General features: G+C 39.2%; 9 protein-coding genes across 30 annotated transcripts; 3 read left to right on the top strand and 6 right to left on the bottom strand.

Moving 5' to 3' along the window:
- Positions 1-2,852: 2,852 nt before the first annotated feature.
- LOC134672456 (dynein regulatory complex protein 1) lies at positions 2,853-8,886 on the bottom strand. The gene is made up of 14 exons (XM_063530376.1): positions 8,702-8,886; positions 8,113-8,300; positions 7,076-7,311; positions 6,784-6,990; positions 6,395-6,562; positions 5,764-6,142; positions 5,573-5,670; positions 5,230-5,355; positions 4,883-5,008; positions 4,516-4,558; positions 4,320-4,401; positions 4,012-4,091; positions 3,391-3,531; positions 2,853-2,959 (listed from the first exon to the last, which is right to left on the bottom strand). The coding sequence occupies exons 1-14, from the start codon at positions 8,833-8,835 to the stop codon at positions 2,853-2,855; spliced, it is 2,115 nt and encodes a 704-aa protein (XP_063386446.1). The 5' UTR covers positions 8,836-8,886.
- A 2,392-nt stretch (positions 8,887-11,278) lies between these two features.
- Positions 11,279-15,769, bottom strand: LOC134672455 (large ribosomal subunit protein uL5). Its single transcript, XM_063530375.1, has 5 exons — positions 15,629-15,769; positions 15,223-15,384; positions 14,550-14,699; positions 12,380-12,527; positions 11,279-11,432 (listed from the first exon to the last, which is right to left on the bottom strand). The coding sequence occupies exons 1-5, from the start codon at positions 15,632-15,634 to the stop codon at positions 11,305-11,307; spliced, it is 594 nt and encodes a 197-aa protein (XP_063386445.1). The 5' UTR covers positions 15,635-15,769; the 3' UTR covers positions 11,279-11,304.
- A 9,200-nt stretch (positions 15,770-24,969) lies between these two features.
- LOC134672452 (zinc finger protein ZFP2-like) lies at positions 24,970-47,054 on the top strand. 22 transcript variants are annotated; one of them, XM_063530352.1, is made up of 23 exons: positions 24,970-25,135; positions 27,798-27,969; positions 28,493-28,694; positions 29,127-29,192; positions 29,869-29,961; positions 30,286-30,369; positions 30,688-30,832; positions 32,773-32,883; positions 32,975-33,085; positions 33,276-33,386; positions 33,508-33,618; positions 34,111-34,194; positions 34,824-34,907; positions 35,180-35,350; positions 35,549-35,719; positions 36,739-36,909; positions 38,413-38,482; positions 39,987-40,148; positions 41,413-41,550; positions 42,048-42,154; positions 42,605-42,687; positions 42,841-43,829; positions 43,863-47,054. In XM_063530352.1, the coding sequence occupies exons 2-21, from the start codon at positions 27,935-27,937 to the stop codon at positions 42,673-42,675; spliced, it is 2,298 nt and encodes a 765-aa protein (XP_063386422.1). In that variant the 5' UTR covers positions 24,970-25,135; positions 27,798-27,934; the 3' UTR covers positions 42,676-42,687; positions 42,841-43,829; positions 43,863-47,054. The 22 variants fall into 22 exon arrangements, with proteins under 22 accessions (XP_063386422.1, XP_063386421.1, XP_063386420.1 ...); XM_063530351.1 differs by having other exon boundaries at positions 28,481-28,685; XM_063530350.1 differs by having other exon boundaries at positions 28,481-28,694.
- Positions 47,055-47,572: 518 nt separating this feature from the next.
- Positions 47,573-55,487, bottom strand: LOC134672451 (actin-related protein 5). Its single transcript, XM_063530349.1, has 12 exons — positions 55,307-55,487; positions 55,058-55,223; positions 54,784-54,950; positions 53,932-54,123; positions 53,601-53,831; positions 53,070-53,191; positions 52,858-52,938; positions 52,201-52,362; positions 51,372-51,535; positions 50,230-50,367; positions 49,166-49,320; positions 47,573-47,941 (listed from the first exon to the last, which is right to left on the bottom strand). The coding sequence occupies exons 1-12, from the start codon at positions 55,413-55,415 to the stop codon at positions 47,637-47,639; spliced, it is 1,992 nt and encodes a 663-aa protein (XP_063386419.1). The 5' UTR covers positions 55,416-55,487; the 3' UTR covers positions 47,573-47,636.
- Positions 55,488-56,031: 544 nt separating this feature from the next.
- LOC134672450 (V-type proton ATPase subunit H) lies at positions 56,032-68,583 on the bottom strand. The gene is made up of 11 exons (XM_063530348.1): positions 68,436-68,583; positions 67,928-68,171; positions 67,762-67,843; positions 66,659-66,836; positions 66,091-66,303; positions 63,667-63,801; positions 61,305-61,490; positions 59,422-59,609; positions 58,331-58,519; positions 57,594-57,707; positions 56,032-56,559 (listed from the first exon to the last, which is right to left on the bottom strand). Exons 2-11 carry the CDS (start codon positions 67,980-67,982, stop codon positions 56,484-56,486), a joined length of 1,416 nt encoding a protein of 471 aa, XP_063386418.1. The 5' UTR covers positions 67,983-68,171; positions 68,436-68,583; the 3' UTR covers positions 56,032-56,483.
- Positions 68,584-68,634: 51 nt separating this feature from the next.
- Positions 68,635-70,301, top strand: LOC134672448 (uncharacterized). Its single transcript, XM_063530346.1, has 3 exons — positions 68,635-69,472; positions 69,561-69,685; positions 70,104-70,301. The coding sequence occupies exons 1-3, from the start codon at positions 68,656-68,658 to the stop codon at positions 70,236-70,238; spliced, it is 1,077 nt and encodes a 358-aa protein (XP_063386416.1). The 5' UTR covers positions 68,635-68,655; the 3' UTR covers positions 70,239-70,301.
- Positions 70,235-70,857, bottom strand: LOC134672449 (COX assembly mitochondrial protein homolog). The gene is made up of 2 exons (XM_063530347.1): positions 70,680-70,857; positions 70,235-70,590 (listed from the first exon to the last, which is right to left on the bottom strand). The coding sequence occupies exons 1-2, from the start codon at positions 70,735-70,737 to the stop codon at positions 70,292-70,294; spliced, it is 357 nt and encodes a 118-aa protein (XP_063386417.1). The 5' UTR covers positions 70,738-70,857; the 3' UTR covers positions 70,235-70,291.
- Positions 70,858-71,087: 230 nt separating this feature from the next.
- On the top strand, positions 71,088-75,340 carry LOC134672447 (26S proteasome non-ATPase regulatory subunit 14). Its single transcript, XM_063530345.1, has 4 exons — positions 71,088-71,230; positions 71,377-71,577; positions 73,267-73,423; positions 74,570-75,340. Exons 2-4 carry the CDS (start codon positions 71,400-71,402, stop codon positions 75,168-75,170), a joined length of 936 nt encoding a protein of 311 aa, XP_063386415.1. The 5' UTR covers positions 71,088-71,230; positions 71,377-71,399; the 3' UTR covers positions 75,171-75,340.
- Positions 75,341-75,347: 7 nt separating this feature from the next.
- On the bottom strand, positions 75,348-106,887 carry LOC134672446 (uncharacterized). Its single transcript, XM_063530343.1, has 20 exons — positions 106,712-106,887; positions 104,774-104,877; positions 103,557-103,796; positions 103,135-103,297; positions 102,597-102,735; positions 102,307-102,519; positions 101,521-101,722; positions 100,729-100,900; positions 97,362-97,447; positions 96,556-96,655; positions 95,685-95,844; positions 94,792-94,912; positions 93,755-93,892; positions 82,503-82,630; positions 81,627-81,724; positions 80,186-80,296; positions 78,727-78,885; positions 76,811-76,902; positions 76,216-76,299; positions 75,348-75,545 (listed from the first exon to the last, which is right to left on the bottom strand). Exons 1-20 carry the CDS (start codon positions 106,842-106,844, stop codon positions 75,354-75,356), a joined length of 2,835 nt encoding a protein of 944 aa, XP_063386413.1. The 5' UTR covers positions 106,845-106,887; the 3' UTR covers positions 75,348-75,353.
- Positions 106,888-121,814: the final 14,927 nt, after the last annotated feature.

Here is a 121,814-nt window from a genome sequence, read left to right as displayed (position 1 = left end):
AAAAAAGGCGCCGACTTCACGGCTGTCAACCAAGCTTCCGATGCTTCCGATAGACCAAGGTCACCCTGACCACAGAATAAATAATAGTACTAGGTGCAGAAGACTCACTCTCTAACAAAACGCGTCTGTTACGATCAGCACCATATCAGCACAGATATGATATGGCTGCTAGGCAGATGGCGACAGCGCCCCAAAATTGGGGCGAAATTGCGGAGTGAGCCACGCCTGCCCTGACCCACGCACCTTTGAGGGGTTGGTTCGATACAATTTGGTAGCCGACTAAAAGCTTTCTGAGAGACAGATATGAGACAGATAACGGGTAAGTAGGTCCTCTACTGTTTATGAATGAGAAATACCTAAGTAAAGAAATGGCTTCTTATAATAAAATAAATAAATATTTTATTGAAATTGTCTTTACATGGCATTCTATAGATATACACACTTAAGTAGGTATCTATAAACAAAACCACACGAAACAATTGACCGCCTATACGGCGAAAACATGATTGAAATATTATATTATCATATATAATTCATTTAAATTAAGGTTGGTGCGCAACTTTGCCCTTTTTTACAACTTTGCCCAGGAACCTGTTGCGTATACCTAAAATTATTTGGAGAAATTGGTTACCTCGTGTTTAACAATATTAAATACTAGGTTTATATTTATATGTACGGAATAGGCTTCAGGATTACAAATTGGAAAACTCCAAATTCTAAAAATTCCATTTTGTATATGAAAATAATATTAAAAAAAGAAATAGACCGCAATGATACTGTTAAATAGGTAGTACAAATAGACATTCACACAGCAAAAAAACTTAAGATTTTTGCTGAAGTAATAGTTCATCCCATGAAACAATAACACATGCATCTATACAAGCCAGTGTTGACAGTATTTGAATCTTTATCGTGACGCGTTAAGGCTTGGCCACACACAGAGCGCGACGCAGCGCCGCGTCCGCGCCGCGTGACGACGCGAAGCCTGGTCAAACAGGGCGCGCGCCGATCGCGCCGGCCTGACGCTCTCAACACGCCCTCAAGGCGCGCGTGAACGCGGCGCGGCCGCGCGGGAACGCGGCGCACCGCTCGCTGCCTAACGTCCGATCCTACTGATGTGACCTTGCGCGACGCGGCGGGCCGCCGCGTTCGCTCGGCGCAGCGCTGCGCACGCGCCGCGCGGACGCAAGGGGCCGCGCGGCGCGGGGCGCGACAGAAGCGGGGCGTGATACCGGCGGGACGCAGTCTGTTTGACGTCGATAACCTGTTAGCATGTGCCGCGGTCGCGCGGCGTGGACGCGGCGCGGACGCGGCGCTGCGTCGCGCTCTGTATGTGGCCAAGCCTTTATAAGACTTAATAATGTTCAAATAGGCGGAAGTCTCGAATAAGGTCTTGGTCCTGGTACATCATCGGGGAATGTGCTCGTGAACGCTTTAGGGTATGAACCCATGTACTTTGGCTGCACCACGGGTAGTTCGGGCAACGCGCCGCGCATAAGGCGTCGCAGGGCCGCATTGCGACGACGGAGACCGCATACCTCTTCATGAAGTCTTTCTCGTTCTAAAAAAACAGTTTTATTTATGGAAGCGTTGGTGATCCAGCGGTAATGGCTCCTCTAAACGTTGGCCCAACCTATTGGTCCAATATGTTGGGACAACGTGTAGAGGGGGTATTGGTGTCGGTTGGTTGGTGTAAATTTTGGCGCGCGGGTTGGCGATGAGCTGGCCGCGGTGTCGGTTTTTCGGCCGCATATCAAAGGGATTGGCCAAGCGATTGCGGTACGCATCTACACGTGGCCCAATCGGCAGTGCGTGCTCGGACGCGGTCGAGGATGGACGTTCATGCTTTTTGTGTTTTTTAAAATTAAAAATGACGAATACGTGGCTACGTGTAGTAGCGTTCCGACCAAGTCACGGCCAACTCATGGGCTAAGCGTTGGCGGAGCGTTTGGCCAACGTGTAGAGGAGGCTCCTCTTCACGTTGGGCCAACGCCAACGAGGGACGCAGCCATGCGGTAGAATGAGATAGCAATATCACTTGCTCCCTCTAACGCATAAATGCGTCCCTCGTTGGCGTTGGCGTTGGCCCAACGTGAAGAGGAGCCTGTGAGACTTAAACTGAAGTTCACAGGTTCTAACTCTGGCATTCATCGCTTTTTTATGAAGGAAAACGGGTTAGTCCTATAATAAGATCTAATTCTATCTGGGTTGGAAGAGTGCAGTCACTATCTTAAAAGCTAGTGCCTATGTTAATTCTTGGGATTAGGTTGCAGAGTTGCGGACTCCCAGGTCTCCCAAGTGAACGTTGGAAAAGGGCCAGGATAGCGGTAGGAGGATGAAATTTTATTCAGTTTGTGCTAAACAAGATTCACTGACACTCGACGCTGATAGTGTTATATGTTATATCATATCATATATGTATGTACAAAAAAGTGGTGGTGAAGTTTTGCTTACCTTGTAAAATTGGCAAATAATTATTAAGCGCGGAAAGCATTCCATCCCAAAATTTGTCCTTTTCTGATGGAAACACATCCTTCCACTCCATCCAATACTGTTGTATCTCCTCTGATTTTAATTTACGGGATGGAGTTGTAAAATCGGGCGGTTTAACGCTATCACTAAAACATTACAGGTCGTATTACGTTTTATTTTTATACAAAGTACGATGGAATTATGCTAAAGTGGAACAACTAATGGCAACTCAAAGATCGGGTAAAAGTATTCGATAGCAATACGCGTATGAATCAAATGCATGCATGCATTTGTCCCTATTTCTGAATTCGGATTCAACGTAGATAATAATAAGTTAATTAAAATTCTTAAACACCATGTAAGTAGGTATTTGTTGATATTTACAGTATATCATAAAGTCGCCTTTTCTCCGGAGGAACGAATACCGAGACAAACTCTCCTAAGGCTGTAAGTACCTGCATTGGTTCAATTTCTAAGTAGTGCCCCACTGAAAAGAAAAAATTAAACATTTCAATATTACCAAAAAATCTGGGGGCACGGCAGTGCCCCCGCCAAGTCGAGCATTTTACTTTACATGAAAAATTTACTTTTATGAGATAAAGTTGAACCCTGACCAAGAACCGGTTTTTGCCCCAAATTTAATTGTATCAACTCCAAAAACTTTTTAATTACGCTGACAGGCCGTATAAATCGTCACAGAGTATAAGCTGCATTTAAGTTTTGCCATTATAGCAAATAATAATATGAAGGCCGTATTTTTATTTTATCGTTCTCCTCCACAAGTCCGAAAAAGTCCTCGCACAAAATTACTTAGATATTTTTTTCGTACACACCCTATTTTTAAGCTTATTGCCGTACAGCTCCATAACATGGGATATTATTTTTGTCTGTGTAATTACAAAATAGAGAAGTTCATACATGGGCAAAGGAATGTATTGACGGCCTTGATGCTCTTAGCGAGTGAGAGTTGGGAGGTGACCGTGACACCTCGCGCGTGCGGTCGCCGCTGACTTGCTGAAACTCCTGATTCCGTGATCGCGCCAGTACCCGCTGTGCCCACTAAAACGTTATGGAATATTATGGTAAAGCACTTTTAAAAATACAGCGGATTTATGAAAAATACTAAAATAATAAATATGTTTACACTTCTATAACAAAAATACTAGTATATTAGGTTAATACCTAAGGTTTGGGCATAGAGTCAGACCAAGTTAACTCTGCCATGAAATTGATAGCACAGACTGTACAAGTGTTATTATAAACATCAAACTTCTATGAAATTATTATGTTTAAAATATCACTTGCACAGTCTGTGTTATCAAAATCGCTGCAGAGTTAGCTTGGTCTGACTTTATGGGGATTTTAAGGAGTTATATTTATTTATTTAATTTGAATTTTATTGCACAAAAGGAAGAAGTTACTTATCGTACAAAAGGCGGACTTAATGCCAAAAGAATTCTCTACCAATCAACCTTATCTCTACCAGTCAACCTTATCTCTATCAGTCAACCAAGTATATGTGAAATATAAAATATTTACCACTCAGTTCTCCGCATTTTTGTATGATTTCATCAGCTTCTGTCATTAGTTGTACGTCTGACGGTGATAATTCCTGGCCTCTGTAATAAAATAGGGTTTCTTTAGATCAAAAGGAACAGGGTACATAGGGCAGTAATCGAGCTTTAAAAAACTTGTTTAAATTTAAAATCACAAAAATTACATAAGGACCGTCAAAAAAATTACACGGCTCATGATCGTGATTTAAATTAAATACTTTTGTAGTTTTATACACACTTACTCAGAGCATACAGGGCAAAGTTACAAACTTGTAATACGTATTTACTTACCTAAATCCTACGTGGATTGATCGAGAACTCGCTGAAACACTTTTTGCCACACTAGATCGTGCCCGGACTGAGGACCTATCACCTACACAGATAAATCACCCAACAAATTAAATATTCGTTCTCCTATATTACAAGTTACAACAATATCTTACCTTACATAATTATGACAATCGTTAATTTAATTGAGAAATATTACCTCGAACTGATCTGGGGACTGTGTGACGTGATGCGACATCGTCCTGAAATGCGGCACGTTAGTAGGTTAGTAGAGTTTGGATCATAGTATATCAGAAGAAAGGGAGAAACCGCATATGTGCCGTAAAACTATGCAACTTTGCCCGGGAGTATTACCGTGGAAGCGAAATTAATCATTTTTTTTATTAAATGTTTTTTTTTTTCAAACTAACAAATCTTATTTATACAAATTAAGTACCTATTAATGGTAATGCATGTTTCAGTAGGCAAAGTTACCTTTGCAATCATATACCATATCGTATTTTGGTGCGCATGTCAGTCGAGTTCACTAATATAACAATTATTTAACTACAAGTTTAAACGCTTACAGGAATAGAAGATTGTTCTATGGATTCCGATTCGTTATCCGTCTCAACACAAACGGGACAAAAAGCGTAATTCAAAAAGACTTTGCACAGTAACTCAACATCTTCCTCGGCTTGAATTTCAAGAGCCTGAAAAACAAATATGAGTGTTATTCACATTTCCTGTAACGGCAATAAATGTCAAGAACTTAGGAAATGTATAAACCTACCCTTATTCGACAGGGTACCCTTAAATATTGTATTAAACATTAGCTATAAATTCTAAACTAAACTCTGAAGGACATGACATACATAAAGCAGATAAATTTAATGTATATGAATATATGTAAGTAATAGTAAAGCTAACTTACCATAAAAATGGAATCTAAAGTGCATAAGTTTCTTGATGTAAGCTGATATTTTTCTATAAGTTTTAGTAAACGATCTTCTACTAGAAATCCCGTGTTATCAGCGACCAATTGAAGGATGTGTCGTACCTATAAATCAAAGGTTAATCATAATAAAACCACCGCATGTACCATCATGAACCGCGGTTGTTGATCCATGTAGGGTCCTAGCTAAGTTGGTTGTTCAATACTTACGCTATGGAATGTCCTTTTAGCTAGTAAGAACACTAAATGGCTCAACAATCCCGGTTCGTGACTGTACCTACTGCCCAAATATTGATAATACCGTAGTACATCATTTGTTTACCAATTTATCTTTTGCTGTTTTAGCTACCATATCCTTAGGATCTACTGGTTCCTCTTCAGCGACCGCTACTGCTTGGGATTCACTGGATGCTTCATGTTCTATAATAAAATTAAATGTTTTAAAACTTAGAACCTACGAATAAACAAATAACACATAAAAATACATAAATCAAAGTTATTCTATAGACTTACCGTATTTCCAGAGAGGGTTCTTCGGAAGAGGTGGCGGTGGCGGAGGCGGTGGCTCTGATAAAATATGAGCGTGTAAAGCAACTTCCGCCAGTCTCAACTGTTTAGCCAGTTCTGTACATCGCGCCATAGACATGCGCCAAATCTGACTAAATTTGTAATTGTTAACATGAGAAAATTGATAAGATTTCTTTTCCAAATCGTCCATTGCTTGCATTAATTTTATGATTTCCGCGTCTGCCTTCATTTCTTCGACGGCACCATCTTCAGCGGCTTTACGGATTTTCGCACGCAATTTATTAGCGACATCGGACATTTTATTAAGCTTACGTTTTTGTTGCGATCTCACAAATACATTTTCTTCTTCGCGTTTTTTCAAAACCTGTTAAAATATGATACAACTTTAACTAAACTATTTTAATACTTTCACACAAAGGCCATATCCTCTTAGACGGCTATCGCGCTGGTATACTGCATCCGGATGCGGTAAATTTGTATTTTAAGCAAGACAAATCTAAGCATGTCTGTTACGCTGTGGTAGAAACCGCAACAGTGTGATAGATAACCGCTTCAGGGGCCCTAAATTCTCAAGATATAAAATATGTACATATGTATATTCTTATGATTTACCCACTTGATAGGTATACCCAATCTTTTCCGTATTTATGATACATGCGGCTTTTAATTTTTGGAGTTCTTTTTGTAGTTCTTGTATCAAGACCTCTAGCTCAATTTTGGCAACGCGAAACTTTTCATGGTGATCCCACATAATAGCTTCCATCTCTAGTTTATGTTCTTCCAGCTGTAAAAAAAAATACAAGTTGAATATGGAGAAAAAGATCAAAAGCCATTCTTAATAAGTCAAATTATAATGTCATACATTCAACTCATATTAAAATTAAAATTATAATATTATTTTATGTAAATTAAAATGTATAATTAGAAATAGTAAAACGTCTGCTGTACAAATTTAATGGATAAATAAATGAAACGAAATCATAATATGAACGTCTGAGAACGGACCTGCTCGGATTTAGACTCCATATGAGCAACTTCTTCCTTATCACGTTGCCTATATAAAGCATCCCACCGCTTGTTATTGTGGTCGACCATAGCGTCACGCTCAATCTCGATGGCTTGTTGTATAAGCGCAAGCTGCTTCTGGTAAGCTCTCTGCATTATGGACACCTGCTTTTCAATCCTGTCCGAGAGTTCTTTTATATCCTTGTCCTTAAATCATATTAGGAAAGGGCATTAATATAAATTAATAAATGTGGAATGCTTATATATCGACCAAAATTCTGTGTCGACCTACTTGTTTTTCTAAATCATCGTAATAAGCGATGTCCATGAGTTTGAGGTCGTTCTTTAACTCGTCAATCATTTTAGTTTTCTGAGCCAATAGAAAGTCGCATTTCTCCTTCTGCTCTTTCATAGCCGCTTGAATGTCCAGGGGATCCTTGACAGTTAACATGACTTCCCAGTTTTCCGTGATGAGTTCATATCGCGCTTGGGTATCCTCAGCTTCCGCTTCCAGTTTTTGCATAGATACTTGGAAAGAGTTAAAAATAAGTGGAAAACGGAAATTATAGCTGGTCAAGCAGATCTTGTCAGTAGAAAAAGGCGGCAAATTTGAAAAATGTAGGCGCGAAGGGATATCGTCCCATAGAAAATTTTAATTTAGCGCCTTTTTTTACTGACAAAATTTGCTTGACCAGCTATAAGTAATAGCTATTTATTATTTGCAAAGAAATACGTTTGAGTACCATCATTTATTGAGTTTCAATTTAAGTAGGTAACAAAAAACAGTGCGAGCTGATAACTTTGCCCAGCAGTGACTTGGGCAAAGTTGCCAACACTTTTATTTTCTGAAAGTGATAACTAATGGAAAAAGTTCACCATGGTTAATAGGCACTGATTTATTTTATAAATATACATATATATTGTTAGTCGAGCCAATTCCGTCAGTATAGAAAAAAGCAGCAAATTTAAAAAATGTAGGCGCGACAGGTTATCGTCCCTTAGACAATTTAATAACGCGCCCTTTCCTACTGACAAAGTTGTTTGACAGACTATATTATATATATTTTACTCTCATGGCGCTAATACCGTATTTAATTACCTACTTATCTATATTGGTATTTTTTTAATACATTTTATTTATTATGCGGACGATCGGATGTGCATCCGCAATTTCGCACGTCGCTCCAGTGTGTGAGCGAGACACCACTATGCACGTATATAGCGATGTCCCTGTCCCACTCGCACACACGGATAACTGGGATAACCGGTGGCTACGGTAGCCTGCTGAATAAATAAGCCCATAAGTCTGATAACCACGTTAATACTCACTTGTCTGCTTCTTGGTAAAGAGCGCACGACGGATGACCTCCCGCTCATCGGTGGTTACTTTGACGTTGGTGACCTTGGCGGCCCCGTCTAGCGCCAGCCGCTGGAGCTCCTCGGCCGCGGCGGCCGTGGCCTGCTCAATGAGCCCGGGTTCCTCTTCCAACGCTGCTTCCTCGGGAGGTGCTTCCGCTCTATATAAGTGCAAATCATACATTATAACTAAGTAGATCAGAAATGGCATTAACATCAGAAATCACGGAATAAAAGTGTGGCAAACAGACCGAAGTCCATTTTAATGACTAAAGTATAAGGTGAAAAAAAATTTTTTTTCGACACTTATTGCTGACTGTACCTACTTCTCATTTGCATGTACTTCGAGACCTCTCTAATGACCATAAAAAGTCGATGTATTTGTGTTTTTCCATGGAAGAGTTCCTTTGGTTACAAGTTCGGTTGGCTATAGTTGGATGCTAGGTACTTGTTAAATTGTTTGGACCATTATACAGGTGACCTCTGATTACTTCTAATATCGTTTTCAAATTTATATGGGCGGTGTTCGCTGGTTTAATAGCAAACAGCATCAAAAACTTACTTTTTAATAGCCTCCTGCCGGCGCTTGATACGGAGGCCTCTGGCTGCCTTCCGCTCATCAGGATCCGTCGAGCATACTTGAGGTTCTGTAGGCGCAAGCACATTATCCTCGTCATCGTCGCCTTTTCCGTACATATTGGTCACTTCAAGGCCGTGTGTTTGTGTATAAAATGTCCCATCAAACTGCTTCAAACAAATTTCGTTGCTATGGTGACAAGCGACGTGAAGGTAGTGTCGCCATCTTCTGACTACTTCCGGCAGTTTTTAGAAACATTTTTTTATATTTCTACAGCTTGGCAAAAAAGAGTAGAAATTAACAATTACAAGTGCCAACCCTGTAGTGTCGTCCCGTTTTCTTATGTAAATTGGTTTGAAAGGGACGACACTACAGTGTTACCACTTTTTAATTTTTTACTCTTTTTTGCAAAGTTGTATTTTCGTGCTATTTTCACGCTAGACTGGTGCGCGCTGAGGCGGGATCTCTGTTTGTAGGCGCTTTTCGCTACATACGGTTTTCCTCGTTATTGGCTACGCTCGTAGTTCTCGCTGGCACTGAATGTGTTCAACAAACCTCCTTAGGTTCTGTTCTGGTTAATGCGTATGACTACTGTATGACTAAGACAAATTGAGTGTCAAAATATTGACTTAACTTGCAGTAAGTAATAGTAGAACCCGTAGTGATTATCATAGAGTAACTTATTGGTGATTATATGCTCTTTGAGTAATAGTACATTATTGTCAAGGTTCGGAAGTAGCTACTTGCAGGCTTCAGATTCGTATTAAACGGACGACCTTGGGAGTCCGTTTAATTGAATCCGAAGCCAGCATGTAGCCTTCCAGCCGTCATATGGCTCCTCTCACGATGGGCCAGCGCCAGCCACTCCAAGGGACGCAGCCATGCGGTAGAATGAGATAGCAATATCACTTGCTCCCTCTAACGCATAAATGCGTCCCTTGGAGTGGCCGGCGCTGGCCCATCGTGTAAGGTAGTGCTTTTCTCAAAAATGGTGCAATAAATATCAGTATTTTTAAACTTTTGAATGCTAATGCTATACTTAACACATTCCCTGTCCGGTCCGGGTGCCCCCAATATGGGGTTATGAAGCTTCTTTACAGGAGTCCACGCTTCCACTATGGGTTCAGTGTAGGGTTGCCATAAGTGTGGGGGCTCAGACCGGGACATTTAAAGAAAACCGGTCAAGTGCGAGTCGGACTCGCCTTCCAAGGGTTCCGTACATTACACAATTTTCAACAATGTATATTTTGATGTGAAACGTGAGTGAAATGTTTAAAAAAGACCCGTAAGGGACGATCAAAAACTAAGTAATAAGTCCGACGCACGCTTGACTGCATATTTCTAATAGGTTTTTCTGTCATCTATTTAGTATTTTTTTTTTATTTTAGTAGTTTCGGAGATAAAGAGGGGAAGTGATCATTTTTTGTCTATTTACTTAAATTACTTCTAAACTATTAATCTTAAAATTATTAATAAAATATATTTGAGATTCCCACAGCTCTATCACTTGATATATAACACCATATAGTTTGCAAAACTTTGTTTATTAACTGTCTCATTTACCCCCCAATAAGTGACGCCTATGTTTAGAATTCATTTTATTTACGTTACATGTCCGTCTTCGAGTTATAGATTGACATAATATATGTGTACCAAAGTTCAACTTAAATGAAAACGCGAGCGAAGCGAGCGCGAAATTTTTTCGAGATAATAGTAGGTAGATTTTTAGGGTTCGTACTTCAAAAGGAAAAAAACGGAGCCCATATAGGATCACTTCGTTGACCGTCCGGTCGTCTGTCTGTCTCAATGCCCCCTACTAAATAACTATGATTTATAAACCGGGACAATTTGCTTATGGGCCGGGACACCGGGACATCATGCTTCAAACCAGGACATGTCCCGGCGTACCGGGACGTATGGCAACCCTAGTTCAGCGCCGTGTGGTGCCGGCATCAGAAAAGAATAGCACCATCTCGTCCCGTGGGTGTCGTATAAGGCGACTAAGGGAAAACTGGCGACAGATATGCATATGAGCAAGGCTCGCCCGTAGCGGGGTCCTTGCTCACAAGAGCTGTGCGCGCGCCACATCGAAAAAATAAACTATGGGTTCACAACTTCCAAGTGGAAGCACACTTGAACGTGTGATTTTTGTAATAATATTTAGTATGGGAACAGGTGACAAGAATCCCTAAAGGCGTCGTCGGTAAACATGCCTACAGCATCCATAAGTATCCTTAGATATGGCGTCGTAAATCTACCTAAGTAGTCAAGGTATCATACTTTTAAATACGGTTTTTACCGTGTTCATGACATTTTTGAGTATGACAAATGATTATGATAGATTAGTGGTGAGTATTTTCAGTACCATAACGGTATTAACTGTTTCATGCTCCAACAGAGTCACACCAAAATGACCTTCCTACTTTTAAGTGCCTAGTTTGAGAAAAATTTAAAAACAATGGATTACTCGCCTCGACAATATCAGCAGTCTCTTTTAGAGACCATGAGTAACCGTAAATATAAATAGTGATGGGAGGAACGTTACAAAGATAAAGACAGTAATATTTTTCAGGTCATTTACTCTTAGCTCACTTCTTACTGTTAAGGATGATACCATCATATTTCTGCTGGAACCACTTCATGGCATCCTCTTTCGTGAGGCGATGAGGGAAGCCAACCTTGCCAGTCTTGCGTCTCCTGTGCGCCACGTTGAAACCTGGAAAGGGGAAATTAGTCAATTTTTAATAAAGGGTAAGTGTACAAATGAATGTTCATTACACTACTACATCTGTGACGATATGCACAGATCAATGTGAATCTTATTAGAATGCACGAAGGTTGATATTGGGCTGTAGCCGCGGCGGGCGCGTTTGACATCTTTTTGGTCTAAGTGTTAATAGGTTTTCATATATTTAAAGATAATAATGTACCTTTATTACATAGAGAAATACTTAATAATGCAGTAAATCTCTTTGTATAAAGTTTTCATATAGCACATACTTTACAAAGTGAAGGTTTGGTGAATTCTACACTTTTGAACAAATGTGCATGCTTAATCCAAACTACAATAAAATTACAGTATAGCAAGAGTGTACTTGATATGCCAATAAATAGGTCAAATCAGTTACTTTAAACTTGTCAAACAATTTAGCAATACAATTCATCAGCATAATGTTATTAATGTTTGTCTAGTTGCCGATCTAGACAGACTGCAACCCAACTGCAACTTGTATGGGAACTGCACGTCAACTGCAATGTCGGCCTACAGTTCCCATACAAATCGCGGTCGGGTTGCAGTCCGTCTGTATTGGCCCTAACTCTTTTCTCCGGTTTTTGGTTCTTATATTATGAATCCAAAACTAATGAATTTCTATTCTATTCTCAATGTTTGTACATTAGTGTTGATTGGTATAAAAGCATGTCCTGATGTCCATATTATTTATGGCATTTCCAACCAAAGGTTGTCAAAAAAGCTTGTTCTCTAATTAAATCTACATGGAAATAGCGCCTTAATGACAACCAACAATAAGTACCCTTCGTTGAGAATGGCACATTTGGTTTGTTTAGATTACACTAATTTTGATCTCTACATTCTCTATATTCTATAGTGTAATATTATTAATAAGTTATTAATACTTTTATACACAAATGCAATGAACTTACCAGGTCGCCCTAGGACAACGTAGAAGTCAAGACCATAGATACCGATGGAAGGGTCATACTTGATACCCAGATCAATGTGTTCCTGGATACCAAAACCGAAATTGCCGGTCGCGGAGAAATTGTCACGACGCAACTCGTATTCTCTTACCTGCAAGGAAAAGTAGGAATAGGCATAAAATACTAATAGAAAGTAAGTGAAATTTCATCCTTTTTATGACAATGCACTTTCAACTTAAGCTATACTAAGTTATTTAGAAGACTGCTACTGCCTTGCAAATCCACAATAAATAAAAAAATAAAAAAGCCCTTAATTCATTGTAAAGAGTTTACATAAAAAATTGAAAAATAAAACTATGACTTATAATATGTGTTTTACTAATGAATCCCTAGTGGGTAAAGGCCTCCTCCATTGCTGTCCATTTGTCCCTGTCTTGCAAATCCACAATATTATATTATTTAAGAAAAGTATTTTGAATGAAAAATCTACCTAAGAGATTTCTGTAGCTGTTGGCAAATACATCACTATTGTTTTGTAACCGACAGGACAACGGCCCATGGTACAAAAAAATTGCCAGTTGAATTTGAAGTCAACAGTGAAGTAGTAATTAGTACTAGGGATAGGACCATAGGCCTTATGAGGGTATGGGAGCATTTCATTATCCTCCTAAGGCCCAGCCATACAAAAGAAAAATACAAAATTTGCCACAGAAATTTGAACCTACAATGTAGAAAATAGAGTTGATTTTGCGTTGTTCAAAAACTAAACGAAACAAAGAAAAAGCAACTCTGTTCCAATCGAATATGATTTAAATTTCATTGAACTGAATAAGTACTATAGGTAGGACTTTGGGCCTTAGGAGGTTATACTACTTACTTATACTTTCATAAAAAAATATAGTAGTGAAATGGATGTAATTCCTTCTAGTATTCCAAGCAGTAAAAATTCAGTGTTTGGAAGTTGCAAATTAGAAATAATGCTATTGCATGAATTTACAAAGCAACACAAATAGTTTGTGAGACTTGAACAATTCATGCTAAACAGTATAATCTTATATTCAATTAAGCCTGTAATAACGAAATATTAACTGCCCTGCTAAGCCAATTAGCAGTATCTCAAATGAAAATATAATGCACATTACCTTTCAGAATCAGAAATTTTTATTTGTTTAAACATAGGTACAATTATGGTGTTAAATTATGTACAGGCTTCTCTATGTCTTACCCACGGGTGCAGGTATACAAATATTTGATCGCATGCAGCATGCATCTTAACTATAGGGTAGCAATTTATATACAGCATAAATTACACCAGGTTATAATAAATAATGATAGGACATAACAGGACAGGAGTCACGTCACAAATAATTTTACAATTTTTGGAAATTGTTTCAAAAATTTACCTATCTCCTTCCTTCGTCCTTTATCTGAAAATTCCATTTTTGACGTCATTTGTTTTTGAGATAGTGCTATTTGGCTTAGGACGGCAATATAAAATTTATAGAATCACATTGTAATCCAATATATTCCTGTGATTAAGAGCAATTATTAATTGCAGACATTGGTATCCTCAATCAAGTTATCAAAAGTAAGTAAAATAGATGTCAGAAACTTTCATAGATTAGAACTGGGGCCCATTTTTCGAATGGTATTAGTCTAATATTATTAGTGTGTTGTCATAGTAACCCATACAACTTGACAGTTTGAGGACAAATAATATTAGTCTAATACCATTCGAAAAATGGGCACCAGTGGGATTAGACAAAATCAGTTGATTGAGGTATTTACTCAGTTCCTAGAAACTGTTATACAGGGTCATTTTTGGACAGTTAGCCATATTGTGTGAGGTGATTAGGTAGGCCATACTGAACAACTTTTTCTATGGAATCAACTCCGAAATCACTAAAATTTTTTTGGCCGTTTCAAACATTTTACATTTTAATTTTGTTCAGTAAGACCTAACTAATCACCTCACACAATATGGCTAACGGCCCAATAATGACCCTGTATAACATAAACAATCTTTTGCTCTCATAAAGGGAATCAAATTGGTAGCCTTATGTAATAAATGGCCCCAAATATAATATATACAAATACATAGAAAACACCAGCTTACATAGCACACACTTCACTTGCATAAACTAAGCCCATAACCACAGCATTCACTACTCACTTTGAGACCTCTTTCAAGGATTTCCTCGGCCTTGGCGCCTCGGACGGTGCAGTGGACAGCGATCTTTTCATTACGCCTGATACCGAAGGATCGTACAGTGTAGCGAGCCTTGGAGAACACGGGCTGCTGGCCAGTCAACTGCTCCAACACCTGGAAATCAACGACAACTCTTAAAATAACATTCCACTCTACATTAATCAAATAGTACTACAGATAATTGACTATAAATAATTTTAAACCTAAATACATCAACAAATTGTAAATGGCTGTTAAAATTAATGCTACTTTTCCAGGAGTGAATAAAAAATTACAGCAATTAGTCACATACTCATTAAACACATTTTAATACCTACATAATCTTCAAAACCATAAAAGATTTGAGAAAAACATACATCGATGATACAAGTGTTTTGTAATTTCTTTTAGTATTCTGAACAGTAAGGAAATAGTGCTCAGAAGTTGCAAATAAGAAATGATACTATTGCATGAATTTACAAAGCAACACAAATGAATTGTGAGACTTGAACAATTCATGCTGTCTACCCTTAGAGGTACAATGCTACCTTCTGAGTCTACCACTTGCTTCCCACATAACCTTAAACATGTCGACGAGTACACAATACACCCGGCTTTTATCATATTATTTTTCATGGTAAATAAATTGAATACTAACCTTAGCGGCACGGGTAAGCCTGTCTCCGGACTCTCCCACACAGATGTTCAGGCACAATTTCCTGATATGAAGATTTCGCATAACATTTTTGGAGTTGTCTTTAGGAGGCTTCTTCTCCTTCTTCTCCTTTTTGCCTTTGTTCAACGCGGGCGGTGGTACACGCTGAAAAATACATATTCAATTCAAAAGAGGCATCTTCTCACAAATAATTTCTTGTTTTGTATGTTGACTTGATCACCTCAAGATTTAAGGTTAAGCCTCACAACGAACGTTAAGACTAAAAATATAGCATTACTAATGCACACGGATGAATTTCAAACCACTTAAACAGTAACTAATTCCTCAATTGCTAATATTTTCACAGATTAATATGGATAAATTCACTGATTATTAACAAAACACGTACCGCCATGATCACAATTTCCTAAAAAAGAGTTTGAAGGAGTCATAAACAATATAGAACTCTGTAACGTCAGTGTCAAAGTAGTGTTACCAGTATAAAATTAAATTAAATGGCAACATATTACAGAAAACCATTCACTGTCCGATTTGACGGCCAAGTGCTGACATTGTTGAAGGGTGTCAAGTAAGGTGCATTGGGGTAACTTCGAAAGCGCGATAATTTTTAAACTGGTAAATATCTATAGCTGGTCAAGCAAATCTTGTCAGTAAAAAAAGGCGCGAAATTCAAATTTTCTATGGGACGATATCCCTTCGCGCCTACATTTTTCATATTTCCCGCCTTTTTCTACTGACAAGATCTGCTTGACCAAGTATATAAAACTAGAAACTCTACATACTGTAGAAACACTTTCGCTACTGCAGGCTGCAGCGCTTACTTAGGCATCTTGCTTGCGGTTGATACTTACTTGAGTAGAAATATATTATTATTTAGCCTCGTAAGACTCAGGCCAATTCTTGCACTTTTGAATTTGGAACTTTCTTTTATGTGTATATGAGCTCAAAACTAGAATTTAATTTGTACTTGTACAAGTATACGGGGACTTACGAGGTTAGCCTACTCATATACTTATAGTTTCTATTGACAAGATTTGCTTGACCATATATATATTACTATACCTATATAGTCTGGCAAACCAAATTTGACAGTAAATAAGTTAAAATACTCTCCCTATATCGGTTATATCCCTTGTCTTGGGTGCCAGTACTAACGTAAGACAAAGCAAGTACGATTCTTTTTTTTTATTACTATTATTAATACAAGAAATAACCATACGATCTAATTTAGTTCCCTGCAAAACTGTTTATAATGTTATTTTGTTTACACAGTTTCTCACTGTATATGTTTGAAATGACTTTTTTAAATGACTAAAATAAAATAGTCCCTAACGTAATATATTTGCTATTTTAATTAAAATTACCCTGCTGCACCTTATTTCAAAAAAGAGCAGTAGAGAGAAGATAACGAAATGTCTATTTTATATGTTAGCGGTAGGCCAAAAGCCCCCTCCAGACTATGCGCGTGAATCGCGGGCGAAGCCGCGAACGCAAATGTGGAGTCGATTTCGCTGTCTGCGAAAAACGACGCCACACTCGCGTTCGCCGCGATTCGCGCACGAGTGTGGAGGAGGCTAACCCCGGCTACTCACGTAACGATAAATCGTTGCGATAAAACTGTGCAGTCCGACTGTGCAGATAAATCGAACCGTCTGTATGTCGATTATCGTAACGATTTGTCATACACACAGTGAACGCATATATTTAGTATGGAAACCGCCTTTAGGAACATTACCGTTCAAATTCTCGGGCCAAATTAGCACACACACACAATTACGCCTACATTCAAATAGAACGACGCGTTTACAGAGCCTGTAATCAAAGCTGGTAAACAAAATAAGAGTCATCTTTATTACTCTAATGGTACATAGCTAAGTGTAGATGAAATGCATATAATGTCAATAACTACCAATCAGCGACATTAATCCGCTAATAACCTTCTTGCTGTACGTACTGGCCGCTTAGAGTTCGCGGTTCATATTTGATTAGAATATGACTTGGACAGGGATAGGTTTATGCGATACATTGAAGAACCAGTCAAATAATTCACGTATAATAATTTAATGCAGATTAAAAGATAACTAGTTAAAATGTTGTTATGACATGACAGACTAACTCAACATAAGTAAATATATATCATTGTTGTATAAATGTATTCCGCTATAATAAGTATTTTGTATATTTTATTATGTATCTGTATGGCAGTGCGAAGTCACGTTCAGGTATAGTCTGTCCGTTTTTCTAAGATCAAGTACGCCACAGTAAATGTATGGCGAACTTGAGCTTAGAAATCGGACTGGCTATACAGTCTGCAAAATTTACATGGGTACAAGAATCGGGTCAAAAATATTTGAACAGGCGGAGTCACAATAAATCCCCACTTTCAGTTCAGAATATTTTATATGTATATAGCCGGTCAAGCAAGTTTGTCAGTAGAAAAAGGTGCAAAATGAAAATTTTGTATGGGACCACAGCCGTTTGCGCGCTTACATTTTCTAAATTTGCCGCTCTTTTCTGTGTGCATTTGTTAAATTAATTCAGTGAAAGCATGATAGGAAAAATGTATCTACATATAGGAGACCGGGTATGATTATCTCACGGGTTATATCTCATGAATAGAACATATTCTAGATGGTTTACTAACGAATGGCCCAAAAACGTTTCCCAAAGTATCACATCCCAAACTATGTTTCCCAAATTATCATTTCCCAAAAAAATGTTCGGCAAAACAACTTATCGCATATTTTCAGTTAGCAATAGTCTTTTTTGGCAAGTTATTGTTTAGCAAATAATTACTTGGACAAGTTTCATTTTACCAAATATTATTTAGTCAAATGTATCATTAAGCATAACTTACATGTCCCAAAATATTGCACGGCATACAATTTACATAGGTACCAATAGAGAGGAGGCTGCGGAATTTATTTGTCTGGTATTTAGCTGATCATTACATATATGTACATAGTAAAATGTAACGTCAAAAAAAACATTCCTCAAAAATATGTAGTAAATGATCACTAAAATTAAAACTCCATTTTAATATAAAATGATAACCAAATTTGCTACATCTTGCTATTCTATTAAAGCAAATAACACCAAAGTAATCATTGTAACCCAAAAATTGTAAATAACTACCAATTTTTAAACCACATTTTAGTCTAAAATAACATGCAATTTTTTTTTACATCTCGTTATTCTATTAAATTAATTAATCCACTTCGATGACCTTTTTCTAGTACACAGTATTTCGTTTCTGTATGGACGGCAGTTCTAACCTAACCCACTTTTCTAATAGCATTTCGATTCTGTGAGGGTCACAGTTCTAACCTAACCTAACCCACTTTTCTGATAGTGGTTCCGTTTTGTGAGGATCGCAGTTCAAACCTAACCCAACCCACCCAAATTACGTAGAATTTAACGTACCTATATTAACATAACAAAAATTACTTTAAATAGATATGCTTATTTGTCAAATTTGCGAAGTGACAATTTTGACCAAACATCTTTTTGGAATATAATCATCAACTGAAAAATAATAAATAATTATAATTATAATTTAATTTGTTCAAATACTTCATTGTAATATAATCATCATTCTCTTGCCCTTGTTCCATTCACTTGGGGTCGGCGCAGCATGTCTTTTTGGAATATAATATTAGACAATAAAAAACGTTTGCTAAATAAGTTTTTGTCCTAATAACATTTGACAAAGTAAAATCATGCCAAATGATAATTTGACCAAATAAATTATATGCGAAGTGTAACTTTGCTAAAGGTTTCTTTGGGAAATGAAATTATTGCGATAAGTTTGTTGGGAAGTGAAATTTGGCGAAATGTATTTGGCCCAAACGAAAGTACACCATTCTAGATATCTTGCCAGGCATCCACTCAATTTCATGTCTCTCTAATTGGACGCTTTTTTCCATAGTTCTCTGCGAATAGCATCTTGTGGGAATCTGAATGGAAAGTAATGTAAAATGGCAATACCAAATTTGATTATTAATTTGAAAGAACTAGGTAGTTTTTTATAGCTCCATCTCATGAAATAAAAAAGGAAAATACAAATCTGTAAGAAGGAATTTATTTATAATTATATAGAAAATACCTAAACCAAACACAAGTTAATAAAATAGTCTACTTCATTTGGCATAACACCATCCCTATTATCCTCGCAATTTAAAAAGTCGTATGTTGTTATGAAAGTCGTATGCAGTTGTTACGTTTTAGCTTAGCACGGTAGTATTGAAAACAAATCTTCATGTTTTTTCCAAATTTTACTGAAGTTATCTGTTTACTACAAGTGAAAAGTGATTCCATTGTCCTTGGTATGAACTAAAATAACTTCTGCACCACTTCACGACACATGAATATATTTTTATTACAAAAACGTTGTTTTTATAAATCAATTTAGCCATTTGTCACTGACTGTCATCTCGGTCGCGTACTGAGATTGCCAATCGAGCAGTTTGTAAGTACCGCCTATCGCGGGGTAGTTTGCGTTGGGTCATAATTGAGCGGACAGAATACTTCCATGTATATCATTTCGCTGCATACACACGGTTCGATTTATCTGCACAGTCGGACTGCACAGTTTTATCGCAACGATTTATCGTTACGTGAGTAGCCGGGGTAAAGAGTAGTATTTATAGATGTCTACTGCTTGGTCTACTGCAGTCTGTGGCCTGTGGCCGACTGCATAGTAAAATATCGTGCTTGTGCGTGAACAGCTCCCTTTGATATTATACATTTTGCACTGTACAAAACGTTTATTGACGTTGGAAAATAGATTGTATAGTTAACGCGGTAAGCGTCAATTTTAAAATTAAAATCTTTAATCAATAAAGTTTGTTGGATTTGCAGGACGAGTAGGTCAGTTTTATGTTATTTAGATGGCTTTTTGTCGCCTATCATCTATTTTATTTACGAATGTATATTATTTTAATATAGTAGTTATTTAAGCACCACAAGTAAATGCTTATGGGGAGATATTTTATCGATGTACGTTTTTACGATGTGTTCAATAGGTTGTCATTTGTAATTTAGTTATAATTTTATAAAACAGTAAGTAAGTTTTAAGTTTAATTATTTTTATTTTTTATATAAGGGATGTACGATGTACAAGATCAATAATTGTGTATGATAAGTTTACGATATATATCATAATATGCTAAAATTAAGGCCAACTTTAACTAATAGTCCCAAGTCAGTCTTGTATAGGTATTATTGAGGAAGACGAAATATAGTACAGACAGAACCGGTGCATCAATATAAAAAAAATTTATTACCTACCTCTACGTATTAAATGTAAAGTCCTCTTCAGTATCTATCTTTCTAGCATTATGTTATTTACCTTTCTATTTGAGTACCTACCTGTAATTTGCTATAATGATTACATTACTTACAATCCAATCAGAATTTTTACAAATTATAAAATATATACTGTACCTATAACTTGTACCTAACTCCGCCATTTTAATGACTACCCACTAGTACCCACTATAAATTCAGGTACCTACCACCACGGTACCACCATCATTAATTTTTACAAGCACCACCTGCCTCACCTTTTAAGAGCAATTAGGTAAATTGCAGAGGTGGTTGATCTTGTAATAAAGTCTTATAAGAATAAGTAACTTATAATGGAACAATCAAGCTCATTAAATCATAAAACATTAAGGTTTTATTGTTCTATTTGCCATATATACACAAACTCAGCAAGACAACTGGACCAGCATATAAATGGCGGGCGGCATCAATATCGTCAGATAACATTAACTTTCAATGGAAATAAAACTGCGGCGACCGATGTTCTTGATTACAATCCCAAATTAGGGTAATTGTGTCAGATACCGTCCAATTATAGGAGATGCCTACTTTGAAATGCAAAAAAAAATTATTTAAGTAGTCTTACTTAAATGTGCTATATTTGTTTGTATTGCTCATATTGTCTATTTTAGGTTAATATTACGTGACCTTAAATAATATTTACGGTTTATATTATAAAAAATATATTTTGAAAAAGTAGGGTTATTTCAGTTTCCGTCCGCCTGTGAGCTACTTTTCGTCCACATATGAGTCAGTTTTCGTCCACTGTATGAAAAAGTACTGTAGGGTGCATTATTGCATTGAAAATCAATTATACCTATCTTTATTTTTTTGTTTTTATGTTATATAGATAATTCTTAGTTAGTTACTAGCTTCTGCCCGCGACTTCGACCGTGTAGAATGGTTATTTTCGTGATAAATATTTATATATATTTCCTTCCTCAGTAGACCGACAAACAGTGTTACATTCGCATTTATAATATATAATATCAATATAATAAGGATTCATTTATTTTTAAGCTATGTACGTTACTAGTACTGGCTTAGTTTTGTTGTATATAGGGTCATTGCGTTAGTTTTCATCAACTTATCGGAGCTGCCAGAGTAGCTGGACAATAAAATTTATCATGAAATACCCACTTAAATATATGATAGTTATTTGTTTTCTTGTGTTAATTTATGTATAGGAAAAACTAATGCAGATGCATTATTAAGATAAACACCAGTTATAATTATAATACCTACCCACTTTTATTTTATTAATAACAGATATTTAACTTGTTTTTCTTAAATTACTAACAATCTAATACAATCTATTTATCAACTTTAGATAATATTATTTATATTATACATATTATTATTTGAGAAATTCAGAGTCTGAATATACATGGTCATTCAATAATTTATTTTTTTGTAGGAAAAGATCTCTATGTATGGTCATAGTCGTGAGGGAGTTCATTCTGAATTAATTAATTGCCCATAGAGATTTAGGCACTGAAATTCTTTAGAAAAACAGCTCGTGTCGTGTATGATGGTGCCTTATAAAGAATCTATGATAAATAATATGTAAAATATTAGGCCAAGCGCGCACCACGACTTTTTGTCGCGCGATAATTTAGTCGCAGAAATGTAACGTATGTCATATAAACGGCAGTGCACGCATATGCGACAAAAAAATCGCAGCGATTTTAAAATTGTGATTTGTCACATTTTTCCGCGACTGCTCGCGACGCGATTGTCACAAAGTGAATTGCAGCATACGGAGTTGTATGGCCCCGCGCGCACTGCGATAATAAAATCGCACCCGGACCTCAGTCGGCATTTCGCTCTCCAAGAGTCAACATATCGGAACCTGCTTCTCCAATGGAGTCACAAGATGAGACGCTAGATGTTGACCGTTTAATTATAGAAATAGAAGGAGATCACCTTTGTGGTATAAATACTCAAAGTCATACAGCGATTGCATATTGTTTCACGACAAGCGACTGGTACGAAATCCATGTCGAGAATGAACAAATCGTCGACTTTTCATCGCAGTGCGCGCAGTGAATTTTCTGCGATAAATTACAGCGTGATTCTAAAGCCCCCTCCACATTCGTGCGCGAATCGCGGCGCGAAGCCGCGAACGCGAGTGTGGCGTCGATGTTCGCAGACAGCGAAATCGACTCCACACTCGCGTTCGCGGCTTCGCCCGCGATTCACGCGCATAGTCTGTAGGGGGCTTAAAATCGTGTCGCAAAAATTAAACTCGTGGTACGCGCTTGGCCTTACAGACGCCCGGACCGCGACTTTGCGGTCCGGCGCATGTTCGATCGTGTGTAAGGTGATCCGCCGTATGTATGTCCATTAAAGCCGTGTAACAGACAACCGCACCCATGAGTGAGAGCGAGAAAGAGATGGCTTTTAAGGACGCAGTTTTATAAAGCCACACATTCACACTCCTACCGTCCTACAAACGGCTAAACGGTAGGACGGCTCGTAGTCTGCAACCCCCATACACAATCCTACCCAACGAGGCGGACTACGAGGCGGCCTACAAGGTAGGAGTGTGAATGCGGGGCTTAAGTGAGAGCGAAAAACAGATACTTATTAAACCAGCATCCACACGGCCTGGTACAGCTATCAGTTCATGCTGTAGGATATAGAGCGAGGTAGGGAGACAATTATATGTCTCGTTCTTGCAGGACTATTTTGTAACATCGTGTAAATACTGCTTAATAATCATAGACATTTCAATTATTTTAAAGCCCGCTCCACACTCGTGCGCGAGTTGCGGTGCGGAGCCACGAATGCGAGTGTGGAGTCGATTTCGCAGATCTGTGATCTCGACTCCACGCTTGCGTTCGCGGCTTCGCGCCGCGATTCGCGCACGAGTGTGGAGCGGGCTTAAGGTTAACTGGTTTGCGAAACAAGCGGTATCCAGACGGGATGATAAAATCGACCTATTTGATCAGGAATGAAATTGGCGTCAATCTCCAATTTAATCACCAATTTTAGATTTATGGTAATATTAGAGCCCTCTAAATTGAAAAAATACCCCAGAACGAAGATACTGGCGTCACAAATTATATAGTATTCTTGCATCTCATTTTATCGGTAATATCGGGCATTATCGGCGGTTGAATTCGGCGAGCCAAATTGTCGTTTGCGTCCGCACGTCCTGATTCGATCGGGCAATTTAATCAGATTGGCAAAAAATTGACTAGTCTGGATACGCGTTCTTAAAATTGCTTTATTTTTTTTTTTAATATTAAGGAGGGAAAATCGTAGGTATTTGACATTTTTTATATTAAGATTCGAGTAATGCTTGATGCTTAAATAATTAATTGCCTATTTAAACTTATTTCCTCGCATATTTGGAGCAAAGCACTATGCTCCGGTGGGAATAGCAATTCGTGGAATCGTCTCATTGTCGGACTCAGTTCAATTCTTTCATTTCGTCGAACAAAATCGAAACTCATCCACGAATTGCTATTTTCGCCCTCTGTAATCATGTAATAATAAATCTCGTCTACACCACTCATAGTAGGTACATGGACGGAAACTGAAACAATATTTAAAGCTATTTTTAGTTTTCGACCACGTATTTTAAATATGATTTTAATCAAGCAACAGTGACAAAATCGTGGACGAAAACTAAAATGTATAATCTTATAAGCAAGAAACATCATTTTAAGAGAAAATATATAGTAGTTTATAAGTCTTTTGAAGTAAAACGACCATAACAAATACTCACCTAGCTGTTCCAGTTACCGTCCGTGTGGTCGGAAACTAAATATTTTTCAAAATTAGTATGTCAGTATTCGTCCACTAAATTTATCAAAGATTATTATGAAAAAACTATAAAAAACACTTAAAATTGCGTTTATTATACTTTTAAGTTGCAGTATGGGCCAATAACGTAACTTAAAATAGCTAAATTAATTAATAAACTTACCGTGAACATTTGCCGCCAACACTTTCTTTTTCTTGCAAAATGACGTTTTCAGGCTTTGGGTGCAATGCCGCCACTTACATAATTTTTATTTAAGCCGCTATTTGTCAAATAACACTTTTATTTTGGTAAAAATATTGCTTAGACATTATGGATTGCAACAAATCCAAACATGTGTGAGAAGGCTTGTTTCTATTCAAATTTTCCGCAATTCTTTGTAGCAACTCCGCCAAGTGGACGGAAACAGGCACTGGACGGCAAACAGACACAATTACCCTATATCTCCCAATGTTTCTGATCGTTTTCGTTACAGTTTACTTATTTTGTTATATAACTGTAACGTTGAGCTACCGGTTTGCAAGGATAAATTTGTTCATATAACATGGACATTAAAATCAATTTAATGGCGCCTTAAATTTCGCGCCATAATTTTAATTGGCGGAGAAGTCGTCCCCAAGCGTTCACGGCTTCTATGCGCACGAACGAACGCGCAGAACAATGAGGTAGCAGCCATTTTATATCGGTGTCTAAAGAAAAACATAATTCGAATGGCCAATCTTAACAAAATTGTGTAATTAGTGCTGTAATTTATGTGTTTCTATACACGCAACTGTATATAGGTGTTTCTATACTTATGTGAGTAGAATCTTACTTTTGCCATATATATAATGAATAAATTTATAGATAGACACAAATCAGACCTTACCATTTTGCATAAAAAAGGAATAATAATAAATTTGTATCTCATTCCCTTCGCTATACGAAAGGTTGATGTATTTTCAATAAAGAACCTTTTAATCGTGTGCGGTGTTTATGTTTACTGATTATTAACGATCATTTGAATGTATCTTGTGTGCTTTAAATTACGATATGACATAACTTTCTATAAAATAGTAGGGATTATTGCGTTATAAACTTGTATTGTTTACATTGAGTAGTAGCGGTATGAAATTAACAAGTCGCATAACAACCGGCGGCATCGCGCAGCTTCTGCCTGAAAGTTAGGGACAAAATTCAATAACGAATTGGCCATTTTATTGATGGCCGGGGGGGAGGCTGGGTGGAGACAGACGGTCGGTGAGCTTCCGCCATTTAATTTTTGCCTAAAAACAATTTATACTCTTGCTTTTATAGCAAATGTTTTTGTTTACTGTTTCATAAACATTTCTAACTCACTGATGTATGTATATGGAGTAGATAAGCGCGCGTTGTGAACTGTATTATATGATATGTACATTTATACACTGCCGTTCTACATACCTATTAGTAAATGTATATGTATACCCGTAGCAAAGTCTAGACTGTAGGTTGCGACAGTAGGTATTTAGAGCTTTAACTATGCTGGTCATTGGCCCTTCTGCATGAACTGTTCGGTTAATGTAACCTTAATGCCTGTTACTCAATGTTAACAATTATATTGTATTAATTTATGTTGTGTTTTTGTCATTTAGTTCAATAGGTAGTTTTAGTTCTTTTTTATATATTTTGTTATACCTACCAATTTATTTACAATACGTAACTAATAATATTCTACTTAGTAACTTGACTATAAGTGGAATATTGAACGTGATTATTAACTTATCTATTATTAGAATATTGAGAATGTATTCTAATCAGACTAATTAAATGACATTTTACTTATTGAATAAAATTATGTATTTACTTGTTGTAATATGAAGCATACTTGAATTCTAATCTGTTATTCTGTAATTGTCATAAAAATGTATTAGGTAAATGTAATTTTTTAATCATTGGTTCAAAAACTTCAAAATAAGTAAAATTTTTTGTGAAAAAATTGTTTGTGATCCTGTTTATGATTTAATAAAATAGTTTTTTTGCAAAATTTTTATTTTTATTATCTGTTTTCATATTTGATTAGAATGCATCAGTCTCTAGACTTCTAGAGGTCCGGAGTGTTTAAGAGCTTTGTTGCTGTTTTTCTGCCGCAGAAAACATTAGTGCAATAACTAATTAGGAAGTAATATTGAATTGGTTTCCTACCTTATTCTAATACAATATCTCATACATTTTAATGAGATTTCAAGTTTAATTATTGCACTTATGCATACCTATCCCAGGTGACAATTAGATTTGGTAAATTTATTCACCCGTCTAAGAAATTTTGTATTAAATTTACATATTGGTTGAAAATATTGGGGTAACACAACTGTCATATCATACAGAGTGATTTTTAAAGCAACTTGAACAACCCTTAGGTTTATTATAAATTTTAAGGATATTTTTCTGGTGTTTGGAAATTCTTGCGATTTAAATCAAAGGAAGAAAGGAAGGAAGGTTGGTTAAAGGTCATAAAAAAACTAATAGACCTTTATATATTCACTGTAAGGCTGATGACAAATATTGTGTGGTCCTGTAACTATGTTGGCACATTCATAATAGTTCCAATAGGTTTTAAAAACACTTGATATATTTTTAATGTGGGCATGGACATTTGAACAATTATTTGGAATCACTTTACTCAATGCTTTGGTTTTGTTTAAGTTGTCCAAAGTTGATATTTGTTTAGACAAAAGAGGACCTTCAGATAAAGAGCCTGTAGTAGACCAAGCTGAATCGGATCACAAGATCCATCAGATAGTTCCGTTGATATTTAATTTTGTAATATTTCTTATGACTAGCTTAACAGTGGTAACATTTTGTAATATTGGTGCACTCGTGTCAATGCTATGTTCTTATATCCACAGATTATTTATCTTGGTCTCATTTGCCTTGGTCTTACCTAAAAGTCTCATAAAATTACACATCTAACATGATGTTAGGAACTCATAAATTGTCTTACAAAAAATCCATTCACAAGTATCAACAGAACAAAATATTAAAATTACTGTCATAAGGTCGCGAACTGAACGCACGCGACTGGCGGGGCGGCGAGCGGCAAATATGTACTTAAAGACCGTTCCATACATTTAGTATACAGAAATCGTACATAAAATTAATATAATAGAAAGCTATATTGTTAAAATCTCGGCAGTCCTTCTGAGTGCGTATTGTATTTGATGTTGATGCACTCATACAAAATGTATTGCTTTATATTGTAAAAAAATCCTACTAATAGGGATTCTAATCTGGATCTATTTAGAATTTTAGACAGTCTTAATCTGATTGAAGCTAGGAATGCTGGAAGTAAGGGTATATATCCAAATGAATATGGATTCCAGGTTGTCCCCTGTAGTTTTAGTAAATCATACGCTAATTACAACTACAGTTGCAAGGATTAAAATAAACAGAAGAACAGAGTTTTTGAAAAAATGCATTAATTGGCAATATTTTTTCGCAGGTGGCAGCAGTTAAGAATGGGGGTGCACCGGCGGCACCATTAGTTTCCCGGCACACTGGGGCGTGGGCGTCGGGGGCGTGGCACGGGGCGTGGGCGTGCCCGTGCCGCCCCCCGGCGACCTCCTCGCCACTATATCCATGTTCGAACAGCAGATCAAGGCTGAGCCCATGAGGTTAGTCTACAACTCTACACCACCATAATATCTTCTGTAATAGCAGAGTGCTGGAGCACAGGGCATCCATGTTTCGGACTCTGCCTTCTTGCCACATGTTTGAACAGCTGAACAAGTCCCATCATGGTAGTCTCTTACACCTGCCACTATATCCAAGTTCGAACAGCATATCAAGGCTGAGCCCATGAGGTTAGTCTACAACCCTACACCACCATAATATCTTCTCTAATGGCGGAATGCTCCGGCACAGGGCAACCAGGGTTTCGGTCTCTGCCTTATTATGGTATGGTGGTAGGTACAAGTCCCATTATGGTAGTCTCTAGCAAGAGCACCTGGAGCGGCCAGGTGCTTTCACTATTTCAACTTTCTTTTCCAGATTTAATAAAAGCGGGACGACTTTTCAAAAAAACTTCTCTTAACCTTAATTATTAAAAGTATTAAAAAAGCAGCGTTTGTACGCGATACTCTAGTGAAACGCTTAATTGAATGAAGAAATATAAACATAAGTCAGCTTGTTCCCCAGCTTCTACACATCCCACGCCCACGTCCACTCCGGCCCGCCCACGATCGTCCGCTCCGACTCGCACGCCATCATCAACATGAACCAGCACCACCCCGAAGACTCCAAGGACAGCCTCATAGTACAACAGCAAGTACAACATCAGCAGGACCTGATGGACCAACAACACCAGCAAGATTTACAGCAGGATGACGAGGTTAGTGAGGTTAGTACCTTTTCGTTAGAGGTTAGATACCTTGTTATTCTAGGCCTGGGGTCGGCAAAGTTTTCTAAGAGAAGTTTTGATTTACCGCTCGACGCGCCGCGCACCGCTTGTGTCGAGTCTGTGGCCTAAGTCCCGTGTGAATATTGTTTCAAGGTTTGAATGTTATAAAGGGCTGCAGGGCCGTCTTAAACTATACTGGGGCCCTTAGGCACATAAGAATTTGGGGCCCTTTTGGAAAGTAAAAAAAGCTAATATATTAAACTAACATTTTACTACTTTCTGTGCTGTCAAAATCGTTGCAGAGTTATTTTGATTTAGCTCTATCACGCAATCCATAATTTGCCGACTCCTGAATTAAGTCCATTATGATCTGTTGTAAATTGTATAATATCATATGAGATGTATGTCAACGTTTTATTTTTAAATTTGCAGCTAAGCTTTAAAGGAATGGATGATGAAGGCGTCGAAATGGATATGGATGGTCGCCAATGCTCGCAGGTAACGTATCAACAATGTCTCCCTTTTTACACGCTTTTATTTACTTTCACCTGCCCGTTGTCTGTCTGTCTGTGTGTAATCAAATCTTGCAAGTTAAATTTGATCTACTTCCCCGTTTCCGATTGAGCTGAAATTTTGCATACATACGTAAGTCGGGTGACAATGCAATATTATGGTGTCATCTGAGCTGATCTTATCATGGAGACCGGAGGTGGCCATAGGAACTCTGTGATGAAACAACGTAACCTTATTGTGTTAGAGGTTTTTAGAATTGTCTCGATGTGTATTAGTTGTCTGTCGTAAGAAAAGTACAGTCAGCGATAAAAGCTTGTACCAAAAATGAAATTTTTGCCAAAAACTTAGTTAATTAAACAAGCCTTATGTCTGAATATATGTGCTCGCGATTTAATCGCCTTGTAATAGGTCTGTAATTTCCCCTCAGTTCCCGAGTAAGTTCAAAATTCAAATCCACCCCTTCCAAAAAATAAAGTAGCTTATTTTCTTCTCAAGAGTATAATCTTTTTACGAGCCTATTCATATACATATATTTAAGATATATCCTCCCTCCTCGCGTCGGTTTCCTCAATGCTGAGGGTCGTGACCATCTCGTCGAAATAGTTTTGTGTGGACCACTCGGCGCCACACACTTACATATATATTACTATCTTATTCACAGGGCTTGGGCGTCGATATGGGTTCAGTTCAGACAAAAATGGAAGTATCAAATGGAGGTCAAACAACACCACGATCAAAACCGCAAGCCTGTAAGGTGAGAAATTGTCTTACCTACTTATTTTTTTATATAAACAAACTTACCTGCTATCAAATACTGTGTAAGATTTTTGTGTCAGTTCCCGTGGTTTTATACACGGAAGACTTGCCAATTACTCAAGAATTAGGTACTTACTAAGTTACTATGGACAGTTTTCTCTTTATGCTCCTTTTATACTGCGGATTCGAAAAAAATCTTTCCCCAACACCATGGCCCATGGTCCATGGTGAGGTTCCTAATTGAAAACGGAATATACCTACTCCAATAATAACGGACATATGGTCCTTCGAGCCGGATATAACTCTAATTGTCCTTTTACAGGTTTGCGGGAAGGTACTCTCGTCCGCTTCATCTTATTACGTTCATATGAAGCTTCATTCCGGAAACAAGCCTTTTCAGTGCACGGTAAGTGTTTTTTTTTGTGAATATATAATAATTTTACTAGGTTAAACATACCTTCCTATGGTTTATTGCCACCCTATACAAGACATCCGGGCCAGGCCCCAATAATTTAGTCATATAAGCTGTAGTACCACGATCCCGACTATCGAGTCGCCCAGCCAAAGAACGAAATCATAAAATACCCGATAGTCGGGTTTTCGGCACTGAATGTGATAAGACAAAGGCACAGGTTTATTGTACCATTAAACCCACTGCTCTCTTTAGTTAATGCTTTTCTAGTATCATTTTATGTCAACCATTCTATCTGTTTGAACGGCGTAGGTTTGCGACGCAGCTTTCTGCCGCAAACCGTACTTGGAAGTCCACATGCGTACGCACACCGGCGAGAGGCCCTTCCAGTGCGATCTGTGCCTCAAACGCTTCACACAGAAGTCCAGCCTCAACACGCACAAGCGCGTCCACACCGGTAAGTCGACGCGTGTTTAAGTGGGCAATATCGCCGCTCGCGTTACGCTTTTGAGTGATAATAGCGTCTACTCGAACGTCTGTGCTTACTTTATGCCGTGCTGCCACAGTACGCTGGTTTCTATCGTCGACAACGTTTCGTATAATTCCGTTTGCGTCCTAAAAGTACGCTCGGCAGGCTATATACAAAACCGGAAAATTTCATTGTTAATTATTGTTTTGTTCCTTGCGACGAACGTTAAGTACATGAGGTTGAGAGCTAAAATCATTGCCTTGTCATCAAGGTCATCCACGTTTCTATATTTTTCGACAAATTATTTGGTGGCAGCCTATGACATATCATTCTTGCTAGAAAGAGACGAATGTGTGTCGTCGACGATAAACATTAGCGTGCTAACTTTGTTCAAATATATAGGTGGTAGCATCGCAAAAAGTACAGTATTGAACAATTAAGCATGCTTTTCTTCACAATGAACAGATTTGCTATAATTTTATTATAATAAATACTAATTGTCTTGTTATCTCTGTTCTTTGTTGCTGCAATGATTGACTAGATAATGCTACATGAATGGCTTACAAATAACAGAAGTTGTTATTCATGTACCATCTTACCGATGTCCAATTTTAATGTAATTTCCATATTATTTCTTAATTTATTTTTCCAAAAATACCCAAGTTGATATGAGAATTTATTGGTACGAGAGGCAAGAGTTATATCGAGTAGGGTTTAATTTGTCCAAAGACACAAGTTAATTTTAATAAGACGTTTTTGGAGGGAGGTTTAGGGAGCAATACCTCTTTATATGGAAGTTACATTATAGTAGAGAGAAAAGTAGCTCCCTTGTTGATTGTACCATGAGGGGATTGTTCCAAAATAAATATCAATGAGTCACTTATTGAATTTTTATATTTTCATTCAAGTAAACCTCCTCCTGTTTCCGCGACTGAAATTAAATATTTTTTAGTTTTTCTTTTATACATCTTTTCGTATTGGCCAAGTCCTATAGTACATTTGCTTATTGTCCTGTTTTGACGCCCTGATGTATTGAATATTTTATATGTATTGTCTTTTTACTATTTATTTTTGAAATATTGGCTAAAGTTTTTGGAATTGCGACGTTTGTGATTATTACAGATATTATTTTAAAATTTGTATAAGTATACTGTTTATTGAGTTTTTTTGTATTGTATTGCTTGTATGTCAGGTTTGCGCGAGTTAATTGGTACTTTTATTATGTTCTTTACTAATGGTAAAACTGTATGAGGTCCAATTCAATATAACAAATACGAAACGGTTTGCGCTCGATCCAGACATTTTGGATAGGACATTCACTCAATTTTCTCATTGATAAGGGATCAAAAGATGTGATCGAGATTTAAATATATCTATTGTCTTTTATATTAGATTGTGTATACCAAAGTTGTACAAGGTGTACGTTACAGATCAGGATCTTTAGTCTCTTGAATTGAACAAAATCGAGTTCTCTAGTAAATTTTAACCGCGGCCTTTGGATGGAGCTAGATAGATACGTATACCATACCTATTTACATATTATGATACTTATCTATTCCTATCAGATTATATAGTTATAGATCCAAACAAAAACAACACTGGTGCGACACACAGTTCCATCATGGAGTAGTTGACAATACATATGCTTAACATACATTGTGAATAGTTTTTGAGTTGTGTTGAGTACACAAATAAATCAGGGCGTGAGGAAGGCATTGAGAGGCAAACAGGGGGAGGTGGAGGACTGGCAACGCCAGGGGCATGTTTTATAAAGCTACAAGTTACTTATTTACAGGCATAAAATAACAAGAGGTCTGTCGACCAGTGTTGCCGGTTTAGGCTTGAAAAATGGTAACTTAGCTTCATAAAATGGGGTCCGGCCGTTGGTTGTCCTCGACATGTAGTGAGCGCGTGTGTTGGGGTTCTAGATGAGCACATGCGCGCCTTGATGGTGAAGGAGCGGCCCTACAAGTGTGAGCTCTGTGGCGTCAGGTTCACGCAGAGCTCCAGCCTCAACCGCCACAAGAAAATACACACGGGTGGGTTCTTCTCCTTAACCCTCCCAAGCTCATAGTAACTTTGCCCCTTAGTCCGTAAAGTCACTATTCTCACTTGTACGATTTCGTTCAGAGGAACACAGACGCGCGCTGCTGGCCAAGGAACGGCCCTACCAATGCGGCGTCTGCTATCTCAGATTCACGCAGAAATCGAGTTTGGGCCGGCACGGAAAAATTCATACCGGTGGGTCCCTTATTCCTCCTGCCAACTTGTGCGTGTCGCTATTAGAGGCAGACCGGTTTTACTAACGCGTAGCCTACCTCCCCCTGAATGTGTGTGAATGAGCAAACCTTGACTGTTAACGCGCTAGGTGTATTCATTAATTGTTTGAGAGGGAACAGCGTTGCTATATCGAAAATCGTATACCTTATAGAGGAGCACAGACGAGCCCTGTTAGAGAAAGTGCGGCCGTACCAGTGCCACATCTGTTTTATGCGCTTCACTCAGAAGTCCAGCCTGGGCCGACATGGGAAAATACATACTGGTAGGCATTTTGCCCTAAAATCCTTAAGTAGACAATGCATTTGTTATTAGCTCACGTTATCAGGCACTATTATTGTGGTGCGCCGACGGTTGTTGTAGCTGAATTTTGTTGGTATTTCTAGAGGAGCACATACAATCGCTGATCAACAAGGTGCGCCCGTATCAATGCGACATTTGCGACAAGAGGTTCACGCAGAAGTCGAGCCTGGGCACTCATAAGCGTATACACACTGGTGGGTCCCTTGACATTACAATTTTTATTTGCATTCGGTTTCTAAGCCACAATCCCATTATTGCCTTCTGAAAACTCAGACTTTGCTGTTGTGGCTTTGACACCCACGTTTTGTGAATAGTTTTTAAGGGCTGCCCAGTTGACATATTTTTTTGTTCGTTAGAATCGGGGTAAATTTAATAGCGTCTCTTAGTAATCCTCAAAACGTAACTAGGTGGTAACACACGCTCAAAAACTATTCACAAACGGTATTAAGTAAAGCATGTGTACGTTGTGAGGATTTTCGTTAAGTTAAAAGTAGGAGAGAGAGATGTCTGATGGACAAATAAAGTGCTTTATAATTCCCTCATGGTAGTGCAGAGTATAGTAAAGAGCCGACCGGTGGGAGGTGGTGGGGTCCGGGCCGGCCTACTATCGCACGGTATTATTTGTCCATCGTGGTTTTGTTTTGTTTCTCTGTCCCCCCGCGTCCCGCGTCGCGTCGGTCACGCAGGGGAGCGGCCGTTCCAGTGCACCGTCTGCCTCAAGTCCTTCACGCAGAAGTGCGCGCTCAATTTGCACGAAAAAATACATACGGGTTAGTAGCCCACATACATATTAACGCGTTAGCTCGATCAGAGACGAGTTCATCCATGTCAAAATTCAGCATCTAGAATCATGCTTCGTTCTTATTTTTCCGTTGCCCGCCTAACCCGTTGTTTTACGTTCCCACTCAAGCTTCCGAACTCGTTGCTTCCGACTAACATCTCGACATCGTTAACCTCCTCGCCGCGCGCTTTACGTTCTTCTGCACTCACCATTCATTTCCTCCTATCATGTTTTATTAATGCCGGCCATCCGCTCTCATTATACATGCATATCGGTGATTTTAGAGATATCATTTTTTGTATTTCATCATTTCTTCATGAATATTAATTCTTTCACAAAAGCGGTAATGCAATCGCCGCAATGACGCACATGCGCGTCGGTATTTATACCGTCTCCAAAAGGGGTTCAAAATTGGGGTACAGTCACCGCTGCCGTTCGGCCGGTGATCGATTGGGCGGGGATCGGCTCGCGCGGCTTCGGCCTGGCGTCGGCGACGTGCGTTACTCGCTTTTGTGTGTGCACTGGGCGCAGTGCAAGGGCGCCCTTACACGTGCGGGCTTTGCCCGGCGGCCTTCGCCCGCCGCCCCTACCTGGACATTCACTTGCGCACGCACACAGGCGAGCGGCCCTATCAGTGCGACGCCTGTCTCAAGCGCTTCACGCAGAAGTCCAGCCTCAATATACATAAGAGGACGCACACAGGTGGGTACAGCCGGCAGCCGGGCCGGACTGGCCCTCCGCCCGCCCAATGTCTCTCTCCACTCACACTCTGCCTCTCCTCCAAATCTCTCTTATTTTATTTGTCGTGCTTGTGTGTTATCGAATATAAACGTGTCTCGCGGCTCGTAAAGATTTGGAGCGGAGTTAGCGGCGAGCGGCGACCAGTCCGCGCCGGCGCCGCGATCTCCGTAGCGCGAGGGCGCCTAGCGTCCTTGCCGCCTGGCCGCTGCTATAATATCTATGTTGGGCACCAGTCCAGGGCAGACCGTTCCAGTGCCTGTCGTGTCCCGCCGCCTTCACGTGCAAGCAGTACCTGGAGATTCACACGCGCACGCACACCGGCGAGCGGCCCTATCAGTGCGACATCTGCCTCAAGCGCTTCACGCAGAAGTCCAGCCTCAACATCCACAAGCGGACCCACTCAGGTACTGACATACTTGCATAGGAATAGGGCTCTGCTCCCGGGACTGCTTTTGTACACAAAAATCGCGAGTCTCGGTACCGGCCATGCAAAATTAGTACCGGGAGCAAGTCCTTCTTAGGGATGAATGAACGATGTGGGTTACTTTTGGGGATGGTAGGCTTCCGCGCTAAATTTTAACTAACGAATTTTAAATTTACAGTACAGGGCCGGCCCTTCCAGTGCCTACAATGCCCGGCCGCCTTCACTTGCAAGCAGTACCTGGAGATCCATAATCGCACGCACACAGGCGAAAGGCCTTATCAGTGCGATGTTTGCCTCAAGAGATTCGCGCAAAAGTCCACACTCAATATACATAAACGAACGCACACAGGTATGTTCGGTTCCATTATACCTACCATTATTTCATTCATACTTGTTATATGTACATTTTACTCAAATGTAGTATTTAATTCCGTTATCTTGGTGGCACGAATTGCAATTACTTAGGTTAGAACGTAGATATTAAGGGATTAAGTACGATTTTCATATTATGCGTCTAGTTGTTCAGTCTAGTAGTGCAAAAATGATATTAAGGATACCTATAAATATATTGGTGATATAACAATATAGGAATCATACTTTAAGATAAGTAAAATAAATAGCTGAAGAAGCGCGTCCAGTAATCAGCGTTCAGAATACTTGTGCAGTATGACAGCCATTTCATACTGATTCTAAACATAATTCTTCTATTTACATGTTTTCGTCCCAGGTGTTTCAATACCTGGGAACATAATATTCAATTATATAATTACTTGGCAAGGTAGTGCACAAATAGTCTTAAGGATTTCTTTTACTCCGGCTAGTAAGATGGCGATATAACTCTGTGAATAGTTTTTTGTCAATGTTACAAAACTAGGCGGTCCATCTCGCCTGCCCTTGCTGGTGTAAAAGTAATTATATTTTAGATCAATTCGCGCCACTCAGACAACGTGATATTTTTCTGGCTTCTCTATTCATTGAATCATTCTCGAAATCATCACATTCTATTTACCTTCTAAATTATGAATTGTAATTGTCGGTGCCACATACTTAACCCTGAACATGTCAAGGTGTGTCTCGTGTGAAACATTCGGGCGCTAATCTAATTTAGCTATAGGAATAATAAGACACACAAAGTGGAGGCATATATTGTAGTCGGGGTTTGACAGCTCAACTCTATGGTGCTGTCCGTCTTTATTTACGGGAACTGGATTGACAAAATTAGCTCATTGCAACCTAGTTGCCGCATATGCGGCGTGCAGCGCCATCTATTTTGGCTTTCAAGAGCATGCCGATATTGCCAACTGTATATTACTCCACTGTGTGCGTCTTATCATTCCTTAGTCTATGCTAACATTTAATGATGGTTAGTGCAAGGTCGGCCGTATCAGTGCATGGAGTGTCCGGCCGCGTTCACTTGCAAGCCGTACTTGGAGATACACATGCGGACTCACACCGGCGAGAGGCCGTTTGAGTGCGATGTCTGTTACAAGCGCTTCACGCAGAAATCGACGCTCAACATTCACAAGCGAATTCACACCGGTATGACGTCACATGATTAGGGGCCCGGCTCTGGGCTATAACCGCGAAAATCGAAGTTCGCAGTTTGCGGGCATTTTTCTCTGTCACTCTAATTACGCCTTCATTGGAGTAAAAGAGAAAAATCCCCGCAATTTGCGAATTTCGGTTTTTGCGGTAGCCGCTCTGGGTGCCTTCGAGATCGACAAATTTATAGTCTATCATGTCACAAAACTAGTTCATTTAAACATGGTGGCTAAAATTAAATCGAGGGAATCTATTAAAATGTCTTTGATGGTATCTAAAATTGGGTCCCAAGTCGCTTCTCTTCATTATTAGGCGTGACATCCGCTCAATTCTTGCATGATTTTGTTACACAACACCCGCAAGCAATGTGTATATGGAACTGTTGAGCAAATAATCAGTAGTGCATGGAGTCGCGTTCACTTTCAAGCCGTACTTCGATCATAAGGGTGAGAAACCTTACGAGTGCGACATCTGTTATAACTTATAAGCGACGCTGACCACACGATCGGGATTCAATTCGGGCTGCTATCGAGATTCATAGTGAAATACTATCGTGATCGTAAACACATGATATGTAGAGAAGCGACCTTATACAATATACACTGTCCCCAACAGCTAGCAGGAGAACTCTTCCATAATTGTTGCAAAATTCTTAGATATCTGGAAAATACTTTTTAAAATTTGAAATTGCCGGTTGAGGGGGTTCTATCATTGGGTTCATGAAATTACTCGCCACAGATGATGTCGTTTTCGAAACGCTAGCCCAGACAGCCCATTACTCAGTTTTGTTTGGTTAGTTCAGGTTTGGCCTTCTAACTTGAGAGTGAGTTTATTTTGTGTGTTGGAGTTCAATAAATGGCATGTATTTTATCACAGAACGGTAGAAAATGCTATAAACACCATTCAGAATACACAACGCGTGTTTCGGTAACATATTCACACGAGCTTTTAGAGTTATTGGTATACATAAATTGTCAATAACACTTGGTTACTTACCGTACAAGTATATTAGCGCTACTAAATTATTTGCGGAAATAGTAAACACTATTTGCTTCATAAATATTGTTGCATAGAGGCCAGTTGTTGAAGTAAGCCAGTATTTATTCTGAATTCAGTTACAGAAATGAGTTGTTTGTGTTAATCCGTTACCGTGATACCAGAGCGCATACACGCATAGTTACGAAGACGGCAAACTGCGATAACAGGTACATTTTGTCATGATGGAACCAATGATGTGGCACCGACAACTTGTTATAATCATATATCATTCGCTGCATCATCATTTTAATTATTATTTATTATAATTTCCTGGCTTCGTTGATTTCAGAATGCATCATTGTCTAATTGCATCTTGCCGTCTTTCTAACATCATTTTGCTTTTCACTTTTGCTTTTTTACATCTTTTCTGGATCAGTTTTCATTAGTGTGCTTCAATTAGATTGTAGATTGTCTTAATTGTAACTTCTCGATTGTCGGTCATTTGTTTTATTGTGTTTTTAGGGGAACGGCCTTATGCCTGTGACATTTGTCAGAAACGGTTCGCCGTCAAGAGCTACGTAACAGCACACAGGTAATTATCAATTTATCATAATCCAAATTTTTTTTTTATTCTTAGCTGTCATAAATATTATTTGACCCTGTTAAGAATCGATGCTAACATTTGAGCAGCTTTGATGATTTAACCTTTTGGACGCCAATGACCGATATATACGCACCACATGCTCAACGCCAAAGACTGATTAATCGGTCATAGACCACAGAGCAACATCTACGTGCACATGCATAAAGTTAAATTTCAGTTTTGACACTTCGGTGACGTGGCGTCCACGTGACAGCTTTTGTGTTTGAATGAGCTATGCTAAAAAGTTTACTCGCTGATCTCACGACCTATAAAATTGTTACTCTAAAAAAAGGTCCATCCCGTATTTTTATAGATAAGAATAATATAATATATATATCCATCCTAATATTTATGTAATTGAATTTTAGTTTTGTGTTATTAGTTATTATTATTTGTGCTAATAAACATCTCTTATTCTTATTCTTAGATAGGGCTCATTTATACGGTGCGATTATTTGATTGGTTGGGTGTAACCTCAATAGTTCTCAATGTAACTAAAATCGCATGTAAGTTTGCGCGCCGTCTAAATGAGCCCTTAGGCCGCAATAAGGGGTCATCCATTAATTACATCACACGTTTAGGGGGAGGGAGGGGGTCAAGAAAATGTGACATAATGTGACATGGGGGAGGCACAAACTTTGTGACGTCACTTTAACTTCATCAGTAACCGAAAATTTATTTAAATTATTTTATTCGCTGTACATCTAAATAACAAGTTTTTAAAACGATAATCGTTTTTATTTGTTTAATTTTCTTTCCTAAGCAGTTTTGGGTTATAAAATTACTAATATTTATATCGTCAAAAATATTTTGATAAAATATTCATAATACTTAGGTATTTACTTAATTCTATTTGGCGATTTCGTAGAAAAAATGTGACGTCACACTAGGGGGGGAGGGGTTTGCCAAATGTGACCAAGTGTGACAAGGAGGGAGGGAGGGGTCAAAAAACCTAGAAATTCGTGTGACGTAATTAATGGATGACCCCTAAGACTAGCATAATATGTATCCTATTTGAAAGCAATCCTACAATTATGATCATATCCGCCAAATTTATTAAAATTGTTGTTATTTAACCGGTTCGTTGCGTCTTCCATTTTCGAAAACTTGGCTGTGGCGGCGAACAATTTTTTCAATGCACGACAGGCGTGCCTTACGCCATAGAATATGAAGGCACGCCTGTCGTGTCATACGCCACACGTTAAAAATATTCATGACACGCCAGTCGTGCCATCCGCACCGAAACGGTTAATTAGCCTATGATGTTATTACAACAACAATTTTAACAAACTACGCGTATATGATCACAATTGTAGGGCCTTTAAAAAGGGTCCCATATATATAATCATTTATAATTTTATATGATAGTGTAATTGCGGTCTTACACTCTATTTCTTCTTTCTCTCTTCTCTTTCATCTTGTTTGACGATCGACTGCTCCGTTATCTTGGCAGATGGTCGCACGTGGCCGACAAGCCGCTGAACTGCGACCGCTGCTCGATGACGTTCACCTCCAAGTCGCAGTTCGCGCTGCACATCCGCACGCACTCGGCAGGCTCCTGCTACGAGTGCAGCGTCTGCGGCCGCACCTTCGTCCGCGACAGCTATCTAATACGGTACCTATAGTTCGTTTTTTTTAGCATTAGAAAGAACTTGAAAGAAGGTAAGCAATCTTGACATGTCTTTTAATTGAAAAACGCTTTTTAAAAATCTAAAACTATTACTTATCGAAAGCAGAAGAATATAAATGATAGCCATCGCCTCCTAGATAATGGAACCATTCACACGACTGCACATGCACACCAGTACTCTCCAATTGTCCGTTCCCGGACACTCCTTAATAATTTCTTATCTTTTGCACCTGACTCCGACTTGTTTGCCGACGAAAGTCATAAACTTTTTAAAGATTTTTTACGTTTTTGCGAATCAAACATGTAATAGGTAGCTTATTAATCGCTTTATTATTACTTAGGTACTTAATTTTACTACTTGATTTTACAGTGCATTGGTGTTAGCTGTAATGCTGTAAAATTTGATTTCAATAAATATCAAATAAATGATCGTATTAGATTCATAATTGTTACATATTTGCCGTAACTCATTTTTAAAATGTGTTCTTTATAAGATAAGACACATCAAGATTGTTTAGGTTATTTCTAATGCTAAAAAACGAACTATATATCGTATACCTTTAAACGAGCAATTCTTGTATATTTATTTATATATATATTTCGGGGATCTCGGAAACTGCTCTAACGATTTCGATAAAATTTGCTATATGAGGGTTTTCGGGGGCGAAAAATTGATCTAGAAAACGCGCATTTTTGAGTTTTTACATTTTTTCCGAGCAAAACTGGGTTTCCCAGATATTATTTCATTAGCCGAGTCCACACAAGGCGAGCATAAGCGCGAGGAAGTCGCTCTGTATGGACCCAGCTTAAATAAAACGTCACTATCAGAAGACACATTAATGACAAACATTGAGTGCTTCATACTTGATAAATGTATCAATTATTTCGAAGTTAAACATTTTAAACGGCCTTCATTATCATTAGTTGTTTGTCAACTCTACATGGCACTTATTTGTTATCTTCCAAAAGCAAAAAAGAAACATTGGGGTTATCACACCCAGAATCCCATATTATTTGATGTGACTAAAATAGTTATTTGAAATGCCGAATTACTTATTTGGAAGTAAACTACGAGTAATAGCTTAAATTAAACGTTGTCAGATATCTTCTACCTAAATTGCTAAGAATTAAGGCCTGTGCACACCGGCTTGCGTGTGCGTGACGTGCACGTGCGCACACGCAAGCAGCAAACACGCAGCCGGTGTGCTGCGTGCTTGCTGTAATTTGGTCTTTATTCTCTCGTTCGCAGACATCACAATCGCGTGCACCGCGACAACCACAGCAATGTGTCGGCCAACAGCATCGGAACCATCAACAACGTCGCGACCAACACCAACAACTCGAATAATAGCAATTTTGTTGATTCGCCCGGCGTTTGTGACTTAAGGTACAGTGCTAATATGCTAAACTTATGAGTAGACAGCGGATTTGAAGTAGCGATCTCGATATTAATATGCATATGACTAGTGCAATATTATTTTCATTTTTCATTTCTTTGAGTCGTAATATTTTTTTTTTACTGTGCATTGTGCAGAAGAAATATTAAAAAATAAACTATTTCAAAAATTAACAATTATGTTTTTATTTATTATCATCATCATAATATTTGCCCAATATTTACAAAAGCTTCCAAAAAAGTATTTTACTGTTTTGTTCCAATAAGTTACATTATTATTGTGTGTAGAAGAAATAATAAATTATACCAGTCATATCTATAATAATATAGAGATCGCTACTTCAAATTCGTTCTCTACGTATGGGCTCAGTTATGGACCGACCCTTATATACAGGGTGTGTTACGCTGTTTATGAAGCTAAGACCATACCGTTTAACTGATATGTATATATATTTTTATAAAACAATAATGTCAAATTTATCTTTTAGCTTTGTTCCTATGGTGAATCGTTATATGACATCGCAAGGAACGCAAGTTTCTATGCAAGATACGAGCAAGATGTCTGCTATGTCGCCACAGTCTATCGCGTCGATATGTAAGTATTCTTTCGCTTTATTGTTTAATATGTTTTGCTTCAGCTTGAAACATGTGAACCGAACAGACCACTGAAAATGGTGGCTTGTCAGCGCCATCAATAGCCACGCAAACAGGTTTTATACTTGTCAATACTATGCCGTCTTTTTGGGGTTATAATACTAGAATAAGAAAAAAAATCAGTACAAGCAAAATTCCCTTTTCTCAGTACAGGATAGGTCCTGTACTGAGAAATAACTGCAAAACATAGAGCTGTTATCATAAGGGCATGACGGCATGAGTTCTTGTCTTTTTATACTTAGGTATGTTATAGTTTACCTGCCTGAAATTTAATTAAATTGCACCTACAATTGAAATATCTTGGTTCGTGTTAAAGCTTTATGTCCTTTATTTAATCAACACTCTTATATAAATATATACTTCAAATAATGTTGAAATTGTCTGTATTTAGCTTCGCCGCCTCCGCCGCACACCCCCACTCCGCAGCCCCAGATGTCGGGTCAGATGCACCTGGCAGACTGATCGCCACAATAGGTAACACTTATTTTGTAACATTAAGTATTTTTCTGCAGATATTTTTAAAGATCGATTTTATAGAGGATCTTGCCATTTCCATCGTCCATATAATATTTTGAATTAGCAGAAACTTTCTAAACTTGTATCATTAATTGATGTTTATTGTTTCAGCTCTCGGTTGATCTGTAAGCAGCCTGAGTGCAATAAAGTTATGTGGCAGCCATCAACAAGAGCAGCTATTAACAGAATAAGAATAAATATAAAAGTCATCAATATCGAGGAGAGCGGTTGTTTCCGTCTGGATTGTGGGCATGGACCAGGCACGGATTGTTTATTTGCTAGGAGTTTATTTAGCTACTGTTGAGTTCGTCGGGCGTGACGCGCGGAGCGTCGCGAGGCAGGAGCGTCGGGCTCGGCCACCGGGGCCCGAGGCCGCCACTGGTGGACATCACAATAGGACGAGAGTAGCGAGTAGTCAGTAGCGGTACCGCCTATGATATGCATTGTGATTTATATCCACAACTGTGATTTATCTATACCATCACATAATTATAATAAGCTTCGTGGTGGCATTCATAAATCGTTACTTAAAAAAAGTCTCATCATATAGATTGTAGGCCTAAATTTTTGATCTCATATTCTAATTTGCTTAGTGGTAACTTTTGGATCGTGAATGGTAAATCTCCAACTGTGAAATTCTAAATTTTGACGTTCGCCGTTCGCTTGTTGTATACATACAATCTTCTTAAGGCGTAGTGAATTGTAACAATATCTTATTGCGATGCTTTAACTTAAATAGAATGTGTCGGTGTATAATGAAGTCGGATAATTTTATAGAGCTGTTACCGATGAGACGTATTTTGATCACTGAAAAGATTAAATTACTAGATGATACTTCCCGTAGTAATCCATAAGACGGTTCCAGTTCATATAAACTAATAATAATGAAGAAGTACAAATAATCCCACAAAGTGCAGATTCCTCAGAGGCAATATTGAAAGCTTCACAAAATGAATAACTTTAATATGATGTTTATTGGAGAAATCCAGAGAAGTGCCTGTTGCAACATAAAATTGGCAATATTTTTGAATCGTATTGCGTTGGTTGGTAAAGTTATGTTCAGTGTTCAATGCGTGTGGCGCCGCCCACCGTGCAGGCACGTGCAGGCGTGCAGCGTGCACCGTGCGCCGGAGGCGGCCGGTACTCGTAGGCAATAAGTGCGCCCGCGCCGGAGGGCTCGCGCGGACAGAGCGTATAATTTGTGAAGCTTCTTACTAAACTTTGTGTGCCTTCTAGCGGATAGCGACATTAGGCAATATCATCGTAACACCATTGATTAAACTTCATATACATAACTAATTTTCAATGTGAATGTTCATGTAGAGTATTTTCTTGAAAATGTCGTACACAGAGTGTTATCGTTTACCAATTAGGATATAATATAGTATATATGCCCTTATCCGTATCACAAAGGAAAATCGATAAAAACCCATACTATTTATTTCTTTTAGTCGTTTGTCGAATAATAGTAATAACGAATAGTATATAGCGCAGTAGTCTTCCAAAATGTCGAGACGTTCGTGCACTCGGGACGGGTCAGTGCCGTGTCCGCTGCGGGGGTTCCTTATGGTTTGCCATTTTGATATCAAAGATAGATTGGTGCCATTTCTTGTAAATGATGTGGTAGAGTAAGTTTAGTTAAGTCTGCAGGTCAGGGTAGAATTGGAAATAGAATATTGTAAGAGTACTCGCCTTCTCTTAGTGTGTTACGTACCGACATCATACTTTTTATTTGTTTTATTTGGATTTATTTTTCTCCTTGTTATTGTTTACCTTGTTGCATAGATGCATTATTTTATTTCCATCTTGTTGCGTGTGTCCATGTGCTGGGTTAGAAATGTAATGTAAATATTGGTAGGGTTTATTTATTGATTGATATGGAAAGAAAACAATCCAAGATAGAAATAATAGGGACTAACGACGTGTCGTCTACCAAAAATACGAGTCGGGATTGAGGAAAACATCGTTCGACTTAAATTAGAATACTTAGTGCGGGACTACTTTTGGGTATAAAAACAAAATTTCCTTGTAGATGTATGTACATATAATAATATACATATGGATGTTGTTTGATAGTCCTCGATATTTTTTTATATTTTGATAGTTCTGTATTTAAAAGAAAACACGAGAAAATAGGCCAATATCTCATTTATCATTTTAAATAAAAAATATGTACACAATATTTTAAGATAAAATACGGTAATATGAATACGACGGATGCATTTAGTTGCCCAGAAATAAAAATATAAGTTTAAATTACGACTATCAGATAATTGTCTTCAAGTTCTTGTACACTTTTAGTAAGTTTCTTACCAAGCCATTGAGAACAGTATTATTTAGACAAACTAACTTGAGTTTTACGAGTAGTATATATCTTTCAGCTACCATTATAACTCACCATTGAAAATTATAAAACATAGTTTGTAACGGCATTGTGTAGCACTACCTTTTAGGTGCTACACAGTGTTGACACCATGTATTATCCATAGATATATGAATGGAAATAGAAACACCAACATAGCGATTTAGGTACATATAAAATATATAAATGTATATTGCGTTACAACTTCAATGTGGCGCGGCGAGGGTGATCACGTTTTATTTTCTAGAATTAATAATATATTTTCGTTATAATTTGTTCACTTTCTTTATTAATGTTTTCTCTTAAAACTATACATATATGAGCTATGGTACCTCACCCTAGCCGAGCCATTCCAGGAGTTGGCGCAAGGTCCTGTGTTACGAAATATATTTTTGACTTTTTCGATTAATGCAGGTACATTCATCTACATAATCTGGTGAATTTGTTCACTGGGAGTATATTTCGTAAGACACTAGGACCCATATATAATATAACAGCAGTGAAGGAACATAAACTGTATGGTCTGGCAATAAGGTAGAGGATCTATTATTTGGTGCCTTCACTGCTAAACTATTTTACATACCGATGTTAGTTACTATATATAGAGAAGTAATGAGCCATTTCAATTTACGTAACCGTAATAATAGTTTTTATCGTCTCCTCTACTTATTTTCAAACGTAGAAAAGACTGAATTACTTTAAAAAAAGAAAAAAAATCCACATTGAAACGTAAGAATACTCACTTGAATTCATATTGGCAGCGTTATATTTTTTGTTATTTTTTTACCATCAGCGGTTGTTGCGATGGACGAGCCCGTTGTTTTGTATACCCCTTTTACATTCGGTTATTGAAATCGTACATATCCTATCCCGTGAGTGTAATGTATACTTGAGGCCGAGTCCTAGTCTAGAGGCGGCCCCGCCGTCGACCAGTTACATTGGATCGTGTAGGTTAACGAGCAGATAACAGTGAGCCTTGTGTAATCATAATGTCTAAGGTACATAATATTTAGTTCTATTGTATCATTAGATTTATGCGAACTTCCGCTTTGCCAATTATTGCGTTGCTTACATTGTAATCATTATGAGAGTACAGCCTAAGGATTTTAACTTTTTTTTTATATACTGAGAGCTATTTCTAAGTCACTATTGTTTTTTACAATTATCATCTATATTATAATAAAATTATACGTGGCTTTAAGCCATACTTAACCAAATTTTGGAGTACTTTACATAATTTAATTCCAAATTTTTATTAAAAATGTCTCTAAGCAAACATCATGGCATGATGGTTTTGGTACGTTTGTCATTTAGTTATAGCTCTTCAGAGTTTTAATGACCAATACTTTTAACTACTAAACTGTTTTCTTATTGTTAAAATTTTTAGGCTAGTTTTAAGTTAGGTTTGTTAACTGTGGTGTATTAAACTGCACGCGAATATCGCTCTTACAGCCTCCTTTACAAGAATCATTTATTTACTTGTTTATAGTCTGACTACTTGTGATATTTTATCAAATATAATTGATTTTTTCGTATAAATCTTCATATTATATGATTTATGAATATCCTTATTGTTTATAATTGTTTATTGTTATACTTTGAGTATGCAACCTAAACAGTAGGCGGGGCTGTAAGAGTGTCTATGTAGTCAGCATTATGTATATGCTTTAATGTGATTTTTTAAATGTACTCTTTATTATAGTCTCATCAATCAATATAATTAGCGAACTAACAAAGTGTTTTAAATTTTTTTTCAGTTCATAGTGATTTATTGAGATCAAAATAAATACAGAGTTTATTTAATTTTATGGAAAAATATACATTGTAAAATTATTGTTTAGTGCTCATTTGCAGAGCTCTAATAAAAAAAGAAACTATGTGAAATGCAAAATAACAAGTCACGATTCTTTTAGAAGTCGCCATGTAGTGGAGAAAAATAAACGTGCCATGATATTTGTGGCTAGATCTTTTGTTTTAATTTATATCACCTTAGCTAGAACCTGCTAATTTAAATATTTCTGATGGAAAATAATATCGAGGTAAATATGTATTATTTTTTCAATGGTTAGGGCGCGTGTACACGGTGCCGCCTACACGTCGACACCGCACCGCCGCCGCGCCGCCACCGCGCGGTGCCGTGTACAATACAAGCGCCCTTACAGTTACGAATTATTTTAACGCGCGTTGAAAAATCTCTCGTTAGTAGGGGGGGACTAACGAGAGATTTTTCAACGCGCGTTAAAAAGAGCTTGAATCCGTCCACACGCTAATGGGTATACCTATGCCTATGAGACCGGGACAAACGGGTATTATACATATATGCCCGGCGGGGACAAGTGGGAATACACCGAAAAAATAACATTGCTCTCTTATTCCTATAATCATAGGTGACTTTTACATGATAAGGCGACTCCTCCGGACACGCTTACGTTTTCTAGTACAAAAAAAGTTAAATATTGTTAAACTGAGAATCTCCCTTTTGGTAATAATAAAACCCATTTAAAATTTCGGCTTATATTCAAACACAGAACAGACCTTAAAACTACTAACAGTCTACAACTATTTCTTCCTTCACCACATTAGCGTCGCCAGCAGGAGCCAAAGTATTGTCAACAATAGGTGCAGGACTCTTGAAATACTTGTTGCTCGCGTGGTGTTCCTTGAGGTACTCTCCCCCTAGCTCATAGTAGTCTTCTTTAGACACGCACCAGTTTTCAAACTCGTTGCTCCCGGCGAAGTCGCGAGCGCCGTACCAAGCGTCCAGACTTGCGTTTTTAGCGGTGACCACTTTGTGCGTCGATTGGAACGGGCGCATTTCTAGGAGCTCTCTTTCTAGTCTTTCTTTTAAACCTGGAATTTTAAAATGTTGTTTAGCGAATTGCTTTGACTACGTTCTAGTATCTTAGCCTAGATTCCAGTAGCACAACGCGTTAAGGACCGTCGCCAAAGTAGAACCTTGGCTGGACCACTATGGAACTTGATTTATAAGTTTTTCACCTCAGCAGCTCGAACAAGGGTACTTTGCTTCTTAAAAACAGTGAGCAAAATGCGATTTTGCTCACGGAGTGAGACAAAATGGCATTCGTGACCTTTATATAGTCAAATGTCATTTCAACATGCGGGGTCTAATACAAGTTCGAAATAATTGGGTTCTTTTATCTCTGTACCTTTCACTGTTCGCAAAAAGAAACAGACAAAAAAAAGTTAAAACTATTTTCAACGGTATATTTGAGGGTTTATAATAGAATAGACCCCCTCTCGCTACGCTCGTGAATCTATTATAGAATCTTTCGCTTTCACGGGACTCAAAGCACTCTAAGAAATATCAAACTTTGATCTCTTGTTGTACAAATAACTATTATAACGTGACCCAAGGATCAATATGGTTGCTATCTTTACCCTAGTTCAGATTAACCAAGAGTGAAAGAGATGGCAGTTATGACCTGACTCGCTTAGTTTTGCGGTAGGTATAGACATTTTGATCACCTTTTTTGCATAGTGCGTCTTCAAGACGAAGTTTGGCTTTGCGAGCCTTACCCGGTCCTTCTAAAATGCGGAGGATATTGTTTGATGAAGGTGCTGTCCCCGGATACGGCGAAGAGAGAATGAATTTATTTATTTATTCGAGAATGGGCCCGAGTTAGTTTTTAAACTAAGACACGCGTGGCTCATTCCGCGATTTCGTCGCTTTGCTACAGGTAGCTAAAAGTACATCCGTTCGACCCCAATTTTGGGGTTTGCCATAAGCCGCGCGTGGCGCTGTCGCCACCTAGCGGCCATATCTGTGCTGATCGTGACAGACGCGTTTTGTTAGAGAGTGAGTCTTCTGTACCTAGTACTATTATTTATTCTGTGACTACGACTAAGACCACCGGACACCGGATGGGCAGCAGCGTCCCCTGAGTGCGGTTGAGATACTGCGATCGCCAATCCGCATGCCAAGCGTGGCGATTACGCTTGGCATGCGGCCTCCACCCTATTCACCCCCCATATTGGGGGAAGCCTATGTCCAGCAGTGGATGTCCTCTGGCTGATATGATGATGATGATTCGAGAATGAATGAATGGTGTTTACCAGGGAATTGCGAGCAGCCCCCCGTAAGGAAGACATTATTGGCCAGCAGCAGCTGGTCCTTGGCGCTGAAGTGCTTGAACACGTACTCCAGGGTCTCCGCCAGACCCGCCTCCAGGTTGCCCATCATCGACGGCTGGAACATCAGCTCTGGAGCCCTGTTAATTAAACATACGGTATTTTATGGATTTTCGACTGCGATTGTCGATTTGGTTGGAAGAAACGATATCTGCAGAATATTTTTACGACGTACCTAATGGCTCCTCTACACGATGGGCCAACGCCGGCCACTCCAAGGGACGCATTTATGCGTTAGAGGGAGCAAGTGATATTGCTGTCTCATTCTACCGAATGGCTGCGTCCCTTGGAGTGGCCGGCGTTGGCCCATCGTGTAGAGGAGCCATAATAGGTAAAATTGACTTTTTCTCAAACATGCGCGGAAATACCTATTAAAGATAGTTTATTTTTCAAGTAGTTATATTACAATATTTACAATCCGCTTATGAACGTCAAATAAAGTTACACCGGCTCCATGCCTTTATGTTTGTTATTGTCTTTATGTTTCTTATAATACGGTGCGAAACAGGTGCCTAGGCGGACAGTGAAGCTCTTCGCTGCATATCACATGCCCCGCATTACGCCACCGTTCAAGCTCCTTTGGGTCGCGCAGTCTGGTAAAAACAGCGTAATTCGTGTTATTCAGGGTGTGGATAATATGTACGGGAAACTATGTTTGTGTACAAGAGAAGACGCGGAGAGTATTTACAGCATTATTTACATCAATTTACAAATTCCACTGTAGAAGATAGAGAAGCAATAGAGAGGACTCTCTCCAGGCGGGTGTTATGCTTGGTCGGAAGTTATATATATGTATAGAAACTGACATTATAACTCCGTAAGCGCGATGTAGGTCTCACATACTAATTGCGTTCTAGACGTAGTATCTTCTTAGCAGTTTGTGCGTTCTAGCTCCCTAACGTCATCTGTTAGATTATTATGGCACGACGTTGGCAGTGACAGCTAGAGGAGACGCCACAAGGGTGTACTATAATGAGGATGTGATTAACCTGAAGGGCTCGATGGCCAGGTGCAGCTGGTGGCGCTGGTCGCTGGGCGGCGGCGGCTCGTGCTCGCGCAGCGCCTCCTCCAACTCCAGCAGCCGCTCGCCGTCCGCTTCAGAATCAGAGTCTGCCTCGCGGCTGATGCTGGAATATACATTTATACTTATACATTTTTTGAACAAGGGTGGAATTCACTGCTCACCTTAGGGCAGGCGTGGCTCACTCCGCGATTTCGTCGCTTTGCTACAGGTAGCTAAAAGTCCATCCGTTCGACCCCAATTTTGGGGTATGCCATAAGCCGCGCGTGGCGCTGTCGCCACCTAGCGGCCATATCTGTGCTGATCGTGACAGACGCGTTTTGTTAGAGAGTGAGTCTTCTGTACCTAGTACTATTATTTATTCTGTGCTTAGGGTGGTATTCCATCTATCCAATATCTTGGTGCAATGTGTATTGTCTCACATTTTGCATAATGACAGAGTGTGTTACACTGAGATTGGACATGTGGAATACCACCCTTAGCTACAACATGCACATAAGACTCACGGTCACCATAACGCTGAAGTGGGATTGGAATGCGAGGAATTTTATAACGCTGAACGAGCTTACGATAAATCTGCAATTCGCACACAATATTAAGTCCGTCGGCAGTCAGCTGCTGCTTAGTTCACTGATTCGCAAAGGCTGACGCCTATAGGCAAACAAATCTCTTCTAAATGTACCTCATTATTTTTGACAAATACATACCGACACATCCGGTCATGCATATTACGAAGTTGAGTCTGCGAGCTGTCTCTAGGCCAACGGTCCGAACACACACCGATCCGAGTCCAACACCAGCTCATAATACTCTGACACAGGGTATAGTCGTTACCACAGACAAGTCCTCCAGACTGAACATAGTAGCCGGGGTTTGGAGAGCTCCGTCTAGAGCAGCGGTCGGCAACCTTTTAGCAGCCAAGGGCCACATAGTAGTTAACGAAGATGACGCGGGCCGCACTTTGGTAATATTTGTGACTTTAGCAGACATTGTCGATCGTCACTACTACATACAAAATTGCCAGGGAGACTCGCGCGCCGCAAGCGAGAGGTTGACGGGCCGCTGGTTGCCGACCGCTGGTCTAGAGGATTCCTAGTGTATGGTCGTTACCTCTTGTAGGCGTCCCAGTCCGAGTCCTGGTTGCCGAAGTCGTCGCCGGCGGCGGCGAGGCGCGAGATGACGCGCATGCGCTCGGCGGCGGCCGCGGTGCGCCGCTTCACCATGGCCGCGCGCCGCGCGCGCCGAGCCTCACGCCGGGACACTAGCTCGCGATACTGAAACAAAACCAACCTATTTTACGCGCCTTGACATCCCTGATGGTGTACATAATATTGTCTTCGGTTACCGCGATAGTTACTCATTAAATAAAACCATTGAAACGGAATATATCGAGTAAATTGAATTCATCCCGACGTTTCGAACCCTTTACTCTTACAGCGTTCGTAGTCAACGGGTGACTTTAGGCCAGTGTTTTAGTGCAGTCGACGTCAAAACGTTTTACGCTACATTTACATTTTGCGCCTTATTACAAGGGCGTAAGGTGCAAAAATGTCAACATATCTTACGTCGACTATACGTAAATAAAATGTTACTTATGTTTTATATTTGGTAGAGATTTAGCGACCCCCTAAGGGGGTCACAACCTAATTACAGTTCGAAATCATGATTTGGTTGCAACCAATACATACTGTAAATACAATATACTGATACAAATCAGTCCATATTTTCCGGGACACTCCACACACTTAGAAAAAAAAATGACAAAATTCGTTGGTTAAAGAGTTAGGAGAAGGTCTCCTAAAATCATTTTAGTGGCATCTGGCAGATAGCTGCCCTCAGTGTCCCATTAAAAAAAACACTCTGTAAACAATTGACAGACTGAGCAACATAAATCAGCTACAGTTTTATAATAAGTTAATAACCAAAAGAGAAACTTTACCTTGGTCCTTGTGTCGTTGAGCCATATCTGGAAAGCTTCCGGGTCCGAAGGAGGCTGGAAGCGGCCGGTCGGACGAACTTCAATGTTTTCGTCGGCCGTCGCCGCAGCCACAATACGCTGCTTGTTTTTTTCTATACGCATATTTAGATTTGTTATTTGTTTCTGTAATAAAGATATACAAACCGTAAAAACCGTTAGAATATTGATGGGTAGCAATAGAGTTGTGTTTAAATATTTGTGACTACAGATTACTAATATAGAGAGCTTCCACAATTTATGTAAGAAGCATCTTAGATTTGGGAGATTTTGCGGCCTCCTCTCCCTCTAGTGTGATTTGGCTCCAATCGACTATTTACGTGAGGCATATAGCGGGTAACGGGGTAAGGAGGTGGGAAATGAAACCAAACAATCCACCTCCAATTATAAAGTATTTTATACCACAGTCTGCCTGATAGATGCCTAAGGCCCCCCCCCCCACATCTGGCGTCTTTCGAGCGTCGGCGTCTACAATTCTATGGCCGACGTCGACGCAACTGCGCAGCGACGTCATTCTCCATAGCGCTGGACCGACGCCGACGCTCGAAAGACGCCAGATGTGGGGGGGCCCTAAATCTGACTAATACTTGTCTAGATATTTTATTGTTTTTGGGAACCTACCTGAAGGTCCTCATAGCTTTTGAAGTCCAATCCTTTGATGGCCTCGTTGAACTCGTCCGTGTCACCGCCCTCTATCATATCCTGTAGAAAATGACTTCGAATAAAGTTACGCATTTTTTTAGTTTTAAAAGAAAAAACGTCACGGTTTTATACATTCCATTTTCGAACTTAACACACATAAGCGCTGTCTATATTTCAATCAAATTATTTACCTGTAATGAAAGTAAATGATTCAATTGTTCCTCGTCTTCCGCCAGTCTTTCTTCTCTTTTTCTCGCGTTAATTTCCAGTAGCCTCCGAGCCATCTCTTTCTTTCTTTCTTTTTGCTGTTCAGCTGTATGAAAAAAGATATAAATTTACAGTTTAAAACTCTTGACGGTTATTAGGGGTGTCTGTATTTTACAAAATCTCATCATTGATAAAAATAGTAGCCCGTTACACAAAAAACCGGCCAAGTGCGAGTCGGACTCGCGCACGAAGGGTTTCGTATTTTTTAGTATTTATTGCTATAGCGGCAAAGACAGACAGACGGACAGCGGAGTCTTTGTAATAGGATCCCGTTTTTACCCTTTGGGTGCGGAACCCTAAAAAGCAATAAAATTCAGCAGTTTATTGTTAGCTAATTTTTTGATTACCACCTAAGACCGTGACTATGCTATGATAGTGTTTCTACAGGATCTCTTTACGGTGTCATATTATAATGGGCAATGGCAGTAAACTATATTCTAACAATTGTTAGGTACCTGTCAAACCCGACGAGCTAGTTGTTTGCACGTAAGGCAGTTGTATCTTCTTCACATTGGCCTCATAGTAGTCAGGGTTGGCCCACTTCTTGATTTCCTCCTGATAGTCCAGGGCTATGGTGCAGTGTTCTTGCAGGATTTCTTCGGCGCGAGACATTGTGATGGCGTTCACGTGGACCGGGTACTTTAGCTGGAGAAGTTTGTGGAGGTAGCTGACCATCTCACTGCCACCTGTATTAATATATGATAATAAACACTTTATCAGAATGGAACTTTGAAAAAAAAAATTGTTTGCATTTAATCTTTTGTTAAATGCTTGAGTTACCCATACCTAAATTAATTCTCCTTGCATGCTCCTCAATAACCTGTCCCCTTATAACAGGAATGATGTGTATAGTGTGGTAGCCGCAGTTGACAATGAGCGCAGTGTCCCCGATGTCATTCCTGTACATGCTGAACAGGGAGTCAACCCCGTAGCTCACTGCCGGCACGCCGTAACCTTCAAAGAGCAGCTCGGACATCACTGAAATTGAAGATTATATTATTGTAGCAGGTGAAAAAATTTAGTGGCGGACTCATATGTTGAATTTGGGTTTTAAGAAAAGAGGCAATCTTTCATGCCAAGGGAGTCTCAAGAAATATTAAAAAAAAAATTTTTTGTTTTTTTTTAATAATAAAAATTGTTATATAAAACAAAAAAACTTCAAAACTTTCAGTATATGTCAAAGTAACAGGTTTGTACACATTAGTTGAAGTTTGTATACATATAGGTTTTCGCAGGCTGGGTTACCACAACTCATCGTCATATTATTGCGCCTATTTTGCTTGATGGGTTGGCGGCACTATTCTTGCCAACCCAACTCTACCAAGAAGCCTAGCAGAGTTTGTATACATAAGTTGAAGTTTGTATAAATAAGTTGAAGTTTGTATATATAAGTTGAAGTTTGTATACATAAGTACTTGAATTTTGACGTAAAATTATTAATAATCATACACAGCTACTCAGACAAAGGGCAAATCCAGTATTTTTACCCATACAGCAGTTAATACATTTGCACATATCAGTATTGTGTAGCAAATGCAATGAAAGAAACCTAGCACAAAATTTTCTTCGTACAAAGGGGGTTGTGTCATAAAATAGTTTGAAAAACACTGCATTAGGAAATTATAAGAAATAACTTACACTGTCGGCAGTAATTTGGGGTAACAAAAGCTTCCGTCATTACAATAGGATGTGGCACACTTCCTTCATTGTCAATGCCCAAGTGAGAGAATATATAGTCACAGACTTGCTCCTGCACCTCAAAGTGAGTCACCACATTCTTATCAAATTGTGTTTTTAACTGGAATCTGAAATTGTAAATTACACATAACAGCTTAACAACAACACACACACAAACATTTTGTGTATTAATATGTGCTATAAACAATACTTTTTAAGTTATATTGATCTGTACCTCACTGCTTCTATATTAATAATATCATTTCCGATTTGTATTGGCGGCGTTACCGGCGGTTCAGCATCTTTCTTCACTCTATCTTTGCGTGGCCTTGCTATTAAATTCTTGAATATTAAATGAGGTTCCTCGTATATTGACCAACCCACGCGGCACTGGTACGATCCTGATAGAATTTTCCAGTTATAAAACATTCGTAGATAAAGAAATAGTTTCTATAAAATATAGTTACTACAAACAACAACCTACCATTATCAATAACTAAAGGTATATGCCCAAATTTTAACGTAGGCTCATATTCATGCACTACGTCTGGTACTGTTTTGTAGTCTTTTAAAATTAAAACGTTGTTATCCATTATTGTTCACTAATTATTTAAATATTTAAAGCGAAGAAAAATCAACAGCGATACAAACCAATGTTCGTACACCGTGTAAAGTCAATGTCAGTTTGACATTACTTTTTTTTTTTTGTTTGACATTAGCATTGCTCCGAGCAATTTTTAGGGTTGGCACCACTTGACTTCCTTTTGCGTGCACGACCACAGATAAGATAATCACTTAAATTTTGACAACCCTAAATAGCCGAAAGGGATAGTGCCATATATTAGAAAGGGATAGTATGATTCGACCCTGAACCGCTGTCAAACTTCGGTTTTGTAGGAAGCTTCCTTTCTGTACGGTAGTACTATTATTTATTCTGTGCTAGAGTGAAAGGGTAATAAAATTGTATATTGCTCTCGTTCTAAAACATGACCGCCTTGGTGGGGATCGTGGGGATTATAAAATGTTATAATCCCCACCAGTGAGTATTATATTCTTTGATCCCCACCAGAGAATTCCCCACTAATAAAGGCGTTGTATAACGTATATAACCTATCATTTCACAGGACACCGAAATTTTTATGTGAAATAATATGTAAACGAGTTATGAAACTTTCCTTCTCAGTTGCTAATTTAAGAAATGAAACTCTATTTGCGCTATTTATTTACTTTATTCACAATACTGTCGCAGCTCTCAACAACTTTAAGTTGCTACGTAATTTCTTCTAACACTTTATTTACTTTTATTCATTCTAACAGTATTTTTTTCTTGAAGCATACATTAATAAATCGTTTTTATATAACAATTATAAATAGGAATGTGGATGTTGACAATCATTAGACTTTCTTACTTTTAAAAACAACTGTAGGTGTACAATAAATAAATCAAATTGCTTTTAAAATATTGACTGAACAATAATACTCTGCTAATATTTGAAATTAGGTAACATCAATTGGGACTTATTTACAAGTTTAGGGCGTGTTAAATGTATTCATGGTCACACACAACAGTGTTACGTCCTGTCATTAGTACATTTATAACATTAATAGAAGCCCATAATCTAAATATACTCGATAACAACAAAGCTTTAAATATATATTGCCTAGGCCTTAGCTCCGACAACAGTACCCGCCTGCTTGTCGATCTGTTCTTTTTCGAGCTGCTTGCCGAGGTACTCCCTGGAAATTAAATAATGTACATTAGTCATAGATTTCCTTTTATACTAAGGGTGGTATTCCATCTGTCCAATATCTTGGTCCAATGTCATTGCGTCACACTCTCTCATTAAGCAAAATGTGATACAAAATACACATTGGACATGTCGAATACCACCATCAGCAATTAATGGTAATTGCTGATGGTGGTATTAATTATGGAATTAAGAGATTTCTGTTCAACATTGCTCAATTTTCGGGACTACAGAATGCCTACAGCGAATTCCGAAGCATGCAAATTACGGGCATCTTTCTCCGTCCCTCACTCTAATTACCCCTTTAATAGAGTGAAAGAGAAAGATGCCCGCAGTTTGCAACTTTGGTGTTCGCGGTAGGCTCTCAGATGCCATGATTTTGGAGTTCAGGACACGTAAACATACAAGCCATAAATCGGGACGTCCTCGTCGGGGGTAACTTATCTCCTTTGTCACGAAGAATATGGCGTCACATGATTTCATACCACAATTTTCGCCATTGCTTAAAGCGCATTGCGCATCGCGTATTGGTTAAAGTTTTAGAAAATTTCAAAATACTGGGTGTCTCGAAGTTAAGTAAGACCAGGTGTGGCTCACTCTACGATTTCGTCTCGTCGCTACAAGTACATGCAGCCCACACCAATTTTGGTGTCTAGCCATAGTGGTTGCGGCGCACAGCTACGGGACGGATGCCTGCTCGCGCTTGCGCTTGTATCCCTCGAAATAGACGAGTTTTGTTAGAGAGTGAACCTGTACCTAGTGCTATTCTGTGTTAAGGCTACAAATATAGTTCGTTTTTTTTAGCATTAGAAACAACTCCACAGAAACAAGTTTTTATCAGGCTCGTTATTTGTTAATAATTATTGAATTATCTAATGTAGCATGGTCAATACATATAATTTACTTCAAATTATTACCGCTAAAAGTGCCGGATTTGGAACCACAAGCTTACTTCTGCTAAGTTCTTTCTAATGCTAAAAAAAACGGACTATAGTGCTATGAATAGGTATTAATATAACGTACCAGTTGTGCACCATAAGCTTCTGCACGGCGAGCAGGGCCTCGTACCGTACGTTGGGGTCCTCGTGGCTCAGCAGGTGCATCACGCGCTGCTTGCCGCCGAGGGTCTCGATCACACTGCAAATATTCATAACATTTCGTGAGTCATACATATCAAATATACGTGAGGTTTTCTAGCAACAGGTACATAGGTACATACATATTGGCCAGATGGAATACCACCCATAGAAACTATAAACACAACGATAGCGCACGTCATCATGGGCACGTCATCATCACGTTAAAAATATGAACTTTCGTTTAACCAAATTTTCGTAGTTTATCTATATCATCTCGGACCTCGGTGGCCAATAAACTTAACAAATTTAGTGCCGAAAACCCGACTATCGGGTATTTTATGATTTCGTTCCTAGGTCGGACGACCCGATCGATAGACGGGATCGTGGTACTACTGCTTTATATGACGAAATTGTTGTCGCCTGGCACGGACGTCTTGTTTGGGTGGGTGGCAATGAATGTGTTATGGCTCCTCTACACGATGGGCCAGCGCCGGCCACTCCAAGGGACGCAGCCATGCGGTAGAATGAGATAGCAATATCACTTGCTCCCTCTAACGCATAAATGCGTCCCTTGGAGTGGCCGGCGTTGGCCCATCGTGTAGAGGAGCCCTTAAGGCTGCACACCTTCGTCCTATGACATGGTGACCCTGGCACTGGCACAATAAGGTGTAGTGTACTCACTGCTTGCCCCTGGGGTAGTGGCGCACGTACTCGCCGACGTCGTAGCAGGCGACGGCGAGCACGACGGGGTCGGTGCTGCGCTCGAGCAGGTGCACGAGCGTGCGCAGCAGCTCTTGCCCGCGCTCGTTCAGCCGCGCCGCGTTCTCGCGCCAGAACTTGGCCGACTTGTGCACCGGCGACCATTCCAGTCTGCGAAAACACAGCATATAGTTACTCTAGTGCATGTCATAAAAAAATATTACGGGGCTTTATACATGTATAAAGCCCCGTCTCCATATCGCGCGGCTGCTGCGCGAGCCAATGTTCGATGTTGGCTCGCGCGGCAGCCGCGCGCAATGGATACCGGGCTGGCTCGCGAGCCAACTCGATCACTGGCTCGCTCGAACGCGCCGCGCGACGAGACATTCCTTGTCGGTTTTTCAAAGCGAGGCAAAGGAATGTTCGCGCGCGGCGGGTGTGTATATATTTCAGTTGGCTCGCGCGGCAGCATACACGGATAATGAAAAGTGTCGTACTTTAATTAAATTATACGGCACTAAACAGTTTCTATGGAACAGTAAATGTAGTGATCATCGCAACAGATCAATTTTCTATTTGGCTATACTTCGTTCCGAATAATTAATTTTTATGATATAATGTGGTCGATCGGCGGATCGCCTGCCGCGCGCGGCAGCCGCGCATAAGTTCAGGATGATGCCAAAATTGGCTCGCGAGCCAAAATACAGGTTTGCCGCGGTCGAACATTGCTCGCGCGGCCGCCGCGCGATATGGAGACGGGGTTTAATGCTGTCACTAGGTATGATGATAAGTATTTGAGTGCGCCTTATCAGCTAGTAAAATTTAGTTCACACGTTTGAATCAGAAAATTTAGCATTTTCACTACATATTCATGTCATGTCACCCACATACCGGGTTCGATTTTTTGACGGCGCATTTAGGGTAATTATTCTACAAATATTCAAACAACAACACAGACACACATCACATAATAATATATTCAAAGCCTACAGCCACATATCGCCATAACTTAGATCATATGTAGACTAGACTTAATAAATTCCAGTTTCAGAGCTGGAGTAAATAATACGTACCGTCCACTCTTGACTTCAGTAGCGTACTGGTCGAAGGAGCTGAGGTCCTGCACGGAGGCCTGCAGGCGGTTGCTGAGGAACTCCACGTCGTTCATGATGTCCTCGTCGTCGGAGCGCTTCTGCTCCAGGATCGCCAGTTGCTTCAGCACTTTGCATTGCACCATGGCGATGCAATGCTCCTTTGCCACCTGGACAAATTACATCAATTCATTCGTATATCAAGTGTAAACAAAGTCAAAAATAAAATTCGTAACGTACATACAATGCACTGAAAACTTTCTAAACCTACGATGGCACAGACTGTACAGAATTGTTACTGTTTTACCAAACCGATGTTTGACAGCAAATCACGTTGTCGCTCTAACATTTTTTCACTCATTATAGACTATGCCTTAATGACTGCTCGAAGCAATTTTGGTTTCAACTGAATAGAATACCAAGTGAACTGATGATAGCAACAGCAGACGTCAGACATTTTCATCACTTGTATTTGAATGTATGGAAAAAGCAAATTGCTATATTCACCATGAAATATTGTGTTAAAGCATTGAAGAAACCTATTCAACGCATGAACTTCGTCTAGACCGAGTTGCTCAAAGTATCTGGATGAGGATACCATTCAACAGTTTATAGTCACAGCAGGTTTAATGGAACAACTGTTCTAGTGGTCATAACTGATGGCTGTCCTTAGGATTCTCGTAATAGAAGCTGCTACTTGAGGCGTCGTTCAGGATGTCGGCCAGGATGGGCATGGCGATGAACTTGTTCGTCTTCTATAGCGGGTTGTATAGGACAAGTGTCGCTAGTGGTCATACCTGGCCGTCCTCCGGCACAGTATAATAAAGAGTACTAACGTACAGTATCGACACTCCCTGCCTCCCGTTGAAAGTGCCGCCCACCCGTTCTCGGTTACTTACCTCACAGTTACCGGCTGGCAAGGACGCGACGACGCGGTGCGCAGAGCAGAGACCACGTAAAATATTCAAACATTAAACAAATATTTACAAAACCTATCAGATCACACTGAAACCAATACATTACCTATATGAACAAAAAATCATGTCTACAACTTACGTAATATGTTGGTGGCCTGAATTTCCTTACAAAATATTCGTTACTTTGTTTATACTGATTCAAAATAGAAAACTATTGTATAAATTGAGCTTAGATACCCACCTTACAACATAATACGATTCTTATTTCTTCCTAATTCGCGCAATGAGTTTTGAGTAATTGAGGACATCGAACTTGACAACAAACTGGCGAGAACCCTCGCACGTCTTATCTCACTCACACAAGCATGGTACGCGTTCACCTACACGAGCTTAGACTGTGTGCGTAGGAACGCGTTTATTTCATACATTTGATCGCCAGTGTCCGGGGTGTGCCTCCGGCTTCTCGATGAGGTTGCGGAACACGGCCAGCACGATGCGCGTGACCTTCTCCTTAACAGAGTCGCTCAGGATGTCGGCCAGGATGGGGATGGCGTTGAACTTGTTCATCTTGTATAGCGGGTTGTATAGGACAAGTGTCCCTAGTGGTCATACATGGCCGTCCTCCGGCTTCTCGATGAGGTTGCGGAACACGGCCAGCACGATGCGCGTGACCTTCTCCTTGACGGAGTCGCTCAGGATGTCGGCCAGAATGGGCATGGCGATGAACTTGTTCATCTTCTATAGCGGGTTGTATAGGACAAGTGTCGCTAGTTGTCATACCTGGCCGTCCTCCGGCTTCTCGATGAGGTTGCGGAACACGGCCAGCACGATGCGCGTCACCTTCTCCTTGACGGAGTCGCTCAGGATGTCGGCCAGAATGGGCATGGCGATGAACTTGTTCATCTTCTATAGCGGGTTGTATAGGACAAGTGTCGCTAGTTGTCATACCTGGCCGTCCTCCGGCTTCTCGATGAGGTTGCGGAACACGGCCAGCACGATGCGCGTCACCTTCTCCTTGACGGAGTCGCTCAGGATGTCGGCCAGGATGGGGATGGCGTTGAACTTGTTCATCTTCTCGGCCAGCAGCGGGTTGAAGGTCAGCACCCACAGGCAGAACACCAGCTGGTATTGGACCTGAATAACACAAATATGTCATTTGATGCGTTTGTTGACATACCGCTTTCAATAGACTTTTGCGCTTTAGAGTTAGAAATAAATCTTGTTTGTAACATCTTTCCAGCGTTAATATCATAAGATTCAACTTTCAAAAGTCATAACATAACCAATAGAATCACTTAGTTTACCTATCTTCGCTCGGCACATCCCTCGCTGCGTATCCTCGCACATCTATGGAGGGATCGCAGCCTAAGACTAACTTACTCGTAATGTCCAAGTCCATTGGTCGACCGTATTACGCTACAATAAGGTTCATGAACAGTCAGTTAACTGTGTCGACTCATGTACCTTTGGTAACGAGTTACAACCAAAAGTCAAATTTATTCCAAACTATAATACTACACAACAGAGGTCAAATATCTGGGGGTAACACTGGACCAGAAACTGACCTGGAACAAACATGTGGACGGAACCATACAAAAGGCCAGATCAGCCTTGGCAATATGCTGTCGTTTAGCAGGCAACAGATGGGGTCTAAAACCCAAAATTGCCTTATGGCTGTACACATCCATAGTGAGGCCGATAGTGTCTTACGCCTCTGTAGCATGGTACAGGAAAACGACGCAGAAGGTAACAGTGATGAAGCTTGGCAGCCTTCAAAGAACTGCCTGTGTCATCGTCACTGGGGCCATGTCATCCTCCCCGACGGCAGCCCTAGAAGCCATACTAAATCTACCGCCCCTCCACTTACATCTAGAATTGGAGGCGAGATCTAGTATGCTTAGAATAGCGGGCGCGAGGAGAGGTAATTGGTTATCGCAAACTCTGAGACTGTTTAAGGAATCAGTGTACAATATTCCTGTTCTTGGGATGCCATCCGACACTATGTCACCCAAATTTTGTCCACTCAAACTTTACTCAGTGGAAATCCCCAAACGGGAGGACTGGTCAAACAGTCAAATCAAGTGGAAAGAAGGAAGCCTGAGGTGGTACACTGATGGCTCCAAATCCGGATCTGAAGTAGGCTGCGGAGTATACGGTGAAGCGCCTAGGAAAAGTATCAGCTTAAACCTAGGACGTTTTTGCTCTATATTCCAGGCAGAGGTATACGCCATTCTGGAATGTGCGTCAATCAATCTGCAAAGCAACTACGGCAACCATACTATCTATATCCATTCGGATAGCCAGGCGGCACTCTTAGCCCTAACCTCCGATGTCACCACATCGAGGCTGGTTGAGAACTGCAGGCAACTATTGAACAACCTTGGAGCCAGGAACAAGGTTGTTCTACGTTGGGTCCCGGGGCATGCGGGTGTCGTAGGAAACGAGAAGGCCGACGAACTCGCGCGAGCAGGGGCTAAGGGGAAGAACTACAGTCCTGAGCCCTTTTGTGGTATCCCCAAAAGCCTAACGCGGCTCACCCTAAAGACCTACTGTCACTACAAAACCATTCAACTCTGGAGAGAAACAACAGGTTTGAACCATTCCAAAGCGCTTATCAAGGCCTTCAGCAAAAAGGCGTCCTCGAACGCCTTAGCGCTGTCTAGGAACCAACTGCGCAACTTGGTAAGGGTGCTTACCGGGCACTGCGGCCTAAATAAGCACATGCACACCATGGGGAAACGCGACATAGGGCGGTGCAGACTCTGCATGGAGGCAGAGGAGACGCCCTTACACATCCTCACAGAGTGCCCTTGCCTAATGCGTACTCGTGACCTAATCTTGGGCGGACACATATTACGCCCGGAGGAGGTAAAGTCTCTCGAAACCAAAAAGATCCTGCAGCTATTTGAAGTTGCAGGGTTGGATCGAGAGTTGTAGTAGGTGGCGATCACAATAGATCAGGAATGGTCGCAGTGATACATAGGCTTTGGAGCCTTATATAGCCCCTAATAAAGAAGAAGAAGAAGAAGAAACTATAATACTAATAACAAATGAGAAGGTAACTCTGTCTGTAAACTCTATACGGTTTACCGCTGAACCGATTTAGATTAAATTTGTGGCCCGTGAAAAAAAGGGTACTTTTTTATCAAACCATCATCATCTTTCTACACAAACTACCATCACGCTCCGCGATTGTTGCGCCATTTAGGGTCCTAGCTAAATTGGTTGTTCAATACTTACGCTATAGAATTTCCAATTTATGAGTAGTAAGAACCCTAAATGGCATAACAATCCCGTGTGGTGACTGTACCTGGAAGTTGACCCTGGAGGCGAGGATGGACAGCAGAGTGGAGATGCCGTCGACGGATAGGAACGCGAAGCGGTACTCGTCCACGCGGAGCATCATCTGCAGGCAGCGCGCCACCGACTGGATATAGTCGATGTGCTGAAAACACGCGTGTCACGCTTTAGTATATGCTGAGAGTTCTAAGGACCAGCGAAGTCAACACGTATTGCTTGGAACGGTATTGAGTTAACCTCTGGCCTCCAGAGGTCTCCCGTGCCATTCTATTTCATATTGCAGTTGTCTTGGCAAAGTCTAGAAGATAAGAGATACTGGTATGTAATTGACTACGTGTAAATTTGACTGGCCCACGGATATGGCTAAAAAGCGATGCTGAATGTAATGCCGGTGGCATTACATTATGCCGTTGAGTTATTCGTATTCTTCTTTTGATAAACTAAGCCCATTGTGCTTTAAGCTTCACATTTAAGTAATCTATAAAACAAATAGAAACACGGGAACCAAAACCCCATCGTACTTAATTAATCCCTTAGGTAATTATAGAAACATTAAATTATTAATTTTATTACCTCAATTTGCAACTATTTTTTATAGATAGGTTTTTAATATAGTTTTACGATAATCGGCTAGGTAAGTTGCCAGCCAAGCCAGCACATTGATTGAGTTAATTGCGAAATTTACTGTCGTGCGCTGCGGAAAGCGCCGGCTTAACCGCTATTTGTTGTGCAAATTAGAAATAGACCATCTATTTGCGTTTATTATTTACACAAAGTCTGAAGCTCACGTGCATATAGTATACTAATACACACAACACTCTACTTACAGTTGGTTAAAAAAAGCGGGCCTTAAACGATTAATGAACACAAGAAATATTAATAAATTAGTAACAGCTTTAAAACCAGGTTAGCATCGTTGTTACACACTGTTGAGAGCTGCGGCTACACAGAGTACCTTCTTGGAGCCCGGGGGCAGGTCCTCGAGCGGCGCAAGGTCGTCGAAGGAGGTGTAAAGGCTGTGGTATTTGCCCTGGGCTTCGGGGGCCTTGTCCTTGTGTTTGTGTTTGTCCACAATCGGTTTCTCGTGAGCCAACATAACCTGCTCGGCATGCGCTAACTCGGCAGACATTTTCTCCGCCTTACCAGAAAACAAACCTCTCAGTAACAGTGCACATGCGATTGCCCCGCCGATGGTACGCGATGAACACGACTTGTTAACTGCTCTAGATTAATGACTTTATTTACTATATTTTAACATCATGGTTTTCTGCTACAAAGGTGCATTCAGATCCGGTTAATGCTGTGCACATCGTAATAAGAATTGCAGACAATATCTGGACGCACCTTAAATTTGTAAACTGACAGCAGTTTTTCACAATGTTTAAAATATATGTTAAAGAAATAAAGTCTGTTAAGGTATTACTATAGCTTTGATGAAGATGCACAGCTTCGCACTAAAGTAGTGCAAAGTATATTAATATTATTAAATATCTAGGTGATTTGGTAACTTTGTGTTCTGTGTAGTGTTCAATCTAATTTCTAATAGAAGTAAATATTGAAAAATCTGTTTAATTATATAAGACCTAGACATTCTACAGGATAGTCTGTTAGTCATTTTAATATATTTAACATACTACACAGGAAGTATTGAAAATAGAATCAGCGCAACAGATCAAGATAAAGGTTGTAACTTGTGAGCCAAAAGTTCCTTTCCAATAACTAAGAAAAGTACTTATGAAAGAGTCTTCTGCTACTAATAATAAGTTACAAGCTTTTGTGGACCCATTCCACATAGTATGTATAATAATTTGTCCAAATTTGAATTTGTTTCCTTGCAAACAAATCAAATAAGTGCAAGTGCATGTCAAAATAAAAAAAAAAACAGTGAAGTGTGGGTGCTAAAATTTCATGCTAGCAGTTAACGGAACAGCCAAGCAATGATGTTATCGACAAAATGACATGTCACTGTGTAATTGAATAAAAAAACAATATCACAAATTATTTGATGCAATCATGCATAGAAATCATAGACTTTATAAACTCTGTTTCTAATTTCCAGTTACTAATAAAATAAAGAACAGTTAGTGTATTGCAGCTATTTGTTAATTTCTAAGTGGTAATGTGCTCAAATGAATAAATATTACCCAATATATTTTTAGCTAATAATGTCAGTATTCAACTGTTATAAGTATTATAATATTTTTCTTTCAAGAGATATGTGCAACTTGCAAAGTAATATTCTTCTTCAAATAGAAATTGTTTACAAAGTTTTAGTAAATTCAGCCAAAATCAGTTGACATAATTGTTATAAATATTATTATATATTACCTATGACATAAAAAAATTACATTTCATTATAAACATTATTTTTATAGTCAGTATCCAGAAATTATCAACAGAGTTTACAAGGCTCATAATCAAATTAGCAACTTACATTGTGTTTGAGCTGTTCCTTCAACCAGGTCAAGTAGAAGTTGAGGTCGCTCTTGTCCATGAGCTGCGGGTGCCAGCAGGCCAGCTTTGCGATGATGCGGGCAGTCATGTGCTGCACAAACTCATCTTGGCGGTTAAGCAGATTCAGGAAAGGCTGCCAAACTTGCCCCGTCTTGTTGTGTTCGCGGAAAATCTTCACACGGTTTTTGTTCTCCTGAAATTACGTATTTTCACCAAAATTCTTGAATTAAGTATGCTAATTTGAATTGACAATTATTTTGGCTCGTCTTCTAATGCTATAACTATAAATTAACATAAATTTGCACAACAAACCATTTGTTAGCTAAAATCTTTAATGTATGTTTATATGAATAGCACAGAAAAGTAAAGCAATGTAAAGTTAAGCACATCTTTAATTATAATGGGTAATGATTACAATAAAAATAAAACTTTATTTTGTCACATCCTTTAACCACCACTAAAATTTCTGTCAGGGTGAAATTGTAAGTGAATGAGTCCAACTTGTAGAAAAACATAATATATAAATATATTATCAAAAAAATACTTACAGAAAGGATATCATCAATCATGACCAGAATGTACTGGATAGTGTGGTCCTTGCTAACATGGGTAAGCAGGTTGATAAACACGGAGCAGCACTCCTCGGGGCTCTTATCAGGGAGGTCCTTCTTGCCATGATCCAAGGCCGACACGAAGTCGTGGTCGCGCTGCGTGATCATCTGTGACCTAAAATGTACCTCACGTTTACCTAAGTCTAAAATAGGGTTGCCATAAGTGTGGGGGCTCAGACCGGGACATTTAAAGAAAACCGGCCAAGTGCGAGTCGGACTCGCGTTCCAAGGGTTCCGTACATTACACAATTTTCAACAATGTATATTTTGATGTGAAACGTGAGTGAAATGTTTAAAAAAGACCCGTAAGGGACGATCAAAAACTAAGTAATAATTAAGTCCGACGCACGCTTGACTGCATATTTCTAATAGGTTTTTCTGTCATCTATAGGTAAGGAACAATTTAGTTTTTTTTTTTAATTTTAGTAGTTTCGGAGATAAAGAGGGGAAGTGGTATTTTTTTGTCTATTTACTTAAATTACTTCTAAACTATTAATCTTAAAATTATTAATAAAATATATTTGAAATTCCCACAGATCTATCACTTGATATATAATACCATATAGTTTGCAAAACTTTGTTTATTAACTGTCTCATTTACCCCCCAATAAGTGCCCCCTATGTTTAAAATTCATTTTATTTATGTTACATGTCCGTCTTCGGGTTATAGATTGACATAATATATGTGTACCAAATTTCAACTTAACTGTCACAAACAATGTAGGTACCTAAATGAAAACGCGAGCGAAGCGAGCGCGAAATTTTTTCGAGATAATAGTAGGTAGATTTTTAGGATTTCGTACTTCAAAAGGAAAAAAACGGAGCCCATATAGGATCACTTTGTTGACCGTCCGGCCGTCTGTCTGTCTCAATGCCCCCTACTAAATAACCATGATTTATAAACCGGGACAATTAGCTTATGGGCCGGGACACCGGGACATCATGCTTCAAACCAGGACATGTCCCGGCGTACCGGGACGTATGGCAACCCTAGTCTAAAAGCACATATATGTAATCTGAAATCATTTAGTTTTACTTACTGCAAGTAAGATTGCCATTTTATATCCGTTTGACGGATTTCACTGGCTCTTAGCTGCAGGACGCTGGTGGCGGCAATCATATCTGCAAAACAAGGGAGTGGTAATCACATAATCTTTCCCATTAAATTGGTCCTAGCAAGTTAACGTACCATGGGTAGGAACTTACCGATATTCTCTTCGCCAATAAGCTTACTAACATTTTCCTCGTTGATGTTAGCCATTTTGGCTAGGATATCTTAGAATTATGATCAAGCCAATAATAATTGGAATAAAGATCAAAGATTTCAATAAATCCCAAATACAAGTAAAGACGACAGCCTCAGCTGAGAGGTCTTGTGACTACATAAAGTGACGTTGGTATAGTGCGAAAACATATATTTTCTTACCTTCTTTGTTGTATACCCTCCATGCTGAGAAGAAAAGAGACAAATATATAAATTTTTATGTTGTCTACCTTGGGAATTGATTCAGAGCATGCAATATGAAAAACAGGCAAAATGTCATTTTGTTTCGTTTAGGAATCAATCAATAAAATTAAGTACCTATTCTCTATGGTACTCAGTAAATGTCAAATTTACTGTCAATGTCAAATACTTATAAATTTAGCAAGGTCGTTTGGATTGGATTTAGATATTTAGAGGTCCTGGTCTGTGTTTAAAATAAAAAGTACTTACACTGATATTCTTCTACACCTACAGTATCTTCTTTCTTGGGTCTACTTGGTTCAGACATTTTAACAATTTCGAAACCGTATAATTGTTGCCTAAAATTTACAAGTTCATAGTAATGCCGAAACTATCAAAAAACGGACTGTTACATGAAATTTGCGTTTGAACTTGCTGGCGTGACACATACGACTTTAAATAAATTTGGGAACCGGCCAGTTCTATTGTCATGGCTTCTTTACAAACACAAGACGAATGTCAGACTAATGACCCAAATAACGTGCTGTCTATTGCAGTGGAATCTGCCCGTTTTCCGGTGGATAGCTCGATGCGGATAGTATTTACTGGATATTACAATGGATTTAATGTCGAGGTGAGATCGCCAGATGAAATGGCTCTGCTGTATCACATGGGGTGTTTTGGCAAGGGCTCAGTTTCGCGCTCCAAGCCAAAAGCAGCTCATAATGCTTATAGCCAAATTATGCGCAAACGGCAGTTTCTCAAACGCAACTATTGGTATAAAAAGTTTACTGATAACCATGGGAAATCTGTTGTTGACAAATTACTAACAGACATGGATGGGTTGATCAGTAAGATAAAGCATGACAGCCGAAAAATTGGCAATAAAGATGTAATAGACTTAGTGTCTAGCGATGATAGTAATAGTGCTAGTAATGACGCCTTTGACAATGAGCAGGGGCATTTTGATAACTTTGAGCCACATAGTGACCAAGAATTGGTTGCTATAGTCCCAGACAGTGACGAAGAGGGTAATTATATTGAAAACCTGAAACCGAAATGCTGCATAAATAATATAAAGCTTCAAGAAAAGCTAATGCTGAGTTTGCAAGAGGCTTTCTTCCTTTCTTATGGTCTTGGTTGTTTACAAGTTATAGGGAATGGTGATAAGATGCTTACAATAGAGCAATGCTGGAATTTGTTCACAAAAATGGACAAGAAGTTTGTCCCCAAATATGTTGTTTATCACTACTTTAGATCTAAGGGCTACATTGTCAAATCAGGAATCAAATTCGGTGGAGACTATGGTAAATTTGGCTTTTGTATTACAGTTAAACTTGGAGCAACTGAATTTTTTCATTAATGGGTCATTGTATTTATTTTTGATGGTTTCAGTGTTGTACAGAGAGGGTCCTGGAGCAATGCATTCTGATTATATAGTAGTTGTAAAATGCAAAGAAGACCAATTTGATTTTGTGTCAGTTCTTGGACATGTGAGAATGGCCACTACTACTACAAAGGTATACTAAAAATAATACATATTAACAATAAATGATAGACCATATTGTCGGGTGACAAGCAAAAGTCACTAAGTACTATCAAAAAAATTTAAGTAACAATGCACTTTATTACACTTGTAACACGGTTTATTGTCCAATAATTTCAATGGTGTTACTTAGTGGCTTTTGCTTGTCACCCGGCAATTTACAAATTATACAATAGAGTATAGAAAATTGAAAGCCCTTCTCCAGTTTTATGATGGACATGAGAAATAATCTAAATATTGAGTTACACAGTGAGGTCTATAAATCTACTTAGTCCTATGTTCTAGGCTTTGATTTAAATATTATTTTCGTTCACAATAATAACACAATTATGTATGTTTTTTGCTAACTTGTTTATATTTCTATTTACATTTTATTATTTTCTACTCTTCAGGAAGTATTGATTGCAGAAGTTGATGAACCCAGTGCATATCCAGAAAATATGCCAGAAGGTTTAAGGGAGTACAGTGTGCGCGAAATACATCTTACTAGGAACATTCCAATCATAGTAAATGAAGAAATTGATTAAAATGCATTTGGTTTATATTTACACTAAACAGCTATCTTACAAATAAAATATGATTAAGCCCTTCTTATTGACTTTTTGATTCCAGTTTTCCTAAATTCACTCCTTTCTTTTAAATATTCTTCAGTGCATAATGCTCTAAAGCTGTCATTGCGATACCAACTAGAGAGACAGTCCTTTAGGGCAGCATTTTCTTTCCGGCATTTAACCACCATTAACAAGGATGCCTCTTTACCACATTTCTCGAATTCTGCAACCTCTTTAATGCATTTCTCTGCTTTAGCCTTATCCCTCATTAATTTGGGTATCATGACTTCCAATTCCACTTTTCTCAGGCTGCGATCATCAGGATCACCTAAAGCATAAAACATGTTATAATTTACATAGAAAGGTAAGTAGTTTCTTTTACTATTGGATGAACAGTTTACGTAAACTTGAACTAACCTAAGCCATGCGGTCCTTCAGATAATTTTTTAGACAGTACCGTCTTTTCCTCTGTCATTATTAGGTAAGTTACAAACTTTCATGTAATTCAGAATTCTTGGATGTTGGGCAATTTACTATAATTTCGATTACTATGAGAATGGGAAGATAGTATTAAAAACATATGTTCACATTGACACTGACATTAATATGAAAGTTGTTTACGAGATTAATGTTCTAAAACGAGTAATTGCCAAAAAAATCACTCGTTAATTACGTATTTACGATAATAATTATTTAATAGTTAATTATCTATCTCAAAAAAACGTAAAAAGATACAATCGATTAAATGCCTCAATGTATATATTACAAACAACATGCGACCATTGGCGATGTTGGAGAGGCCATTACAATTTTTAAATTATTTTTTCTACTGGCAACAGAACAGCTTTACGTGAGCTTGCATTTTCGACGTAAACGAATTGTCATTCACATTCATTCATTTAGAAAATCCACGAACTCACAAAGATTTCTTGATATATCTTGAGTACAGTCAATGAATCTAGTTTTCTGTGAGTAAAGTTTAGTTTGTTATAGCGAGTTATTATAAAAATAAACTAAAGTGTTTTTGTTTGATGTGTGAAACTGAACGGCACCCGAGGATGCTCCGGTGCTTACTCGTTATTCTGCTTTGACTAGTGTTGGTTTTGTTTTACAGAAAATACAAGTTGTAAGAGCATAATGGACCGTCTTTTGCGTCTCGGCGGAGGGATGACGGGGCTGTCGCAGGCGCCCCCGCCTACCGACGCTCCTGTGGTGGACACCGCCGAACAAGTATACATTTCGTCTTTGGCCCTCCTTAAAATGCTGAAACATGGTCGTGCTGGTGTCCCCATGGAGGTCATGGGTCTTATGTTAGGTAAATTTTGCTTTATTTTATTACAAGTTTACAATTGTAGCAACAAACAATCATAACCTAAATTTGGTTTACATGGCACTAATTTGGGCCAGCCTTATTTCATCAACTCATATGTTTTAAGTCATTATGACTACTTAAGAGTTAGATTTAATAGAAAATGTGGTCATTTGTAGATTTGATGACATTGCATTATTGAAATACCATGATCACAAAGGATTGTCTTTAAATGTTTTTGATAACTTAAAAGATGATGATGATGATGATGATGAACTTAAAAGAATTACCTATTACAGTGGAAACTGGATAAGTGGAACCTGGGTTAGTGGAAAACCTCTTTAAGTGGACCCAAGTTCTCGGTTCCAGTCCCTTGGCAACGAAATACCTCTATAAGTGGAATTTTGGGACCTCTATAAGCGGAATCCATTTTTTCGAATTTTCTTATTTTTACCTCTGTAACTGGAAGCAGTCGTCTCCGAAACCTCTATGAGTGGAATAGCGCGGCGTTATAAAATTTGTTGAAATTTTACGTTACAAAAATGTGTTCAACAATACCTATTCTCGATATTGAAAGAAATGTGGTAAAATGTGACTCAGGTCAACAAACCAAAATGACGGATTTTTTCATTAAAGTACAATCGGTACATTGATTTATTTAACCATACTGGTTTCTCTTGCATAAATACATATTAGGAGTGATTTTGTTTTTGAAAATTGTAGGTATACAAGTAGTACTGTGGATTAAATATTTACAGTATTGCTTTTTTAGTGTTCCATACAAAACTTTGTTCACGGAACACTTATGGGATCACTTCGGTCTTGTTTAAAGTCAGGATTACATACCTATTTTTTGTTAATATGTACATACATATTTAATAAAAGATGATTATTTAAGTCTTGATCTTTTAGTTGACCATGCTATACATGACCTCTATAAGCGACATTACTAGCATCCACGACCTCTGTTAGCGAGAGCCTCTGTAACTGAGAAAACGTTTTATTTGAACCTGGTTAAGTGGAAAACTGGATAAATGGAAAACCTGGATAAGCGGAACTAAACAGCCGGTCCCTTGCAATTCCACTTATCCAGTTTCCACTGTATTTACCAATTTATAGCCCTTTTATTTCAATTTCATACGCCTACCTACATTGTCACTCTGGTGTGCCGGTGGGTTTTGGACTTCTTTGACAATTTCCACTGTTGTCTTTGATATTTAACTCTTCACCAGTTAGGTCCTCCTAACAATTTTAATTCATCTTTCCTTTTTGTGATTTCCTTTTCTATAAGGCTTGTTCCATTCCTATAAATCTAGTTGTTTATCAAGTATCTAAACACCTTATTTGCCACAAGATCTTGGAGAAATATCCATAATGTTCTCAAGAACAGCACAAATATACATAGGTATAACAACACATCATATTATGATGTGTTCTGATTATTGTTTATATAATCATATTATTTTTATGTTAGGACCAGAGACAAGATTCTTGGCATCATAACTTACATGAATTCCAAAAATAATAACCAATAATTTCTTAACTGTAATTTCGATTAGTAAGATGGTGGTAAATAAATAACAAAGTTTCAGTTCATTCAGCTATAGATTCTTCCATAGACAATAAACCTTGAAAAACTTCTGTCATATGTATTGTTTATAAATCCTGTTAACGGTCTTGATGTGATATTTCCAGGTGAATTTGTGGATGACTACACAGTTCGCGTGATAGATGTTTTTGCGATGCCTCAGACTGGTACGGGTGTGTCAGTAGAGGCTGTAGATCCAGTCTTTCAAGCTAAGATGTTGGACATGCTGAAACAAACAGGGCGCCCGGAAATGGTGGTTGGCTGGTAAGAATTGGTCCCCTGCTTACTCCTTATTAAGAAAATGTACCTAATAAATCCATAAACCAACTACTTTTTTGCTTGAGAAACCTTAAGCGCCACTTGCACCATTCCACTAACCTGAGGTTAAACCGTTAAACCTGGAGCTACCATGGTTATCAGTACAATTTGATACTGGGTTAATGGTTTAACCGTTGAACTCCGGGTTAGTGAAATGATGCAAGTGGCCCTAAGTCAAGTAAGTTCAGTTTGATCCCCCCCCCCCTCTGCTTGATCCACTCATGTAATTAAAAGCAGATTTTGAACTATTATTGACTATTGAATTATTATCTGTTTTTTTAAAAAATATGTAATTACATTTTTATGGCAACTACTTACATTATGTAGTAATTCTGGCCTATTTGAACATCAAAACTCCTGAAATAGTTGTGTGCTGTTGTACAGTCTGCAGCAATAGTTGCTAAGCAGGTGAGGTGTGCTCAAAATGATCTTGACGCGACTTTATTGTTAACCCTTTACCAGGCTAAGGGATAAATATTTCCCACATACGGCACTTCAAACATGTGTTCTTACATTCAATTCTCATTTTTGAAATGTGAGCCTGGTAAAGGGTTAAGAGAATTAGAGTGCGTCATGGTAATTTTGAACACCTCGCCTGCTTAGCAACTTCTGCTAATGACTGTACACTCTACACAAAGAATGAGACTAATCCTTTAACCTCTTAAAGAGTTAACTCATTCACTGCCAGTGATCCATAACATTCTTCTTTTAGTAGGTGCTTTTCACTACAAAGTGAAAAAAAAAATACATGTAATACCGGCTATGATCGTAGTGCGTAATTCGTGCTGGCAGACAAAGTGTTAAGCAACTGAGGCCAAAAAATTTCTGCACACTTTGCAATGCTTAAAGTGCTTTAAAAATAAAAATCAATATTGTCGATTAGTGTTCATTCCTACATTCCAATAGTCGATGGTCTAATGCAATTTATGCAATAGCATTTAACATGTGAATGAAAGTAAATAGCTCTTCTTATTAACATATTCACTGTCAAGAACACTTATGTGTGTTTTGTACTGGAAACGGGGAGCCTGCGCCAGGTGTTAACCTAGCAATATACCTATTTAAATAAAACTTGAACTAATTTCACCCCAGGTACCACTCACATCCTGGATTCGGTTGCTGGCTGTCAGGTGTCGACATCAACACACAGCAGTCATTCGAGGCCCTCTCCGAGCGCGCCGTGGCCGTCGTCGTCGACCCCATCCAGTCCGTCAAAGGCAAAGTCGTCATCGATGCATTCCGTCTCATCAACCCTAACATGATGGTTCTCGGCCAGGAGCCCAGACAGACCACTTCCAACTTGGGACATCTTCAAAAACCCTCAGTACAAGCACTCATCCATGGCCTGAATCGTCATTACTACTCCATCAGCATAAACTACCGTAAGAACGAATTGGAACAAAAAATGCTGCTGAATCTTCACAAAAAGTCCTGGATGGACGGACTCACACTATCAGACTATAAGGAGCACTGTGCTATCAACGAAACCACAGTAACAGATATGTTAGACTTGGCCAAGAATTATAACAAGGCCTTGGAAGATGAGGAAAAGATGACGCCCGAGCAGCTCGCCATCAAGAATGTAGGCAAGCAAGATCCCAAGAGGCATTTAGAAGAGAAAGTAGATGTCCTAATGTCAAACAATATAGTTCAAAATCTAGGAGCGATGCTGGACACCATGGTGTTCAAATGATTGTGGCGTGGGACGTTTTGTACCATACAGTGTTATTTAAGGCTATAAAGTGGCAAATAAAGGAATCCATTCTCGCAGTACACCGTGTCTCATGTCCACTTGTGTATAATACTTATATATTATTATGTATTAATTTACTTAATTGTATCGCAATAAAACAATTCTTTTTTTAACACATTAATTTTAATAGAAAATTTGTTGGGGTGCTATCTCCTGACGAATATCTTCCAGTCTTTGTTTCACAGTTGGGTAATAATCGAGATTATTGGCGAAGTCAATGTCAAACATTGGGCTCAATCCCTTCTGTGAGTTGACAATATCTTTTATAATGCTCTTGGCTTTGCGGAATGCTTCCTTGGGATCATCCAAGGCAATCTGCAAGCAAGATGAGAAGTCAAATTATATATTATATAAATTATATAAATTAGTAGACCAATCTAATTGTATGTACCTACCTACCTATCCGAATTATCCGATTAAAAAATATAAAAGTAGTACAAAGTATTTTTTCGCGAACATGCAATTTAATTTGAACCTTATATCATGGGGGCCAAAGTTGATTTATAAATCGTGGGCTACGTGTCAGAAATAGGAGTACATTAACCCTTTACCAGGCTGACAGTTCAAAAATGAGATTCAAATATCAGTCTTACTCATTGAAAATAAAACATGTTTAAAAGTGCCGAATGTGGGAAATATTTATCGTTTAGCACGACCACAGATATCCGAAATAGCCGAAAGGAAAAGTGCTATATGTTAGAAAGGGATAGCACGATTAGACCCTGAACCGCTGTCAAACTTCGGTTTTGTAGGAAGTTTCCTTTCTGTACGGTAGTACCTACTATTATTTATTCTGTGCTTGTGTGAAGAATTTCGGCAACTGCGATCAAAGAGGACAGTTTTCCCTTTTCAGTCTTATTCTTTGAATATAGAACACAAGTTGGAAATGCCGTCGTATGTGGGAAATATATCTCCCTCAGCTTGGTAAAGGGTTATTAAACATAAACATAACAACTCGCTCTTTATAAATTGTTTAAGTACTAACAGTATCACGGAACAATCCCGGATACAGACGGTGTATACCCTCGTAGTCGTCTCTCAATGTTGCGGAATCGGTCGCCGTGGGCGTCTGGAATGTAATATGAGCTTCATTATTTTGCCCTGGCTACGAATAGTGTCGACTTTCAGTTCTATCAATAACTACATTAAATGTTGCTGGTTTTACTTTGTTTCCAGGATAATGGAAATTGATATCTTAATGAAATGTGTCACTGGGCTATGAATGCTATGATCCCGATAAACTTCGTTCATGTGATTTGAATTTCGATGTTGACTGGAACTTTAGAAAGAATGCCCCGAGGCATTAAGTCAGCTTGTTGTGTTGTAAGGTTTAAAGGTAAAATAATTAAATATCTAACTGTCAAGTTACCCGCTTATACTTAATGATTTGACGAATCTTAAAGCCGTAACACACTACCGCACCGCACCAAGGTCACGTTGGTTCGCTCCCATAAGTGAGAGCGAGAAAGATATATTTCTTTGTGGTGCGGTAGTGTACGTGTTACGGCTTTTAGGGGCGACTGATTAAAGTGATTAATCCTATCGCGATCCTGTTAAATCCTAACTTAACGGGATATTACCTTATGGTAGTAAGTAAGCTGCTGAAGGATAGAGTCTGGACTGTCTGTTAGTGTTATCCGACGGGTGGCCATCCGAATGGATGGGCTTGGACCTGCAAAAAGAACCCGCTAAAAATCTTTCTAAAGCCCCCTCCAGACTATGCGCGTGAATCGCGGGCGAAGCCGCGAACGCGAGTGTGGAGTCGATTTTTGCAGACAGCGAAATCGACTCCACACTCCACACTCGCGTTCGCGGCTTCGCCCGCGATTCACGCGCATAGTCTAGAGGAGGCTTATGGTCCAGAAAAAAGGAAGGTCTACATTGACTATTGAAATGTTATATTTATCTGTAATTTTATGGTATTAAGTTAAGTGTGTGTATTGTCATACGATAAATGAATAATATAATATAGTATCAAATTGTCAGTGCCATCTCCATACAAGTGTCGCGCGCAGCCGCGCACCGACAAATTGTATGAGAAAGCTGTCCGCGCGGATGGTCGTCCGCGCGGACGCGGAACCGTCCGCTTTACTCCTATCGGAGCGATCCGCATGGATGGTCCACGTGACACTAAAACCAGCCTGACATACCCTAAAAATGGCAAATGTCGCAGAACTGTATTTGAAAAATACTACCAACGTGGAAAAATGCCAGTTTGAAAAATACTATGTAGGTACTCGCGGTTCCACTCGTTCGTATAATTATGTACATAGGTAGAATACCGCCCTTAAACAAATTTTGCCACCGAGTGAAAGACAAAAAATTTCACCACACCAACGCGTGGAAAATCCAAAATCAAACCAAATCAATTAAACATTAATTTTTCATTCAAAATCATCATTTAAAAGTCAATTCCACCAGCCAACAAGGAAATCAGTCAAATTTTTTAAAGGTTTTTTCTCCAATATGCTCGGAAATGTTCACCTTACTGTAGCAAAAATACTACGGGAAGTTCTTCGTTAATGTCAAACTCTAATTAAAAAACATCAAACTATCGCTGTCCTGTTCTAGCGGACGCGAAGTAAAAAAACACTACAGTAATAACTTATTACTGTAGTGTTTTTTACTTTTTAATAATAAAAAACGCAAACGGCCAATTATTACTGCCGCGAGCCGCTTCTACACGACCCGATCAGCTATCATTTCACGTGTATGATCGTGCGAATACTGCTTAATAAAATCAAAGATTATTTTATATTTTTTTTAAATCTCATCCGTGTTCATAAAGCTTATATATTTTGTCAAAGGACTTTCTCATTTCAAACATAGACAAAGAGAATCATACTATCTTTGTCTTACACTAGTACTAGCACCCAAAAGAAAAGGATGGGTATAGTTTTCCTGGTTCTTACTGACTGAAAAGTTGGTTTGACCAACTATATTGCACAATTATATTGAATGAACGAATACTGAATGGCAGAATAAGTTTGTAACTTTAACTTTTAAAAATTAATTAAAGAGGGAAATTGTTTTTGACATTTTGGATGTGAAGGTTTGATTTGAGTGATGCTTGATGGTTAAATAATAATTATTTTAGCTTATTTCCTCGCATGTTTGGAGAAAAGCACTATATATGCCTCGGCAGGAATAGCAATTCGTGGATTCGTCTTCTTTGTCGGACTCCGCTTCGCGTCGTCCGACAAAATCGAAACTCATCCACGAATTGCCATTTCCCGGCCTCTGCAATAATGTACTATTTTTTTCATTTTTAGCTATAGGTAAATATGTTTATATAATATGTGTGCGAGACGAACGGCGAATAATGTCGATTAAGTAGCTAACACACTATCGCACCGCACCAAGGTCATTGAGGGACGCACCCATAAGTAAGAGGGAGAAAGAGATATCGCTTTCTTCCTTTTACTTATGGGTGCGTCCCTCAATGACCTTGGTGCGGTGCGATAGTGTGTTAGCTACCTTAACATTAGTCAATAACCTGTTTCACTCAGCTCAAGCAGTCCCGTCTCCAATAGAAACGCAAGCCACAGGTCCGCATCTTCTAGATTATCGTAAGTTGCCTTGGTTGGCGAGCTCATGGCCGCTGGTGGACTCTCGGCGAAACATTTACTAATGGATATACCCTTACTTTCCTGATCTGCGAAAAACATACAAAAAATGGGATGATTTACAAGTTCATAGTTTTTACAACTTAGGGGCTGTCCATCAATTACGTCATCGATTTTTGACGATTTTGGACCCCCCCCCTAAAATCATCCAAAAATCATGCTTCAAATCACCTCATTTCCTCCTATAGTCCGTTTTTTTTAGCATTAGAAAGAACTTCGCAGAAGTAAGCTTGTGGTTCCAAATCCGGCACATTTAGCGGTAATAATTTGAAGTAAATTATATGTATTGACCATGCTACATTAGATAATTCAATAATTATTAACAATTAAAGAGCCTGATAAAAACTGCACGCTTGCTTCTGTGGAGTTCTTTCTAATGCTAAAAAAAACGAACTATACATCATGCTACCATCATCCGATGTCCAGACCCCCCCCTAATTTGAAATGACGTAATTTATTGATAGCCCCTTAGGCAACAAGAGGTCCAGCTGAGAAGCTGAAGATGCTTCGTATCCAGCCTAACGGCTCAGCCACGACATTGCGCGACTGACTAAAGTTCCGATTGCTGTATCTCGCTTCAACTTATGGTTGCCGCCGCTGCCGCCGTCGCCAGTCGCCGTAAGAGTAATGCCGGCTACATACGTAACGATAAATCGTAGCGATTAAACTGTGCAGTCCGAACTGCGCAGTTTTATCTGCCGTGTGTATGACCCCGGCTACTCACGTAACGATAAATCGTTGCGATAAAACTGTGCAGTCCGACTGTGCAGATAAATCGAACCGTGTGTATGTCGATTATCGTAACGATTTGTCATACACACGGTTCGATTTATCTGCACAGTCGGACTGCGCAGTTTTATCGCAACGATTTATCGTTACGTGAGTAGCCGGGGTGACAAATCGTTGTCGATTATCGTAACGATTTGTCATACACACGGTAGATAAAACGGCGCAAATCGGACTGCACAGTTTTATCGCTACGATTTATCGTTACGTGTGTAGCCGGGGTAACGCCACTGCGGTGCATTCCTATTTGTTTCCGCCTGATGTTTACCTAGTAGGTATACTGGGTCAAGCAGATCTTGTCAGTAGAAAAGGCGGCAAATTTAAAAAATGTAGGCGCGAAAGGATATCGTCCCATAGAAAATTTGAATTTCGCGCCTTTTTCTACTGACAAGATTTGCTTGACCATCTATATATACCTATTAAGGTACTTTATATGTATATGTCACATACTTGTCAGAACGATACGATAGTACCGGAATTTTTTTATTTTGACATACACCTACTGTGTTGTAACTTGTTACGGTGTTATATTTTGGTGCTCACCGTATTTTGGCTTATCTTTATGGTCACGTTCAGTTTTTGGTTCAATGGCCGCACCAAAGGTATCCGGAAAAGTTACAGATTTTGAAGACTTGGTGCTGTCGTAAGCCATAGCTGTAACATTAACAAAATTATATTATATAATTATAGATTGCATGGGTGCCCCGACGTAAAGTCAAGTAACAAAGAGATAAGTGGGTCAAACAGAAAACTGTGTTCGCGTCTTTCCTGTAGACATACACAAGAGTTAAGGGCTATAAAGGTTAATTTTCTTATTTAATCCTTATCCACGTGAAAAGGACCTCCTTTTATTCAGAGAACTATGATAAAATCATTACTTACATGCCCACAAGCTGTTAACTATTGCCCACAGGAGAGAAAAATGTACAGTTCGCGCGAACACGCTAGTTTTCTAAATAAAAGGAGGACCTTTTCACGTGGATAAGGGTTAAATAAGAAAATTACCCTTAATAGTCCTTAACTCTTGTGTATGTCTACAGGAAAGACGCAAACACAGTTTTGTGTTTGACCCTGTATTTGGTAGGTACGAGTACCTAGATATTTTATTATTCCCATTGTCAAAATAAAATACCGTTTATTAAGTGTTTGGTGTGTGTTCTGTTCATACTTCATAGTAGTCGTAGGTTAACAGATTTCTGTAGGAACCTTTGTGTTAAAATAGAGAGACGTGCATTACTCCCGCTATCAATGCAGTGAATAGTTACTCATAGGGATCCCGCAAATTTAGACTTGGACTTAATGGCTCCTCTACACGATGGGCCAGCGCCGGCCAGTCCAAGGGATGCATTTATGCGTTAGAGGGAGCAAGTGATATTTCTATCTCATTCTACCGCATGGCTGCGTCCCTTGGAGTGGCCGGCGCTGGCCCATCGTGTAGAGGAGCCATAAGTATTCAGTCAGACCAGACCAGGCGAGCAGCGCTCCAGTATACACAATTGTGGTTAGGCCCACTTGCACCATCCCACTAACCCGCGGTTAAAGGGTTAAACCGTTAATCTAGTGTCAAATTGTATGGGTAACCATGGCAACTCCAGGTTTAACCGGTTAATCGAGGGTCAGTGGAATGGCGCAAGTGGGCCGAAAAGTAAAAGTAACAACTACTTATTATGGTAACGGCATATTATGGCGTAGGGCTGCCTACTTATTTTTGATATTTTACTGGTAAATACTAAAATGTTACCAGTGTTTAAAAACTGATGTTAAACATTTCTTTTACAGGATTTAAGTTTTACATTTCGTTATGGAGACCGTGCATGTTGGAGGGTCTGCCATCTCGTGGGTCTGAATCGTTGTTTACCTAAGTACCCACAACACAAGCCTTTAAGCTTACTGTGGGACTTAGTAAATTTGTGTGATAATGACCTATAATATTTATGTATTTTACCTACAGACTTACGAAAAAAAAGCTAGTAATGATTATTACTTATTTGCCGAGATCCTGATCTAGTACCAGATCCAGCATCGGTTTTTCTGCGCCCAACTGTGGTTTTCGGTTGATCACCTTCCTTCCTTCTGCTACCGCTGTACCAAGAAAGAAGTAGGCTTAAGTACTTTGATAATAAAAGCTACTTAAACTCTACATACCTACTAGAATAGGAAACTTGGTATCGTGTGGGTTGACGAATGACGAATGGGACGACCCAAGACGATACCGGAAACTTTGCAGGTACGCTCTTACATATGTACGTATGTAAATAGGTACGCATTTGTTTCCAATAATAGTCAGTACCTACTATCAGATAAAAAGAACTTTGTCTAGGTACCTATTTTATCTCACTTTTATCTATAAAATACAAGAAACTATTTTATGCAAGTTGCCAACCTTCTTCATAAAGTTAGTTGACTCAAGTTCGCTACCAGCCGGATACCAGCCACAATAAGTTTGATATTTTTTTTGAGTTCTTTTGCTGGTAAAGTTACTAAAGTTAAATAAGGAGTAAGGCAGTATTCTAGTTGTATCTTCCGTTCGCTGTACGCGAGGTTTTAAATCATTGGAAAAGTGTTTTGCTATTACTTAATCGAAATAAAAGAGGACACGATATGGTAGCTGTAGAGATATTTGAGAAACACCCACTAAAATCGGCAGCTCAAGTGATACGTGGTTACCTATGCCCATGCCTTCATGTTAGAACTGCGGTCTTCAAAGTCCAAACTACGGCAAGAGCCAAAATAGCGCTAAAGGGAAGTGGAGGTCTGGCTGCGGCACTCGAGGCCAAAATTTGGAGACCCGTTTTTAGAATAAAGAAATGCAGGTATAATTTATACCTATCGCGTTTTTTGAATAAATTAATAATGTTACTTCTTTCGTTCGTCGCATGACATGTTCATAGCTGCTGAGGAATCCTGTGACCGCTTGTAAATAGAGTAAAGGCTGGCGTCCATCTCCTGACTGTGAGTTCGCTCCTTGCGGTACACTGATGTATCGCTCTGCAATTACAATAAGAGGAGCCGCTGAATGCTAATTGCACGTATTGTATAGATCGTGTCATTCACGAAGACACGTGCCTTGACTCATATTGTCATGTTATTAAAGATTAGATTTGACTAATCTGCGCGTCATCGTGGATGACACGAACTGTACTTATTGCGCTCTTCCTGGATTCCAAATCACAAGCAAAAAAGAGATAGATGAAAGGTTTTCTATTTTTTACCAATGTAGGGAAACCATAGGATTCCAAATCATAAGAAAGAATCCTTGCGGTACACTGATGTATCGCTCTGCAATTACAACAAGGGGAGCCGCTGAATGCTAATTGTACGTATTGTATATGTCGCAGTCGGATCGTATAATCCGCCGTATTACATTACGGCTAGCCGTTTTCAAAAACAGGGGCGTTTTGAAATGCGGCGGTTTAACGATTAGCCGTATTGAATGCGGCTGAATGAGAATCCGCCGGAATGTATTCGGCGCCATACGTTCTTCAACACGGCTAGCCGTAATGTAATACAGCGAGTCATAGCCGCCGCTTTGACAGTTTTTAGTTCCCATTTTTAACACTCGTGGCGCTGCCTGACAAACGCTGGGGTGACCATCAAATCTGGCGTTCGTCGGACTGTTTCTTTTCAAAAATCGTTTCCTTCGCAACTTAACTAGACGGAGCCCCGCTTCGCGGGGCTCCTATTTCTGAGCGGTTTGCCCTTCGGGCATCTTAAGCTACCTAACGAACCTAACCTACCTACCTATTGATTAAGTGAGACGTCCGTGAAACATTACACTTTGTGGAAAAAAGCGTAGGTAGGTAAGTAGGTTAGGTTCATTAGGTAGCTTCAGATGCCCGAAGGGCAAACCGCCCAGAGATAGGAGCCCCGCTTGCGGGGCTCCGTCTATTTAAGAGTGCTATTACATTTCGGGGTTGAGCGAGTTTAGGTATTTTACGCGCTGCGGCAGGCCGTGCGAGCTCAGTATTCCGATCCCTTCTACCACACTCGCACTACCATGATGGATTAAACATTCTTGATCCTTCGCGAAGCATATTGAAATCAACCATAACAACACTAACTGTACTTAACTTATAAAGTCCTAAAACTGTTATTTGGTAAGTACGAAAATACTAAATGCAGTGCAAATGTACATAGGGGCTGTTCATAAATTACGTCATCTATTTTTGACCCCCCCATCCCTCAAATCATCCAAAAATCATGCTTCGGATGACTCTGTTTCCTCCTACGTCATGCTACCATCATCCGATGTCCAGACCCCCTCCCCCCCTCCTCCCATTTGAAACGACGTAATTTATGAATAGCCCCATACTCGTACTTATGAACGTGTATTACTCGAAAGAAATTATAGGTACTCGCTTATTTACAAGAAACAAGTTACAAGAAACTGAAGATACACAGGGTCTGACGATTGAGCTGGAAGGTGGCCACGGGTACCAGTCTATCATGTAACTAAACCACTTCGTGTTTGGGCTCGTTTGATTCGTCTCAACAAGATCTTTGACACAAGACAGTACTCAGGGTCTGATGATGGAGCTGGAAGGTGGTCACCATTACCAATCAACCATACAACTAAACCACATCGTGTTTAGGCTCGTTTTATTCATCTCAACAAGATCTTTGACACTATATAGGTGATACTCAGAGTCTGATGATGGAGCTGGAAGTTGGTTACCGGTACCAATCAACCATGCAACTAAACCACTTCATGTTTAGGCTCGTTTGACTAGTCTCAACAAGATCTTTGACACTAGGTGATACTCAGAGTCTGATGAAGGAGCCGGAAGGTGGTCACCGGTACCAATCAACCATGCAACTAAACCACTTCATGTTTAGGCTCGTTTGATTAGTCTCAACAAGATCTTTGACACTAGGTGATATTCAGAGTCTGATGATGGAGCTGGAAGGTGGTCACCGGTACCAATCAACCATGCAACTAAACCACTTCGTGTTTAGGCTCGTTTGATTCGTCTCAACAAGATCTTTGACACTAGGTGATAAACCAAACACGAAGCCAAAACAAGAAGTGGTTCAGTTATGTGATAGACTGGTACCCGTCGCGACCTTCGAGCTCCATCATCAGACCCTGAGTAGTATCTTGTGTCAAAGATCTTGTTGCGACGAATCAAACGAGCCCAAACACGAAGTGGTTCAGTTACATGGTAGACTGGTACCCGTGGCCACAGTCCAGCTCCATCATCAGACCCTGAGTACTAACTTGTGTCCAAGGTCTTGTTGAGAGGAATCAAACGAGCCCAAACATGAAGTGGTTCAGTTACATGATAGCAGTGTTGGCAAAAAATCAATTCGAATTGACGATTGAGAACTGACCGATCAATTCGAATTGACGATTGACGAAACTAATTCTAAATCTACTGATTGAAGATTGACGATTACTAATCGTTAATTCGAATTGATCGGTCAATCCTCAATCGTCAATTCGGATTGACGATTACTTTGTATTAGACGTGTGCGCCGATTAAAAAATGATCGGCGGCGGCGTTTGCCAAAAAATCGGCGGCGGCGGCGTGTTTTCGGCGTGAAATCGGCGTGACCTTGACTTTGAGGTTTCTTAAGAAAAATCATTAATTTGTGGTTTTTCTTGAAAATTTGATCAATGCAGGTTGCTGGTCAGTGAACTACGTATAGTTTGAATACCTATGCTGTGGGTAAAATAGGGTTTGTAAATGAATATAGGATTGGTATAATAACTTGATTTCCCTAGTAACTGGCTTGCATTAAGAGGTTACCAGTCCCAATGACCTTCGATCTGATCTGTAACTCTCCGTTTTCTCAAGCTTTCCATGGCTGATCCTATTAAAAATGACGTACTTTAACAAAACAGAACTCCACACCTGGTGGACTCCTATGGCTTCTTTTTAATGGTATTCTTGTCGTACAAGCACCCGCGACGTATCTTCTTTCTCGTTTTCTCATTGCTGAGGCTCGCGATCACATGTAATTTGTCTCCATTTCGTGCGGTCATAAGCCGTATGGCCTGCACGGTGCAGACTGCCGCAAGCCGACCTCTTCATAACGTTCGACTATCCCACACATGCTCCAACTCGAGCACGTTTGCCATTCATTCGGCTTAAATTCATGTGTTTCTCCACATCATTCGTTGGGTAATATGTCCGAAGAATCTAAAGGCTCACCCATAGTGGCGGATATGTAGTCTTACCCGCCCTAGGCCCCTGGCCCTATAGGCGCCTCTTTCGCAGCACCTATCATTTTGAACACCGCGAATTTTTTGTCACAATTTGCCGCCCTAGGCCCGGGTCTACTACTGGGCCTTAGGGCAAATTCGCCACTGCTCGCCTATGGGATGTTGGGAAGAGATGAGTGGCGATATAGAGCTCTTTGAGAATGGAGAGGTTTGGTCTTCTAGCTGTCCAAGGTATAGCAGCAGTCTTCGTTCGTTCGTTAAAAGTTGACGGTGAATACTTAGGATTACTCAGTTACTTTAACTTGTGTGTCAAATAGTTTCTGCAACTGGCTTCAGTTTCAATTAATTCATAATTGATGTATATTTGACAACTGTAACATAAATAATACAAAAAATTCATATTGTAATCCAAAAACCAGCTTAGAATAGCTAATTAACAACACTCAAGGTCACGCCGATTTCACGCCGATCATTTGTCGGCGGCGGCGGCGTGGTCAAAAACCCCGGCGGCGGCGGCGCGCCGGCGCGGCGCACACGTCTACTTTGTATGTACCTACCTAATGTCCTTTTTATTTAGGCCATTTTTGTGAAACTGACCAAATGCGTTCAAAAGCGGTGTCTGAGTTTACCAAAGGTTCCGAAACATGTTTCCGATGGCTATATGAAGGATGTCCTTTTTGGAACATTTTCGGGACTTTCCTTGAAATTAACCGATAGCGTTCAAAATCGATATCTGAGGTGCTCAAAGGTTTCGAAACTTGTTTCCGAGGGAAATATTGAGAGATGTCCTTTTTTGGGACATTTCTAGAAATTACCCGATTGCGTTTAAAATCGATATCTGAGGTAAACAGAGGTTTCTAAACATTTTTTCAACTGCAATATTGAAAGGTGTCCTGTTTTGGGACATTTTAGTGACATTCTTTGTATCTGACCCTGACCCTGTGTATCTTCAGTGTCAAAGATCTTGTTGAGACGAATAAGACGATCCTAAACACGAAGTGGTTTAGTTTCATGGTTGATTGGTACCGGTGACCACCTTTCGGCTCCATCATCAGACCCTGAGTACTATCTTGTGTCAAAGATCTTGTTGAGACGAATCAAACGAGCCCAAACACGAAGTGGTTTAGTTGCATGGTAGATTGGTACCGGTGACCACCTTCCGGCTCCATCATCAGACCCTGAGTACTGTCTTGTGTCAAAGATCTTGTTGAGAGAAATCAAACGAGCCCAAACACGAAGTGATTTAGTTACAGGATAGACTGGTACCCGTGGCCACCTTCCAGCTCCATCATCAGACCCTGTGTATCTTCAGTGTCAAAGATCTTGTTGAGACGAATAAAACGAGCCTAAACACGAAGTGGTTTACTTGCATGGTTGATTGGTACTGGTGACCACCTTCCGGCTCCATCATTAGACCCTGAGTACTATCTTGTGTCAAAGATCTTGTTGAGACGAATCAAACGAGCCCAAACACGAAGTGGTTTAGTTGCATGGTAGATTGGTACCGGTGACCACCTTCCGGCTCCATCATCAGACCCTGAGTACTATCTTGTGTCAAAGATCTTGTTGAGACGAATCAAACGAGCCCAAACACGAAATGGTTTAGTTGCATGGTTGATTAGTACCGGTGACCACATTCCGGCTCCATCATCAGACCCTGAGTACTATCTTGTGTCAAAGATCTTGTTGAGACGAATCAAACGAGCCCAAACACGAAGTGGTTTAGTTGCATGGTTGATTGGTACCGGTGACCACCTTTCGGCTCCATCATCAGACCCTGAGTACTATCTTGTGTCAAAGATCTTGTTGAGACGAATCAAACGAGCCCAAACACGAAGTGGTTTAGTTGCATGGTAGATTGGTACCGGTGACCACCTTCCGGCTTCATCATCAGACCCTGAGTACTATCTTGTGTCAAAGATCTTGTTGAGACGAATCAAACGAGCCCAAACACGAAATGGTTTAGTTGCATGGTTGATTAGTACCGGTGACCACATTCCGGCTCCATCATCAGACCCTGAGTACTATCTTGTGTCAAAGATCTTGTTGAGATGAATCAAACGAGCCCAAACACGAAATGGTTTAGTTGCATGGTTGCTTAGTACCGGTGACCACATTCCGGCTCCATCATCAGACCCTGAGTACTATCTTGTGTCAAAGATCTTGTTGAGATGAATCAAACGAGCCCAAACACGAAGTGGTTTAGTTGCATGGTTGATTGGTACCGGTGACCACCTTTCGGCTCCATCATCAGACCCTGAGTACTATTTTGTGTCAAAGATCTTGTTAAGACGAATAAAACGAGCCTAAACACGAAGTGGTTTAGTTGCATGGTTGATTGGTACCGGTGACCACCTTCCGGCTCCATCATCAGACCCTGAGTACTATCTTGTGTCAAAGATCTTGTTGAGACGAATAAAACGAGCCTAAACACGAAGTGGTTTAGTTGCATGGTTGATTGGTACCGGTGACCACCTTCCAGCTCCATTATCAGACCCTGAGTACTATCTTGTGTCAAAGATCTTGTTGAGACGAATCAAACGAGCCCAAACACGAAATGGTTTAGTTGCATGGTTGATTAGTACCGGTGACCACCTTCCGGCTCCATCATCAGACCCTGAGTACTATCTTGTGTCAAAGATCTTGTTGAGACGAATCAAACGAGCCCAAGCACGAAGTGGTTTAGTTGCATGGTTGACTGGTACTGGTGACCACCTTCCGGCTCCATCATCAGACCCTGAGTACTATCTTAAGTCAAAGATCTTGTTGAGCCGAATCAAACGTGCCCAAACACGAAGTGGTTTAGTTGCATGGTTGATTGGTACCGGTGACCACCTTCCGGCTCCATCATCAGACCCTGAGTACTATCTTGTGTCAAAGATCTTGTTGAGATGAATAAAACGAGCCTAAACACAAAGTGGTTTAGTTGCATGGTTGATTGGTACCGGTGACCACCTTCCGGCTCCATCATCAGACCCTGAGTACTATCTTGAGTCAAATAAATACATATAGAATGTCAGGTCGTTTCAAATATTTTTAATCCTGTCCGGTAGTTTATTAAACTGGTATTAAAAATTATAATACTATAAAAACAGTGCTAGGATCAAAGTCTCTCGTTGCGGTTTACACGCACACAGTATAGCGTTTTACACGGCGCCCGCCGCACACAATGATAAAAAACCTCGTCGTCGACGTTGAAAATGTGCGGAGCCGACCGACACACGTCCTGCCTGTACAAGCTCTGCCGCGGCACTGAGCTGGCGAGCGCGCGTCATCGGTAATATAGAGTAGTTTTCAAAAAATTGTCAAAAAATTATAGTAGAATTTCATAAACACTAATGTATACCAACAGTATAAGCAAACGTTGCAGATTGCTTGAGTATGAAAATGACTTCGATATTAAGTAGATTTTCGTAGAAATTGACACTTGTTTCGGAGAGAAAATTGAGTTCGTTTTACTTTGATTTTCTCTTTCTCAAAGGTATGTAGGAAAAATATCGTTTGATATGCCTAAAGTACAGGGTATTAGTAATACAAAATAGCCAGGTTTAGCAGAGTAAACTTCTCAACATTTCCAAATAAGAGCTTGCCGTTCAGTGCTTCACGCGGTTTTTCGGAAACGACCATCAGAAAAAAATTCATTACTAATTTAATAAGTCCTTTTTCTAATATTTACAACGATATTTAAAAAGATAAGAAGACGCTTTTACTGGAACAAGTACTCATTGTTTCTAATAATGAGCACAAAGTCCTGAATTTCGTCGACTAGTATCATCAATTTTGCATTATTTCGACTTTTCTGTTGTGAAGGAAATGTTTTGGAAAAGAAACACATGTAGTGCGGTGGGACCATGGTAAAAATAAATTAAATTGCAAACATTGTCAAACTCCGGTTACGTAGGCGACCGAAAGAACTGGTCACTCTACAATCTAAAATAGTGGTACGATGCGGCTAAACGTAGGCCGCCTTATTGAAGAACGTATCGCAATGACAATCCGGCTAATCGTCGAACCGCCGCATTTCAAAACGCCCCTGTTTTTGAAAACGGCTAGCCGTAATGTAATACGGCGGATTATACGATCTGACTACGACATATAGATCGTGTCATTCACTAAGACACGTGCCTTGACTCATATTGTCATGTTATTAAAGATTAGATTTGACAAATCTGCGCTTCATCGTGGATGACACGAACTGTAATAATTGCGCTCTTCCTGGATTCCAAATCATAAGCAAAAAAGAGATAGATGGATGGTTTTCTAATTTTTACTAATGTAGGGAAACCATTGGATTCCAAATCATAAGAAAGAACGAGATAGATGGATGGTTTCAATATTTTTCCTAACATGTAGGGAAACAATATAGGTACAATCATGGAAGCTTCCCTCCATATGCTTTTGATTTGGGCGGTTTTCGGAAAACAATGGATTCCCATTTCTGGAGAATCCGGGATGAAACATAAAACATTGAGCGGGTAATTTGAACGACGAAACTTAAAACTGGGCAACAGTCAGGCATTGTACCAATTGGTCGATAGAAAACGCGTGAAGCTCAAAATCTCTAACTTCAATTTAGCCGCATTTTTTCTATTGATAAATCGTTTTGCCCGACTATATTTATTTACGCTAAAATAGTGAGTCAAGTGGAAACACTGATTAGGTAATTATTGAAATCTGCCATTAGAGATGTCGACGATGTCGTGGCCAAATCATAGAGCCATAAAAAATAAAAATAAATAAATAAATAAAATGCCATAAAATAAATAAATAAATAAATGCCATTTCAGAATTGATCACTTCATGATATGGTTAGGTTAGATTTGACTTTTCGTGATGTAACAAACTGATAAATGATTGCCACATAACGATGAATTGTAAGATCTGGCCACGGCAGAGACAACTATAGTACGAATAGTAGCCAAGACGGGCAATTGAAGCTCCCGCGCCGGAGATGTAATCCGGCCTTAGGGATTTGTCGCCAATAAGCTGGCCCTGACTATTTGTTATGTCGGTATAACCGTCTGTGTTTGAATTTCGTTCAAAACGTATACATTTTTATAACATTATTACATATTTATTAGCGAAAGTAGGTACCTATACCTACTTAATAGCTGCTGCTGTCGATGCCGCCCTGTGGGTACCTACATCTAAACGTACAATTAACCACAACGTATGGTTTTATCGCACTGGCTACAGTGGGCAATAAGGTACAGCGAGCTGTAAAACTGCATACCCACTTTATAACTCCATTTATAAAGAGGGTACAAGTGCATTGCTACTGCATACTTTTGCCTTCGTATTTTACAAGAGAGCCTATGAAAGGTGACTTCGTAAATTCTACATAAATTGTAGCTTATGTGAGGTCATTTCTTCGGTGAACCAGTATTCCGTGGGTTAGCCATTGGAATACAAATCCCTGGCCTACCAAGAAACCACAAGGAGTCTCGGCCGTCTGTTTAAGCCTTATTAATAGGTACACTTGTTTGCTATATTCCTCGGGTAATGTTAGGCCTACTTGTTTGTCAGGAGTCAGGATGTTCTTTAGACTAGGTACGGTTGAAAGTATTAATAAAATTTATGGCCCAACTTGTAACAATACAAATACAGGATATTGATATTTGTTAACCAGGTTTTTTCTTTCAAATAAATATTATTCTTATTATTTCATATTATACTTATATTTAGTCCACATAACATACCTACTTACTTTATTATTTAACTTTCAAGAGTTAAATTTGTACCTGGGTAAAATGAGAAACGTCTTTAAGTGCAGTTTAATGTCGTCTTAAGTTCCTTTGCATATTCATACTAACATTAATATTATGAAAACCACGGTTAGTCTAGACGTCTGGAGCTTGTCTGAAAGGATGCCCTTTTTAGTTGGCGGTGAAAGGATTCAATAAGGAAATGAAAAGCGACCGGGCCTGGCCGATGACAAGGGAGCATGGCATAGACTACCTCTTATAGAGCCCGTACACGTCACGCTCAAGTTAGTTTAAAAATCTGAGAGACAACATATTAAAAACTCAAAAATGCGCGTTTTAACCCATTGACCGCCACAGACGGCTGTGGACGTCATCGGAAAGTCTTGCCAAGGGCGCCAACGGCGCCTACAGCCGTCAGCTTCGCCAATTCAACAGGGAGTTACGGGAGACTCCGTAAAGTTCAATTTCGCTTAAATATTCGCGATCGACTGGCGTCCGGAGCTCGGCATGTTCCTTTGCCGTCTGGCGTTCAAATAAGGGTCAGAGGTAAGAGAGCCTCATCCTTTATTGCGCACCGTGTATCCTATATTATTTTATGCCAAAACCTGTAAAACAACTTATGTTAATTTGGTGATTTTATCTTTTATTTTCTTGTAAACGTAAATTAACTATATGTGAGCACTTATGCCTGATGTGCCGTCGGAAAGTTTCGAAAATTGGGAATCGAAGTTATCCACTACCAAAATCAATGTTTCCTTTGTTCCCCGGGAAAAATGTATTAACTTTTCATGTTTTTGGCAATGAGTACTTATACCGTATTATTGTGCGCCATCTCGTAGGAAATTCATCTGTGCAAGGAAAATACCTACCTAGTTACTATTTCTTAGTTCTTGGGAGAGTTGGAGCTCGTATCGAAATTCGCGTTACTCAAGTTTGCAAGAAAAGTAAATTCAAGAGTGTTATATAGTAATTTGTTTTCAAGCTCTTTTAAAATATAATTATGTATATATATACTTAATGAAAAAGTTAAGATATTTTCAGAGCGTCACTTGTGTGAAATATTCTCTGCTTCAGCCTGTAAAATTATTTTAGAGAGTTGGTGATTTACGGGCACCTGATTAGCATATTGCCAGCATTGTCCTGGTTTCTTAAGATACCGTCCAACTTATATTAACTTTAGACGCTGCCGCTAAATAAAATCTTTAGATTAACAGGAGTGTGTTATTCCATATGCTTACCGAGTACAACTAGACTAAACTACTTAGACCCGATCACTTAAATATCTAAACTAAAGACCGGCCTTACGGGCACTAAAAATGGTACTATTTCAGCGGTGTTAGGCCAAGCGCGCACCACGATTTTAATTTTTGCGACACGATTTTAGAATCGCGCTGTAATTTATCGCAGAAAATTCACTGCGCGCACTGCGATGAAAAGTCGACGATTTGTTCATTCTCGACATGGATTTCGTACCAGTCGCTTGTCGTGAAACAATATGCAATCGCTGTATGACTTTGAGTATTTATACCACAAAGGTGATTTCCTTCTATTTCTATAATTAAACGGTCAACATCTAGCGTCTCATCTTGTGACTCTATTGGAGAAGCAGGTTCCGATATGTTGACGCTTGGTGAGCGAAATGCCGACTGAGGTCCGGGGTGCGATTTTATTATCGCAGTGCGCGCGGGGCCATATAACTCCGTATGCTGCGATTCACTTTGCGACAATCGCGTCGCGAGCAGTCGCGGAAAAATGTGACAAATCACAATTTTAAAATCGCTGCGACTTTTTTGTCGCATATGCGCGCACTGCCATATAAACACATACGTTACATTTCTGCGACTAAATTATCGCGCGACAAAAAGTCGTGGTGCGCGCTTGGCCTTACTCACGGTATTCCAGCCAATCGTGCACGTGCAATTGCAACTAGTTGCGACCAATAGCGCGCGTAATGCGAACTCATCAACCAATTGCGCGCGTGATGCGAACTCATCAACCAATCGCGTTATAGTGGTGTCACACCGTTGTACTGGCCCATGTCATGCCTCATTATTATTGCCCGTAAAGCCAGAGGGGCTACCGCGAAAACCGATATTCGCAAATTGCGGGGATCTTTCTCTTTTACTCCAATGAAGGCGTAATTAGAGTGACAGAGAAAAATGCCCGCAATTTGCGAACTTCGGTGTTCGCGGTTATAGGCCAGTCCCTAGATTATATATGTATGATCAGTTGATCACTTACGGATGAATCGGTGAGTAATGTGAGTAGGTCGGGGCCTCTGACGAATGCTTGCATCCCTTGGCGCATGTTGCTCTCCACAAGCAGCGAACATTCAGAGTCCAATGCAAACTCGCTCTTGTACTTCTCTTCTGGCAGACTCTGGCAATAAATAAATAAATACAAATACATTAGATACACCGCCGAAATTAAATCTAAATATAGCGTGTAAAAACAAGTTCGGGAAAATGAAACTGGCGAAGGAAAATAAACCTACATGAATGAAAAATTCAGCTGTGCTGGATTAAAGAAATGTTGAATATTGATGTCTTCTTACAAGGAAGGGTACCCAACTGTCCGACTCCGATTTGATATACGAGTAGAGTAGTCTAAAATAACTGACACGTATTTTTTTTAGCTGCCCAAACTCAACCTGTTAGGAGAAAATGGCCTTCAAAGACTTGAAAATTGACCAACCTTCTAATTTCCGAGACGAAATTTTTTCAAAAAAATTGATAATTAATTACTGGTTTCGTTATATGTTGGAGAACATGAATATAGAATGGGGACGTGTTTTGTCATTTCACCACAAACTCATTTTTTAATTAAAAAAAATTATATATAATAAATATATTTTTATGTGGTGCCCAGAGTTTTTGGTGCTCCCCTAAACGCGGCGCCGTAAGTATTTATACAACATCTTATTTTGTTTATTGGTTAATACACCGCTTTCGTCATCCTTAGGTCCGTCAAGAACTGGATAACGTGTTGTTAGTTCGTCATATGCGAATGCATGTGCAGTCTTGCGAAGAGGTGTCTTGCAAGCGTCTTTTGCAAAGATGCGTATTGAGGCACGTTCACTAAGATCTAGACGCACTTTAAATGTACAGTCGCCATCAGATATATCGGAGCGGCCAAGGTGGTCACAAGTATCTGAACACGCCTCTATTGTCAGGGTGCTAGAGTACATGTTCAGATATTTTTGAACACCTCGGCCGCTCCGATATATCTGATGGCGGCTGTACCACCACCATGTCGAATCCACCACCACCGTTACATACCATGATGATCTCATTAAGGATGCCGTTGATGATAATGCGTCCAGAGAGCAGCACATGCAGCGTGGAGGTCTGTGGGACTGGTACGTTTGACGTGCGTTTCTCGTATTCGCTGTTGCGCACTCTGAAAATATTTCACAAAACTTAGAACGCCTACATATGTAGAAGCCGTAGGTAACAAAATTAGGAGTCTCTGATTTGATTAACATAGCGTATATTTGCAAATTTTGCCATAGAGAAAACTACGCCATCATATGCACGCCACCTGGCACAAAGGTTGGACAACAGTGGTGACTTTGAATTTTCCCCTAAGAGCACTAAATACTGGTACTTTTCAGAGCGTATAGTTTTAATTTCAATATTGGGACTGGTGCATGCGAAAATTCAAATTGGAAGTTGTGCGTGAGACACGCACACGCTTCAGTCACCAAGACGATCATCGTCGAGGTCGTATCCAAACCAGTTCAAAACTACAATAAATTGTTAAACTAGAAAGGACCTCCATGTGACCGCCGTAAGTAAGAGCCACCCCACACTAGTGTCTCACGAGCGTTGGCGTCTAGTCAACTCTATGGTTGCTGCTCGACGCAACATTTAGCCCCTCTTTGCACGACAGCTAAAAAAGCGTTAAAAAAGCGCTTGTATCTGTCCGCACTCTAAATTCGATTTAACGATTTAAGACTTAAAGTCGAAAATCCAACAACGCTTGATAAAAAGCGCCACCGCTGACGTGTAAATAGATACATGGTTAGCCATTTGTGTCATTCAGACGCTTTTTTAACGCGCGTTGAAAAAGCTGTCGTGCGAATGGGGCCTTAGCGCTGACTAGACGCCGACGCTCAAAAGACGCTAGTGTGGGGTGACTCTAACACTGTAAACTGAATTAGATAACTCACACTTTGCGTAGAATTTGTCTGGCAGCTAATTCGTTCTTGTCATGGCACGTGGTCAGAATCAAATATGGGCGTCTTCCTCGTAGCTTTAGCATCAGAGCACTTATGAGATTCATGCTGCAGACGCGCACCTTGCCGTCTGATATAAATGCCTCTTCGCGACCTACAGTTAATTATGTTTGTTCATTTTATTACGTTGAAGAAATCAAGGGGACCCCTCCGCTTGATTTCCTTAACGTAATAAAATGAATGATTTCCCCTTTGCCCAGCAGTGGGACACTCAGATAGGCGAGAAAAAAAAATGGAAACTGTTCAGAAATAGGAGCCCCGGGAAATGGTCCCTATGACGGATTTAGTCACATTGACCTTGTTACATATACACGGTGTAACATGAGTAAACCGAATAATTTTAATAGCGTATTCCTGATCATATTTAGAGACAAAAATGTCCTATAAACTTTTTTGAAATTCGCCTAGTTTCAGAGATATTATTAATTAAAAAAAACAAGTTTTTATTGTTACATAGTGTAAAAGGCAATTTTGATGGTGATGTTGCTGCTATGGGACGTTGTCTAAATATCCTTATTGATAGATGTCAAAAAGTGACAAGTAACACTTTACAAAAAGTAGGTTCTACGAAAAAAAAAATGTAAAAATCAATTTTAAGTGACAAGTTTACCAATAACAATTATTATTTATGTGCAAATACATTCAAAAAATTGTAAAAAAAACAAAACAAAAAATTTCTTTTTTGTCGAAATTGACCTTGACCTAGTTTGAAATTGACGAAATTTTTTACTTCTTTTGACCTCAGAAATGCGTGGTTAAAATTATTCGGTTTACTCATGTTACACCGTGTATATTAGGTACTTACTCAGTCCGTATGATTCGCCATCCATTTCACTGTAGGTGAGGAACTCGCCCGCGAGCAACATGTCATCAAACTTTTGCCGAGAAACTACTATGTAGTGGCCCTGGTAAAGTAAATTTAATTGGCATAATCTTAGCAAGACAAAATTTTAAATAAATCATTGATCAACTCCGAGAATGGCCGTGTTGGCAAACTGAGCAGGGTTTATCCAGGCTAGGGTTAAACGTGAGGATTCCAACATCTAGGAGCGTTTTTATAAGTACCACATATAACTTACGAGTAACTAAAACACGTTTCAATGTTCGGATTGCTTCGAATAAGTAGTTAGGATTGTTTTATGAAACACATTTTATAGCTTAAAATAAATTTATTTCTGTTATTGTCTATGTTTTAGACCTCTTTAGCATTTCATCTTATTCACTGAAGCGTTCAAAGCGCTTTCCATAACGCATGATGCCTTCAGGCCCGCATTCGGAGAAATGTGTTTATTGGTCGGACTCGTGTGCGGGTTGCGAGAGATATTCCATAACCCATGTCATTATGAATTTCACCTGTCGTTACCTATATCGCCTGCGAGGAGTCACCGCATGCTGTATAACGACCGAGTTAAAGACCAATAAAACTGGCCGCGTAGCCAAGATACCAATCGCTTACGCTACGTAACGATCGAAACGCAACTGTCACTATTGCATTAATATAGAACAGTGATAGAGACGAGACATGAAGCTTTTGCTTGGCTAGGCCGGCAGAGCCTTTAAATAGGTAAGAAAAAACGCGTTATTGGAAATAACAATCAATTACATAAATACCGGGGTATGGAAAACAGCTGTTGTGTGCTGGAGGCCAAGTTTTATCTTCGAGTCGTATTCGGCAGCAAGGCGGCGCGCTAGAGTGCCTGCAACATTTACGGTGTATCATACCAATATTGCAACAGGTTTATGCTTCGCGAATGGGTTATAGTGGACGTAAACCAGGTTTCATAGCATGCAGCGAGGAAAACTTTGTATGACGCCTGTTACAAATCAAATCTATAACAAGAAATTACTATATGAATAGGGCTCTGTGGCTCTGTGTTGTAGTTTTACGATTTAGGTACAGCTAGTTAAGAGCGGGCGTAAAGCCCGGAAATTAGAAGGAAATATAGGTAAGATAAGTAGAGGTAGTGCGCCGCGCAAAAGTAGCGACGAAAGATTTGGCCACTGCGCGGGTTTTTACCGTTTATCTCTAAAAGGTACTCAGTAAATAACCTTCTGTTTACAATTTTGGCTTGTCAGATTAATCGGCTATATCACTAGCTAATTTATACTAAAATTATAATGCTACCTATATTATGCGGGGTAACGTTATACATTTGAAAATTAATTAAAGTAAGACTTCGTGATTTTTTTTATATTGAACCAACTTTAGCATTTTATTTTAAGGTTTTGCTTGAAGTCCGCCCTTACAAATATAGTCTAGTTTCCGTGGGATTTTTTCATGGCATTTAGTTTTACCCTTCATTAAAACGTGGGTATAAAAATTCAATACTTATAAAAAAAACTATAATTTTGCATTAAGTAGTCCCCTTAATGAAGGTTTACTTGATTAAGACATTCGACCATTCGTTTTATTGTTCATAATTTAATTTGTTAATATTATAATGAAAGCACCAGTACCTAATGAATATTAACAGCACAAGATTGGACAGGACACGGAGCTATAAAAGACTTTTTATCGCCTGTTTAGAACCTTAAGTGAAAATTGCAGCTGCTTATTACTCGTATAGATATTAAGGTGGTAGAATTCACTTTGAGCTATAACACTATTGGGTATTGTGAATGGTCAACGGTCGACTAGACGCGGTCAGTAGGGCTACGCTACCGCCAATACCGAAAATCGTCAATTGCGGGTATTTTTCTCTGTCACTCTAATTACGCCTTCATTGAAGTAAAAGAGAAAGATCCTCGCAATTTGCGAATTTCGGTTTTCGCGGTAGCCGCTCAGGCACTTGGTTCGAACTCGAAGTGAAGTCGTTTACTATCAATAAGTTTTGGTACCTATTAATATTGAGCGCCCGTTAAACGTGCACTCCAGACCTTGTAGGACCCTTTGGCCTTATTGAGGCGTATATCTATTTAATAGCCAACTATCAAAGTGGCTTTACTGATCATAAACATTTTAATTAGACAACAACATACGGTGGATGTAACATGCATTTCATGCGTAAAAGTTTCACAAACGTTAAGCAGAGAGGATTTTAAATCTTCAAGTTTTATGAAAATATGGACTGTTAGACTCATAGTATGGTATCAATGAAAAGAAACAAGAAGGAAGGCACCAGATGAGAAATGAAAGCGTCGTTAACATCTGACGATTTACACCTGTTCCGTATAGCGTAGATACTCAAGATCGTAGTTATGTCTGTACGGTTGTGGGACTTTGTTAAGTATAATAGTACCTAATGGTATGTGGAAAATACAAGATTTACAATAAATGCGAGGGATTTGAAAAACTACACCTTGTGATTGCGAAATAATCATAGAATTGATATTTATTTATTTATTTAAACTTTATTGCACAAAAGAAAAACTTATCGTACAAAAGGCGGACTTAATGCCAAAAGCATTCTCTACCAGTCAACCTTAAGGCAAAGCAGAGAGATTGTGGGCGGTGCAACTGCTACTACTACTAACAAAATTTAATATAAGAACGCAACGCTAATTTAAAAGAATTTTAACATACATACATATATTATACAGGCTGGAAAGATAAGTCGGGCCCTGGAGGGAAACTACTTTAAATCCTTAAGCTGGCTCATTTTACTTATAGGAGACATTCCTTTATTCATAAAAAGAAACAAAACTGCATTCAAAGTACCTATTTTTCTTTGTTTCTTCAAATTTGCTTGTCTAAAAAAATCTTGAGTACTTACTAAATTATTAGATTTTATGGATATTTTGTATGACAGACGAGTGTAAGACCTAATGTTTCTTGGAGAAATGTTATCAATAAAATTAACTGTATCGACTTGTAGAATAAAATTGCGAGTTTTTATTTTTTGGAATTTTTGGTCGGTTCGAGTCCCGGGCGAGGCAAGCGAGTTTTAGAAAATCTTTGAATGCAGTTTTGTTTCTTTTTAAAAACAAAGGAATGTCTCCTTTAAGTAAAATGAGCCAGCTGAAAGATTTAAGGTAGTTTTCCTCCAGGGCCCGACTTATCTTTCCACACTGTATATATATCGGTTATCGCAATAGTTATAATGAAATAAAACAATTGAAACAGATTTCCGTATAACTTCATTATATTCATTCATTCCTTCATTCATTACATTCTGAAAACAGTGTGCAAATATTTGCGCACGACCTCTTGTCCGACGACCATGACGAGGGGCATTTCCATCGTGTCCGCGGGCGTAACGGATATCCGTAACAGCTGTTTCGAATATATCAGCAGGAATATGTTCACGGCAAGTAGGTATGCTAAAGGGATTTTTTCCAACGTAACGGGCGACTTCAAGACGACAATTGTAGTTTGTGTTACAAAGGATCAAAATGATATATTTCCGTCAAGGGCGTACATTGAATCCTGAGCGTAATGAGGGATTCAAGTGTTAACGCCCAAGACGAAATAATTTTGATACCGTGTGACACATACTGCTTTTCACATCAACTATGAGGAAAATAAAAAAAACTTAGTGTTGACACAATCTGATGCTTAAACAGATTATTTTAGGTAAAAAAATAATGATCAAAATAATGTAAAAATAGTGTGCTAGAACAGAAAAGTGTTACTTTGATCCCTCCTAGCAGGGAAGAAAAGTGCCACTTTGATCCCTTCTAGCAGGGAAGAAAAAGGTCTTTTCCGAATAGGAATAGGTGGTGTGAAAAAGGTGTTTTCAAGACATGCGAGCGATATCTTTTCTCAAATCACGCGAGGTGTTTTCGGCTACTTTTTGACCAGGGGGCTTGATGACATTTGGTGAGGTTTTTGGCTACCCGCCCCTCCCCCATATAAACTCATGTGTATTTTTTGAAATATTTCCGTCAGACCGGTCAACGTCACGCGCTCCAAAATTTCGTAAATTGATCCAACGTGATCTGTCGTGATTTTTCGTGACATATCCTATCCTCCTATCGAACCTCGTGTGATTTGTGCACAAGCCCTTACAGCTTTCGCAGCAGAACGTGTTCACGGTACCTTTGCCGACGGCTTCTTCACCGACAAGCACGACGAGAGGAACCTCTTCCGTGTCCGCGGGCGGAGTCATGGACACGCGGGCGCGAGATAACTGTTCCACGTACAGCATCCGCAGCAGGCGCCGACACGCGAACGTGATCACGTCCGGGCACGTATCCATTTTGAATCTGCTCTGTTTGATGGAATATAATTTTAAAATATATACGAGGCCTGAGAAGATAGCAAATGACTCAAGCTATCTGCCGTTTTAATTTGGCAAACGATGTACCAAACACCCTGTATATATACGATTTTAATATAACCACATCACCGCAGCCACAGTAAGTAAAATATATGTGTTAAACCAGAAGTATTCAGGTAAACCAGTGATGGCCGCGGGTATTAACGATTACCGCAAACATGCCGCATTAATTTAAAATAAAGGCGGATTTTTTATTTGCAACTATAACTGAAGTTCGCCTTGTTTGTCAGACGAATATGATGCGCTACAGAACTGACATTTGTAAGTACACATTCAATTTCTGGTAGGTAATTCTTGGGAAATTTACCTGAAATGACATATTCATATCACATTACGACACGACACATCGTGAAACATTATACCAGTCTAGTTAGTATTAAGCGCGCGGAAACTAACTTCGTAACACACACATTGTGGGTAATACCTATAGTAATTTATGCAACTGATACTCGTATGCGTGGCAACTTTAACGCATCAAATTCAAAATATTGTAGGCAAAATTCCACGTTCTCTAGTATCCTCATGTTCGTGTATTATTTTAGGTTAGTTACTTGACGGACAGGATCAAGATCCGTGGCGTCCAGGTTGAGAAGCAGCGGGAAGGTATCGCAGACGACGTGCGCGTACCCGGGCGCCTCGCAGACGGGGTTGGCGCGGAGATCGAGCACGGTCAGCCGGCACAGCTGGCGCATGTATACTGCCAGCTCGAGCAGTGAACAGAGTCTGTTGTTGCGGGCGTACAGTTCGCGTAGTCTGCGAATGAAGGGATTTTGTGTACACAATATGTAAAAGTAGAACTACGTGGTAACTCGTTGATTATGTTTTATAGTAATTTGAAAAAAATGTTGGTGGTCGCGCATGCGCGTCGGTAGGGTCAAGCGTTCTAATGAACGTCCGGTCGAGGTTATAAAATGAGAATTCATTATAATTATAAAGCCCGCTCCACACTCGTGCGCGAATCGCGGCGCGAAGCCGCGAACGCGAGTCTGGAGTCGATTTCGCATATCAGCGAACTAGACTCCACACTCGCGTTCGCGGCTTCGCCCGCGATTCACGCGTATAGTCTGGAGGGCGCTTCATATACATAATACTTGGTAATTATAATAATACTTAGCATATTAGTTATGTTGTTTTGTTAAATAGGTAGCAATGGGTCCTCTGTATTGTATACGGTTATAGGTATACCTCGTTTTTTTATCATTAGAAATAGGGTAAAAAATCTTGACATGTCTCATTATTGGAAAACGCTTTTAAATAAATAGTAACTAGGTATTACTTATGAAACCAGAGAGATATTACCTTATTATATTTTTACTTTAAACAAATCTCATACATACCTCGTACATCCGGAAAATAACTTCATGGACTTTAAATTATTTTCGTTCAAATTTAGATAGTCAAGTTCCAATAACGTCCAAAGTCCCTCCTCTGGTCCTAGTTCGAAGCTCGAAATGTTGTTGTAAGACACATCCAGCCATAATAATCGTAGATGGTTCAAGTTTTCCAGGCGCTGGATGTGGTTAAACGATAAATCTAGATGACGAAGATATCTAGAAAAGTTTGTCATAAGTAGGTACTAGTTTGTGAGCAAACGTGTAACTTACAACAAAAATGATATTAATTAAACCTTAAACTTTGCAGACCGGTTATACTTTTGATGTTGTTGTGAGACAAGTCTAAAATAGTAATCGACCAAAACATAGCTAGGTCTCTTATCTTTTTCACTGAATTGTATTTATAACGAACTTCTGTGAGAAACCATTGCGCTGAAACAGAAAGCCAGTCTTTAATATTTTGTAGTACCTATTTTTACATAAGTACATACATGTTTTCGCAGAATCGATCCGTTTGGAAAAATCAGGCGCGGTACTGATATCGGCTTACGACGTTGTCGCTGGAAATGAGGAGATCAGTGAACAGCCAGTCGGTAAATAGGAAAACCTTCTGTCAATGGATAAAACCCGGTGTTTTGTGCCAAGACGGGACCACGTTTCCCGCATTGCATCGGGAACGCCCCCTTTCCGGTTAGCGCGAGCCAAACGAGAGCTATCGAATTGAGCGAGCGGGGCCGCTGGGTACATTACGTTACCGTTAACCTTTCCGTCTCTACACCCGGGACAGGTAATCCAACTCACGTATCGATACTAGACTAATGTTTTATTTACGTGTGCTATACTCCAATACGGTTTCCAGTCTGTTGAAATCCACGGACAGATATTGCAGGTAGAGAAGGTGCGACAGAACACTTAGGTTTGACAGCAGATTCGACGATAAATCCAAGTATACCAAATATTTATAATGTTGCAGTACGTCAATATTCTGCAATCGCTGTAATTGGAAAAGGCGTTAAGCCATGGTTAAGTCGCATTTAGACAGTAATAAATGAGAGTTAGGCATGTACTTCATTTACAATAAAATCAATTGATTTTAGTCGCAAAAATGTAAAATTGATAGATTTAGTCGGTGAAATTGTAAACTTTTTGTTACCTAATAGAAATAACAAGTCTGTTACATAAATAAATAGGATTTTACAGAGACTACACCACAACATGGTTTTACAAATTAGATAAACAAGGGTCGATTTAACCTTTCCTGAGAGGTTCAATTTGATGTAAACGTAGTCTCCGAGTATCGGGATACGGTGCAGGTAGGTGAGGCAGGCGGCGACCATGTCCCTCGTGAGGACCCCGCCGACCAGCTCGGCCACGTCGCGCAGGCGCAGCACTTGCACCGTCGGCGAGTACGCGTCCTCGTACAGCTCAGGGAAGTTGTAGAAGCAGCCCCAGAGTTGCTCTTCGTTCATTAATGGCGTCACGTTATGTGGGAACTAAGAATGAATGAATTCTGTAGTTTTATGACATCCAGCAGCGCCATCTACAGTGTTGATTTAAATATGGAACAGTGGTGTTGCAAATATGTTTTGATATGAATCGCTGTCATGTCGTTCTGTCACACAATAAATAAATAAATAGTCTTCGGTTAACATGCACGTATTTTATTAATAATAGGTTATGGGCGATTTAAATTGATAAATACGGGGGGTTCGTCCAGTATTAGATTGCTATTATTTTGTTACGGCTTGTGGCATTAGTACATAAAAATAATATTTGGGATGAGAACTTAACGTTCTAGAGAATGATAGGGAAGCAACGTTATTGTGTAAAAAGGTAAGATTACTATAATGTGTAAGGGGTACGGTAATTGACAAAAGAATTAAGACCGAAACAAACGCAACTCAACCAAATTTATTATTCATTCAAATGAGCTCTCTGATTTTTCTCGGTTGGAAAAATCACAGAACGAGTATTTCAAGTTAAAACGACATCCGATAAGATATTTTTACCTCTGGGAAATACTAGTCGCGGCGAGTGATGAAATGTGACCCTACTCAAGGGGACGTACATCAAATTGGTGGGGACTGGGTACGCGATCCTGCCGTTACTTTTGAGCCCTACATCACCTCAAAAGATGTTTAACGGCCCTTTTACCTGCGTCGCATATTATATTGCCAAGGGGGTTGTTGACGACAATATTTCATACCGAAGTTTATATTCATGAATTTTACATGCAACGCCAAACAACTTTCAGGTAGGTATGCCTGATTCGGAGTTGGAAAAATATGATAATTAATAATGTACGCGAACAGATTTCGTGTCGTGTTACGGAGCCCGTAAACGTGAAAGAATTTTCAATTTTCGGAGCCGTAGTGGGAAATGGAATATGAAGCGAGTTTCTTGTTGAATTGAAACAAAATGCATGAAAATTTTCTGATCGATTAAATATGGTGGGAATGACTGGGCTTACTGCTTCGGAAAGTATGTCCTCTGGGTTATTCCGTATGTCTTCGAGCAACTGGGAAGGCAGCGATAATCTTCTACGGGCTGTTAAATTTTGTTTCAAGATGCCACCTAAAAAGATCCAACACATACACATTCAGTCTTATATGTAACCTAAGTTTGTAATGTGCCTAAATTGCGTCATATTTTAATACATCATATAATAGAATTATTAATTTATTCTCGGATTTATGGAGGTGTATTTTCTTCATCGAAAAGAGACTGTTATATAGTAACGTAATTACAAGTGGGCAAAGTTGTTGTTCAACCCCTCGTGCTAATATTGATATCCAAGCAAGCGGAAGATTCCATAATTGAAACACGAGCATAGCGAGTGGTCCTAAAAGTGAAGTTTTGAGCGTTGCGGAGGTTTCATTCAAGACACGAAGGTTAAAATACAAATTTTGCCACCGAGTGAAACACAAAATCTTCACCACACCAACGTAAGGAAAATACTAACTGTAAAATATCAAACAAAATCAAATCCAAATGATCGCTTACATATTTATCATTCAAAATCATCATTTAGAAGTCAATTCTACCAGCTAACATAAGGTAAACAATTTAAAATTTGCATCTTTGCCACACATGTGGATAAAATGCAACTTCTCATCAGTTTTTGAACAATCAAGAGAGCCTTTACCAATTGGTGTGGTGAAATAGTACTTAGATTGATAACCATGGTGGTTATCATTTCAGTCTCGGACTATTAGATATATTGGCGCACTCACTGCGTTCGAGTGCTAAATCAATTAAAGAAAGTCACAAGTGTCGTAGGGCTACCAACGCATCTTAATGTTATTCATTAAATATCAGAATATTTAAGTATAATAAGCTTTAAATAAAACGACTAACATATAACGTCTACACTCGCATGACTGAAATAAACCTAAAAAAACAATGTCCGGGATCGCAACCCCAAATCTTGTAAAAACAAAATCACTGGAATCGTTGAAGGGAAGATATTAAAAATCCAGCACTCGCGCGCTCTCGCAGCAAAAACGTAAAGGTTATCTGGTGTGAATGATAAACGCCGGCCATTCCCGGTCCCGGACATATTTTCCGCGCTCTTACTTCACAGACCTACTCAATGAACCCCCTCCCCACATATCCTTAAAATTAGAGATGCAACGGATAGTTGTTTGGCCGGATACCGGATATTCGGCCTGACCATCAGCCGAATATCCGGTATCCGGCCGCCGGATATTCGGCCAGCGGAACTATACCTACATTTCGGTTTTTCAGGTGCGCATTCTGCAGGTTTGACCTGTTTCCTAGTGAACGTTCGCACGGACTCATTTCTAGATTCGAAATGAGTGCGCGTGCAAGTCAATGGAATTATTAAGTTGTTTTAAAATAATAAACAAGTACGATTATGACCGTATCTGTTTCTTAAATCCAATTTGTTTACTCCGAAATCAAGCAATGTTACTACTTACTATCCGGTATCCGGCCGGATAGTAGGTCACTATCCGGTATCCGGCTGGATAGTAAAATAATGGCCGGATAGGCCGGATACCGGATAGTAACCGGATATCCGGTGCATCTCTACTTAAAATATGTGTTAGGCTGAAAAGTGGGAAATAATAGTGCCCGTGAGGTGAGGTGAGATATTCACATACAGGCCACGAATGGCCACGATACGGTACCTACGCCGTTCTGTCGCCAAAATAGAATTTACAGTTTTTAAGATTATGTGTGTTAGCAAGCGTTCTGGAGGCAGAGCCCTAGGCAACTTTAGGTTTTTAATGTTTGCTTGTGATTATGTTGTAAATTTACTTTTGTATATGTAAAGTTGTTGTCTGAAATAAATATTAAAATAAAATAAATAAAAACTGGATTTTAAGGATTTCATTTGGACAGCCAATAAATTAATAAATTATTTTTTATTAGGATTTGAGCTTACTTCCGACCATACTGTCCGAGAGACATTCAAGGTAGTTAAGCCTAGAGACTTCAGTCCAGGTTTTCAGCAGGTTGCTTACAAACACACCACCAGCCTTCCTGTCTCCAACCACATGACGCGAGACAAAAGGCATCCTCAGTTCGTCGCTTTCGTAATTTTCATCATTGTCGTCACCTAACGACTCGGTCGTTTTGGAAGTCTGTTCACTATTAGATTCATCCATTACTTCATTCATTATTTTTAATAAAGGCTTCACAGTTAAATAATTAAATTATTATACGTATGTTTTAATGGTTGAGTGACAGTAAGTTGACAATTATAAAGTCATTTCGATAAGTTTTTAATGTTTGGTAAGTTTTTATCCCGGCTCGGCTGACTTGACCCGGACGTTGCAGGCCATAACAATAAAAAAAAGTGCGAGTCGGACTCGCGCACGAAGGGTTCCGTACCATAAAGCAAAAAAAAAACGGAAAAATGCAAAAAGAAAACGGTCACCCATCCAAGTACTGACCACGCCCGACGTTGCTTAACTTTGGTCAAAAATCACTTTTGCTGTATGGGAGCCCCACTTAAATCTTTATTTTATTCTGTTTTTAGTATTTGTTGTTATAGCGGCAACAGAAATACATCATCTGTGAAAATTTCAACTGTCTAGCTATCACGGTTCGTGAGATACAGCCTGGTGACAGACAGACGGACGGACGGACGGACAGCGAAGTCTTAGTAATAGGGTCCCGTTTTACCCTTTGGGTACGGAACCCTAAAAAGTGTCAATGTGGTGTTAGTGCAAAGTTGGTGCAAATAATTATGTTAGTGTCTCAGAGATACCATCCGTCACTAGTAAGATTTTGTATAATTTTTGTATATATTTTATTTATTTATTTATTTATTTAATTTGTGAAAATTCGTGTATTAATTTGTGAATGGCAATATGGTGATTGCTTTTGTGTAGTTTAACCGCCTAAAACAAGTTGAGTAAGTTTTCTAATCAAGCAAACGTTCAACTTCAACAAAAATGTAAAAGTTGGTAAGTATATAGAACAAAGAAAATGGTGGAGTGAATTTTATTATTCTTGTAGTTTATGTAGTTGTTTTTGCCGAGTTATTACTCGTAAACGTTTCTATTTAACTCAAGAGTCGGTAGAATTCATAATTGCCAAGGTATATTTACCTAGGCAATAAGAGTTTATTATTTTCGTTACATTTTAGTTACTTTATTAGGATGTTTATCTGTAACAATAATTATATTTATTTATTAATGTTTTTACACAAATACCTAAAGTAAATATTTTCATATTTCAGTATCTTGAGAATAGTTGAACCAAGTTAACTCTGCATAACATTTGCAACGACGTCATCAATTTGATCTATTCAAATTGGTGCAAAGTTAGCTTAGCCGTGGACTCTACGTGAGCATAGGTTTGTTTCACTAGATTATCTTTCTAGTGACTAGCAAGTCAAAAGTTCAAATCGTGATACGTACTTGTAAATAGGATAATTTCTATCGGTTACTTATGACTTAGGTACTATTAAATTGAAGGGATATTCACAAAAACAACGTAACTGCTTAGTGCGGTTGACACTTTTTTTAGAACGAAGTTAATCGTTTCAGGTGTCAACCAGTGTAGTCATGTTATGTTTTTTTTTTAAACATCCCTTCAATTATGACCAACCATATTATATTCTATTATATTATATTCCATGTTCTATTATATTCCAAACAGAAATATAGGTACCTACCTACTGTATATAGGAGTCCTACATGTCATGTTCTCGAACAATTCAAAGTGTCTTCTCCCTCCTATATGCAAAGTTTGTTGGAACTAATGGAATTATGATGTAATACAGCAATCGTAACACATTTTAATTAACGTAGTTGCATGATACTTTTTATCAAAGCGCCTAAACGAATAAACGGTTTTTGATCTATACACCGTGAAATTTTAGTGGTTGTTTTCCCGCAACGAAATGATTCTGCTATCGATATACAGTCGATGTGTAATCTTTTTTTTAAATAATGTTAAGAAATGCCAGATTTATAAATGTGTCGAATGAAACTCGAAAGTGACCTAACACCAGTAGTAGCACTGCAGTAGTACCTACCTAATTCTTTTGAGTGAATGAAACAAAATACTTAACCTAAAAAGTAGTTCCATTTATTTTTCCTTCACACATTTTACGTGCAGTTAGTTTGCAGATCCTTAAAAGTAAACATAACAAGTTAAGATGAAGCTTTTAATGATCAAAAACTTAAACAAACACTTAAACTTCCCGATACCGCAATAATTGCTCGAACTGCAATCCGCCACGTTCAATACACAATCACCTCTGCCCTGTGCATGTGCTGGCGTTTGAAACTGCCCGTGGTTAAGCAGCCGCTGTGTTGCGGCGACAATTGTTCGTGCGTGTGGAACTTGGGGGTTTAAAATCCCCCGAAGACGCAGCGACTGTAAATGGTCCGGTTCCGCGTAAAGTCGCCGGGCGGCGTAGGAGTCGTAGTTAGCCCTAGCGTACAGCTGCACCATCGCGACGTACTCTAAATTAGAATATTCGTAATGTCGATCCATTTTACTAGAAATAGCAGTGATGACATTGACAGGATCTGTTATCACATTAGTTTAATAAGCGAAGAGGATGTAATTATTCGATTTACCAAAGTTGACACAACGTAATGGCAATCATCAAACTAATAAAAAGGTTTTATTTCAACTGTTAATCGTGAAGGAACAGTCTAAGTAAATTTTAATTTCAGCTGTCAAACAGTAAAGCACTCTAGCCTGTTACACAGTTTAAAAAAGTAACATGTGCTTGTTTATCTGTTTACAATATCGGGAACTGTCGTCGACTTGCAGTTTTAGTGTGTTACTATTGTTTTTCGCTTGTTCGAGTTTAGGTTATTTTTTTGTAATTTTTTTTTTGGGAAAACTGTTTATTTATAAGTTTGTCTATCATAATTCGAAAGTACTACCGACAGCAAATCGCCCTGCCGCGGGAAAACAACCACTAAAATTTCACGGTGTATAGTTTTATTGTTCGAAAGTATTCTTAGGTACATTTGATGGAAATCGGTTTAGTAACTAATCTGAAAAATACTAAATACAAGTAGGTAGGCTTAAATTGTTTATACGACAACGGTTTCACTCACTTGAATTTTTAGTTGCTATTGGCGACATGTTTCGGGCCCGTCGGGGGTCCTTCCTCAGGCTCGAGTGCTCGCGGCGGCTGCAACTCGTGCACTGATCGCGCCGCTCGCCTCGTCGCTCGTTGCGCGCGCGCTGACAGAGCGGGATATGTCTCACGAAAGTTTAATATCGATTAGGTAGGCTTAATTGAGTTGTAATTAAAAATCGTGCTACAACATTGATACGGTTAAAATACATAAATTTAACCCTAGTGTCGTTCAAGAAAGCTAGCTACCTACTCGTTAAACGTTGCTGAAAATGCTACAAAGCCGATCTCTAATCTTATTTTATAGTGTCAAAAAAAATTGAAAAAAAAAAGATCCTTTAGGTAATTATGTGCGTCTCGTTAGTTAAAACGTCCAATGAAACTGGTTGAAAGTTCGCAAATTCCTCGGGAACGAATGAATTTCCGCTGAAGTTCAGAAATAAGCCGCCCGTCGACTTTCAGCGACCTTCACAAGGATGGAATTTAATTATCTTAAAAGTAAGGAGCAACTTGCATTATCACATTTTCGTGCGCCGAGCAGGCGAGTGTAGGGCAAAGAATATAATACTGTGTAGGGTATCTACTATCTTTAATAACAAAGAATATTGCTTACGCATGAGTCTTATGATCGTGAAGTTTTAATATGAGATGAGTACAAACCGATATGAGGTATTTGCGAAGGAAAGTCAGAATAAGTTATATGTACTTACATATTACTTTAAAGTTCACCCAGATAAGCGAAGCGTGTTAGAACTTTACTTTAGGTACCTATATATCTATAGGTATAATTTTGGTATCATTCACATCAATATGTATGCTACAGAGGTTTGATTTCCGGGATAAAAAATATTCTTTGTGTCTACATACTAAATTTCATCTTCAATTCAGTGGTTAAAGCGTGAAGGGGTAACAGACAGACACACAGACAGACTTACATTCGATTTTATAATATTAACATACAATAGTATACAGTGTACAGTATAGTAGTATGGATTATTATGGAGCGAGACACCCAAGGAGATCTTAAAAGTGCTGCGTCTGATACCGTGCTGAATACAACTACAATAAGCGCTAAACGTGTTAACGGATAGCGGATAGGTAACAGTATTCAAGTACATATATGATTTAACTAATACCCCTCCCTAAAGGCTTCGGTACACAGGATTTTCCGGGCGGGGCGTGAGCAGGGCGCCGCTTTTACATATGGGGCATTTCACGTCAAGCGGGCAGCGAAAAAAGGGTAACGATCCGGATTTTGTTTATAACTGGGTTAATTGAACATGTATGTGATCTAAAAAAAATGGCATCTTTACTTTTTTTATTTATTGCTTGGTTACGATTATATACGACTTTAAAAAAAATACAAAATCTGAGTAATGGATTTTTCAAATGTCGTGGATGCAAATCATCAAATGCATTTTAAAATAACTTAATGGTGTTTTATATAGAATAATAATGGTATTTCTTGAAAATGAAAAAAAAAGTTAATTTTTTTTTTCATATAGTAAACTGGAAGTTTATATTTAAAAAATTTTTTTTTCTAACTTCGCATTTTTTCATTTTTTTTATTTTAGTATAAAAATGTAGTTTATAACCTGGAAATGTTATGTAAAAAAAATTATAGTTGTATCTTGAAATTCGTAGAAGACATGTGATCAAAGTATGAAGGTACTGCGCTAGGTTACGCGTCTCTCCGTACGGAAATGTTGCTTAATATGGCAGTCTAAATGGCAAACATAGGCAAACACTGCAATATGTTATAAGTATTTTAATGAAAAACACTTCTTGTTTACTTTTGTGATACGAAAATAAAATGAGAAGCAATATTTTATCTCCATGTACATGCTGACTGTACATAATTAAATAAACAAATCTCTTATTAAATAATTGGTACCAGTAAGTTATCACCTCATATCGACGTTATATGCTAGAAAGAGATAGATAGTGACGCTATGCAAGCGTCATTCGATATTTGAATTTCCGTTACCTCTTAGTGTCACTTAGGCCGCTACCGCGTTGTGTTCTGTTTTCTGCAATTAGTCGTATTATTAGTCGCAATAATATTCAATATTTGAATACTATGAATTATTACGGTGATCGATGTTATAATCCTTTTAAATTAACATCTCACCCGAGAACTAAAATTGTGAGAAAAATTTCTACAAGTTTAGCTGAGAAGTGGGGATTGTCAGCATTTGTTTACGTGTGCACGTCCTGCAGAATACGACTTTCTAAGGAAATATCGCCGGAAAACAATCCCGATATTGTGCAGTCGCAGTCGTCTCAAGGTAGCCAGATATCAACTGATTGTTCACAGCACCAAGAAAGTGATTCATTTGTTCCGGAAGACGAATGTCGTAAAACTGTTTCTACTCAAACAGACATAGCTATAGCAGATGAGGAAATTCTGTGTCAGCTGAAACAGAAATACAATGAGCCGTCTACATCTGCGTCTAAGAAAATGCTAATACTTACTATTGCTCCAAAGTCTTGGAGTGAAAGCAAACTCGCAGAAGAATTTGGGACATCGCGACGACAAGCTAAAAAGGCTAAGGAACTTGTGGATCAATTTGGCGTTTTGGCATCACCCAATTCCCGTAGTGGCCGTAAGCTACCGGTCGAAACAGAAGAGTTAGTCAGAGCATTTTATCTTCGTGAAGATATTAGCAGAGTTATGCCTGGAAAAAAAGATTTTGTATCTGTCAAAACACACGACGGCAGAACACACTTGCAGAAACAACTTTTGATGTGCAACATTAATGAGTTGTATCAACAGTTTAAAAATGAGTATCCTGACATTAAGGTAGGCTTAACTAAGTTTTACACACTCAGGCCGAAACAGTGTGTCCTTGCTGGCGATTCCGGAACCCACGTTGTGTGTGTGTGTACATATCACCAGAATGTTAAACTTATGCTCAATGGAGGAAATATAGATTCACTTACTGCAGAAACCAACATCCACCTTGCTTGTTATAAAGAGTGCCTGCGAAGAATGATGTGCCCTAACCCTACGTCTAAATGTCACTTGATGACATCTAAATCATCCCCAACTGAACGTTGTAACGATTGTCCTGGATTGGATGCGATTCGGGATCACTTAAAAAATGTTTTTGATGACAATAACATCACAAACGTTCAGTATGAACAATGGATGGGAACGGACCGCTTTTCGATAGTCACCCAAGTGCTTCCCGCAGATGACTTTGTGGATAGCTTTTGTAATGCTTTAGATATCCTAAAACCACATGCATATATCGCTGAACAACAAGCACTCTTTTTTAAACAGCTAAAAGAGACAATATCTGAAGGTGAAATCTTAGTCCAATGCGATTTTGCCGAAAATTACAGTTTCGTTATACAAGATTCCGCACAGTCCTTTCATTGGAATAATGATCAGTCAACGCTGCTAACATCGGTATTTTACTACAAAGACCAGAATAAATTACAACACGGAAGCATTGTAATGATATCCGATGATCTAAAGCACGATACAGCTTCATTTTACGCATTTCAGAAAATATTTCACACACATCTCTCAGAAAAAAATATTGCAGTGACAAAAATTATGTATAGCACCGATGGAGCCTCACAACATTTTAAAAACAGATTTAACTTTGTTAATATACATTGTTATAAAGATGACTTTGGCAATGAAGCAGAAATTCATTTTCATGCAACTTCACATGGAAAGGGGCCTTGCGATGGTCTTGGCGGGAACCTGAAAAGACTAGCAACTCGTGCAAGCCTTCAAATGCCAACAAACAGAGCAATAACTACACCTTTGCGTTTATATGAATGGGCGAGAACATCGTTAAAGGAAACAGCAGTATATTATTGTGCCAAGGAAGATATACAGCAACACAGACTGTTCTTGCAACCACGATTTGACAGGGCTATCACCATTCCTGGAACGAAAAAATACCACGCTTTTCTACCGACACCTGAGGGTATAACTATAAAACGGACCAGTTTTACCACAGACTCTAAAGTAGTTAAAATAACCAAATAAATAAAAGATTTTATTACATGCTACTCTCTTGTTTTACTTATTCCAAGTGCCCAATGAAAAAACATAAAAAATATAGAAGTATTATACTTAATTTTAATAATATCGTAATAGTAATAGCCGTTTTGCATACTTATAAACCATATGTTACACTTGATATCACCGCACTACGAAACAACTCAGGAAAACGTGCCGTGACTACCGTGCAGCACCATAGTTTTTTGATCAGTTTCTTTTACGAATTTCAAGATACAACTATAATTTTTTTTACATAACATTTCCAGGTTATAAACTACATTTTTATACTAAAATAAAAAAAATAAAAAAATGCGAAGTTAGAAAAAATTTTTTTTTTATATATACTTCCAGTTTACTATATGAAAAAAAAATTAAATTTAACTTTTTTTTTCATTTTCAAGAAATAACATTATTATTCTATATAAAACACCATTAAGTTATTTTAAAATGCATTTGATGATTTGCATCCACGACATTTGAAAAATCCATTACTCAGATTTTGTATTTTTTTTAAAGTCGTATATAATCGTAACCAAGCAATAAATAAAAAAAGTAAAGATGCCATTTTTTTTAGATCACATACATGTTCAATTAACCCAGTTATAAACAAAATCCGGATCGTTACCCTTTTTTCGCTGCCCGCTTGACGTGAAATGCCCCATATAAGACGCTCACGTCGCGCTCACGCCCCGTCCGGAAAACCCGCCTGTGTGACGGAATCTTAAAGGTATGTTCACTGTTTTTGGTCTCATAAATTTTAAAATTCAGCATGTCGATGGGAAATAACATAAAGGGAGTTTGCTTCAGAAGCATTTCTACCACACCATTCACAATAGACAAGGTGGTGTTTATGCAAATCTCTAAATGCGTCGATTAGTACATATATCGCAGTGTTTTCATTGATAATTCTTCAATTTTATCGCGTTTTTAGTTTACCCAATCGTACTTTCGAAATTTGTCATCTCCTCATCTTTGTCCCGCGACGGGCTCATATTTTTGTGGAGACAAACCAACTTAATGCAACATTTATGTTCATCCTATTTGAGTAACGGGATCTTCACGTCTCCGGCAGCTTTACCCATTTAATATTTCCTTTTTAGTTATACGTTAGTTGGGGCCCTGGCATCACTCCTGTTAAGTAATTCATAAAACATCTTGTTACTACATTTATATTGACCTCATTTTATATACGAGTATAACTTGACCTCGTGACTAAAATTTGACTAATTCCCTACATGGCGCCTTTGGTTTCTTAGAAAAACTAGCTGAGATGAACTAACCCTCACTTACTCTTTTTTGGGCCACCCCGCATACAACGCCACAACATAAAATCCAGCTTTTCAGGCAATCGTACCTATGTAGTTGCAAGCATCTACTCATATAGGCTGCACTAGGTACTTACTATCAGGAATACCGTACGCTTTGTTTGCCAACGTAGTGGTTTGTTAGAATTGCAGCGTTCGGCAGGCTTTATGAATAACAGACCTGCCTAAGTCACAGCGAATTTGAGAGCATTGCGCGGCGCGAGCAGTTTACCGCGTTATGAACGAGTCGTCTAAGTATTTTCTAGTTGAACGAATTTTTCACAGAAGTTTTATAACTACATAGATAAAGTTTTCTCTGGTCTGCAGCTCTAAGCATACTTCATGCTTGTGGCTCTAAATTTCACTGTGAGGATTTTAATTCTTCCTATTGTATTTTTCAAATAGCTTGGGTTCTACGGTAACACGTCATCTCAATACAATTTGGCATGATATTGCATTTTAAGGTTAAAAATTGTATGGAGATACAGCTATCACTGTACCCAAGCTGTTTGAAAAATACCATCCAAAATTCTACGACCAATTAAGCGCGCAGATGTTTTGTACGATAAACACAACGTTGAATGCATGCAATCAACGGAACTGATTTGAAAACTAGAGGGTAATCTAATTTTATCACCTGTTTTCTGGTGGGGAAATATCGATCAGCTTCACTTTTTATTTTTAACATACACACACAGACACAGTGGCGTAGCTAGAGGATATGGCGCCCGGGGCAGACACCAAATTTGCGCCCCCCCCCCTCCCACCAAACGAAACGAAAGGGTTATTTTTTTGCTTATTAAAGTTTTCTTTTAATTTAGACAAATACAGTGTACCTATGTTTTTTTAGTACATCGGTGAATAACAACCTTACGACCCACCTGATGGTAAGCGGTCACCGCATCCTATGGACGTCTACACTCCAGGGTGTTACATGCGCGTTGCCGACCATTTTAAAACCTATAAACTTATTTTTTGGAGATCTCCTTAGAATTAGGTACAGCGCGCCTTTGGACTGATTTGAAGGGTCCAAGGTGGCATCCAGGTGCTCCTGTCCAAAGGTGACAGCAGTACTCAATATATGGGATCAGTCTATCCCAGAGTAAAGTATCGCCTCCCTTTATTGAGCACACCGAATTTTTTTGGATACGAGCGCAGCCTACCCAGCAAGGTGGCTGCGAAATTATTGGACGTCACTGATGGAGATGTCAACTCCGATCGAGGCTCCCAATACTCCCTGACATGGGAAGGGTTGTGCCTTGAAAAATGAGGTTTTCTTAGCGGTAAACGCGCAAAATTGAGTCTTGGTGGGATTGACTTGGACTAAATTGTCCCGATCCCACACCGAAACTCTGGATAGAATGCTCTCGATACCTGACACAGGTTTTTCACGACATTCTAGTATCACAGACCGAGTGATGTTGGCACGGCATGTGTTTACAGGATGGTCCAAATCTTAACGTTCAAAAAATTTTTTTACATTGCTCACGCTGTGGGCTATTAGAATAGGTATGTATGTTAGCCAACTTTTCGTAGTTTTCGAGTTATGATTTTTATTACTTTTAACTTTTGTTAAGAAATTCCGGGGTGAAGCAATTAATTTATTTAAAAAAACTTGAACTTTTTTAAATGTTACTTTTTGTAACATAATCCTTGACAATCGGCGACGCAGTTGCAAAATAAAATTAGCATCCTCACTTGGCTGAGTTGGGAAAAAAAGACAAAGTTTTACGTTCAAGCATGTCAAGCTTAGATGTTGCCCTTACCTAAATAAATAAAAAATATAAGCGATTTCAAGGACTTTTGGTTATTTTAGAAACTGCTAGACCCTAAGTTTTTTAAAAGGTCTAAAAAGTGATACTTAATAGTCATAATTTGTCAGAGACGCCGGTCAAATGAACTGAGGTGGAAAGCTTCCAAATTAGTAATTCATTAAAAAAATCCTCTTTTGTTATTTCTACTATTATTTTATGGGGTCACTTCCCCATCTCTATTTCATGTTATCATTGCAAATACCACGAACAATTATTAGAAGGCATAAAAGCAAAGCAAGGCTTCACCCCGGAATTTCTTAACAAAAGTTAAAAGTCTCTAAAACTACGAAAAATCGGCTTACATATTCGTACATGGGGTATATTCTGAAGACCCACGACGAGGATTCAAAAAAAATTTTTGGGCGTCAAGGTTTGGACCAGCCTGTATACAGTGTGGCTAAAAAATAACTGCATTTCCATTGCCAGGTAGGTTTTGGGATTATACTGAGCAACTTTTACTATGAGTCCAACCCCAAAGTCGCGAAACACGGGACACAACACAACTCTGAAGCACTCGGCCCGCTCGCCTTATAAAATGAAAGCATAGCAACTCCCACGGAATATCCCTCTGCTTGATAGAAGTTTCTGGCATAGAGTATTCGCGCTGAGGGATGGTGGGCAGTAGGGCGCTACCGTCGTCTTTCAAGGTCGAGTTCGAAGCAAAAAGAGTACCTAAAAGATCGGCTTTCTCTTTTGCGCTGTGGGCCAGAATACCACCCGCATTTCACACTTCACAGTGGTGGTAAATACGACTGACAAAAGTTTCCCTGCTGCCTTTTGTCAAGGCGGAGAGGTAGTCTTTTGCCCATTTTGGCGCCCCCCCCTTGGACGGCGCCCGGGGCACGTGCCCCCTCCAACCCCCCTCTAGTTACGCCACTGCACAGACACACATAATATACATAGCTACACTTAAAAACAGTAGGTAACTAGGTACCTATTTATAAAGGTAATTTAATATAAAATCATATTTGTTGCGACAAAAATCTTAACTTTATCTATTTAATAACTAAGACCAATTACGAATATTAAGTAGGTATATATATCCCAACCCAACCCACTGAAATTCCATCAGAAGTACCGCAATAAAGCCTATTATACGTTTTCCAAGTATAGGTAATATTAATGTAAAATTGGAATATCCGTATGCTGGCAAGCACTGACATATATCACTGGTTTTCCTAGTTTGATACGGATAATCATTAAACATAATTCGATGCATTATTTTCAGATCCTTTCGGTTAAAAAAATCTCTCAAAGGCCTCGCTTTGGCAGCTAATAATTGGGATGAATTCTACAAGACACGGCCTTGGCTCGGTGTCTTTCTTTTTTTAATATAATTGCCGGAAAGCCCGGGTCAGCTTTTCCGTTTCAGATTTTCATTGGTTGAAGTAAGAAATAAAAACTGGCACGTTATATTTACTTAAGAACAAGGCGATGTTTATGAGGGCGCCCTGTAAAGTGCCGGGGAAAACAAAACGGAATTCATTAAGCCATTATTTTACTGTTGAAACATTTTAATATACAGTGATGTGGTAGTCTAGTAAAGAAGGACAACTTAAGAATATAAAAAAGTCGGCTGTTTATACCTATAAGTCACATTTACTACGACTACCTACAACATACCCATGTTAGTTTTCATTTTGATACTGATTTGTTTTTTATTCAGGGACCATAATTTTATATCCGCAACGCAGTTATCGAGTTAGTGAGTTTTACGTCGACGTTGCCGTAGGTTGCTTGTAAAAAAAAGTGATACAAAGTTAGTGAAACTATTTTAAACGTTGGCATCATGCAGCAAGTTACTCGTACGTCGGATCGCAGTTAGCCGCGCGCAGCCGGAAACGTAACTGGGGGATTTGTCCCGAACTGCAGACTGAGAACATATGGAACAAAGTACATGTACATACAGAAGGTACATATCGCCTTCAACTCGACCATTATAGACAGACAGACAGACAGAAAATATGTACTGTTATTTAGAAAGCCAACGAAAGTTAGGTAGTAATAGGTACATCTAAAATACGAGTTAAAGCACAGAGAAAAGTAGACCAGGCGCAAATTTCATCCGAAATCGCATCCCGGGCGATACATCGTAAAGTGGTTAAGGGTGCTGTGTAATGAAATGAATCCTCGTGGACGTCAGCTACCGCTCCGCTCCGGTTTGTGGGTTGAGGAACGGCAGCCATCCAAAGACGTAAAATCTGTTCCTGGCTCGTGGGCCATATATACAGGGCGTCCCACGGCGATGCCACATGGAGGGAAAGTACCTTAAATATCATAGATAGCATATTTTGCTGAAAGAAGACTTCATTTTATTTTTAAAACTTAGTTAAATTGCATTCATACTTTTTTAATTTTTTTTGAAAAAAAATGTATGGAAAAAAATTATCGCGTCATTGGAGGAAAAGTACCTTAATTATTGTAAATGTAACATCTTACTGAAAGAAGACATTATTTCGATTTAAAAAACAAGTTGAATTGCATTTTAAATAATTTCATGGTTAAACCGGGAATCGAACCCGCTACACGAGAAAAAAAATACCTTGTAGCTTTGTCATACCGATCGAAAGGCTTCAATGTGAGAATTATTTTTTTGGTACAAGGTTTTTTTTTTTTCTCGTGTAGCGGGTTCGATTCCCGGTTTAACCATGAAATTATGTAAAATGCAATTCAACTTGTTTTTTTAAATCGAAATAATGTCTTCTTTCAGTAAGATGTTCATTTACAATAATTAAGGTACTTTTCCTCCAATGACGCGATAATTTTTTTCCATACATTTTTTTTCAAAAAAAATTAAAAAAGTATGAATGCAACTTTACTAAGTTTTAAAAATAAAATGAAGTCTTCTTTCAGCAAAATATGCTATCTATGATATTTAAGGTACTTTCCCTCCATGTGGCATCGCCGTGGGACGCCCTGTATAGGTATACTTAGATGTTGTGTGATGTATTGATATTTAGATGCTACATACAAAACCGATGCATATGCCATAGACAGGAAGTCCTTACGATTGTTATTTCTACATGAGTGAACCTTCTGTGGTGCTGTTTGTGTGGGCACTCCCAGTAGTTCTCGCTCTGGAGGATTTCATCGGACTCCGCTAATCCAGTGTTAGTTTGAAACTCATATAGTTGCACAGCAATGCCACATAACATGACCAAGTAATTTAATAATAATAAGCATCGTAGCAATGGGACTTTTGAATCATCAAAATGCCTACCGATTTACTTTGTGAAATTGCTCTCGATTACTTGCCTGAAACCTGCAAAACTTTTGAGGTTCCACCCGTTGAAACCATATTAGGCAGTACGACAATGAATCAGTATAGGAATGGGGCGGCCCGAAATTCGTCCTACCTAATAACCCGTTTTTAGCTCTGACCATACAGCTAATACAGTGCCTCTACTATCAGTTGGCAGAGTATTTTTCACTTACTTTCAGTGAATAAACGTGCCGTGTGTCACGTTTTACGTTTCTTTACGGTCTTATGTACCTAACTTCACTCCACTCCAAACGATGTTGTCCCTTTCTAAGTATACTATAAAACAGAGCAAGAGTTATATCGGAGTTTTATACAGCGCCTGTAGGATTCACCTATAGAACTATGGAAGGTAGAGATGAGGAAAACAATCTTCATGTATTAAAAAGTGTCCCTCAAAAACATTAAATAGGCCGCGCCGCGGCGCCACTGTGCATCGCGAACCAATTTTTGACGGTCTTTTAGCCTTGTCGGTAGTGACCCCGCTTATGAAGCAGGAGGTCGCGGGTTCGAATCCCGATAAGAGTATTTATTAGCTTTTTATTATTTGTATTTGTAGGTATTTAATACCAATATATAAATTAATATTGATATACATATGTAAGTTGAAAAAGATAGAGAACAGAAATTGTGATGACCAGCATCACTGGAGGAGGCCTTCACCCTCACAGGAGGGGTTGTTGCAGAATAAATTACAAGAAAAAAATATAATTACTTACTACTTATTACATAACCAAGCATAATAGAACATTGATTTGAGGAATATTAAATATTATTGTAATACTAAACCTAATGTAAATTTAAGTTTATAATATTGTGTTTGTTTTACCGGCGAGAAATAAAAGGCTCTTTTTTGTTTTTCGTTTTTAATATTAATATAAAAGTAAAATATAAAAACACAAAACAAAAAAAAACACCCGAACACATTTTTATATATGTATAATGTAGTGGCGGATTTGCAGTCTTTGCCGCCCTAGGCCCCAGGCCCTGTAGCCGCCCCTTTCTCAGCACCCATCATATTGACTACATTTTGAGTTATTTCTTGTTAACATCAGCGAATGTTTTGTTACAATTTGCCTGCATCTGATCCTTGATCCAGTCTCTAGGTGTTGGTCGAGACTCTTCGCTATGAGACCGTCCGCTGAGACGACTATCGCAACAATGATCGTCGAGTCAACATCCCACATGGCGGTAATCTCGTATATAAAATATTACTTACCTAAGTATCACTAGTGAGATTGAGTTGGAAATCAAAACCTGAGTGTGCGCGCTGCGCGGTAGTTTTCAGCGAATGCGAGTTCTTAGTTCGGGGCGAACTATTAGTAATTAAGACAATAACTTGGCATTTATCCTATTCATTTTAGTTTTGGTTTTGCCTGCGGCGTAACGTTTATTTTTATATTTTGCCAGAAAGTGGGCTCGCATAACTACGTACATATCGATAACATTTTTTAATATATGTTTGAAATGGTCGACACATCCAACTTTTATCAATGCTCCTTTTAGTCATTCTTGCGTAATTTCACTGATCGTC

Source organism: Cydia fagiglandana, chromosome 17, assembly GCF_963556715.1.
Source record: "Cydia fagiglandana chromosome 17, ilCydFagi1.1, whole genome shotgun sequence".
NCBI lineage: Eukaryota > Metazoa > Arthropoda > Insecta > Lepidoptera > Tortricidae > Cydia > Cydia fagiglandana.
Note: the sequence above shows the minus strand (reverse complement) of the source record. Positions and strands in the feature narration are given on the sequence as shown.

Excerpts from the sequence above, each read along its gene's own strand:
- LOC134672456 (XM_063530376.1), bottom strand. The coding sequence starts at position 8,835 with ATGTACGGAAAAGGCGACGATGACGAGGATAATGTGCTTGCGCCTACA. Across the intron at positions 7,312-8,112 it reads CTTTACCAAGAAGCAGACAA|TATCTATGCAAAAACTGGAA; the intron begins GTGAGTATTAAC and ends ACTCTTTCCAAG. Across the intron at positions 6,563-6,783 it reads TGGAGTCTAAATCCGAGCAG|CTGGAAGAACATAAACTAGA; the intron begins GTCCGTTCTCAG and ends TTTTTTTTACAG.
- LOC134672455 (XM_063530375.1), bottom strand. Across the intron at positions 12,528-14,549 it reads TCCTTGAAAGAGGTCTCAAA|GTAAGAGAATACGAGTTGCG; the intron begins GTGAGTAGTGAA and ends TTTTCCTTGCAG. Across the intron at positions 11,433-12,379 it reads CGTTGTCCTAGGGCGACCTG|GTTTCAACGTGGCGCACAGG; the intron begins GTAAGTTCATTG and ends TCCCCTTTCCAG.
- LOC134672452 (XM_063530350.1), top strand. The coding sequence starts at position 27,935 with ATGTTCGAACAGCAGATCAAGGCTGAGCCCATGAG. Across the intron at positions 30,370-30,687 it reads ACAAGCCTTTTCAGTGCACG|GTTTGCGACGCAGCTTTCTG; the intron begins GTAAGTGTTTTT and ends TGAACGGCGTAG. Across the intron at positions 42,155-42,604 it reads ACAGTCTATCGCGTCGATAT|CTTCGCCGCCTCCGCCGCAC; the intron begins GTAAGTATTCTT and ends GTCTGTATTTAG.
- LOC134672451 (XM_063530349.1), bottom strand. The coding sequence starts at position 55,415 with ATGGATAACAACGTTTTAATTTTAAAAGACTACAAAACAGTACCAGAC. Across the intron at positions 55,224-55,306 it reads ACCTTTAGTTATTGATAATG|GATCGTACCAGTGCCGCGTG; the intron begins GTAGGTTGTTGT and ends AAATTCTATCAG. Across the intron at positions 49,321-50,229 it reads CTGGCCATCGAGCCCTTCAG|GGCTCCAGAGCTGATGTTCC; the intron begins GTTAATCACATC and ends TTTAATTAACAG.
- LOC134672450 (XM_063530348.1), bottom strand. The coding sequence starts at position 67,982 with ATGGCTAACATCAACGAGGAAAATGTTAGTAAGCTTATTGGCGAAGAG. Across the intron at positions 66,837-67,761 it reads AAATGGCAATCTTACTTGCA|GTCACAGATGATCACGCAGC; the intron begins GTAAGTAAAACT and ends GGTACATTTTAG. Across the intron at positions 56,560-57,593 it reads AAGCTTATGGTGCACAACTG|GGAGTACCTCGGCAAGCAGC; the intron begins GTACGTTATATT and ends TTTAATTTCCAG.
- LOC134672448 (XM_063530346.1), top strand. The coding sequence starts at position 68,656 with ATGGCTTCTTTACAAACACAAGACGAATGTCAGACTAATGACCCAAAT. Across the intron at positions 69,473-69,560 it reads CAAATTCGGTGGAGACTATG|TGTTGTACAGAGAGGGTCCT; the intron begins GTAAATTTGGCT and ends TGATGGTTTCAG. Across the intron at positions 69,686-70,103 it reads TGGCCACTACTACTACAAAG|GAAGTATTGATTGCAGAAGT; the intron begins GTATACTAAAAA and ends TCTACTCTTCAG.
- LOC134672449 (XM_063530347.1), bottom strand. The coding sequence starts at position 70,737 with ATGACAGAGGAAAAGACGGTACTGTCTAAAAAATTATCTGAAGGACCG. Across the intron at positions 70,591-70,679 it reads TGAAGGACCGCATGGCTTAG|GTGATCCTGATGATCGCAGC; the intron begins GTTAGTTCAAGT and ends TTTATGCTTTAG.
- LOC134672447 (XM_063530345.1), top strand. The coding sequence starts at position 71,400 with ATGGACCGTCTTTTGCGTCTCGGCGGAGGGATGACGGGGCTGTCGCAG. Across the intron at positions 71,578-73,266 it reads GGTCATGGGTCTTATGTTAG|GTGAATTTGTGGATGACTAC; the intron begins GTAAATTTTGCT and ends TGATATTTCCAG. Across the intron at positions 73,424-74,569 it reads CCGGAAATGGTGGTTGGCTG|GTACCACTCACATCCTGGAT; the intron begins GTAAGAATTGGT and ends ATTTCACCCCAG.
- LOC134672446 (XM_063530343.1), bottom strand. The coding sequence starts at position 106,844 with ATGCCTTTTGTCTCGCGTCATGTGGTTGGAGACAGGAAGGCTGGTGGT. Across the intron at positions 97,448-100,728 it reads TGAAGAAGCCGTCGGCAAAG|GCACTCTAGCGCGCCGCCTT; the intron begins GTACCGTGAACA and ends TAAATGTTGCAG. Across the intron at positions 96,656-97,361 it reads CAGCTGTTTTCCATACCCCG|GGCCACTACATAGTAGTTTC; the intron begins GTATTTATGTAA and ends TTACTTTACCAG.